At 43.7% G+C, this 144179-nt stretch overlaps 4 protein-coding genes across 5 annotated transcripts; all 4 read left to right on the forward strand.

The window, feature by feature from the left end:
- The first annotated feature begins 29074 nt into the window (after positions 1-29074).
- LOC143109991 (DEP domain-containing protein 7-like) lies at positions 29075-32225 on the forward strand. Its single transcript, XM_076272809.1, has 7 exons — positions 29075-29297; positions 29835-30033; positions 30209-30447; positions 31375-31517; positions 31657-31782; positions 31858-31933; positions 32020-32225. Exons 1-7 carry the CDS (start codon positions 29075-29077, stop codon positions 32223-32225), a joined length of 1212 nt encoding a protein of 403 aa, XP_076128924.1.
- A 441-nt stretch (positions 32226-32666) lies between these two features.
- Positions 32667-39401, forward strand: tcp11l1 (t-complex 11, testis-specific-like 1). The gene is made up of 10 exons (XM_076263747.1): positions 32667-32808; positions 34216-34403; positions 34801-34933; positions 35162-35282; positions 35496-35716; positions 36984-37120; positions 37244-37422; positions 37614-37795; positions 37922-38094; positions 38240-39401. The coding sequence occupies exons 2-10, from the start codon at positions 34247-34249 to the stop codon at positions 38461-38463; spliced, it is 1527 nt and encodes a 508-aa protein (XP_076119862.1). The 5' UTR covers positions 32667-32808; positions 34216-34246; the 3' UTR covers positions 38464-39401.
- An 817-nt stretch (positions 39402-40218) lies between these two features.
- hipk3a (homeodomain interacting protein kinase 3a) lies at positions 40219-75734 on the forward strand. 2 transcript variants are annotated; one of them, XM_076263759.1, is made up of 16 exons: positions 40219-40642; positions 42357-43611; positions 64501-64624; positions 67365-67484; positions 67601-67687; positions 67980-68164; positions 68544-68703; positions 69234-69357; positions 69660-69781; positions 69978-70096; positions 70235-70393; positions 71884-72240; positions 72433-72579; positions 72855-73120; positions 74849-74988; positions 75100-75734. In XM_076263759.1, exons 1-16 carry the CDS (start codon positions 40567-40569, stop codon positions 75607-75609), a joined length of 3951 nt encoding a protein of 1316 aa, XP_076119874.1. In that variant the 5' UTR covers positions 40219-40566; the 3' UTR covers positions 75610-75734. The 2 variants fall into 2 exon arrangements, with proteins under 2 accessions (XP_076119874.1, XP_076119884.1); XM_076263769.1 differs by having other exon boundaries at positions 69981-70096.
- Positions 75735-81661: 5927 nt separating this feature from the next.
- Positions 81662-115393, forward strand: kiaa1549la (KIAA1549-like a). The gene is made up of 23 exons (XM_076300326.1): positions 81662-81974; positions 92550-92921; positions 93457-94173; positions 94579-94694; positions 95404-95626; positions 96078-96211; positions 96436-96604; positions 99990-100049; positions 100630-100781; positions 101065-101236; positions 102091-102251; positions 102535-102570; positions 104652-104842; positions 106757-106915; positions 107835-107976; positions 108703-108932; positions 109677-109809; positions 111182-111640; positions 112026-112121; positions 112594-112744; positions 112981-113138; positions 113510-113584; positions 114075-115393. The coding sequence occupies exons 1-22, from the start codon at positions 81752-81754 to the stop codon at positions 113537-113539; spliced, it is 4284 nt and encodes a 1427-aa protein (XP_076156441.1). The 5' UTR covers positions 81662-81751; the 3' UTR covers positions 113540-113584; positions 114075-115393.
- The last annotated feature ends 28786 nt before the right edge of the window (positions 115394-144179 follow it).

Raw genomic sequence — 144179 nt, forward strand, 5'->3', positions numbered from 1 at the left:
TAACTTTTAATGTTGAAACATTTGGCCTAAAACATCTTTTACAGGACAATATAGGCTACGCCACAGAGGCCACTAAATAAAATGCAACCAGTAAATAAAATGTTTCGTGAATCCTATGAATGCTTATTTTAAGGAACCAAGAAAATCTGGAAGATTAATGTACTTTGGCTCAGTGGGAATTCTGTTTAGATAATAACGCCCGTCTCTTATCTGCTTATTAACGGAGAGGTCAGCCCGAAACTCATCCACAGGTGTTGACTTTTTGTTGAACTCTTCACAGAGGAAGGGGTGAAAACGGTTAACGGTCAAGTGATCCCAGCATGCGTTAAAACAAACCAAAGGGTAGCCCCTCACCCAGCGCACCACATGCATATATACATCCCCGTCAGGCGATCTGTGGGTCGGGCCAGGAAAGTTGTTACGTTATTTAAATTGAATAAAAAAATAGCAGATAGGCTAGTATCATGCAATATCAATCGAGTAGGTTAGAGTCCCACAATTTTTATTCCCACTATTTAAGCGAAATGAGACAGTGTCACGTTTCACTGAATTTTCAATTAACACTGAAAATCCACCATTCATTTCACTATTTCAGTGAAACATTGATATTTTATGAGCAAAATGGGCTGAGGACAGATTGCAATATATGGAAAATTATATCATCTGTATCCCGGTTTGGTGGCATAATAACAACACGCACACATGCGCATGCGCGCACACACACGGGAGATGAGAAAGGCCATTTTTTCTTAACTCTTGGCATCAACCTTGTGAGCAAACCAACTGAGTGCATTTAAGGTGTCATCACAGCATAGATGTGGCACAGAGACAACTCTCACACATTAACAGTAAAAAGTCAGAAGTCAGTCACCTATTTACACTAATGTCAATCACCACACACCTGGCATGGACAAGGTCCTGACAAAGGAGAAAATATGATGTCTCCTGTTTCATTGTGACCCATGATCATAAATCTCACTTACTATAATAGCATAACAGCAAAGGCATGTTGACAATTCATCTCATACTTTATGAAAGCATTATCCTATAACACCATTGTCAATGCCATAAGAAGGTCTGCAAGCCCTGCCAAGCGATAATTGGCATTCTATTTGCATTGCAATCAGAAACAAGCATTCACATATTCGTTTTTCCCCACAAAATGTCTTAATTCGCAATGTTTTGTTTTGTTTTGTTTGTTATTTGTACAGATGTCACATATAAACAGAAGCTGTTACAGAAGGTCACATTTTTCCATGATACTTTTTCTTTCATCCATTTCAGATAGTTGCATTTGTGTGGAGGCTAGTGTGACTGCGCCCTGTGTGTGTGTGTGTGTGTGTGTGTGTGTGTGTGTGTGTGGGTCTGTCTGTCTGTCCTTGCCCTTTCCTCTCTTGGCACCATCTAACATTTGCACACATGAGTATAAACATAGCAACTCACACACAAATACACACACACACACACAAACACAGAGATAGATAGAGAGAGAGAGAGAGAGAGAGAGAGAGAGAGAGAGAGAGAGAGAGAGAGAGAGAGATAGAGAGAGAGAGGTACACACATGCAGATGTACATCTCTGCCAGAAAAAACCTGTCACATCAGTCATGCAGTCTAAGACAATATCAGCATACTAGGCAAGGTAAAATGCTGGGTGAAATGGGTATGATTTCTTTGCAGATAGCCACTGATGGCTATCTCATTCAAACAGAATGGCACAGCACATAACAAACACCTTGGTCACAAATTTAAGTCAAAATACAGCCAATGGAGAACGCACACAACAGCAACCACAAAAGGTAATCACAGTAAAAATGAATCAAATGTGTAAGTCAGAGCATGGCTTGGGAGAGTTTGAAATACATGCAGACTCAACTTTATTTTATCATACTTCTGAGATGCACGTTGGAATATATATATGTGGCAATAAAAGAGAGATTACAGAGTGTCACAGTGATATACATTTTTATTTTTGCCAGAGATATAACTTGCATTCTCTGTCCATTAAAGGACATCCCGAGCCAAAAGACTTGTTCGTGTACAGCCCATAGTGGACACTGAAGGAAAAGCTTTATTTTTTGCCAGTGCAATTGCCAGCTTCAAACCTTGCAAGTTACATTTAATCATACGAGGTATTCGGCAGAGTCCTTGAACAGTCCCTGTGTCTTGATCTATGATAGCTTTTAAGGTTATCTTCATTGCTTCTGGTCTTGCCAACCACTCTGCGCCCATGGCAACAGTGACACAAACATCAGGGTTTGGAAGTATTAGAAAATCTGCTGCGTGTGGTCACACCATGGAGATGAGACAGTTCTTCGCACTCTGACTCCATCTCTGCAACGCTAAAACTGTCTGCAACACTCGGGTCTCTGGCCTGCATGAGTGTCCTTCTCCACCTCTGCCATTTGTTTTTCGTCTCTGAGTAGTTCGATCCCAGTGATGTGCTGGCATCGTGCCAAACAAGCCACCCCCCCCTCTTAGCAGTCTGATCAAGCTGTGAAGGGTCCTCTTAAAAACACGTCCGTTCGAACGGGTTCTTCTGCGGCCAATTGCAATCATACTATGGTCATCCTGTTACCAATTCGGCGAGATATGTCTCAATTTGTCGGCTTGTGCAGTCAGCCAACGCCGGCGGAAGCTCTGGCCTAAGCGGGGACACGGCTTTTGGAGCCCCCTCGTTAAATTGATGAGCTGAGACCTTCTCTTACTTCACCATCTGGAATTCTAGTCTGGGTTTCTGCTGAAAGCCGGTGACCCGGGATTCAACTTTTAAACTCGGGGAGAGCGAGAGCGAGAGGGGAAGAAAAAAACCTGTCATGTCGGGAGAAGTCACTGTGTCAAAGTCCTTTATCTTGCCCCTCGTGGAGGAACTCGAAATAAGTCTGGCGTGAGCGAGACTATGGCGCTCCTTGGCCGCCAGGTCAAGACTGAGGGCAGATGGACATCCAAAGTATTTCTTTTGGAGTGCCACTACTTTATTATTACAGTCACTCTGCATAACAAAGTGTGAATGACTGTGTGTATTTTCATGTCGACATTTCATCGACAGGTCAGTGGACAGAACTGGAGAACCAGATGAAGCATTTTGACCATTTTTCTGCTAACTTGAATTCAGTGACCAACTGAATCACCCTCTGCCTTGACTTCTCTGTTTATTTCCTCTGAAACAAACGCAGACTCACAAGGCTTCCTCTCTTCCTTCAGTTTTGAAAAAGGAGCATAGGTTCCTCTGTGTCCCTGAGGAACACCAAGGCATTTTGTAAACGTCCAACGCTTCGTCCTTAAAAAATAGCGTAGACAAATAATGGCTCCCAGGGAGATTCAAAGCCCTTTTTTACTCTACAAACAACAAATTATCTTAAAATAAAACCTAACTGACTTCTGCCCAAGTGCTCTCCAGTCATAGAAAAAACAAAGCAGTCCAAGTGACCCTGAAAATATTTTGTTTTCCTACACTCAGCAGTTGCATCAAAGAGAGCCGACGTCAAGGTGGAGTCTCCACCGACTTCATTTGTTCGGCAGGCTAACTCAAAGCTCCCAACAACTTTCCGCCGTTTGATGGATCTCTGTTCAAGTCCTCTGAGAGTATTTAAAGGGGATGAGGAATGGTCATCCTCATTCCATGACAGAGGCCACTGGGCTTCCAACATGCTTGTGGCAGCACACACTCCCATAGAACACTTGAAATGACAGCTTCTAGAAAACAGAGTAGATACAAATGCAATATAAAGAGGAGCCAACTATGAGGGTGTTCTTAACAAAGATTGGGAATATTGAAATGTACAGAAAGTCATACGAGTGCACAGACACAAACCCAGCCACCTACACACACACACACACACACACACACACACACACACACACACACACACACTCACGCACACATTGGATTGGAGAATCAACCTACATCCCAGTTTCATCCATCTGGTGTTACATGCTCAACTGTCTCCAACAGTTCAAAGCCTGTTCTAAAAAAAGTGCGGTTTGATAAGGTGGGCTATTGGAGCGAGAGATGAAGCCATCTTTTGTTCAGGCCTTGGGGCTCAGGCTCTGTTGCCTCCCTTCAGTGCTATCTGCTGATAGCAGAGGCCGTTCACATCACCACAGGAATGCCATGCGCCCAGATGCAAAAATGACCACAGGTGGCCGGAAAAAATACATGCTGGGGGAATTCAAAAACACGATACTGTCATCTTAGTGGCCTTGGAAATGGAAAAAAGGGATGACAGCTGTTTACACATGGGCTGCCATTCCCTATATCAGTTTTAAAATGATACAAAAATAACAAACTACACAGAATATATAGGTGCTTTTTCCCTTTCTTTGAGTGTGTCTGTTATTGGCGTGTAAATAACATTGTGCAGTTGCTGGCAGATTTTGAGGGGAATTATGGAAGATAAGGCCAAACTTTCCTGATGCATACTTCCCTGACTTGCTGAAGTATTTAGAAGGCTGGCTCTCCTTCAAAAGACTGAATGCAGAGAAATTCAGCATTCGAGCGGATATGGGATCCCATCCAACATTACCTAAACACTGAGACTCGGAAAGGTCCGCCAACTGCGCATCAAGGAGAGTGGTACCACCGGCTACCAGTCCATTAATTAGCACATCTTGGTATGCCATCAGCGAAGCAACCTTGAGTTTGAGTGAAAAAATGCCTCCTGTAGGCTTTAATTATACACCCGTCAAATCTGGTGTCACTGTGATGCACTCACTGCAAAACATCCTGGACAAAATTACTGTATGCTGTGAAAAAAAGAGCAATGTCGACTTTTAAGACAAAAAAGATAAAGTGCTATTGTCTCTGCTTTGGGTTTTTGGAGTAAGCTCTCAGTAAATGCATCATGTCGAGTTCTACTCTAGTGCTCGGTAAAACACTGAGGGGGAAAAAAAGAGACCCTTGTACCATAAAAACGGAGAGTTCTATATCCTAAGAACACGCTATCAATCTTTACAGATGAATTTTTTTTCAGACTCCACTTCAGTTTATGGGAAGGAAAAAGTTGAGCGGCTGGACTGGCTCCAAGAGCGAGTAGAAATTATGTTTGGTCGGGACATTTCTTCAAAGATAGTATCTCTGTGTTCGAATGCTGCAGCATCAGTTTAGTGGGAATCAAATAGTAGGCCTACAAATCACCACAAAGTACTTATCTTTTGCCAAATCCAGAGCGCTGAACTCTGCACCGAGCAACATGTCAGGCCGGTTTCAGCAGGCGGATCAGAATCTGGGAATAATAAATGCGGAGAACAAACTGCTTTGATAAACGTCAAATTGTTACAGTGTTTAAATTGAAAATATCGCCACCAAGGACAAGGGTTCATTGAAGTGCAAAAAGTCAGACCAGCTTGGCAAGGGAGTGCATATCAGCCTTAAAAAAGAATGACTCATTAGTCTCAAGCCTGGGCACAGACTTTCTTCAAACTTTCAAACTTCATGGTGCACATATAGGCAATCATACATTTGAGGTATAGATGCTAGGTACATTTTTTTACATAAAAAAGTCAAATTCTGGCAAACACTATGTCTACAACACCTGTCTGTAAGGCACTTTATCCTGATAATTCAGTGGTTTGCTGATAGGAGCTTGGGTCTAGCAGAGCTAACTAGGCATTCCTAGCCAGATCATTTGGCAAGAAATCTAACAAGCTTACAGTTCCATGCGGAGAGATGTCTCTGACTGTGTCTGGGTTCACTGGCTGGTCATTTTTTCCCTTTCCTAATGGGGGGGCTTTCCACTGGGGAAGCATCATTGCCTGCTATCACAAAGCTCACTAATTATCAGTGTATTTAGACATGAGGATAATAGTGGCACTTTTTGTATGACCAGAGACATCTTCTGTTTCATTTACAACAAATGTGAATGGCATGCACACTATACTGCGACTTAAACTGGACCATGTATTGGTTTAGAGACATTTCTTTGGATTGTTTAATTCACACAAATGTATATACGGTTTGAGATGCATTTTGTATGACAGATAACATATTAAAATCTATTCAAATTTAGTAATTTTAGAACCAGCCACACATATGTGCATCTCTTTTTTGCACGGTGGTAAGGCTGCTCCTGCCATCGGTGTGAATTTCTCTCCGGGACCATGATCAGTGAGTCAGAGAAGACCCACTATATAAACACTCCCTAGTGACAAGGAGGTGATCCATCATTGTGCACTGCCATTGTACTGCGTTTAAGAGTGATTAGGTCAAAGCAAGCTAAATCATCAGAATTCCTGCTGTGTCTTGGCCCTTGCTCTAGAGATTAAGATGAAAAGGCCGGTGCATTCCTCAGCTGATAATTAATGATGTAACTCACAATCACTGTGTTACTGTGAAATACAGAAAATAACATGTGACTGAAGGTGAATGCGTGTTCATAATAAAGGAACTGGGCTGGATAGGAAGTTGTCTGACAACAAGGTCTTTAGCTTAAATGGTCTCTTGACAACTCTGAGACTTACATCAATTATGTCCAAGTCCAAGGAAGTCATAAAGCATCATAATTGAAAGCCTGATGCAGACGATTACTAGAAATAAACACAACACAAATAAATCAAGCTTTCCCCCCTTATCAAGATGGCAGGACGGAACATTGTACACAGTGGCACCCACCGCTCAGATACTGAGATCATTTCAATCTGATGACCTCTGGCCTCATTTTTTCTGTAATCTGGCTGGTCAGTAGAGGTTGAGCTTTGGGTCATTCATCTGGGGCTCAGAGGAGGCCATTGTTTCCCTCCCAATATTTTTGAACTGACCCACTGCCAAATTCTTCGTCCGCATCACTCAAGAAGTTGTTAGCTAAAGCGACTTGACAAACTGCTCAAGGTTGCCACAAAAGCTCAATCAATTTCAGATGAAACGATCAAGGTCTGTTAACATCCCCTGTGTGGACAGCAGGTAGTCAGAACCTTGTCAACTCCCTCCAATTTTCCCTTTGAAAAGTAAGTTATCAAGAGTTCTTCTTGCTGAAAAGCACTGCTGTTTTGCTGAGCGATGTCTTTAGTAGGATGTAAAGCTATCTGACTGATTCAACTCATCTCCTGGTCTCCCTGGAGGGCAGGCACCCAAGCTCAGCGCTGGGAGGGATCAGAGAGGCCTTGTGAACCAAGTGAGGTGCTGTGATGGAAGGCACCTGCACTCAAATGTGGTTCCCCATCACTAAGCAGCCATCACAGACTACACTTCTACAGCTAGGCCCATCCCTTCAGATCTGGGGGTCGCAGTCTAGCATACCAAGAACTCAGTCAAACGTTACCCTCTCGGGTAAGAGGTGAATCGCCGACGGAATCGAGGGAAAGTGTCCTGCAGCACTGAAAACTGAGACGGGCCCTTGGAATTACTGGGGTTACAAATAAACCATAATGCTAAAGACATGTTAATTCAGTGGATTTGTAAACTATTTTTTTTTTACAAGGCATTATTAATACATACAAGAAAGTCAGCAACTTTGATGGCAAAAGAGTAGAGATACTATTTTCTTCTAATTTCAATGATGTGTTACTGAAGCTGTGACCTTACAAAGACTTCTTTTTTTTTTTAAAGTAATTGTGGCCAACACAAACATTTGGGTACCCTGCTGCTGCTTAGCAACAGTCATTTGGCAGATATCACAGTTTGCAAATCATTTTTGTAAAGGATGTTCTGTTCTGTTGTATAGACCAACATCTTGGGTTCAGTTTCTTGTCTGACAGCATTAAATTTGCATTCTGAATTTGCTGATACCTAAAGGAATCCATTCTCCCCTCTATTTGCATGAGGTTTCCTGTGCCACTGGCCGCTAGAAAACCCCAAAACAGATTAGATGAACAACTGTACAGGGTCCTGCTCCTTTCTCCTCCTAGAACTGTTCTCAACTGTAGCCAAATTCAATGTTAACAAATTCATCTCCTCATGCCACTTATTTCCAAAATAACCCTGGGTTATTTAAATTTGACTTAATATAAACCTCAGATATTAACATTTGTGATCAGACTGTTTGTGACCTTTCCCTCTAATGGCCCTTTTTAACACACAATGTCTGTGCAAACATCACAGTGGAATCATTCACCACCACACCAGCGTCGGATAAGCCAGAAGGTCTTTTGAGTCATAGGAGGGGTTTGGTTGGTATTTCTGCCCAGCAGATGTGCCGTTTTAGCTCACCCTGACTTCTACAATTACTATTCACAGCTATTTCTTAATAACATTTCACCCATTTGAACTGCTTTATTGTCCGTTTTAAACCATCCACTTCTTTGTGGGCTAAAACATTTGAAGAAATCTTCATTCTCAAATGTTCCTTAGCTGCAAGGTTTGTATTTATCAACAAAATAGATTGTGCTCAGTGGTGCACACAACTGTATGTAAGTAACGTTTGAAAACTTGTCATAAATCCTTTAATAGAATTTAGTCCATCATAGTGCTGGCAAAACTGGTGGTGAAATGCTTCAACAGATTTATCTAGTGATTCATAGAAGCCTATTGTGAAACACATGAAGTATTTTATCTCTGCAATATTTTAAGGGTGTGTTCCAGTTAAGTTTAAAGTAATACATTTGTCAGTGTGATGTGGTTTTACTGAAGAATTCTAGATGCCATTATTATTGCACTACCGTCTTTAATCTCTCTCTCTCTCCACTCTCTCAGCCTGCACATAGACACAGTTATTCCAGATTTTTTTTAATCTAAATGTACGATAACTTCCAGTATAATACAGCATAAGACAGATAGGATTTTTAATGCTTGTTTCTCATGTGTATTGTATTCCTTTATTATATTGTTTTGTATTCTTATAATCAATATTGTACTGTATGCTTATTTCCTTTCATAAGCAATGTTATATTCTAGCATCCTCTTTTATCATGACATGAAATCTGTCTGACAAATGAACAGCACAACTACTATTTTTTCGATCATGTACTGACGCAAAATCAACATACATCCCTACTATAGAAAACAAACCATCTTTCCAGAATGAGCAACCAAATCCATTTGTTTCCTAATGGGATCAGCAAAGCTGAAGTACAGGCCCAGACTGGGAGTTTGGGCTGGAGGTAATGGCAGTTTTACAAGATCCCCTGGAGTGAAGAAGCGTTCTCCATCATTCGGCCCGCGGAGTCCCTCTGCGGGAGACTTATGGGCTGACACCTCAATGGGGACATGGCTAATGCAAGACGGCATGCGGGTTAAGACCCGGCTCTGCTTCCTCCCTCAATCACTGCCCATAGCGCCACATCCTTTGCGGAGCTTTCGCAAAACACAACTGCGTTTTTTTGTCTGTGTCTATGTTTCGAGCCTGCAGATATATGGCATCGGTGACACACCTCTTGTCTGTGGGAGTATCATGTACCAATGCGATGGCCTCAAATTAAGAACGTCTGGGGCAGCCATGGTGGTCCACCAGGAGTATAACTCAATCTGGTGGGGCCTTCCACTGAGCACTGCCCTCACCTTCACATCTCTCACTCTGAGGATTTGCTCCAGGACGTCCTGGTAATTAAAAGATTAATAACTACGAGAAGATGAGCAACAGTGTCCCAACACAAGTGCCGGAGCTTATTTAAGGCCTTATAAATGATGTGGACGGTGAACTTTAAACCCTGCTGACCTTTGACAGTAGTGGGCAGGCAGGGATTATCTTTTCTTCTCTCTGTGAGGAGTAAGATGAGACGAGGCTGAGTGCCGGTGATTCACAGCCGTGCACAGAGAGAGGGAGAGCAGAAGGCTAGTCATTCCTCTCAAATCTCGCAAACACGGCTAAGGACAGTTATTCATCCACAGGCATGCTCAGAAACATGCAGTTTTGGGTTAAAAAAAAAAGCTGTGCTGTGGTCTGATGCTTTTACAAGCACTTTGTTTTCAACTGAAGATAGGGGCCTTTAAATACTTACAGGGATGTTTAGAAATCCTCACAAGAGATTTACGCTAAAGTAAATAATCACCCGGGGTGAAACAATACGCAATCTCCCTGTTTGATACTATTCAATACATTGTCCGTTTTATTCCATTCCGTTTTAATACTAAATGACTGTCAAGGCTACACCTTTACACTTCACAGTCCACATTAAGCATTTAAATTTTGGATGTGACCAGGGCTGTAATCAAACTTTTTATCAACCACAGTAGCTGGAACAATTTTATCAGCGACTCCATTACTAAATATATATATTTAAATCTTTAAAATATGTTAATAATGGATTCTGCACACATACTTATATACAGTATGGTGTATCAGGAAGCAAATGGAAACATAATTTACTTTTGGAAAAATAATTTACATGATCACAAGATTACATGATCAAGAAGACATATCACATACAGACAGTGCAGGGATGTGTGTCACCTTCTGTTTACTAAGAAAGTGTTTTCCAAACCTTTTGCTCTGATAATACATTATGTGGGCAGTCGTGGCCTACTGGTTAGCGCTTCGGACTTGTTACCGGAGGGTTGCGGATTCGAACCCTGACCAGTAGGCACGGCTGAAGTGCCCTTGAGCAAGGCACCTAACACCTCACTGCTCCCCGAGCGCCGCTGTTGTTGCAGGCAGCTCACTGCGCCGGGATTAGTGTGTGCTTCACCTCACTGTGTGCTGAGTGTGTATCACTAATTCAAGGATTGGGATAAATGTAGAGACCAAATTTCCCTCACAGGATCAAAAGAGTATATATACTTGTACTGTGAAAAAATCTGACGGCACACCTCTATGATATTAAACATACAAAAATCACAACATAAGTTTATTGCTATGTATTGCTTGACAAAAAAATTATATTGACGCATAATAATGGAAGGCTACTCGTTAACTCATAGCTCAAGCCTCAAGATTGATTGAAGCCTCAAGTGTATATTTAGAGTGATGTGTTGCTCATCGCTTTAATATACTTTTTTCCTGTTCAGCACAACAAAAGGGGGTAGGGTCAGGTTCAAGGTTAAGCGTACTTTTTCAGTTATTTGTCAACTTTTCCTTCCTTGGTTAAGAGCAACCAACTTTCTGCTAGACCTACTTTGGAATGCAGCTATGTTGTTCTGCCGTATTTGGGGTGATTGGCTCTCACAGTGTGTCACAGCACACATTTTGGGAAACACTGTGCAGTTTGGGAAGCACTGTGCACTTTGTCTAGCTTTATATGGTTGCCCATGCAAACTCAGAGCAGCACCAAAATGTCCTGTAGTGGCTAGAAAAAGTATTGCATCCATACCATTTGAAAACTAGACATTGTCATTCTCACTCATGTCATTCATTCAAAGAGAGCAGTGATTTCATGTCACATTTGAGTGAGAAAAAAAGAGTAAATAGAGAGTAGGTCGTCATAGTCTTGCGTTGCTTGGCAACAGGCCGAATCACAGCCATGGTGATATATCTAATACCAACGGTACTCTCACTCGTGCAATATTGCTTAAACTATTTTTAGACCCCTAATAATCACATAAATGATCTGTGTTCAATTAGAGGAATATTAATTAAAAAAGTATATTTAAGGGGACACATTCCGATTACATACCCATACAAGGAATAACATATAAGCATTTTCACATTTGAACTGTTATTGGTATTTACAAACGGAAAATGGCCCACAGAGTGAGACAAGACTTCATGACAAATCGTTTGATTTGGAACCTTTCTTGTCTATATTAAAATCAGATACAGGTGTGAGCAGTATTTCAGTTACTCTGATTCACTGGGGCGCCATGTAATTTGGGACTACTTGAAAATGATTCATTCTGCAGTGCAGTTATCCTTACCACAGCAATCACAAAAAGTTTTTTTTCACACACACTAAAAGCAAAGTGGATGGAGGATGCTGGGGAGCAAGCGGCCGCAGTGTCCGTAGTCTCCATACCACATTCGGGTCCAACTGCCCACGGGGACCCAGATTTGAAACCGACCCGCGGTCATTTCCCAATCCCAACCCATCTCTATCTCCCACTCACTTCCTGTCATTCTTCACAGTCCTATCTAAATAAAAGGCAAAATGGCCATGAAAAATTCAAAGTGGATAATTACTTTCAACCTATTTTGTCAACTCTAATGTCAACAACTATAATTGAGTCAGAAGAACGAAAGTGTTTGTTCTCTTAATTTTGCAAGTACACCCTGCCAGACCTGTCTCCAATAACAAAACAACTGCACCAAAGCAATTCCTTCCAGTGAGGCGCCAAGTTAAAACCGCAGGAGCAGCCAGGTTGGGTTCGGAGACAGGGGACCAAGTTCCCATTCCCTCCCCCGTGCGCTCTCCTCTTGTTTGCTGCTGAGTGTTATTCTAGTGTTAAATGAATGCACAGGACCCAGTGGAGCACACAAGGGCCCAGCTAATTTGCTTTGGCACTCAGGACGCAGTGATGGAATGCGAGTGTCAGCGGGCTCTTTATTTACGCACTATATAAAACCCAGTGGTAATTAACACCAGGTACCCTCCCACGCTCAAGTGTAATTGACTGTTTCAAAGGACCGTCACTTCATAATCCTTTGTGTGTATTAAAATTACACCCTCCATATTGCCCACTCCCTTTAAGGATAAGGGTCAACTCTGCTGGCAAAGGCTTGCACGCACATAAGATTTCTTTATGACGACATTAACATTTTGACATCTTCGTAATGAGTAAGTGTATTAAGATAGACCTTGGAGAGACCTTGTGCCACCATCAAAGAGAGAAAAAAAGAATAATTATTGCTCCATCATTTTTTGCTGTGTGCTTTTTAATTTCGTTCCAGGGAACATTTCCTTGTCCAATTTCTTGGTTTGTGTAAGAGTGAATAAAAATTAACTGGGCAAAATGCGAATAGTAATGGCCTAATTTCTTTGAAGGAAAACAATCACAATAGTTAGCAGTCATGTTCTAGTCTTTGTCAAGAATCTAATGTTCAGTGGCCCTTTGTTAAAGTTAAGTTTGTGTAGTGCTGTAGCAGTACTTGTGCCATCTGAGGTGAATATTTAACTTGAACCGTGACAAGAGCCATCTAATTTCCTCGGGGCTACCAGATGTTTGTGCCACATAAACTAGCTACTTGTTAATTTCGACCACAAGCCATCACATGCAGCCCAAGTTGTCAAGTGTATCGCCCTAACATGTGTCCATATGGTATACATAGCCTCCTCACTCAGGACATAAACTTAATGAGAGCTTCATTTGCATTTGTTAATTTAGGCTAATGTGTGCTAATTGATTCTTGTTACTTGGGTATTCTAATTAAGCCAAGTTAGCTCTGGTACGAGTGCTACACATGCAAATGAATGTTGTGGCCATTAAATGTTCTGAGTGGCCCTGGCACTGTCCTGATTGTAATTAGTGTTAATTACATCACTGAGGACTACCCACAGCTGAGAGAACAGAGCAGCAACAGGATACAAATCCACTAACTTCAAAGAAGTAGCTCATCCAGATGCAATGTTATGGACTACAACTTATTAATATTATCAGAAATTATTTATTCAGAAAACATTTTGAGCATTTCTTAATATTATCAGAAATTATTTAATCAGAAGAATTTTTGAGCATTAAGCATTAAGGTCAATTAGTTTAAAGCGGTGCCAATACAGGAAATACAGAAATGTTTTTTCTTGCAGCTTCTTTCTTGGTAGATTAGACAGCATTAGCCTGAAGCCTAGCCATTTTAACACAGAACTAGTATCATCTGAATACATGTTGTGGTATAAATTGCATCATAAATAAATAACATTATACATTACTCAGGAAATATTTTTGGCTCTGTTTTCTGAAAGTTATTGGCATTCCAATAGGTCAGGTCATAAGACGTTACACAGGGCGTAGACATCCAAATATACCTATTCATATACAAAGGAAAACAAAACTAGCCATATTCATATCTTTGAGCCCCAGAGCTGCTCTCTTTCTCATAACTCAACATCATCTTTTTCCTCCATTTTGGACTTTTTGGGAAGGCTTACCCCCTCTGAGCTCAAAAACTGCTCAATCTTTGCTATCTGGGCTCGGATGTCGTCACTCGGCCACTCTTGTTTGGCCTGCGAGCTCTGCGTCGTTGTGAGGCTCTGATGGCGTGGGTGGATGAGGGATCTGGAGGGAGGACAATCCTGTCGCAAACGATTACCCCCGGGGAGAGGTGCTGCCGCTGGTGTGCCACTCGCTGGGGCGCTGAAGGCGATGGACACTCTGCTCTCCTAGCGAGAAATCAGGCCCGTCATGACATGTAATGGCTCCTTTCAGATTCAATAGAGGCCGACATGATTTACAGCTGATGGAAATAACACTCCCTGCTCAAGTTACTTCTCCTTCGCCTCAATCTCTGGGTCATATTTGGCTCATGAGAGAAGCAAACAGAAGACAATCTGCCATCATCGCTTACCCACCCCCACTCGGTTAATGAGACATGGCAGAGATTGTACTTTTCCCCACTTTATTGTGTTAGCCTGTATGTAGTAACTCACAAGCATACCATGCCTCTATCTATTCTTCCATGTCTGTGCACTACTTTCAGATGCCTCGCCCGCCCCCATCCCCCCCGCACCCCACCCCCCCCGTGCTCCAAAAAGTGCATTCTCTGCCATTCCTTTGCAAACAGCTGCATCTGGTTGTAATAAGCAGAAGAGTGACATTGCCTGATGGCTATGGAAATCGAATGACGGAGTGTGTGAGTGAACGTTGGTAGCAGAACATTATTAGGAAGTGCCTTCCCACAGGCAATAAATTCTACATGTACGCAGGCTCTGCAGGGACCGCCCAGGCCCGCAGTAACTGTTACTGCGGCTCAGCGCTATGCTCTTACCGACGCCAGAAATGTGGAATTCAAATGGATGCAAATTCAGTGGGAAAAAAAAAGAAAAGATGGCGGTTGGCAGGAGACTGCATGGCTTTCTTCTAACTCAAAGCATTACTACTTTATATGCTTGCATGCTTTGTGTGCCATATTTGTTGCATTATTATACATATGAAGAAAAAAGGGGAAGGATACACTTTAAAACGTGCTCTGATTGTCTGCAAACGGATGAAGAGGGAATCTCTTGTCAGGCTTGACCGCTACCATGATTCCACCACCACGATCCCTATGGAGCTGAGCCACTTCTCCGTGATGGATACAAGGGGCCACGGCTTCCTGCTGCTTTCCGTCAGAAATTATACCAGAGCGCCCTGACATCTCCAGGAAATTGAAAGTCAAACTGATATGCATGTGCGAGTGCTGTGCGTCTGCGCTGCTGACTGCTTGATTCTTGTCGGAGAGAGAGCGTGGTGGACTTACCATCCCCACGGCCATCTCACTGAGGCTCTGTCTGATGACATTCCAGGTCTCCTGCTGGTCTCGTTTGTGGCCTGGGTGGATGCCACAGCCATCTGACCCTCCTGCACTTCTTGCATTAGCTGCTGAATCTTAACAACAAAAAGATATAGAGGATGATTTCAAATTACACCAGCAGATCCTGAGCATTTCCTGCCAACAGAAACATCCATCTTGGCAACTATGTTTTTAAAAAGGTTTAACATTAGAAAAAGGTTATATTTGGTAGAAGCAAATCATTCCTTCATGTAGTCATTGAAATGAACACCATGTATTAGCATTATGCTGTTTGGAAGCTTACATTACTTCCTACTTTAGGACTTAAAACAGAGAGGACCTGTATGTTATGAATGACTATATTCAAATCTGAAGTAAAAGACATATTTGTACAAATATGTCTTTTCTTCAACTATTAATGATAAAGTAATGTAAAACACACACACACACACACACACACACACACACACACACACAAGATAACACAATGACGACTGCCCCTCAGACACTCACCTCTTTTGTTAAGTCTGTCTTGCTGAAAGATAGGGGCTGAGAGGGTGGAGGGAACTTCCAGGAATCTCCAGTGTGGTGTTGTGGATCTGTGCTCTGACACGGCAGGCCCCGGAGCTGCCGTGGACACGGTGCAGACAGCACTGCCCTGGGTGTCACCGGGAGAGCCCTCCGCGCCGTGTGAACCCATCAGCAGCGGCGGGCTTTTAGGCAGCGCACCCCCCCACACAAAGGAGGACCTGTGCGGCTTTGTCCCCGGGGCTCCTCGATGGTCCGCCGCTCGAGAAGGTGACCTCTCGTCGCCCTCCGCTTCAGCGTTTGACGTCTGAGGTGTGACTTGAGCGTCTGCAGGAATGCTGCCCTGGTGCTCTTGGCCGTCACTGGAACGCGTTTCTTCAGAGGGCCTGGCTACTTGTGGTGGGTCTGCTTCCACGGCAGAGGATGTTGGAGGGAATAATTCAGGGGAGCCCATGTTAGCGGAGACATAGCTGCATTTAGCGTCTGCGGTTACAGCTGGAACGTGCTTTTCAGGGTTTACCCCTTGGACTGCTTCCACTTTCTCTCTAGTCACAGGTAAGCATTCTTCAGTCTGGATATGGAGATGTTTTGCCTCTGGGACACAGCTGCTCAGGTCATCTCTAGACTGCAGAGCAAGATGGGAGAGGTCATTCTGTGGTTGGTCCAGACATTGTGAGGAGCTTGGCTCAGCTGGCTGCTGTGATTGTGAGATGGGTGTGTGTAGACCTTGGGGAATATCAGCGCTGTTGTTGTCCAGCTGTGCGGGAGCGGCAACCTTGATAGGCCCATCACCGGTAAACTGACGTGCCTGATTTGTTTCAGGGGCTGAGGCAACGGTTTCACACTCACCTGCTGTTTGGGAGGTGGAAGCATTGTGTGGCGCGGCTTCTGCCGCTGGTGTCTGGGGCTGGGTCTCTGTGCAGACCGGGCCCTGTGCTGGAGCGACTGCCTGACTGTCTGAGCCCTTATCTGGTGACTGGGGATGTCTTGCCTCAGGGGTACACAGAGTCTGCTGCACTCCCACCTCCCCCTTCCCTCCAGCCACAGGGTCATTCTCAGCACCATAAACAGAGCTGGTCTCAGCTACAGATAGCTCTCCACTCCAGTGGACCATACCTCTACTGCTGTTTTTGTCTGCCACAGGCAGCTCATCAACATTCAGTGAGACGCTGGACTGATTGTGCTCACAGAGGCCAGGGGCTTGGTTAACGTTGGGATTTGTTGGCTCGCTTACCACTGGATCATCCGATCCATCTTTGGCAACAGATTTGGGCAGAACTGGGGCAACGGGACTTCCTGTCTGTCCGAGTCCCGAATGGTCAAGGGGGCAACTCTGTCTGTTTTCTTCCGCATCCAGGTGGTGAGGTGGTGGTGTATCAGCTTGGGCAGGCTGCGTCTCGACATGAAAGTCCGAGTGTGGCCTGGAAGGAAAGCTGTCTGCTGCCATATCCTGAGCCTCAGCGGCTTCAATGATTTTATCTGTCGGCAAAATCTTAGACTTAGATTTCAGTGATCAAGGATGCAGGAGTTAGCTAAACAAACAAACAAACAAGCAAACATTTTGAAAGACACACTAAATGCATTCCAAATGTATTTCTGCATAAAAAGTGCACTTTCATTATGACTTCATACTGCTTACGAAGTGAGCATTCATGTGTGATACTGAGAAATGAAGCGAACATTCCGAAGGCCAGAGAGAACAATGTAAACATTAAGCTTTCAGAGGTTACTCTGACCTGGCTCAGCTTCAGAATTTGTAGTGTCATTCCCTTGTGTACAGTTTTGTTCTGCCCTGACAGGATCAATCTGCTCGTCAGAGGATACACGTTTACTGTGTGCATCTGTTGGCTGCTGGCCATCAGCAACCTCACTGTCTCCATCTGTGCTGTACATCGGTCCATACTGTTAAACAAAACAGTCAAATATCTGGTATTTAGTGGACACCATGTATGACCAGAAACATGACTCAACCATTATTTTAATTTCAAATATGAATGTATAGTAACCACTGTGTGCGACCACGCTGTGTGGGATCTTTATACGCTTTATATGTTTATGCAAAGCCTCTTCCGGCCTGCACGGACTTATCTAAATAATCATCTAATTATCCAAGTATGAACCAATCAGGCGGATCATTTCCATAGTTGCTCTACTGTACCTCCAGGCTGTGTCTGTGGTCAGCCTGTAGCCTGGCGGCGGAGAGCTGCTTGTGCTTGTGGTGGAGATGCTCATAGGCCTCCTTCACTGAGCGCAGCTCCTCCTCCTGGCTCTGGATCTGCTGCTGCAGCGCCTGTTTCTGGTTCATCACAATCCAGGAGGAATTCACTCAGGTTTGGCAAATAGAGGCCGCGCAAACAACATTACATGTGTATGCATTCACTACCAGCCTTTCAAATACACCACTGTATGCTCAAATACATCTGTTTAAGTTACTTCAGACATATTGGGAACATCGTATCTGATACATAAATATATTGTCAGACTTGTAATTCAGTGCCTCTCCGGGCATGTACCTCTATTTCCCACAGGATGTTGTCATTCTTGCACTCCTCCTTCAGACGACCAAATCCTTCCTCCTTCCCCTTGGCTTCTTCCAGAACCAGCTCGTGCTGTCTTTTAAGGGCCTGGCCGTAAAATTAATCACCCGGGAAATTTTAATGCAATGATAAATTTTTATGTGTTTATTTAAACCAGACTGAGGGCCCTAAACAGGCCGGGACACCAATACAAATCAGCTGCCTGGTGTCATGTTAATAATGGTTTTAATAAATGAATGAATATGCGAATTTGACTGCGGTGAGAGAGAGAGGGAGAGAGAGAGAGGCAGTAAAGACAGAAGGCTGTAAATGGAAAATAAACACACTTACTATTATTCAGTTGCACTTCATGCTTCCTAAATGTGCACAGTGTGATATACAACATCCTCAATCATCTTTATTGGCTGTGTGGGGCCTCCATCATTTATTTGGGCTCTTGTATAAATTAAGATCATTACCATTTCCAAACTGGGTAGAGAGGGGCTTTGATCAAAGACTCGTGGGGACTTTTCAGTGCTGTGGTACTGAATTGGGTTGGTTTGAGATGGTTTTAGTCAAAAAACCTCCCAGTGATTTGTATTTTCAAATACTGAAACATACCATTTTCACTATGTGTCATACACTAGCTTGCATAAACAAATACAGGCTTCAAATGAAATTTATGAATTTAAGAAAATCTTTATGACATTATCCAGATTATTATTTTTTTATACATATACACACACACACACTGTCCTCTTAAATTTTTTTTGGGACCTACAGATCTGCAAGATTGTGTGTCATTTTCCTAAAGCATCCATATGGTATAAAATGTAATTTGGCTGCTGAGTAAATAAAATACTCTGTTTGTAAGGGCCTTCATTTGATTCCAGTGAGTGTGTATATTGTGAGTGTGTGTGTGAGTGGGGGGGGGGTGGGGGGGTGGGGGTGCGTATGACATGGACATATGAGGGCTGGAAGGCACTGACCTGATACTCCTCTCTCTGAGTCAGGAGCTCCGCCTCAGATCGACTGAGAGCCAGGGTCTGTGTGTGCACCAACTGCTGGGCCTGCTGCAGGGAGTTCATCACTCCCTACACACACACACACACACACACACACACACACACACACACACACACTCAAATACATTGGCATGCTTGCTCAAAACTTAGAAACACACACAGGTCATTCTGAACCACACACATTAAGTTAAGTGAGTCATTTGCATTGATACTTCCCTTGTAACCTAGATGTTTGATAAAACATAAGTTACTGTTCATGGCAAATTAAGCTGAAATACCAAACAAAAGTAGAAAAAAATCTCACCTGTTTTTCCAAGTGAGCAGCATCATTCTCATACTGAAGTTTGCTGTTCAGCTCCATTTCCTATAAACCCAGTCACAAAATGCACTTTTAGCAAATAAAGCAACCGTGATGTGCCACTAAACAGCTCCCAGTAGCCGAGTGTGAAATCTCAAGTACCATCTGCAGCCGCTGCTGAAGCTGCTGGATCTGCCGCTCGCGCTCTCGGAGGCTGGAGCTCTCCTCTCCCGACTGGTACGCAGACGACACCCTCGCCTTGATCAGCTCACCCTGCAGCCTCTCCACATCCTGCGGCAGGCAAAAGCTAACTACGGGTACCTCTCAAGCTATCACAGCCACACCATGAGCAAGGCACAGATGGAGTCCATAAATACAGGTGGCACAGGTGTTCGAGGAAAAGTATTTATGGGGTTATTTGTTAGCATTTCCATATTTTATTGACTAAAGATTTGGCTGGTAGAGGGGACTGTTTGATTAATTGTTGTAGGAATAATTCATGGTAGCTACGGTGAAGGGTTTCCACACACAGCAGCCAATTTAGACAGGCTTTCTCTGTTCTGCAGAGAATTCTGCAATGTACTCATTTTGCAGTAACATAAAGTATACTCCACACACACACACACACACAGATCAGCCTTCTCTGCTGGTCTGAACCCTCAACAAAATGGTACAAATCACTCACATTCAGGACCAAGTCCATATGATTGAGAATTTGAGAACTACACAATGAGTTTTATTATTATACTACATTTACAGAAGTTACTTACCTGGGTTAATGTATTTATTTTTGATTCTTGACTTTTATTCACAGTAGTAATCTTCTTGTTGATTTTGATGGCCTCTTCCACTACCAAAAAAAAAAAAAAGAATGTATAAAAACTAGTCTTGAATTTGGATGGGATACTAAAAACACTCAAACACTCACTCATACATTTATTAAAAATTGACCCCTATTGTCAGACATATTTTTTTCAGATACAGAACAAACTGCATGCGGTTACCATTTGTACATGACGGACTAATTTGCTTTGCTACCTTAACAGTAAAATGCACAAGCCCGAAATCCCTACAGTCCAGTCTGGAAAAGGTAACATCCCTTCAGGTTCTATCAACATTCTTCACAATGAATGGCCAGTATATAACACTTTCCAGACTGGCTCTCTGGGACACAGGATCTGCCCCCTATCTCCTTTAAATTATCCGCAGCTGCCAGGACCAGCACAACTGTATTGCCGCTATACATAAATAGTGATACTATAGTTTGGAAGCCGACGATAAATATGTTTACAAAGCCAGTTTCGCGTAAGCAGCACATCAGGAAAGCGAAGTTATGACTGAAAGGGCATCTGAAAGAAACAAGACTACTTATAATACACGACCTGTCACTTTTTATCAAAATTAACTCTTTCTTTGCAGAGGTCATGAGACTAATGCTCAAGGAGAGTTAATTGCCAGCTCTTTTTTGACCCATAGGCCAGACGTGTTAAGGCACTAAATAACTAAGCCCTTTCACCTACAACTGACACCAGGACAGATTTGGCTCCTCCGACAATGTAAACAATCTCTTACATATGAACAATAATCCACTTTTTCCTGCACAAACAGTTTTCTTGACAGGCCATGTTTCTTAAGCTGGTGCATGGTACCGTTCTGCTGCAGTCTGTCGTGGGCCTGCTTGAGGATGGCGCACTGGCGCGACACCGTTCCGAAGCGCTGCTCCACCTCCCCCAGCTGCTTTAGGTGGCCGTCTTTACTCTGTGTCTGCAGCTCAAGCTTCTGCTCCTGGGACACAAACATATAGTCTCTTCTTATTCTCACAGACAAGCCCGTTACTTTATTTGAATCAACCCCCCCCCCCCCCCCCCCCAGCACAGCACAACTGTAAGTACTAAGAATTCATTCAAATGTCTCCCCCTCCCCTTCCTCAGAGCACAACGGGGGCACTGTGTGGAGTGGGTGCGGTGCTGTGCTGTCCTGGAGGCTTTTGTTTAACGACTTGGCTGACTGCTCCTCCAGAACAGATAAGGAGTCCGCTCTGACGCATGCCTGAAGGCCTTTTATTATGAATTTCTGTCGTTACTGTTTGATTGTCTGTATCAAAGCGATTTTCGTCTCTCCCCCCCCCCCAGCCTCCCCTCCCCCTCATTGCCCATTGAGAGGTTAAACGGTGCGCGGCTCCGATATAAAAAATTTTAATAGTGATATTTTCTCGGCTGTGCCGACGGTTCAAGTGTCAAGCTCACTCCCCATCCGCCGCTGCTGATGAGCGCTTCCCACAGCTGAGCCTCCTCTGCAATTCCCCCAGCCGTCCATACTCCGGCCCCCCCGCGCTCCTCCAGTCTCCCTCTCCACTTTGCCGTTACTTCAGCCCAACCAGTGCTTACCAGTTCACTCAACTTCTTCTCCATACTGTACTTGCACAGCTGCAACAGAAACAAGAACAATTCAGTACAAAAAATATCACACATAATTATTTCAAAATCAATTTATTAAAATATGATATCAATTAAATGGACAAGCCAGAACTTGCAAAACGTCAAAATGAAGCAAATTAACTAAATTAATATTTCATATTTCAGTTTTGTTAACTACCATGTAAAAGTACCACAGAAAAATAGGCATGTTAAAGTACCACAGGAAAATAGGCATCCATGTGAGACTATATATTAAACATGTATCTGACATATGCCGTTGACAGATCCCATTCATCTACTTGAGTAAACCCAAATAAGCATGATGCATACATGTTTTACAGAACATGGCTTAGGAACACACAAGCTATGGTGCTATTCTCTAGTACTGTAATTACTGTCTTATGTCTTGGCTAGAGCCATATACCAGCATGTCATTTCTGATGGCCTTCGTGTGCTTTTAATGTAATAATCCAATTACTTTACCTTAAAGCAAAAAGGTAACAAGAGTCTTTTTTTTTATTGCTCTTTTAGTGTCAGAATCGCTGGAGTGTTGAAGCATGGAGCGCAGCATACATGTCCCCCTATGTCCTGTCTAACAACACCAAATAGAGCCGCAGAGGTCACTTAGAGGGTCATGCATCCCATAGTGTTTCCCATGGCTCATTCCTGCACCCACCCCTACCCCTCCACATTACTGTGGGTGTCATGTGTGTTTGTCTGTGGTATTACCTGCAATGTTTTGAGCTCCTCCTTAAGACTGATCATCTCCTTTTCTCTCAACTCGGCTGTGAGCTGGTGCCTTCCCTGTGAGTGTGTTGTAGAATTGTTATGCACAAATAATGACTTCCAGGCAATTAGAATGTGCTATAGCCTCTGATAAGAGAGACAAACATAAAACAGAAAGCAGCATACCTTATCTTCCTCCAGGCTTCCAATTTGGGCCTGAAACTAATGTATGAACAAAAAAAACATGCTTACTTCCCTATTTCTCTGGATTAGGTGTAGATTGAAGGTGAGGGGTAAGAACAAACCATTACCCTTTTCTTCACAGTATCAAGAGCCTCATTATGCTGATTGGTCACTGAGCTGATCTGGTGCTGGACAGATTCCTGTGAGAAGCAGAGCATCCTTTAATCTCATATACGGCATATGACATTTAATACCAAACACAAGATAGCTTTGAGTTTGGAGGTTCTTATAAAGTCTTTATCATTTTCATTTCTAGTTTTAATGCAGTTACCATACTCTACCTTGATCCGTATAATCATATGATCACATACCTTTTGCCACTCCAATTCTTGCTTCTCCAGGACCAGTTTATTGATCTGTTCCTCATATCGAGTTTCCGCATCCTGCAAGCAAAACTTGATTTACTAACAGCAACAGACTGCAGAAACAGAGTTAGCTGCAAGTCAGCTGCACCCCTGATAATTCAGCAGTCCTCTACAATAAATCCCTAAAATAAAAAAATAAAAATGTCCCTGCTTCAACACAGCTCAGCTGGGCTTATAAAATGATTAAAATAAACATCTGGCATATGCATGCATATATATCCACTACTTCACTGACTGAATTACAAGTGATGGTATGAATAATGATCAACCAGAACCTTAGTTGGTTCCACTGTAGTAATCTCTGTTAAAATAAATAAATAAAAAAAGGAAAAAAAAACAAAAAAACAATAACATGCTGCCTTAGATAGTCTGCATTCGTTCCATCTGTTAATGTCTTCTTTCAGTCCACCAATAAATTCACAGAATGGAAGGAGAGAGAGTGAGAGAGAGAGAGAGAGAGAGAGAGAGAGATCTGTCCAGTTAAATAGCTCACGCGGCATCTTTGGGTAAGTATCGGTACATTAGATAAGCTATATTAGTGCAAAGCCATCCTTATCCTCCTTCACCCCTGAAAGGTAGGCAAAAGTCAATTGCGTTCTATATAGTGACTTTTTATATGCATGTAGGAGTGGACTTGAGGAGTTTATTTATAAGTTCCCATTAAAGTGGGCTACCAGCATGGCAGACTCTAAAAGTGCACACTAGATAAAGCTGTTAACAGTTGGCCGAGGAACAATAAATTGACCAGGGCTTTTGCTCTGTAAAAGGACATTAAAGTTGGTAATCCAAGTAAATCACAAGAGGACAGCCATGGGTCTACTAGGCCATAAAGACAGGCTGAAATACAGGAAAAAAGAATCAGATGACAACACAACATGAGAGGACAGAGGAGTTCTGGCTGTTAACTAACAGCTGAACTTCACAGTGGCCTGCGCTCCCAGTTCTGGACACTGCAATTGCGCATACCTGTTTCAGATTGCCAGTGAATTGAAATCATTCAACATAACTGATGTGACAGACAAGATCATTTAGTTTATTTAAAGCCATACACAGTGCAATTGCACACAAATGTCTTGTAGGACATCCTCCATTGTAACCTCAAAGCGATAAACCAGGGCACTACAAAGTGTTGCTTTAATGGCATGCCTGGGGAACACAGGCACTTTAATGCTATTGTTTCTCTCCAAACATGACAATAACAATAAAAGTGGGCAGATAGCAATAGTTCAGTTTTTGTCTTAAAGACCTAACCTTTAAACATAGCCCTGTGTGAGGTTTTAAGTGTTTGCTTAAGGGATACCATTTTTTACAAGCATGCACGTGCACAACCTTGTTTTGATGTATATACAGCTGGCTTATGTCCAGATGATCAAAAAAGTATGGCTTGTACTAAACTCCCTACATTTCATCAAAGCATTACACAAGCCTACATTTTGTGCCTCTACAAATTGTACCAATCACATCAAGGCATATCATATACAATTTCTCTGTGGATCAATTAAGAAAATGTAAAATTCTTACCCTCTTAATGTGCAGCTCTTGTACCACATCCAGAAGACTTGTTTTAAATTCTAGGATTTGAACTGAAATAATGCCATCGTCTGTCTCCTGTACAGCGTTGCAAAAAAAGTAAAATAATAAGTAGACACGTCCAAATCATGCTCTGATACACATTTGTCTGGTAATGTGATTGACTGAATCTGTAAATCACCTCTGAAATGAAATCTAACATTCTATTAACATACACTTACCATGGAACCCAGGTGACTTGTGTCTGAATTCGTTTTCAGATCCATTTAGGTGTGTGTTGAGGATTTCATTCAAAACAACTCAGCTGTATTTGCCTCTATATTTTGGGAGACAAGATACTCCAATGTAAAAGACTTCAACCCTTGAAATTACTTTTGTAATCGTTGAGGTGCACCTCAGGGCAAAGTTGACACAAATTTGCCTCTGCTACAGAATTTACACCTACTGTAAAGCCCATCATGGTTGAACCATTTATGCCCATGAGAATTTAATAGAGGTCGTGCCAACAGCACTGAGTAGACAAATTACTGTCATTCTGTTTAAATTATACAGGCCCAAGTTATTTAATTTGACCTGTAGATGGTCCCCAATGTCCTTATCACAACTGATGTTTGAAGTGGGAGGTCTTCTCTCTAACTGATACTTTAATAGAATTGAGATGTTCCCCTATAATAGCAATAATTGTGACCTGTGCTGTGATCAATCGTGAGCAGGAATTAAATGACCCTGTTAGAGTTGCTAACGTTACTAGCAATTGCCCTAAGGGCCCATGTTCTTTATTGGCGTATCTACTGAGTCACCTCATAAGATATTAAACATTTTTATAAGACACGCAAAGCAAAAGCAAAATTGAAAGGACCCCATCCATGAAGGCAGACAATTGCATTTCACAATATGTCTGAATTATTTTTCATGAGTTATGAATAGCCTGTTTCTAACTGCCCAGATAATGTCAGATGATGGACAGTTCCCGCAGGAAGCCTAAATTGTAGGCTGTTTCAGGATATTTGGCTGTTTGCTAGTAATGCAGAATATACTTCCAAGTTAGACTCCTTCAGTTCTTTCGAATCTACCAGTAAGGATTAAGGGCCTGTTTACACGGATCTAGATATTTGAATAAACGCATACTTTTGTATGCGTTTGGGCCTTTCGTTTACACGTAAACAGAGATTTATCTCCCTCAAACGCATACTTTTACAAACGCACTCCAAAGTGAAGATTTCTTAAAACGATGACGCGTTCAATTGTGTCGTGGGTCAATTCGATTTCATGTGTGCAGCAAAGATTCTAGAGCGGAGCTTTTGACGTGCAGTGCAGTGCCTGCCTGAACATTTACATTTCACACAAACTGTAGCCTACACACCACACGTGATAGTCGATTATTTTTAATATTTCGCATACTATTTCGTGCTCACCTCACACAGTTTCACACAGCAACTGTCTGTTGACTTCTGAGTTAATTATAGAGTTGTTTAGTTGTTTACTTCATGTAGCTAAGTAAGTCTCGTCTTGTGACGCTAACATAGCCTAGGCTAGGCCTACTCAATGGATTATAACATGTTGGATTAAATCATCTTCATTTCCAAACCTAGAGGATGTACATGTATGTAGAAGATAAGGTAGGCTATGTTTGTTATTCTGGCCCACTGTGGCATGATTAATTGCCGTATCTGAGAAGTTATGCTATGGTGAGTTTTAAATGGGTTTGCTATTCTGGTTAGTTTTGGCATGACGTGCGAGTTTTAGCGTTATTAGCGCATTGAAACGTGTTGTGATGTTGGCTCTGCATGCTGCCAACACTGTCATTAAAACAGCCCCATTCCCCCGACCTTCTCAGTTAAAAGGCCCTATGTGTGCGTGCAGACTAGCTGGATCATTGTCCATGAACACTAGTCTGGCAACTCATGGATACTCAATATCCTACCACACTTACATCACGGCAGTGTTATTACATGTCTTTATTAAAATGCAGATATATTCTCATGAATTAGCCTAGGCCTATTATTGGATGTAATTAAGATCGCAGGATGTGTGGGCGTACTGTATACACGCACGGCATTCTAAATCGCCTGTTTACGTTGTGGATAGCTAAATAAATGTAGCCTAATGTTTAATGTTAACCAGTCATGGGTGTCTTTTGGGTGTAAAACCAATGAGAGTGGCATTCGTCATTCCAGCAAGCAGTGCAACATAACAGCTCATCAGTGTTTTCATTACTGATTTGGTGTGGCGTTGATATAAAGCAGGCGCCAACCTATTTTCATCCAAGAGCTGCTTTGACAAAATGAACATGGGCGAGAGCTAATGTTTATAGGCTATTAGTAGGCTAGCATGTAATCCGTGCCCTCTTGAACTTTCCTCACTTTATACTGTACTAAGAGAAAGTAGCCTAGTTCTACCTCGTCGGTCCACATGTAGGCTATGGGTTGCTTTATGAGTAGCTTTTTGCCATAATTTCCCTTCAGTTTAATCAGCCTAAAACGCGTAGCCTTCTGTACATTTTAAATTTACCTAAATTTATTCTCGGATCTGCAATTGAACTTTGACTGGGATAGTGCAATCTGTTGGCCTGGCGTGTTACAGACGCCGAGTTGTGTAAAGTGAACAGTGAGATGTTGGTAGGCTTTTGCACATTTTAATCGTTCCTTGCCACGATATAACATAACTGACAACTCATCTCCATCTCATATTGTGTATTGTTGGCCTATCATAGCCTACTGTGTTGTGCATGTAATTTCTGCCAAACTGATAAACTAGTACTGGTAAACCAAAGCGTCTTTCCTCTCCTGCTATTAGGCTAATTGAGGGGAGGAGGGCAACGCAGACAAGTAGATGACCTAGACGACACTTTAGGTTCTACATAAACATTCGCCTTTGGAATCATTTTGCGTTCTAGTGTGTATGGATATATTTTCTAATCGAATGTCATGTAAACGCGATTAAAAAAACAAACGCATACAAAAATATCCGGTTTTTTTAATATCTAGATACGTGTAAACAGGCCCTAAGTTACAAATAAAACAAAAACATGTTTTTATGTAACCAAAACTACAGCTAGCTAGTGTTGACCTTTCAATCTCAAGTTAAAGCACATGCTAACTATAGCTAAAGGACTTTGGTTAACATGGCTTGACAAGCAAGAGTAACTAACTAACTTGGTTTACTCACGTTATGTTATTGAAACGGTGTTTATAATATAGAGCAAATGTACGCTGATGTAGTACAGTACTAACTTCATTCCGAGTAGATCACTTCCATTAACGTTACAGTCATAAAATAATATTACATAACGAAGATAACTTGAGGTAGGGCGAAGTTGCTGAGTTAACTTACTCATTAGCATCTCTTCACAGTATTCTGTTCACGCGGGCGGGCATCTGTGGTTCACACAGAGTAGGAAAGACTGACCAAAGTGCACACCAAGCCTATTCAAATATACAATTCACTGTATATTTTACGCCTTTAGCGTTACTTTATTTATTGAGAAAATGAAGAGGGGCTTTACCTTGCTCTATTCAGCACCTGTCACAGTAGCCGCATAAAAGTAGGACTCTCAAAGACGTTAGGCATACTGTGAAATTTCTCTGAGCCTACAGCGCTGACATTTCTGTCGCACTGTCACCATCTAGCGGGGAGAGAAGTAACAACATTGGGTTTATGTTTCGATAGGCATAATGAAGGGAATGTCTTCATTTTTTGGTAACAGGCTGTCAACGCACTCCAGTTTCAGTCAGACATTCACTAAAAAATGATCGCAAAGACCGTGTTTGTTGCTAGTAACCTACAAACAAAAGTGCTTTATTTTCAATGCATGGCCAGGTGAACGAGGAAACAGCCTGATGGTTAGTTGATTGGAGTGACGTCACAAGTGAGAGGTGTTAAAAAGAGCACATTTATCAGACTTCGTCAACAAGACGTTGAGGTTAAAGAAGATAATGGCGACCATTCGGGAAAGAGCCGCTGCCTTAAATATCATGGGGAAGTTGTACAGTCCTACGCATCTTCCTCAAGGTATACTTAGCATCTCCAAAAGCCTCAGGCGTTTTAGATCCCCTAATTTTTACCAGGCCTATTATTTCCTTGTTGGCCATGGGGTTAAACATTTACATGATCACCTTCTGTTGAAGATTTTAAAGATAAGGGCAAATCTTTTTGGTCAGTCACCCTTCTCATGGTTCATACATTTTTTTCAGACTCTAAAATGGGCAACACTGTGCAACCACTCTCATGGAGCACTGTTATATCCCATCTTCAAGAGCAAGTTCAAATGGAGCGACGGTGGCGTCATCTCAGAGCCCACAAAAACTGCTTTGTAGGATCTGCTGCAGTTGATGCCATTCAGACTCATGTCCAGAACAATTATTTTGGAGGCCTAGATTTCCCTCGAGCTAAGGCCGTGCGTGTTTGCCAAGCCCTTATGGACTGTGAGGTGATTGAGGCAGTGGGGAAAAGAGTGTTTGGCAAGGAGAAAAAACATACCTTTCAAGATACCAACTGCAGCCTTTACAGATTTGTGAGCACTGAGAATGCTGTATTGGATAAGCTTGACAAGCAAGTTATTTCACCCTTCGCACAAAAGAGTTTTCATATGCCTGACACAGGGTATGTTATTTTGTTATTCTGTTTAAACATTGTCTTGAAATATGAAGTTCTCCATTTGAATACTGTACTTTTTTCCCTTTTCTTTTTAATTAACTAAAGGGAGATGAAGGTGCTTTGTCATAGCACACCTGTGAGGTCAATCACCACTCTAGGAGGCTATATGAAAAAGGACACAATGCCGCGCAGCCCTCAAGCCAGAAATAATGCTTTGTCACAATCATGTAAGTTCCATTATGTTTGTTATGCCTGCCTCCAACAAGTTGAAACATGTTTTTACTTTATAGCCACAACACCCAATGGTTTTTGTATACACAACCATACCATGTTGTCTTGGTGATGTTGCTCTCTCTTGATTGCAGTGGTCAGTGAAGTGTGGCAGGAGCAGACATTACTGCGTCTAATGCAGATTATAGACCTGCCATTCCTTGAGAACCTGTTGGAGGCCAAGGAGCGTTCCTGGCAGCAGTCCTCTAGCTTGGATGAGAATGATGATGAAGAGGCACTGCACAGGAGCAGCTTCCTTGACCGGGAGATTATGCAGGCCTTTAGGGACTCACAGTATGTTGATTTTTATTTTCAATGCACTTAAAGGTCTCATTGACTCTCATTTTCCAGGTAATATTGTTTTCTAATTGCCATCAGTCCCCTTTGTGTGTATGCACTTGAAACAGTTTTTTTTCTTTTCGTTTTAGAGACTACTTGGTGAATGACTTCTTGATGTGTTTGAATGTAGGACTGATGCATGGCTGTCAGCAGCACTAGACTGCATTGGGTTTCTGCCAGACCAGGTGGTGGTTGAGGTGAGCCGTGAACTACCCATAACCCATGATGAGTTGAACAAGAGTATCGACATGGAACAGTGCAAGCTTCTGCTTTTTGATGTTCTTGCCAAACACTACAGCCAACCTGACTACTCTCCCCTGCTTGGTGACCACATGGGAGATGTCTACGCTGTTATCACAGAACATCTTGGTGAGTTTTTGTGGTGGACTTACTATAGAAATATCCAGAGTGCTCGTCCTTATTCCAAATGATTACGATAGTTGCTGAGCAAAAACTTTCAGCCCAGGAAGTTGTTGAATCACTTGAGCTATGAAACGGACTGTTCACATTTGTGGTCACATCTGAATTAACCTATTTCATATTGAAAGCCTATTACATATTTAAATTGTTTTAAAGATGTTCCTTTTTTTCTAAAGATTACCACATCTTTTTTAAAGGATGCTTATGGGAGTTTTGCTTTAGAACAATTTTACCAGCAGGGGGTTGCTAACTGAAGTTAACTTGAATGTGCCAATGATTGCAACCTCTTGTACACTATATTGTCAAAAGTATTGGATCACCTGCCTTGACTTATGTATATGAACTTAAGTGACATCCCATTCTTAATCCATAGGGTTTAATATGACGTTGGTCCAGCCTTTGCAGCTACAGCAGCTACAACTCTTCTGAGAAGGCTTTCCACAAGGTTTAGGAGTGTTTATGGGAATTTTTGACCATTCTTCCAGAAGCGCGTTTGTGAGGTTGTACACTAATGTTGTAATGTTGTCCAAAATCTCTTAAGCATTCAGAGTTCCTTTCACTGGAACTAAGGGGCCAAGCCCAGCTCCTGAAAAACAACCCCACACCATAACCCCCCTCCACCAAACTTTACACTTGGCACAATGAAGTCAGACAAGTACGACAGAGTTTGGTGTGGATGAACTTGACTGGCCTGCAGAAAGCCTTCCCAGAAGAGTTCAAGCTGCTATAGCTGAGGGTGGACCGACGTCATATTAAACCCTATGGATTAAGAATGGGATGCCACTTAAATTCATATGCAAGTCAATCAATACGTTTGGCAATAGTGTATGTGGCACTTGTCTTTATTGCATTTTGCAATATGCTTTTGATGTATAGAAAATGGGAATCTCAAACTGGCTCTCGAGGCCATTCAACTTTGTTTGAAGCTCCTGCCTGTGGACCAGCGGGAGCAACTCCAACAATTACTTGTCTTCATGGCTTTGGCTGCTAACCCACAAGCCAAGAGGTTGCATAAGGAGGTAAGGAAGTTGACTTCACTCAGGTTTCCAGAGTCCATGAAGTGTCATTTCAATTCGATTAATCCAGATTCTGTGCCTGTAATGTTTCATTCTCTGAATGCATTTAATGATTGTAATGTACATTCTTAACAAAATTCAGTTGGAGAACCGAATGATTGTGAAAAAGACATTTTCCAAGGCAATCATTAACCACAGATGTCTGTCAAAGGACAAAGCTTATGTCTTGGTCCTCTTCATTATGGACAACCATTCTATAGTTTTCCAGGTACCTTTCTTAAATTCTGTCTGTAGTTGCGATTGATGATGATGATTATTATAATGATGAACATGAACTCTGCAGATCCCAGGATCTTTTCACAAGCTAGTTAGTGAAAAACTAGCTGATATTCAACAAGGACAGATAGACACATCTTCAGGTAATAAACTTTTTTTCTTTAGGCTATTCATTATTGCCTGTCAGTTTTTGGCTTTACCATTCTGTCTTCTTGCCTCCACCTTCAAGGTCCTACTTTCTGCCATGGTTATCCAGAATATGTTGGACAATCAACAAATGTTGAGTTACTTGGGTTACTCAGGACCATTGACGAGGACCCAAAATATACACTCAAAGATAAAAAGCGCCTGTTTGCCAAATTTTATCAAGGTCATCCAGAAATATTTGCTCAATATTTTGGGCCAAGACTGTCTAGCATAATCAGTGCCCTGTAAAGACACTGACATTGAAACAAATAAAATGTGTTTTATATATTTTTAAAATATACTTTTATGTATTTATTTTATTTCCTGGTTATTGTATAATATATTGTAATAGCTGGACAAATAACTTATGATTTGTGCTGTCATCATTCTTCCATTTTCACTATATAGGCCTATGAAGTTCACCATGTCAAGGCAACTAAGCAAATAAACAATTTAATCAAAATTATAGCCTACTTAGTTCATTTAATGTCAATACTGCGAAATATTGCAAATGCTTGAAATGTTGCAGAAATCCATCCAGCTTTTTCACGTAGGTGGGGCAAAAGTCTAGCCGGTATTTTTAGTATTTTGGGAACTGTAGTTCTTAATTCTCCCAGGTTACTAACCAATCCTTGTTCAAAAACTACAACGTCGCACTATTCAAGACTTCCGTAAATATAACAGCTAAACGCGAGGTAGTGTTCTAACAAGCTAACGTCAGCTAGCAAACCATGTACTTTGGCTGGACATATTGTCTTTAGAAACAACGTTGACGTTCCTCTCGCATACTTGCGCTGCCTCGTGGATTCCCATTACGCCTAGAATTAATCAGGTAATGTAGTTGCAATGTGTCCGTGATAACCGCATTTTCATGGAAACATCGGGTAGCCAACTCATGATGTTTGATAACGTGTAACGTTAGCGGTGTGGCATAACTAATGGAGCCATAACGTATTCCCTCTATGGCCAATATGAATTATACTGAATTATGTCAATTAATGTGGTAGGCTACGTATGCCATCGTTAGCGTTACTTGTTATAATAAACCTTCACCAAAGTGTGGCCTTAGCAAATTCATAACGCTTCTGGCAAGCGTAGCCTAACGTTACGCGATGTTGCCGTTTGCTAATATGTTAGACACTTAACGTTAAGTTGTGAATGAATATGATTGGTTTCGATGATCTCTCCACAGTGCAGGCCTGAGACATTGGCCAATTTTAAGTATTACACTTGTTTGGTTGTAGTTGTCACAGCCTTTTGCCCAGGGAATTGAGTTAGCGGTTACGCAATAACAAAGAAGATGCTAGAGCTTTACTCAGTGATGATGATCTAGTGCCTGTCTCCAGAGCCAGTCTCTTTGCAGTGCTCGCCAGTGTTTTCCTTTGTTTTGTCGGTCATGATGACATGGCATTTCTATTCAAATCCTTAACTTTTCTACAGTGTGATGGTGAATAGTAAAAAAAAAAAGTAAATAGTAGTACCCAATCGATACTGGGACGGATCTTTTCCGCATCTGCCAAACGAGCCGGCCCGAAGCCGCAAAATGCATTTGGACCAGTCCAAACGAACATCTGCCCGGTTTCAAACACATGATCTTGGATGATGTTGAGTGATGGAAACTGACCCGGGCCAAATTTGTGGACTAGTTAACAACACTGCGTGTATTTAGAATGTTAAATTATCTCTCTATCTGGTGTGGATCTGGCCCACAGTTAGAAACTGTATGTGAGCTACAGACAAATGCTTTCATCTATCATGACATATCTGGGTTAAAGTCTTTTTAATCCTTTAGATCAGGTGTGTCAGCCAGCCGCCAGCAGGTTTCATATGGCGCCCCCAGATGTTTTGGGTAGGAAGGGGAAATTAGGACATGATGTAGTTATTTTCAATGTAGTTATTATCATTAGCTCTACAAACTATCCTCAGGAATGGAGATGCTGAAAAAACTGATTTGGAAGGACCAGTATATGACAGCAATACATGATTTGTACTTGTTTGCTCATAATATGTGATTATAGTAAAGGAGTATATCATCAAACAACAATCTGTTACCCACACAGAAAAATGATAATGACCGTGACAATGACGGCCCCCACGAGGTCTCATTCCAACAAATCTGGCCCATTGCCTAATATGAGTCTGACACCCCTGCTTTAAATGGTACAAGGAACAGTATGTGACTCCTTAGGTGGGGATGGATGTTGATACAATGTTTTAATTATTTGAGTGTTATTGCCAGGTTTTAGAATCAATTCAGCGCTGAGTGCAAAATGCCAAAGGACTGCAATCAGCCCCCAAATGAAGAAGATAAGCCAACTGATTCAGGAAACTCCGGGAATGTTACAGACAAGACTGATGCTCCTGAAGAGCTTGTACAGAAACGAATGAGGAGAAACACCCCAAGTCCACACAGAATTAATCCTCAGTGTAAGTATAGTCCAGTCATTTTGTCACTTCTATAATTGGCACTACAGGAGATACATTTCTGATGTGCTTTTCATCATTCCATATTTCGATATTCCATATTTCATCATTCCATATTTAGCCTAAGTGTGCTGTGTTTGCAGTAACAACAAGAACAAAATAAGGATGGACTTATCATACTGTTATATAGCCTCATCTCAGACCAAAACTGTGAGATGCTTTCAATTATACTACTACACTACTGTAAGGATAGTAGGTTGTAGTAGTCCACTGATCAAATGTGTGTTTAACATTTTGTAGGTGTTAACTTCATCTGTCCTCTGTCATTCATTCACTATTCTGGACTTTTAACTGAATGGAAATGACATGACATGATGTCCACTGTTTTTTTTTTTTATAGCAAGCCCTCCCATGTTTGTATCTGTTGAGGAGCTCATGGAGACTGCCAAAGGAGTCACTAACATGGCACTTGCTCACGAGATCGTAGTGAATGGAACCTTCCAAGTGAAACCCCCTGAACCAGCTGAAGGAACGTGAGTGTCGTGAATAGACCAAGTTGTATGTAATTGTTTTACATATTAACCATCCCAGCTTTCCCCCCCTCTTTTTTCAGTTAAATGAGTAGGCTTTGCGACTCAAGACTGTGACTGATGAGAGAGCCAAGCAGCTTGTCATTCATTCATTCTTTTTTTTCCTTGGGGTGCAATCAAGTAAACACTCAGTGCTGTTTGTGATATGAAAACCAATTACTTTATTTCCAGCTTGGAAAAAAGAGTAAAAGACATCATGCACAAGGCATTCTGGGATTGTCTTGAAACACAGCTGAATCAAGATCCTCCAATGTATGATCATGCAATCAAGCTGGTCGGAGAGATCAAAGAGGTAGGAGTATACATGCAAAATCCTTCTGCCACTTCTGTGCTTTATAGTACTGTATATTTACTTCAGTGTTGCAACAAAAGAAGGTAGATTGTGGTTGGTTTTCCGCAAGTCTTGCACACTGTCAAAGACTCTAGACTCAACTGTAGACACACACTGAACATACCCAGTTCCGTAGAGAAGGTTAAGCTGTGTTTCTCTCTCCTTTCATACCAGACACTGCTGTCGTTCCTCGTGCCGACCCAGGGCCGTCTGCGGGGACAGATAGAGGAAGTGCTGGATCTGTCGCTCATCCAGCAGCAGGCTGAGAAGGGAGCTCTGGACATCGGCAGAGTGGCTCAGTTCATCATTGGCATGATGGGAGCCTTCTGCGCACCCATGAGAGACGAGGATGTCAAGAAACTGCATGACATCACCGATACTGTACCACTCTTGAAGTACGACAACAGCTTTTGCCTTTTCTCTTAGATTAAGGTGATGGATGGGTTAGTGCATGGCAGATTGTGGAGATTTAAGCCTAGATCTAAGTAGATTAGCCTAAAAATCTAGACGTACCCTAGCGGCAGCAAATGTAATTTGCAGCCAGGGTAGTCTACCAACTCTCCGTTGGCTTGCGAGCTGGAAAAATTAACCTTCGATCAGGCCATCACATCGTGTATAGAGTCGGTAGGCGGGCTTAACATAATATGCATAGCGACTGTTCGGCGTGAATTCCCTGTTACTTGAAAACAAAGAAGATGGATGCTGCTGCTGGCGAACAGTGCGACACGAGTTGGCAAGCTTTTTTAAGTTGGCAAAAGTTTGATCAACTAGCGAACTAGCTCTGCGGGTGGGAAAACGCATGGGACTCATGAGTTGTAGCGCTATCATATTGCGTGCAGAGGAAATTTGAAAGTCAACCGTTTATCCCACCCCTCGGACTGAGCACTGCGAATGGTGAGTCCCCAGACCCTACAACTTGATGTGGGTCTGGCTCGTCAGGCTAGCAGTAGATGCCTTCAAATTTAGAATTACATTAGAAGGGTTTTCGGAGAGCACACTCAGTGCTCCACCAAGGCCAAATGCCTATATATATACATATATAGTATAAGTATATATACTCTTTTGATCCTGTGAGGGAAATTTGGTCTCTGCATTTATCCCAATCTGTGAATTAGTAAAACACACTCAGCACACAGTGAGAGGTGAAGCACACACTAATCCCGGCGCAGTGAGCTGCCTGCAACAACAGCGGCACTCGGGGAGCAGTGAGGGGTTAGGTGCCTTGCTCAAGGGCACTTCAGCCGTGCCTACTGGCCGGGGTTCGAACCGGCAACCCTTCGGTTACAAGTCCGAAGCGCTAACCAGTAGGCCATGGCTGCCTTATATATATTAATATTTTTGAATCCGCCTTATGATTAGGATCTGCTCCAAATTATCATTATCATGCTACATCCCCCACCAAGTTTCTTTTTTGCGTAATCCTGCTGAGACAGACAGATGAGCAGGCAGTAAAACAAAAGACACAGAAAACATGACCTGGACAGATGTAATAAAGGAGGTTATGTAATTGTACACAACTTTGTCCAGGCTAAATTAATGATCTGCTAGTTAAGCTTGAAAATAAATGGAAGTCATTTTTTACATTAGTATTATTTTTCATGTGGACATGTGCCTGTATATGAGATTTCTTGGTGCTTAACAGAAGATATGTTCATATTCCAGGGCTATATTTTTAGTTCTGGACAAAATGAAGATCGACATGGCCAATTTTGCCGTCAGAAGCATCCGTCCACAGCTACTACAGCACTCCGTTGAGTATGAGAGGAAGAAATTTCAGGAGTTCCTTGAAAAACAGCCAAGTAAGCTGCATGACATTAATAGCTGGGGCATCCCCACCATATCAGGCCTAATTGACTAGAGTGGCTTGCCAACAGCACAGTAGTGAGTGGCACATTAACAGAGTGAGACTGCCTGCTTTTCAGATGCTTTGGATTTTACCAGGAAATGGCTTGAGGATTCAGCAAATGCACTGAGAAGTACAAGAGAGGAGCAAAGTGATGTGGCAGGGGCAAGACTCCCAAGCCTTCAGCCCCTATCTGTACACAACCATGCTTACTTGAGCCTGCTCAAGTGGGACCACTCTGCTTCCCCCTTCCCTGAGGTGAGTACCAGTAATACCTGCAAACATTTTAAAATGCGGTATCGAATAAAATCTGTATGGAAAAAGAAAAAAAAAAAAACTGTTATTTAAATAAGGAAACAAAAGGACTCAATGGGTCCTCTGTCTTGTCCTCATTCTCCTGACTCACTCGTGCTCTCTCATTGATCCTCATCTGTACATCGTGCATGAAGACAATGCTCATGGACCAGGCCCGATTCCAAGAGATGCAGCTGGAATTGGAGCAGATCACCACAGTGGCATCAGTGCTGTTGATCGTATACAATAGCGCTGGGGAGGCCATCTCGGGCCTGCCAGGCCTCATGGACCGTCTGAAGAATACTGTCAGAGTGCTGTTAGCTGAGAGGCATACACCGTAAGTCAGCAGCATATTCGTAAAGACATGCAGTTTGACACGGGCATCTTGCCTTGAACAGAATGGTCTTGTGGGCATCGGTGACATGCTCGTAAGTGATTTCATACTGATGTCTTTGTTTTACAGCTCATTCAATGCAGAGGAGGCCTTTGCAACCATAGGGGAACGGATGTGTGTGGAGCTGGAGGAATGCTTGTCAAAGCATGCTTTCTCTCCTTTCCCCAGCGACCGGCAAAATGCTTTGAAAGGCCAGATTGCTGCAGTCAACAGCCCTGACAACCCTATTTTGAAGCTTATAGGTGCGCATATGCTTGTGTTTATTGACTAAAAAGTATGACAGATTTTCAAAAAATATGAAAACCTAATATAATGCACACTGTATTTCCTGCTTTATTTCTTGTTTCATATGTACAGTACGTCTTTTACACCTGACTCTCTCCACAGACTCTCGCATACAGACCTACCTGCTGGCTTTTTTGGAGTCCAGTCCCCACAGGAGTCCTGTAGCCTTGCCGGGGGGGCTTGCGCCCATTAGTAAAGAGCTGGAAGATATTGTGGTCCGGCTTGGGCGTCTGGTAAACTTCAACAAGCTGGTCTACTCTCCTCACTACCAGGATCTCCTACAGGACATCTTGAAAGATAAGGAAGATGCTAAAGTTGAGACCTGAGTGTGAGCCCTTCACTTATATCTCATTAGCTTGGCTTTCCCTTAAGCTATACTGTAGGCATGCAGTCCTGCCAGTGTGACCGCAAAAATATGAAATAAAGAAACACTCCTGCATTACCTACTCCTAACATTTACTCTTGATGTATAATGCACTCGCAAACAAAATGGACGGTTGGAAATTAACCATCCTTCTTCTTGCTTTTTTTAAGTATCTTTTGAATTTTTGGGGGGATTTTCTGGCGAATAGATTTGTATTCGATAGGAAGAGGTTTAAAAGGGGAGAAGACGTATTAGGTATTGACTTTTTTGACTGGTGCCTTAGCGTGCTTTGCTGTTGCCCATCTTCTGTTTATTATTGTCTTTCTATGCCATTAGAGATAACACAATTCACTAAATGTTATCAACTTGTATGTGAAATGCACCCACAGACTCTGATGGTATTCATTATTCCAGTATTCCTGTTACTCTGTGCCCACCTCACATTGTCTTTGTAAGTGTATTTGTGGTCAGACTGTGCCGTATTATTGGGCTACTGGGAAAGACATGCATTCTGTTGCACAGCATTCGTATTTAGGATGGGAATTATTCTGTACAAGAACATGACTTAGGCCATGGGCAGATGTAATTAATCAGTCATATTATTTCGCCAATCCTGTTGTCAAACTGGAATGACTGAAATGCTTGTGTTTAGGTCAACACAAGGTCAAAATATTTTATCTTGACTTTTAAACCATATTTTATACTCCTGGAGTGTAATTCTGGAATGTGTTGTTTTGCACTTGTTATTTATAGATTAACCTTTTATTATTGAGTGAGCACTGTGTGCTACCTTTATTTGACTAGTTTCTTAATATCGCCATTCCCCAACATTTATCACTGCAATAATACAAACATGGTATTTAAACTGAACGCATCCTCCAAATAAATATGTCTGCAAAAGTTGTCTAAATTTGTCTGATATTTTGTAAATGTAGGCTACCTTTTTTAGGATTGCTGGGTCTAAATTTGCAAGATAATGTGCAGTTCATATTTTGAACACTAGATGGAAACCAAGCACACACAACAAGACATGCAGTGTGAGTCGCAATCTCTTATCATTCATCGATTTATGAATGTTTTCACTTTTCATGCTTATAATTCTGGCCCATATGCAAGTTCGTCAATAAAGAGGATCGAGTTTCGATATCAGCAATTTGTTAATGTAACAAATTCTGCTAAGCTCTAGACCTGTGTTGTGGGCCAGTAGAACAACTAACAAACAGATTAAATTAATTGTTTATGTGTATGGGGGACCATCAAGCAGTATAGGCGACTATTGATATTTAGGCTTTGTAATGTTTGTAATGCAATGTTCTCAGGCTACCAGGTACCAAATTCGGCAGATATCATATTCGCTGTTTTTAATCACACTAACTGAAATACGCGAGCAGAAATTCTGAGACTATAACTGAGCACGTCTATTTTCATACACATGCTACGTCTGTCAACATTTGTTCGCAACAGTTGGCTTTGGGACTACTCCACACACCTGTTGCCCCTTCTGTCACATCTCATTCCGAAATGGGACAACATAGTTCGAAGCGTTTGCTCAAAATACTACCTGTGTAGAATATGACGCACAACCCGCGTTATATTGCAGCCTAAAAACTTGACGTGGTATGCTGATTCTGCAGCTACGCTTCTCAGTGAAGTTGGGTGGGAACAAGATGTTATCTTGGGTGGGAGCAGCGCTAAAGTTATTGGGCGGAACGTGGCGTGCGTGCTAGTAGCTGTAGCTACCTAGTCAGTCAGCAACCAAACCAGCGACGCTGTCTGAACATTAACCAGGGAAGTGGTAGGCGACAGCGGACGGAGGATTGTGTTTGGGCTGTCAGTCTTTTCAGGGTGTAATTATGGGGCTTTTCTCCCCACCAGGACAAACTGGAAGAACATAGTTCCAAACCAGGGGTCTTTAACTACAGCATGGGCTCTGTGATTATTCTACTCAAAACTAAAGATGCGAGTTAAACGAAGTTAGAAATGTGTGGGGTTAGGATTTTGTCGACGCCGATGTCTCCGCTGTTGTCCAGGAGGACAAGATGGCAGCAAGGCAGGCGTACTGAGCATGGTGCGGGTAAAAATTAACTCTATACCATGTTCGGAGAAGACTGGAGTTCAGATCATCGTAACGGCCTGTGAAGGTACGTAGTTTATCATCAAACTCATGTAGAATAATGAATACCGTGAAAGGAGGTTATAGATTGTGGCTTAGTGCATTTTCCGTTTTCCTGGACCACAAGTTATGACTATCCAGCTAACGTTAGCTTGCTGGCTGGCCAACTGTCTGTGAAGTTGTTAAAATTGGTTATTTTACCGGAAGCAAACGTAACAAGCGAGTGGTTTATGTTGTGAACGAAGAAGTAGTTGTAAGGATTGTGTCCATATTTATTAACATATATTGGTAGCAAATGAAGGCCTGCTATCGTAACGTTAGCACTTTCAGTCGAAAACTGAGGCTACGCAGTTAAGTAGCTAGCAAGATAGGAAAGCTAAGTCAAGATGTTAACGTTACTAGGTAACCTTAGCCACTTGGATGAGTTATGTTATGACAAGAATGGTGTCAACACCTCTGTTGTTTTGGATGTCACATGTGATTCGAGATTAGGCAGTCAACAGATAACTGGTATTTGATTGATATCATATGCTGTCGATGCTTTTCATAATTCTTCATTGTAACGTTAACATGGCCAACTACATCATCCAGCGAGCTATGTGTGGTTAGCTAGCTATTCTGTCGATAATGTTAGCTAGTTAAGTTCACCAAATGCATCAGGGTAAACCACTTCAAACGTGTATTGGGCTTAGGGACATACAGTTGTTTGCCCAGTTAGATGCATGTAACTAGAGATTAGAGTCATGTACACCCAGGCAGTTGACTTGGCCTTTCTTACTGTTATTTTTGAAGGGTCGTTTTTGAAACCACCTGTTCCGTTATGCCTTTCAAAAATGATCTCGTGTGTACAGGTGACCGTGACACCAGTGGGTTTGGTTAATCTTCGCAAACTGAAGATGCAAACTGTAACGTTAAATGACTGCCTCAGCTGACTATTGCCGCACTTGCCTTTAAATGTTTAACAAACTCCTTAGGTGACATTGTTTGGCTGAGAAAAAGCTTTAGTTCTGCAAAAGCTCGATAGGTTCTGCAAACAACCCTGACAACACAATTGAATGTCCTATGTTATGCAATGCTTTAAAATGTTATCTAAGTAATTCGCATCGAAAATGACAGGATATTCCAACTCTACATATCACTGCTTGTGGTTGTGGGTTTCAACTTCTTATGATAAACTAATAGCTTTAAAATGCTATCATTACTGTGATTAAAACAGTTATCCGCAACTGAGGTGATATGCAGCGTTCTGGATTGTTTTTATTTTGTCAAGACTCTCTCACTGGTGACCTAGAATGCCAGTAATTGGAAAGGAATGACATTAGGCCTACTTGCTCTCAGTGCCTCAGCTTGTGGAATTATTTTCAATGACTCAATTCAGTTAATTTTAGTGTGATGTGCAAATCAGAAAGATTTGAATATGTAATTTGTTGACTTTTGAGTCATGACACTTTTTACATGCCTTGCACTGTGCTTTTCCCTGTTCCTCTGTCATGAGCACAGCATGTTCTACACTGAAGAACTGTTCTGTACTCACTGTACTCTGAATGAGGAATTGTCTGAAAACTGTTCCTCATGGTGGGTTGTGGAACTTTAGGCTACTATAACTGTTGATGTAATTAAGCAGATTTCTTGAGAGTGTTTTGGTGAGAAACAAAGCTGTATTGCCAGTTGCCACCTTGTTTCTGCTTTTTTGAAGTTAGATGTTAAACACAGCTTATTTGTCTTTGTTTTTTTTTTTTCAGGTATGGCCTCACAGGTTTTGGTGTACCCACCACACTTTTATCAAACCCAGACAAGTGCCTTTTGCAATGTGAAGAAACCCAGAGTTGTGCTCAGTCGCTGTGCATACCATGAAAGGATCCTACAAACATATGTGATAGGCGTTAATCTAGACATTGCAACCCCAACTAATATTGTCCCTTGTTCGGAGACTGAAGAGTCAACAACTCGTAAAACCCCAGCAGGGCAGGACTCCTTGCAGGCTGTGCCCCAGAAAGTGGTGCCGAGTGAGTACCTGTCAGCAGCCCTTGACCCCCCTGAAGAAGTTGTTCGCTCACAGGAGGTGGCCTCAGTACAGCAGGGCAGGCCCGAGGGCAGCCGCGGAGAAACTGCAACAGCAGCGGCCGGATCGGACGGAGGAGACAGTGGCCGCAGCAGTGCTGGAGGGGGAGGGCTGACTTGGCAAGGTGAGGAGGAGGACGGCAGCGAAGACTTGGACACAGTTGACAGGCCTGTGAGATGTGGGCTTAAACGTAAAGGTGGGGCTTTCGAGAACAGTACAAGCGCCATGCAGATAGTAGAGGACTGTTCCGCTCTGCCTGCCATGTTGCAAACTAATGTAGGGACCGCAGCCGGAGGGCCAGCAGCAGCAGCAGCAGCGGTGGTGCCCCTTAAAGAGTCTGGGACTGGGAGTGGGGCTGTGACTGGGACAGCAGAGGGGGACTATCAGCTGGTTCAGCATGAGGTGCTCTGCTCCATGAAGAACACCTACGAGGTGCTGGAGTTCCTGGGCCGCGGAACGTTCGGCCAGGTGGTCAAATGCTGGAAGCGCGGGACCAGCGATATTGTGGCCATCAAGATCCTCAAAAACCACCCGTCGTATGCGCGGCAGGGCCAGATCGAGGTGGGCATCCTGGCCCGTCTGAGCAGGGAGAACGCAGAGGAGCACAACCTGGTGCGAGCCTTCGAGTGCTTCCAGCACCGCAGCCACACCTGTCTGGTGTTCGAGATGCTGGAGCAGAACTTGTACGACTTCCTGAAGCAGAACAAGTTCAGCCCGTTGCCACTGAAGGTTATCCGGCCTGTGCTGCAGCAGGTGGCCACGGCGCTGAAAAAGCTCAAGAGCTTGGGCCTCATCCACGCTGACCTCAAGCCTGAGAACATCATGTTGGTGGACCCAGTGCGGCAGCCGTACAAAGTCAAAGTCATTGACTTTGGCTCAGCCAGCCATGTCTCTAAAGCTGTTTGCTCTACATACCTGCAGTCCCGATATTACAGGTAAGAATGGCAATCCTCTTTGTTCTTTACATTTCCAAAACTTTTTTTGTGCATGGTTGTGTGATAATAAGGATAGACAATCCACAGAAATGTTCTTGTAAATCTGTATCCTTGCTTAAAAATAGCCTAAAGGTTTTGAAATTAAATAATTAACTGTGGGTCTGTTAGATTTTATTATTTTTGCTAAATAATAAAATCAAAATAAACATGCTAAGACTACGTAGGCCCATGTTCTGTGTAGTCAAGGACACACTATGAAAACAGGGGGCCTTTAATCACCTTCTGATTCTGAGCAAGTGCCTTCTCACAGTCGCAGTGGTTTTAGCAAAGCGGTTACACCCAAAACTATTCTTTTACACAAACTGCCTAAGGAGCAGACATGTTTACCTGAACAGAATAGCTTTATTGGCATTCTTGTCTTGGTATGCAAAAGAAGAGTTCACAGAGCCTAGCCGCAATCTGAAGTTCATGTGGAAAGCATAATGGGGACCCTGCTCGCTATTCCAAGGCACATTGGCCCTGACATAGCCACGCTCTGCCCCCAGGGCTCTGACAACGTTTATGACCAAGTTGCCAGTGGAACTGTGTAAAAGTCATGTCTCAGCTAGTTGGCTTTCCCAGTGTGGCTGTTTGTGTGTGTTTTACATAATTGAAGAAATTGTGTTTGAGCGAAGCAATTTGCAGTTGAACCTGGTTGTGACATGATGAGAGCCAGGAAGAGTAGCACAGGGCCGACATTCTCCCCTTCCTGTTTCTACTGCTTCATCTATTCTGTAATCAGAGTTCCTTTGCAATCGAGGCTAACATTCACTATTTAAAGCAGCGTTATGAAATATTTTGTCTGAAACTAGCAAGCTTGCTAACTACAAAGCATACAAAACCATTCAGATGTCGCCAACAGTCTAGTTGGCACTTGTAAGAACTTGCCAATGTGTGAACTGGGGTCTTCTGGCATGACAACAGAACAACAGTGCATAGTCTGCAGGGGTCTTGGGAACAACTGGTATGTTTGTAACCTTCGCATGACCATGTACCATCAAAATTAATTTGAAGAGACCAAAATTGGCCTAGTTGTCTACAGAAAGTGGCTAATGTTTTGCATAGTGTTACGTTGCAAACATTGTGCTCTAGGACAAGTGTTCTTGCACCATCAAGCCTACTGAGGCACAACAAAACCCAGAAACGCCACTTCCTCCCCTCAACTCCCCATTCTCTGTTAGTCGGCATTTGGTTTGACTAAGCTTGAGAGGACATTATGTAATGCTGCAGTGAAGTGTAAGGTTAGGTGTTGCGAGTGTGCTCACTGACATGAATGTGATTGGGTAACCAGGGGGAAGCAGATAACAGGAACAGAATAAGTTGAAAGGTTGTGTAGAAATGACCGACCATTTCAGCTTCTCCTCAATAAAATATTCTTATGTTTATACAAAAGGGCTAGGTGTTCTAACAGCCTCTGTTGGTCTGTATAGGTCAGTTAGTGGCAACAAGACAAGGAAAATCATATGGCTTTAATTGACTTAGTTGTTTAAAATTAACTTTTGTTGTCATCTTCAGCCATTGCATTTAAAAACAAAAAAAGTTTTTAGAAAATAATTTTGATTTTATGCTATCATCAACATTTTGTCTCCGCATAGCTCTCGGTAATTTAAATCTTTTTGCTTGTTTTTGCCTGCCTGAAGGTCAGTGTTATGTCCTGACTGATAAAGATCAGCGGGGGTTAAGGGTTGGCATGTTCAGTAAGGCAGCCTTCTGCTTCATAGCTCCCAGACTTCTCAGTGTGAGGCTCAGAGGGCCGTAGACCAAACACGGTGTAATTCCAGCCAGACAAAGTCTGTGGCTGTTTTTTTTTTTTTCCTCCCCACATTGTCGCCTTTGCCAGCAGTCTCCAATTCCATAAGCCACAGATGGCACAGAACTTCTTTTTTGACAAATGGGCTTCTTAAGGCTTTCTTCATGAGCCTTGATTAAATATGAGCTTGTTCCACGGATAGTAGCCTATTATCTCATGTTGCTTGCACACATGTCTGTCGATACAGTAGGGGAATTTAGGGTTTTGCTGGGTTCCTTTAGCCTTGAAATCTAGACGCACCCTAGCGGCAACAAATTACATTTGCTTCCAGGGCTAGTCTAGCAACTCTCCGTTGGCTTGTGAGCTCGAAAAATTAAACTTCTATCAGGCCTATCAAATCGTGTATGGAGTCGTTAGGCGGCTTAACATAATGATTGATGGCAGAGTTGCAACGGGTTGGCTTGAATTCCCTGCTACTTGAAAACAAAGAAGATGGATGTTGCTGTTGACGAACGAGTGTGACACGAGTTAAGCTTTTTTTAAGTTGGCAAAAGTTTGACCTAGCCAACTAGCTCCGCTGGTGGGAAAACGCATGGGACTCATAGCGCTGTCCTATTGCGTGCAGAGGGAATTTGAAAGACAACTGATTATCCCGCCCCTCGGACTGAGCACTGCGAACGGTGAGTGCCCAGACCCTACATTTTAATGTGGGTCTGGCTCGTCAGGCTAGGGTTCCTCTTGAAAGACTTGCATCAAATTTGCCTGTTTGGGAAGCCTTTTCCACTTGTGTACTTTTAATGTGCCGACAGAGAAGTAGGCTACATCCTTTTCCTGACAAGTTGCCTAGCAAGACAAAATTGTGCATGGTTGTGCATTTCAAAGTGAACAGCGAAGGTGGTTTTCAGACTGATATGTCAGCCTATATCTCACTTCTCAGACCTTTCCTCACAACTTGTTTTCAAGTTACACAACTTGCATATGGGTGGTTTAACATGGCCTTTGTTGGCCGGTATCTTAATACAGGTTTCACACACTAGGCTATATGCCAGGGCATTTGAATTTATATCCACATTTTCATTTATTCACATTTTCATTATATTTATATTCATATGGGAAATTGGACCATACCTACCTAGCTGCATTTACATATAGTCTATTCACTAAGCTAATGGTCTCGAATGCTTAGCCAAACATTTTCTGGAAAAAACAATCTATCTAATCCACATAGGATTTGAATTTTGGGAATGAGCTTACAGACTCAAGTCAACTTGTGTGTAGACCAATGAAAAGGATTAACCTGGAAAAATCCAAACTCATTCACAAAGTGAATAGAGTCTGGTGACTCATGATCGGGATTCGTTTTCCAACACTTGCATTGTAGCGGGCACTAACTTTGAAATCATTAGTTCAGCCTTACCTATCACATTGAGCAGAGATTCCTAGTGTTACTTCCTGCTTCTCCTAAACTTTACAAACTGACAATAAACCGCATCAACAGTCAGGAAACTGTGGATCTATCTAGGTGGGTGGGTCCAGGCTAGAAAAGGATAGCCTACATGACACAAAGGGGAACTACATTTATGTATTTGTATAAGTTATGTTGAAGGTTTAAAGCGATGGTTCGGAGTAATTTCACCCTAGGGTTCTTTGCACTATGACCCCGAGCCAAACACCCTCCCAGAACCTGTTTTCCCTTGGTTGAACCCTGGTCGAGTAGCGCTGTCAGAAACTAATGAGTTTCTGCAGTCGTAATGGTACCAACTTTTATCTCGTAAATTACCCCACTAATAATGCCCTGAATGGTACGAAACTTCTACAGTAGTACAACTATGTTCTTTACTCATAAAACGAGGCATTGAAAAGTTTGTAAATACACCAGGAGTTTATTTAAATAACACTTGCCTGATGGATGCTACTAACTGCTACTATACCTCTGCGTCGACGTTACTTCCGTGATTTGGGAAAAGCCCGTAAAAGTCCCCACGTTCTGGGAGGGTGTTTGGCTCGGTGTCATGGTGCAAAGGACCCTAGGGTGAAATTACTCCAAACCATCGCTTTAAGGAGACACCAGGCAACGTTTTTGTGTTAATTAATCATCTTCATAAGTCGGTATATGGTTAAATGACTCATTACAGGGTGTTATGTCCCCTGCTAGGGTCAGGGAACTATAACAAAGCTAAATAAAGCAAGGGCAAAATACGGCAGACAACGGTGGATACATTTGAAAATAATCAATAATTTATTATGATTAAACTAGAACACAAATTAATGCAAAGAGCAATGTTCTAAACAAATAGCAAGTGAAGGCCAGAAGGCCAAAAACGAAGCCGCCCAATTTCCAGGCCTCTCTCCTAGACTCTCACGCTGAGAGGGACTGGAGACCTGGGGCCTGTACTACGAAGCGGGGTTACTGGCTTATCTGGGTAACTTCGAGAGTAACTTGATCACGTGTGGCGTAACTTCCCGATTAACCCGTACTGTGAAAGGTGGATAGGTTTTAACCGAGGTATGCTGCCATGGCAATTTACGCTGCATCTCAAACCTGCTCCGACCAGGTTATGTTCTTGGTTAACCCAAGGTTTCCGTTAACCACACCCTTTATAAGTACCACCCATCCACTAACAATTTCTCCCGAGACATGTCGACGTATCTGGATGATCCATACGACATTGGAGCGCAAATCGTGAGGGACTCTCTTCGCAAGGCGAGGGTTTAGAGACCGCCAGAAAATATATATAGCCTACCCGGAATATATTGTCTATGAAGATATATATTGTCAGCCGAGGGAATTCGTTATCTTTGTCAGATGATCTAGGGAGACGTCTCTAGCAATGCCCGTACGTGGACATTCATGTATTCCATCAGTGATGCAAGAATACTGTATGTCCTAAAATAAATCAGACATAGGCCTACAGTATGCTGAACATCTGAGCAAGAATAGCCTAAAATAAATCGGGCCTAATAAATAACAATTTTAACAAACTTGTTGAATTGAATGTCATATTACTGTACCCTGCACATAAAGGCTACACATTTCCACAGCACCAGAATCCGACCGAATGCCTCCCTCAACCCCCTCCATAATCGGCCTTCCATTATTATTTGCGATGGCCAACTCCTCTGCTACTGTAAAACACTCTGGTGCCTTTCCTCCTACAGTAGTGTTCGAAGACACCTGTTTCTTGTTAGCTGTAAAACAGAGGCCAAGTGAAGGCTATAAGCTAGGCCTACATGTTTTCATAATTAAGAAATATTAATGCAAGCTATAACTATATAAACCTACTATTCTGAATAATGTTTTTGTGTTTCATTTTCACCTGCTGCCATGTGCGTTTGGCAATGGTGTTGCATCTGAAATGTTCACAGGATTAGGCATACACTAAATCAGTCAATGGGGGCTACTTAAACATTCAATTATCCTTATTACTGTAATCTATATGCCCACTTCTGAATTGGGTTGCATCTGTAGGCCTTTCTATGAACTCAAATTAGGCTATTTAATTATTTCAACTCATTTCAGACATTCAGTAAGCTACTAATCCTCCGTAACACATATTTGAAGAACATGTGGGAATAAAACTTTACTTTTAGGCATTTAGGCTACCCGATCTGTAATACGTTGCCAACAGCCTTGCTTTGCTAACTGCCGACGTATTTGATTTTTGTCGTAGAGTGGGTTTTAATTCCTCATAACTTGTCATAATAATTGTGCATTCCTCATCCATAAAATAAGGTGATCGCGTCATCATTGAAAGTGGTGACTTGCGCTGCAACCCGCCCCTTTGATGTGAACGCGCACAGGTTAACCCCGGCTCAACAAATCAACTTCATAATCAGCGTCGTAGTACCGATTAACACCACTCAAGATAACCTGGGGGATATTCCATCAACCTCGCTAATGAAGGCGGTGCTTAACAGAAATAGCCTGGCTTGAACTAGCGTAGACTTTCACTTGGGGCTGAAGCCATTCCATTAACTCAAGTTAGCGGCATCTTGGCCTCGTTTATTCAAGCGAGGTTTAGTTCAGCTTCATCTCTGCTCGTGCACGAGGTAGAAAAGTAGACCAAAACAGTAGATTGACGAAAAGACGAAATATGTCGTAAAATTAAGACAATACTAGACGATTTCTGTTCAATAGGCAAGCGCCATCTACAGGATTTTCATCGAAAGTCATCAAATTTAACATCGAGAGAAAAAAATAGATTGCCTACAGAAATTGGAGAATAATGAAAGCATACATTTAAAATAACAATGCTAATGGTTTGAAATCAATTGCGAGTTTGATTGGCTTCACTCTTGAACACATAGACTATACAGTCTATGCTTGAACAAAACGAGTGAATGAATAAATAGTATAAACTCAAAAACAACTTTGGCATATATTCAAAACTATCTATAGCCTACGTTCTACGTTCACTCCAAAGTATTGTCTAGGTGTAGGTGGTCATAAAATAAATTAGTATCAACATAATAGCCTATTGTCTCCCATAAGTCCCAAAGTGTTTGAAATAAAATTATCTGAAATGCAATGGCTTTCAATTCAATTTATGCCTAGTATTTAATCTGTGTAGCACACAGTTGATTTGACATTCATGAACAATCGTCGACTCATGAAGCAGTTTTAATTATTTATTAGCTGCCTAGGCTACAGAATAATTATCGTGTGGCTTGCATCAGATAGCTTATAATATAGCCCGCAAAGCTGTCACTGAACAGCCTACCAAATGTGCATGACCCTTTATCAGCAGTAGACATCTATATCTAAAAATGCCATTATCAAGGTGATAAACAATTTAGCCTTAATACTTCGTATGGGAAGCGAACCTGCGAACACGCAAGAAAGTACTTCCTTTTCTATGCCGTCTCGCTGCACATTACACCACCACCGAACGTAAGTGACGCAGAGTAGCACGATTCCTAGAATCACACGCATGTGAAGTTAAAACATTTTTAATCGTATAATCTTCATACATTCTTTGGAGCTAGTGAATGTGTAAATCCATGCTTGGTGCACTGTCGGGAAAAAACATTTAGGCCTACTTCTATTTTTGAAGTTATAGGCTACAGGTGACGAGAGCACAGGTTGACGGAACCATCTTTTTGGACTCGTTTTCCGACTGATTGTTTTTTTTTTGCAACACAGCTTAATTTAGCTTGAAAGTTAACCTGCTACGGAGCAGGTTAGTTCTGTGGCATAAATTCCCATGGTTACCAAACTGGGATTCACGTTAACCTCATTAATGGAACGGAATTCTCACTAAATTTAGCGAGACTTATCGAAATAAGCCAGGTTTGGCCTTTAGCGAGGTTGATGGAATACCCCCCTGGTTTTGTCAACCCTGGTTTAACAAAGTAACCCTGGGTTACATCTGGGTAGGTTAAGCTCCCTTCGTAGTACAGGCCCCTGGACATAGTGTGGGCGAGAGCGGAAAGCGGAGCACAAAGCAAAGCGGAGCACAAAGCAAAGCTTAGCGTGGCAGCGGTGGCGTTCTGCGAGGAACCAAAAAACGAGCCGGCCCCCTGGAGTGACGTCAACCAACCCCTTTTATAGGGCTGGTCCAGCAATTAAGCCCCCTGCTGGAGTGTCTGAAAAATACAGAGAGACAGCAGGAACACAAACAGAAACAAACACGTTTGGTTTATCCATAGACAGTAAAAGAATGATGTTCTATGTTGTAGGCCTGCTATTTAAATTAAAGATAAGATAAAATAATTTCATTGAGCTACACTTGCCACTTACTCACACAGCCTTTCCTCGCCCCGCCCGCTCTCTCTCGTAACGAGCCCGCTGCTCCTTCTCTGCATGTGCATTTAACAAAATATTCACGATTGTTGAAGGATTGTTGTTGCCACATAGAAGCACTGCATAGAACACAGTGGGCTAAATTGCTATTAAATCCGCTTAGCATCGTGACCATGCTGCACACATTTGTTCAAAACCGTTGCATTAAAGTTAAAATAAACTCTGCTAAGGTCTAATCACAACATAGTAGCCTACATTGAGGAGACTAAACGAAGTTAAGTTTCAGTATGCAATCAAGCAGTAGCCCTATCTCAAAGCTAACGTTAGAATACTGTTTGGATGTCAAGTTTAGCATGCTTACTTGCAGCTGCTTGTATTACTCATGCAGGGCTCATTTTATTGACTGTTTGCAAAATCTCGATGGAAATGGAAAAGTGTTCCAAGACTCAAAAGTGCTTGTCTAAAGGAGTACGTACTGTTATTTGAACTAACTACGTTATGAATTGCATCCACACATCAGCAGCCTTTTAACTGTGTTAATGTTAATTGCAAGGATTCCCACACGAACGTCTTAAAATGACAGGCACTCAATTAGACATACACTAGCCTACTGAACTTTATTGAATGCTACCTCTGACTAAGAATGCATTACTTTGCACTTGTAGTTACTTGCACTTCAGTCTTTTATTTTGGAATCTTAAGAGCAATAAACATATATTGCAATGTTAAAGAATTCATGTTTTTTCATTCAGATATGTTCACATTAGTGAATTAATGGGGAGATAATCGAATCGAATCGAAATCGAATCGGACTGAAAAAATGAATCGATGCATCGAAAAAATAATCGCTAGATTAATCGTTTAAAAAATAATCGTTTATCCCAGCCCTATCGCACACGTCGACATGTACAGACCAGGGATGGAGATTAACCACCCGCCCCCCGCCAAATGCGGGTAGTTTTGTGCGCTGGCGGGTGAATTTGGTCAATTTACCAGCCACTGTGGCGGGTAGAGCTAGCATACCACAAATAGTCAGATCCGGTCTAATTTTCGTATTTATTGACGGTTAAAAATAAGAAAGTGTCTGTAGGGATCATGTAGCCTAACATTACCAGCCTATAAGGTTAAATCGCGCTGATTTGAAGATCTACAACTCGTAGTGAGCCGCCACCGCAGCATAGCCTATAGGCACTGGTGCAGCGCTTCACTTTCACTTCACTACCATTAAGAAACTGTCACTATGCTTTCATGTGCCACTGCTAGATTATTTCAGGATGACTGCATAGACATAAATCTAGTGAGATCTGTGGATCTGCGTCATATCTTCACAGGCTAATATTCTCACGTAAATAGTTCTCTTTTGAATTGGCCCGTATAGCTATTTTAATCCGGCCCGACATGCTGCTATTTAGACCTATGAGGCAGACAGACGGACATCTCCACACCCATTCGTCGTAGTAGATAGCCTATCTCACAAACTTTTGATTCAAGAAATTACAAACCGTATATCAGAATAAACAGCAGAACTTACCGAACACAAAGGTGTAAAGCATTCCCTTATACAAGTTATAGCCGTTCCAGAGTAATCCGGTTTTGAAATTGAAGCAAATGTCTACTCTACACGGTCTCAGAACGGGTAGAACGGCTTTTGTCATACATGATAAGGTCAAATACAAAATAAATGTTAACAATATTGCCTAGATAACTGTACAACCAGAGTTTTTCCAATGTAGTTTCACAAAATGGTAAGCATGCATATAAAGCTGAGATGTGCTTAAATTGTTCAGTGCATTATTTCATAACGGGCCAAATAGAAAATAAATGCTAAATGTTAAATATAGCCTTGATACCTGCAAATATTTAAATCAGATGATGTACACTATAGTTTGATCAAGTTGGAGAGTTGGATTATAGGATGCTCCAGAACTCACACAAACGGAGTCTTAAAGGAGCCACACCACTTTTATGACAAGACACTATGTAAGGGATAATGTATAGATTATAGATTATAAGCGGAATAATGTATAGAACGCCAGTCATTACTGGGAAAATAAGTCCCGACAGGGCGAACCGGACCCCGACGTGCAGCGGAGGGGTCTTGTTCCGCCCTGAAGGGACTTATTTTCACAGTAATGACCGGCGTTCTATACATTATCCCGCTTATTATACGGCTACTTGCCAAAACGAAATAATAAACTCCCCACGATATGACTTTAGCCTACATAACCTAGCCTATTTGTTACCGTTCATCGTGGCATTTGCTGAGAAACAAATAGTTCGCAACAACACACGCTGCTGAACTTGAATCAAACATTCTTTAGAACACAGCTGATCAACCGTCTGCTTTCACGTTTGAATGAAGTTCCAGTCCTTGCGTAGTGATATGAAAGACATTAATCAGAAGCACAAAACCCGTTGCCATTGACAGCGGTGATTAAATGCTTTGCCGGTGATTTATGTAGATTTAACATAGGCCCGAACGTTGGGAAGGCCCATTCATGTGAATGGAACTTTCTGCAGTGTAATAAAGCATATGAATGTGGTTCTGTTGACCTTTAGTTTTGTTACAGTGCTTGGGGGACAGCTGGTAGGTTTATGGCAAAACTCAGCACATTTTAGTCGTATTGCAATAATGCCGATTACCGTGATCATTTTGGGTAGCCTACTATAATCATGATATCACATTTTCATGCCGTTTCTCTAGTGGCTGGTAAAAAAGTTGAGTGGCTGGTAGATTTTGGAATCCACCAGCCACAATGGCAGGTAGAAAAAATATTTAATTTCCACCCCTGGTACAGACGCTAGGGGGAGCTTCGTAGAGAAAAAGCATCAGGCTTGCCTGGTGTCCCTTTTAATGTCACAATTTTGGCGGTGCCGGTGGGATTCGGAAATAGGCCCTTTGACTTGAAGCTAATTCTTTCTTTTGTAGTGTTGCTCTGCTATTGCTCAAAATCCCATTGTCGACTATATTTTGTTATTGTCTGTTATCTTATTTAGTCCTAGTTGCTTAGGCGGGGATTACATTAGCCAGCGGCAAGCGGCAGGTTTCCTATTGTTCTTTATGGTTCGGCAGCGGAACGGTGGCAACGTTGGCGTTGAACAAGCTGAGCGTTGAACTTGGTTCAACTTTCAAAGCACAATGCGAGCGTATTGAATTGTCAGTTAAGGCAAACCGTTTGTGTTACCATAGGAACGAGATAGAACTTATTATGGTCTGAGCGTTGTGTTGCGCTTGCCACTGGCCAATGTGATCCCCTCCTTAGTTGTGAGTCCTAGTCGGAGTCTTTCACTGTTTTTCTGGGCTGTGTGTCTTTTTACCGTCTTTACTAGGCATTGCTGATGATAGTGGTGCATCAGGACACACTAAAGTAGACAAAATACCTAAGAAGTCTTATGTGAAACAGGGAAGACATTTTTTTTTTTATCAGATGAACCAAAGGCCACATCACATTGTTACTTTGTTTTCTATTGTTTAATATTGTTTCACATGAAACTGCTGAGAGCTTTGGCTAGTCAGTGTCTAGGTCAAAGAGAGAGTTAAGTTTGTAACAAGTTTGACCTTTTAACCTGGTTTTTGACCTTTTCAACTGTAGCATAGAGCCACTGTAGACCTAGCAGGTTATGCCAGCAATATCAAAAGAAAATCTTTGAAAGGAATCCCCACTCCACCCTCTACCAGTCTGCTGTGTGGCTTTAGAGTTGAATTAGAGTGTTTTTTATTGCAATAATTCCAAAATAATTCTAAAATCTAAATGTGTTGTTTCTGCATTGAAGTGAACTCTGCTAAGGTCTTATCACATAGTAGGCTACATTGAAGAGACTAAACTAAGTTAAGTTATGAAATCAAGCAGTATCTCAAAGCTAACGTTAGAATACTGTTTGGATGTCGAATTTAGCATGCTTAGCCTACTTACAGCTGCTTTTCAATTTCGTTGAAGGGCTCATTTTATTGACTCTGACACTGAATGTTTGCAAAATCCCGATGTAAATGGAAAAGTGTTTTCCAAAATTCAAAAGTGCTTGTCCCAAGGAGAAGTACCAACCTTTATTTTAACTATGTAGAAAACGTTATGAATTGCATCCACACATCAGCAGCCTTTCAACTGTGTTACAATTGCAAGGGTTCCCTCAAACGTCTTAAAGTGACAAGCACTCAATTAGACCTATACACTACCAAGACGATCTTAATCCCCCCCCCCCCCCCCCCCCCCCCCCTTTGTCAAAGTCAGCTACCGCCACAAATTGAATCCATTCTGTGGGAAACACTGCACTATGATAGCCACTTAAAGGTACCCAGCCGAGACTAATGTCCCAAACTCACATTTTTGTCCACCTATTTGATGCATTGTAATTAAGATCTACATAGTTGTTTTTAAGTTGTTTGGGGACAGTTGTGCAAGCCACACTCATGTAGTGCAATATCCAACCGTCAGGCTTTGCTCCTCGCCAGTAACCATTGGTTGCTAAAGTTCCTAGTTCCTTTGACTTGTAGGTCTTGGGCATGCCAACTGACCGTCAGTGAACCTGAAACACTGGTTAGGGACCAGGATTGATGAGGTTTTCTGTGTTGGGTGTCCTTACCTTCCATTTCAATGTTGTTATAACCTTTGTGTTGTTTTTATGTCGTTATGTTGATGCAAAAAATCAGTGGTCAAAAACTTGAAACTACACAGAATCCTGGACTACATATTGTTTGATTGGTTATTGTCCTCATAAGGTAATGCTGTAAGCAAAATGTAACCTGTTTAGGGTATGTGTTTATGAGATATGGTTTTGGTTGGAGATTGGTTTGGTGGTCTTTGATTAAAGGCTTAGCCCCATATGCCCCTCCAGTGGCTAGAATGACAAGGCTGTTGGCTGAATAATTTACATGCCAGATCAGATGGATGTAGGTCAGCTGTCCTAGAACCAAAGTGGAGTAGTTAGTATTTCAGTGTATGTTAAGTTGGTGTGCCATTTCATTATATATAGAGGCCACCATGCACATTACCAGTGCGATTTTAATCTGGTGCGGACATTTTGCCTTCTGTTTTGAGGTGTGGTTGTTGATGGTGTGATTTGGCCTTGTTGTCATGTAGGTTACTGGTTAGACTGATCAGACTGCTTTCTGAGGAAGTGTGTTTTTGGAGCAGTAGATCACTGCCATGAATAAGAGATGCCCATTAGGTTAATCATGCTGCCGGGATACGCTTAGACCCATTGGCTAATCAGAAAGCATGGTAATTGCCCCTGCTGCAGGGTGTACATTAAATTATGCACCCTAGAAATGTAGAAGTTGTTTGGAACTCTGAAGACAGTATTGCTGATCAAGTTTGCATTCCACATGCTTGCTAGCCTGTATATTGTCCTCCCTAAGCCCTTGGTGGATGAACTTGGCCATAAGTAAGCCTGCCAAGTTCCTAGAGTCTCTATATTATTCCACCCCAAAGATCTGTTGCGGATATCATTTTCTAAGTCTGTTTTGGGTATCGGTGGGTGATATAATTGAGGTCTGTTTTGGTAATGGTCACACAGCAGCATTCTCCCACGGATTATTACCGCAACAGCACTGTAAAGGAACGCTATGTGTCCAGTTATGTAACATGCCACTCCCGCTTAGCCGCAGCCCGAGTGACGAGGCCCGTGCCTGGGCTGCCTGAATGGCCTCTCTTGTGTGTACACTCAGCAATGCTGCTGCCGCGCGCAGAAGCGGCCCTCTGACCACAGGCATGTTTCTGCCGATACACATGAAGGAGCACTTGACGCTGGCCGGCGCATGATTTTTCTGACCCGAGCTGCTGATCCAGACCGTCCACGGAGCAGTCAAGTGAGCCAAGTGAGCGCTGGAGCTGCTTTTGAGTTTGCTTGCACGCCATGGCCCATATAGGCTAGTTGTGCAATGCGTTTTGAAAAAGCCAGGCAGCTTACTGCTGTGACGAGTGCAAGGCAGGATCTTTCGGCGGAGCCCGGGAGAGATCACAAGCCCGCGCGTGTTGGATCAGAGACGCTTGACTGATGCTAGCTATGAGGCGCGTGGACTGCAGGCTCGCTCCGCTTTCAGATGACGTTCTGAAGTAGTGCAGTCTATCGAGATGTTTTGACTCTCAGATGAACTGCTCTGCTTTTATTGTTTTGTAAAAAACGTAGTCAGTCTGGGCTAGGACACCGTTGCAGCCGCCTCCCTGGAGATAATGGCTCCCACTGTTAAACAACAACGCTGCTTTTCTTCTGCTTCACCACAGGGCCATGTCTATGCATCAGCCTAGACATTGAGGTTTGACGCTCTGGAGTCCAAAGTCCTTACATGCCCTTGCCTAGTGCCCCTCCCTCAAGCTTGACTTGGTGTTCCCCTTTTTTATCTAATATGTCTGTTGATGTTCAGTATTTTTTTTCTCTCCTTTTTCTCTGAAAAGATAAGAACATGTTCACACCAACCTTGTGTAGGGCGAGGCTTTTAAAAGAAAGTCGGCGGTTCAGCAGCTCATCAGCTTTTTTTCTTTTTTTCTTTCTCGCTGCAAAATATCAACTTCTCACACTACCTCACTGAGTACGTAGAGGCTTAACACATTCTTAGTACAGCCTGTTTCTTTTCTGAACAGATGAGGAACTGAAGCCTTTACAAGGCTCCCCCTGACAGGGCTCCAGGGCCTCAGCTGACCTGGGACCTGTCTCCAGCCATCCAGACAGGGCAGGCCTAATTGGCCAGATTCTTGCAGTAATGAAGGGGCTGCTGGTCTGGTGTTTTGACGGCATAGCCGAGTGTGCAGACTGCTCTCTCTTTCAAGCTGCCGCCTTGCAGGCCGTCACAACATGCACTCGACTGCAGCAGACCACTGGCACCTGACTACTGTTTGTTTTGACACGGCGTCAGCTGCTTCTCTGTTGTTTTGATCTGCACACATGCACCGCTCAGTCTGCTGTGCGTGTTTCACCTGAGGTAGTTATTTTTTTTCTTTCCTTTTGTTTTCTTGTCTTTGTCTTTCTTTTTGAAAAGCGGAGAAAGAAACATGGTTGAAAGTGAGAGTTTCTGTCAGTGGAGTAGGAATGGAATGTAACAGGTAACCAGCATCAGAGGCGCTCCGTGCGATTCCTCAAGATGCTAAGATAGCTGTCTGTCTTGACATTTTCATGGGGTTGTCAACTTGGAAACTATTTTTGTGCCTGTGCACCAGTGCACCACACCTGAAAATTTGCATACGGGCAAATGTCTTAAGATTTTTTTTTTTCTTTTCTCAGTTCACTGAATCCTCTAGTGCCTTTTTGCCCCAGTCTGGTGACCTGTGTGGCCTCTGTGGTACCGGATACCCTTGTACCCTCTATTTACACAAACATATTTTTCCAGGAGCACTTGTGCGATCAGTGCCTACTTTATTTTCAGTCTGTTCTATTTTCCTACATTTTGTTAATGTAAAATAATATAATACATTGCCATATTTGCATTTAGCCTGTATATCAAGTATCCTGACAAATGTAGGCTAATTTATTTATTTGTGAATCCATCTGTAGCTAATCCAAATATGCCTGTGGTGACCTATCTGACTGCATACTGAATACTACTACTAAAACAGTCAATTTGCTCTGCCACAAAACCCAACATAGTCTAATCAAGGATATATATATTTCTTATACTTATATTTTTTATTTGAAATATCTGCATTGATGTGGGCAGTAGGCAAACGTTAGGCCTACTTTCGTTTTGCACTTCAGCTTGTTTCAGTGTAAACAAACAAGCATGCGTGGAAGCCTGGAGTTGTCAGTAGCGTTTTACCTTTGAATAAAATGGCAGTATTACAGGAGGCTACTTTTGTGCCTGTTCGCTACAGCTATATTTTGCATATTGCAGCCAATACGTCAGCTGGGCTAAAAGGCATGTTAGGTTACCTTTCCTTCTCTCACTGCATTCTCAGAATCTCATCCTGTTCCTCCTATATCCGATGAATTCGGTGGATAGAAGAACTAATTTCTTCAATCTTTGCATCTTGGCTGGCTAGTCTAACTTTCTGCTTTTTCTGCGCGCTCTTGGATTTGATAGAAGTGACTACTAGCGAGTCAACGCGAAACTGCTAACGTTGATGGGAGGTGTAGTATTTTTTATGCTGCATAACTCCATCTCGAGCATAGTGGAGTAATATGGCAACTTTAATAATTCAGCTCAAGCTCTAGTTATGAGAGGGTTAGTCTAGATGAGTTTATTTTAGATTGTGACTTTATTGTTGGCTTCATAGAGACCATTTGGCCTTAGATTAAATCCACATTGTGTGTCTGTGTGTGTCTGTGTGTGTGTGTGTCTGTGTGTGTGTGTGTGTGTTGCCTAATATTGTTGATGTTTGACCTCAACAGTCAATCAAATGATCCCCGTCCATCTGAAGCACTGTGTTGATTGGGTCACTGTGTTGATTTGGTGATTGTGTTTGTTTACCTATAGCAGATTTAGACCATGTCACTAGGAACTACAGTGCATAGTATTGGAGAGCAGGTCACAGAGGGCAACACGTTTAGTGTTATCTCCCAATAGAAGACCTAGTCCATCTGAAAAAGGCTTTGTTCACTTTGCCATTAATAGTCCAGCATGATTCTAGAAGAGCTTGGTGGATGAGACTCTTTAAAGCACCGACAGCCATGATTACATTTATATGACTTTATATGAGCCTATTTCTAAGCTTTCCACCAAAGCTATGGAAGGCTTTTATGAGCATTTTTTTTTCCATTTCTAATTTAATTGCTGACCAATTTTTATTTATTTTTTTCACTGCCATGATATTTGCCATAGTTGGATGTTTACAGTTTGGTCTATGGATTTCTATTCAGGAAATGCCTAGTCCATACAGTATGTTCTCAAATTCTGGAAATGTTTGCCTGCTGCTGATCCTGTAAAGTGCTGTGCAAGACCACCGTTGTGCAGCCCATTGTGTGGGCGGCTTCTAGAAAGCCTGTCCACACCGGTCCACACCAGCCAGGGGTCAGCTATGAGCAATATTCCCTTGTTCCCATTAGGTGCTCTGCGTCCAGGCTGAGGCAACGGACTCCGTCAGACAAAGGTCATGTTATCCTGGCATCTCAGGTTTCGCTCTAGTTTCTCTTTTGAATGAAAAAGAGAAGTGGTGCTTGCCTGCATCGTGCACTTCTGCAGAGGTCTCAAGTAGTTCCCCTCTAGTGTCAGATTACTGTACTGGCATTTGCTTTGATGTATGAACCTTACATTTAGATTATCATATTTTCAAGAGAAGGTTCAGATAGTGCAGCCTACATCACCTGGATGGTTTTCTGTCTAGTCTCTAGCACACGACAAGACATGTTGTGTATCCATCCAGGTATCAAGTGTTTTTTTTTTTTGTTACAAATGTAGCCTTGCTTGCATTAATTGGGGTTGTGTTCTGCCATAGAGCTGGTTTCGCCAGTGTAACAGACACGTCTTGGCAAGCATCGGCAGCATCACATGTACTTACAGCTAATCCATTAAACCAACACATTACTATTGAAGCAGAGCTGGTTACAAAACATGGAAATGCAGGTTCCTCCTACATGCTTTAAAGTAAACTGTCAAAAAAGCCCAAATGCAAACCATCTAGTATACCAAGCCCCAAAAAGAAGCAGCTGCAGCATATCTTTTTTTTTTTTTTTTTTTTAAGTTAACATGAAGCAGGTGGAGTTGATTAACGTTAGATAAGCTGCTGGTTGGGTGGGATGTTTTGGCTCCCGGACAGCGCCTAGTAACACAAGCCTCTTTTTTATCTCTGGAGTTCTGGAGAAGCGGCCGAGGCCGAGTGGCATTAGCTCTCCTGGCCCTTCCAAACCTGGCCGTCCCTCTGTCCAAATCTGCTGCTCTGAGTCTGGGCCAGTGCTGAGCCGGAGCCTGGTTGTGTGCCGGGGCCCTGGGTGGAGGTGTCCCCTCTGCTCATGTTTGTTTTTCAGCCCTGGGCCCTCTGCTGACCGGTCTGGGTGGGGTGGGGGTCTTATTGGAAAGGGCTTAGTGATCTAATCTCTCCTACCCCCGGCACAGATCCCTCTTGGCCAGACCCCTGTGTTTTTGTGCTAAAGGGGGAGGTGATGCTCCACTCCCTCTTGAACAGCTGCGCCCAGTGCCTCCTCCGTAAGCAAGGGGATCTCGTCGTGACCGTCCCGACTAGAGGTCAAACTCGGAGATCCCACCCCCTGCCGTTGCTAATGTCCCTCCCCAGTACCTCCGACAGCCCAGAGGAGAGCTAGTTATCCCGCCACCACCACACGCTCAGCAAGACTGGTAGGCAGGAAACCGTTGATGTGCAGGCCACAGGGGTCTGGCCCGCCCTGGAGCTACCACGCGGGGGCTCCGAGTTCTCTCTCCAGCCACATTCCACAGAGTTTGAGATTTCCTGGCAGTTTCAGTCAACATCCTAATTCCAGGTTTCCTCCATCCAAAAACAAGAAAAATAGACAAAAAAAAGAGAATGAGAATGTGAACTTGCTGAACTTGTTTCTGAAGCCACCGCGATCAGGCCGTGCTCTGGCACTGGAGGAGGATGTGGCTGGTACTTCTGCTTTGGTCAGGCCATCCTAAAAAATATTTTTGTTTGCAGTAACAGCCAAAAAAAATTAAAAATGGGTCGGTAGGTAGGTCAATATTTTTTTTTTTCAAGATTCAAAGTAAAAAAAAAAAGTACAATTTTGGTCATGGTGATTACGTAGGAATGAATTTACACAAATGTGCATATCGTGACGTAACTGATTGGGTCTTCAACCTGTGCCTTCAGGCGCACCATTGCAAACCTCATTCTGATGCAGGCTATATAGACCAGCCTTTCTCAAACTTCTTTAACCTGAGGCCCGGTCATGGCAGACTTTGGGGTCATAGGGCTCATCTACATGTACCCAGAAAGAAGGCTACAATAACTCTTGGCCACGTTATATTGAATTTTGACTATACAATACTCAATGCTATACAGTGTATTATACAGTCTCTGCTCTGTTTCTAAGGAAGTTCCAAAAAACGTCGTTCTATTAAGTTTCGTTAAATAAATAAATAAATAGCCTTCCAACAGGTTGAAGCAAAGCTTTGATACCAACGTTATCAATTAGTTTCAGTTTCTCTCGCGCAGACGCGCATTGAATGAATGCTCATACCACCACTTAATTGTAGGGCTCCATGTTTAATGACATCGATAGCAGAAACGTTTGTTTGATTTTTTCGTCGATCCGCGGTTTCTTGATCAACTGCGCAGCAAATTATCAAATGAAGCACCGGGCCAAATTTCACTCCACTACTCCGCGGAACAGCAGTCTCCATGTTGCGGACCCATATTTTGAGAAATGCTAAATAGACCACAACCAATTTCAATACTCCGACACGGTCACCGTTTGACTAGGGGGGGAGAAGGGATGAGAAAATATCTGGCCACAGTTCTTCCAGAACTTCGTGCCAAGTAAAAGCGTTATCAGTTTGTTTGAATGAAACGAAGCGTAGGCCTCTCATGCGTAAAACCAATGGTGTAGAGATGACGCCACAGAGTTTTATTTAAGTGAGCCACGTTTGCATGTAGGCAATTTATATTCACAATACTTGGGCCTACTAAAAGAAATATTATTTTATTGCATTTGTATTGGTTGTTTAGAGTAAAAAAAATCGGTCGGTATTAACGCAAGTTTACAACCGGCAAGTCGGTCGGACTAAAAGGGGAAAAAAATAAATATTTGGGTCGGTTCTAAATTGACAGGGTCGGTCGGGTTACGGCAAACGAAAGTATTTTTAAGGATGGCCTCATGGCTATTTATGTCAAGGCAGATCTGTATCCTGAGTGACTTTATCTGCTCGTTGCTGTGCTGTTCACAGCTTGTGTGGTTGCCTTTGGCTAAGCCTCGCTGTCAACAGGATACCACCTCTGATAATGCACAGGAGCCTCTTAAGAAGCTGCCTTGTCATACAGGCTCTGGCAACCGTGCTTCTGCTTGATTTCTTTTAAATGAGCTTGGAGCTTTTTGTCATTTGTCATGCAGTATGTGCTTCCTCTTAAAGGAGCTTGTCAATTTACACTTCTTCACTGTCAGTTTCGGTGTTCATTTTTCAAGAACGTTCCATGTGTGATTCTGTGTTTCCTTCCCCCTGTCTGGTGTGTCCCTTGTGCGCCCATCTTCCCTGAGAACAATTGTTAGATGAGAATGGAACGTGTCGGGCGACTGCAGCATGGGTGACCTGACCTCATGCGTCACCTTGTCATTAGCCGCCTCTCATGTCTGCGTTGTGTAGAGGTGGGTCGGTCGCGAAACAAACTAGTTCGTTCGAACGGGTCTTTAAAATGAACGTCCTGAACTGGTTCGCCTTTCCTGTTCTTGTTCGTTCTTTTGTCGCTGAATCACACTGACCAAGTGCTTCTGTGAATGCCTATGGCCCAGCTTCTTAAGGCGAGAGCCAAACCAATCTTAAACGTTTATGCTGTTGTCTGTATTGTTTCTAAAACGTTCTCATCGAATTAGCCAATGAGGGGCATGAAAGCATTGCAACCATTTCCATGAAAAAAAAACAAATGGGCTAGTGAGACTAGTGGGAGAGCATACATAACGATAATGGTTTACATTAACAATTCCATTTTGCATTTCAATATTGGCATTTACATTTAAATATCTGTCTAATGGTAAATGCATGCTGTCTTTGTATTTTATGTGTTTATGCCTTTAAACATGTTTGTCGACACAGCCTACTGGGTCTTTGTTCCTTTATGAATGAACACATTTTTAAAAAAGAAATTAGCTGATCTAGCCGTAGTCTACTCTATTTACCTTCAATATGTCAATTTAATGTCAAGGTGAATGAACACATTAGCTACTGCTGTTTTGTCCAAAAGTACACTGAGAACCTGCATTCCATGATTCACCGCTGAACTACGTTGTAGGCTACTGGAAATGCGACTGAACGAACGAACGATTCAGAACGAATCATTTTGGCGAACTGAACGGCGCGAACTGTGTCATGAGAACGAACGACAAAATCCACCTCTAGCGTTGTGTGGAGCCGTTGCTAGGCAGCTGATGAGTTGTCCTTCCTCATATTCACGTTAGATGTTGCGTTGTACCAGCTAGTCTGAGCCAGTCTGTCTGAGCCGAAGCTTACCGGAGACATGACTGAATTCCTAATAAAAGGATGCTGTCACTGATGTTTCATTGAAACAGAAACGGGTCGTAATGAAAAATGCTTTGAGATGAAAGGGAAATACCCATGTATCATCAGTGATCACAGCAGTCTTTCAGTCTATGCCACTTTGTCTTTGCATAACCCCAGTCCTATGCTTCATGTCCTTTAGAATGTGATGTGTCATACTTTGACCTGTGAACTGCCACGCTATTTATCACCCTTTCAAATGAATCATTTCTTTTGTGTGTGTCTCTCTCTTCTCTGCGTTCTGTGCAGGGCTCCAGAGATCATCCTCGGACTGCCTTTCTGCGAGGCCATCGACATGTGGTCTCTGGGCTGCGTGATGGCAGAGCTGTTCCTGGGCTGGCCGCTCTACCCCGGAGCACTGGAGTATGACCAGGTAAGAAGGCACCGGAGAAGAGGGCTGCGTAATGTCAGAGGCCACATGATTAGCCGGTGGTTTGGCATCATACCCATTATAGCTGTAGTGTGTCCAGTGTCTTCAGTGCATATTAAACATACTCACAGGCTCCTTTTGTCACTCGGATTGTTTCAGGTGTATTTAGAAAAGATCTCTTGCACCTGTGCTGAATTAACAGTATTTTAGCGGTCAGCTTTATCAATAAATTAATGGCAGAAGCTTGCCATGGCAGCACTTTTTCAGAGCTGCCATAGAACTCCGATACATAGAACACAACACACTAGCTTGGCAGTTCTAGGACTAGTTGGCTGTCAAATCGCCAAATACTAGGAGCCCACACACACGCGCACACACACACCTCTATCAACTCAGTGTGCACCATCAGCAGGTTCTTATCTCAGTGCTCTCGCTGTGTTTGTACAGCGTTGTGGCAACTAGGAGTTTTGTCTACTACTAAAATCACTAGCCGGTACTGTAGGCAGCGATCAACTAGTCATAACGAGAATGGCTAAAGTCTAAACGGGCTTATCATCCAACGTATGGAAGTACTTCACTGAAAATGAGACCGGTTTCACACTGACTTTACACTTGCATACAGCTTTACACAACTTACTTAAGAACATGGATATGGGAAACGCCTACTGTCAACAGGGGGTGGGGGGGTAACAAAGTGGTAGAGTAGTAAAGCGTACATGTACTATAATACAGAACTTTGTTTCAATTACAATCTCGTTCTTAAGTTACACAAACAGTCTACATTCTGTTGCCTAAACTGACTGTTGATGAGCTTTGGAAGTTTAATGCTCAAGAGCCAAGTTCAACGCTGCCACTCCAACTGTTCCGCTGCCGAACTATAGCAAAATCTGCCGCTTGCCGTTGGTCAATGTGATCCCCGCCTAACCAGTAATGTTAGCACCAGCTCCGGAACATAACGACTAGTTGACAACTATTATGAAAAATGAGTCAACTAGTAAAACTCAAAACCCGGACTGGCAACTTTGTAATATCACTGTAACACCCCGTCTGGCCTAAACACAGTTTATCTAACCCCCAACTGAGAGTGTGTGATTGTGTGTGTGTGTGGGTGGAAGGCTACGGGATGAAAGCGAAGTGAGGTGTGGTAAGCTAAAGGGAATGAAAGGCCAGTCATTGCTGGGCCACCCTGTCTCTGCCTGTCTGTACTGTGATCGTGGCTGCTGTCACGTACGGCTACGAGCTTTATGAAAAGTCATGGTCTGTTTAAAGCAAATGCTAGCAGCCTGAACAAGAACTCCAGACTGACTGCATTGCTGTTATCAGTTGTCATGATAATTAGGCAATGCACAGTTTGACCTAGCAGGGGGATCCTGTCAGCTGCCAGAAAGTCAACTGGCTGAGCACTGAATGTGTGTGTGTCATCTGTACCAGGCATGTGACGGGTGCTGAGCATCTTGGCTTGGCATCCACACAAAACCTCAAGTGCTGCTAACACACAGCTGTGTTTGCCCAGTCAGCAAACGGCTACCGTCTACCATGTCTCACTACTACACTCTACCACAAAACCCTGGCCTTTTTAAAGGGAGGGAACGCACCTGGTAGCACCTGTTGTTCTGCTGTTGTTTATTTTCTGTTCATTTTATGTTCATTTTATTTATACTGTCAGTGTCGGTGAAAGGTTGTTAGCCTGCTCATTTAAGAGGCTCTTCATCCTGTGCTGTACAGCTCCAGATGACCGACAGTCTGGGAATCAGCGCATCAGTCAGGGTCCCTACACAGTTACTGTAATGCAAAATCTCTCTCTCTCTCTGTCTGTCTCTCTGTCTCTCTCTCTCTCTCTCTCTCTCTCTCTTTCTGTCTCTCTCTCTCTTACACAAACACACACACTCACTCCAAGTAGCAGAGACAGCGGATGGTCAGTGGTGATAGTTTTGTGTATGCATCGTGTATAAATAGCCTAGTGAATTCCTTTGGCTTACTTATTGTCAACTCTTTAAACTCTGGACTATAAAGGGAATAATGGGTCACCATCTCCGGCAGCTGGGGTTTGTCAGGCTATATTTGAAATGTTCTCAGGTTATAAATGGAAATGGCTAAAGCTTGAAATGAAAGGTTTTTGATTTATAAATAATGGGCTGCGGAAATCTCTAGTCTATGACTACAAAAGAGCTGTTTTCACCCTCATCTTGACGGCTGAAAAAGTGGCCTGACTTGGCAGTAATGCTGGTCATCTGGAGAAACCCACAGATAGTATCAGTTGTTAGCTAAGATGGGTGCTGGTGAGGGTACAGAGTGTCCAGAGTAGTCATAATGTTTCCTTCATATGGAAAATCACGGTCATGTACTAGTTAGTGCAGATAGAACAAGAGCAGAACTCTTTTCCATAGATAGTTACAGAGAGACGAGAAGTAGAAGTATTGCTTGTTCCACAACTAAATCTGGCAATTAATACACTACCGTATTTTCCCAACTATTAGCCCCGGTTTATACATTGTTTTTGCAAGAATTTCCTCAGCTATGAGGTAAATACATGGGGGCAGTTAATATGGTATTAAGATGTGTTTTTTTTTTTTTTTTTTTACTTGCATAAAACACTGTCTTGCAGTTTACACAATGCGGCTAATACAAAGGAAATTACTGTATAAGTGTTACAAAGCTGCACATGGAACTTCACAGGGATATTCTGTGAAATTCTCAAAAATGTCTGCAAAGCTCACCTGCGATCTCTCTGTGCCCTCTGCAGATTCGCTACATTTCCCAAACACAAGGTGTGCCAGGGGAGCACCTACTGAATTCAGGGACCAAAACCCCTCGCTTCTTCTCTAGAGAGTCCGACTCGCCCTACGCTGCATGGAGGCTGAAGGTATGGACTCGTCTCGGCCTCACTCTCCTTTGTGTTGCTGTATTGCATTTCATCATTATTGACCGTCTTGTATACCTCTCTAATGGGTCTCTATGTGGGTTTTCCCTGTTCTGCAGACGACAGAGGAACACGAGGCAGAGACAGGCTTGAAATCGAAGGAGGCCAGGAAGTACATCTTTAGCTGTCTGGATGATATTGGACACGTAAGCGCCCAAACAACCCTCTTTACCTCTCCATCTCTCCATCCACCCATGCTGTTCATACAGAGCTACAGAGCTTTAAGCTCTCCATGTATCAGGTTATGCTGCATAGCTCTCTCTCTCTCTCTGTCTGTCTGTCTGTCTGTCTGTCTGTCTGTCTGTCTCTCTCTCTTTCTGTCTCTGTCTGTCTTTCTCTCTCTCTCTTTCTCTCTCTCTCTGTCTGTCTGTCTCTCTCTCTCTCTCTCTCTCAACCCTTGGCCAAATGTGAGTGTTTCTCTTCAAACGCCCCTTGCAGGTGAACCTGGTTCTGAGCATCGAGGGGGCCGACCAGCTGGCTGAGAAGGCGGACCGTAGAGAGTTTGTGGATCTCCTGAAGGCCATGCTACTGATCGACGCTGACCAGAGGCTGACCCCTGGAGACGCTCTCACCCACCCCTTCCTCACTATGCAGCACCTCTTCGACTTCCCCCACAGTAACCAGTGCGTCATTCATTTGAGTCATGTGTACTCAGTTACTCAAAGGACTAATTTGCAAATAAAATTCAGCTGCCCTTTACTTGCACGAATGTGATATTGCACAAGATGTACTGCAAATTTTGTTGTGGCAAATGACAAACAGTTTAAGGGTAAGCCTAGGAACTGTCTTAAAACAATAGCAACAAAAATAAGCATGAACAACCATTTGTCTTAGAGTGCATGCCACACTGTCTCAGGCTGTTCAGATTACTAAACTTAAAAACCGATGAGACTTTATGGAACTTCATGCAAGTAGAATTCAAATAATCTGATTTACACCAGGCAGACCCTCGTCTACTGTATTCTCTGGCCCTGTCTCTAACGCACCTTTTTTCCCTTTTAGTGTGCAATCGTGTTTACACATCATGGATATGTGTCAGACGAAGTCTAACTCGTACGATACTCTCAGTCGCAACAAGGCACCATCAATGAGACCAGTCGCTTTGCCCAATACACCCAATATGAGTGTGGCTTACAACAAGATGGCCTGCGTTCACTCACAGGTAAGCTACTGCCTCCTCAGAGTCATGGGATTTTGTATCCTACACCTAATAGCAGCTGAAAACAGGTTTAGGCTTTTTTCTGTGGTGTAATGTTGCCATCAAGTGGCTGATCCTTGTATTGCATCCAATGATTTCAGCATCCCTTTTCAAATCACAAATAGAGGAGTCTTTTCAAAGTGTTTGTTTGGCTTGTAGGTTAAGCTCAGTAATAAAGTACAATAATGCAGCCATGTGCACTGAGGTTTTCTGAACTAAAGTTTTGATAAGAGGCTCTCACCTCAGGTGTCTTGACACTCAACACCCACTCTTTAGGCAGTGAGTCTCACTGTGGAAGTTCCCAGTCTGTAAATGTCAGTAAAGGCCATGTGAAAATCTCGCTAGAATCAAAAATCATACAGTGTTGTAATATCTCTCTTCCTCTCTCTCTCTCTCTCTCTCTCTCTCTCTCTCTCTCTCTCTCTCTCTCTCTCTCTCTGTGTGTAACGTCTCTCTTCCCTTTTCCCCTTCTCTGCCTCCCTCTCTCCTCTCAGTCTTTAGCTCCATCTGCTCCATCTGTGCTTCATCCTGGGATCCCCATCCAGGCAGGAAATGCTCAGTTTGGCTGCAACGACTCCTTCCAGCAAGCCCTCATCCTCTGCCCTCCAGCCCTACAAGGTTCACTGCTCCACTGACTTATGCCAGATCAAATCCATCTCCCTTTATATCCTCATGCATCAGTGTGTTACAGAATCAAGTGCTATGTGACCATTGCTTTAGTGTGACGTAGTCATAGTGTTGCACCCAATTGGCCTATACATCTTTTTGTGTCCTTAATTCCTCCGTAGTATCTTTTAACATGGACCAATTAAAAAAAAAGGCTTAAGTCGTTGCTGGTTCCTGGGGAAACATTTCCCTCTTTTGCATTCACTTGGTTTCAAAAGTGCTTCTTTGAGACTTCGTTTGGTTCTCTTGTAAAGGAATCCCCTCGAACCCGAGCCAGCCGACAGCCTACCCTGTTAGAATGGAGAGCGCCATTCCCCTGGTCACACAAGCTCCAGCCATTCAGCCCATCACCATGAGGCCAGGAGTCATTGCCCAGGTGAGACCACACAGTTTCTCTCAGAGCAACCTGGTATAGGCAGAGCAACATAAATAAGATGTGCAGGTTCTGATCGATGTGTTCAGCATTCATTGACCTGTAAACGATGCCTCGGTCATCAGCCTCAGGCACAAACAGACCCCTTTTCACGTTGTTGTTTTCCCTCCCTCCTCACCGTCCTGTGTGATCTGTGCAGCAGCCGTGGTCAAACCGGACCCCTCAGATCCTGGTGCCAACCTGGCAGCAGGTGCCCCCTCCTGCCACCACTCTGGCATCTGACAGCATGGCAGGTCCACAACGGCTTGGAGAGTGGGGGTGAGTATATCCCACCTTCCCAAAGACTGGACGCTCCACGTGACCGCTGCTGAAATTAAGATGGCCCACACAAGATATGTGTTGCTTTGACAGTTTAATTAGTTCTGTAACCTGGTTCTCCTTGTGGCTGTTTCCTAGGAAAGTACAGCCGCACAGCAGCCATTACGGCTCTGTGATGCAGCAACCTCTCTTACCAAACCAAATGGCAGTCTCTGCTCACCAACCAATAAACATTGGCATCGCACATGTGGTGTGGCCCCAGCCAGCCAACAAGAGGGGTAACCCCAGCCTGAACAGGTGAGAACTGGTTATGTTCTTTAATCTAATGATACTTAAATAATATTGTTTGTCATTCATGGTGCAGTCCTTTACTGTATATGATCTATATACTTTTGTTATTGAATGTCTTCTCATAGTCCTCTAGCTATCTATTCAGTGTGTGTAGTGTATTTGTGTTTGATGTTTGTATGTAGTCTAGAGGTTAAATTAGTCGGCTGATTTAAATTGCCAGCAGACTTAGCCAGTTGTTCCTAAGAGAAAACTGGGAAAAGCTTAAACTGCAGGGTTCCCACTAGAGGTGTCACGTTTCTCCAAATCCTCGATTCGATTGAATTTTAGATTCTAAAGTCACGATTCAATTCGATTTGATTTTCAATCTTTTTTTAATATTACTATTAATGCATTCTTTATGTTGTTTGCTTTTTTCCCTTTCCCTACTCTGTTTCGGGGCGGGGGGGGGGGGAGGATTTTTAAGTTAGAGTGTTGACGCCACACTTGGTGAATGTGTGTGTGTTTTTGCATCTTGCTGGATGTGACATTAGTTCCCACGGGTCATAGAATTTCTGGAATATCATGGAATTTTATTGTAGAAGTTTAAAATGTACTTGCCAAAACACATTAATACAAATATTTCCATGCAGAATTGGTGTATTGAATTTAATATTGCCAGTATCCTCTGGCAAGCGCTACCGGAGCATTACCACCCACACCATAGACAGAGATTCATAGACAGAGTTTTTTTCCACAAGCTGTCAGAATCCTAAATGTACATGTTCCATGCCTATGAGGCTGAGGTTTTATTTATGCCTTGCATGCAAGTATTGTCTGTGTGTCTGTGTGTCTCTGTGTGTGTGTGTCTGTGTGTGTCTGTGTGTGTCTGTGTGTGTGTGTGTGTGTGTGTGTGTGTGTGTGTGTGTGTGTGTGTGTGTGGCTGTGGCTGTGGCTGTATAATGTTTGCATGTATGGATAGTTTGGCTATGTGTGGTACTGTACAGTCTCTCCTACAACTCCCTTTATTTATGGCCCCCCCTGCTGCCCCCCTGTGTTTATTTAGCCCTTTTATCCTTGCACTGCACTACTGCAACTGTGCTATAAGAATGTAGCTGTATTGCAAAGTATATGCGACAATAAAACATGACACTTGAACTTGAAACTTGTATATATGGTTATTAGCTTTACTGCTTTCTTGAGTAGCCCAACCTTGTTTATTTAATGCCCATTTATTCATCTTCCAGTCTAAAAAAGGTAAAAGATTCTTGAATGTTACGTGGCTGCGCTGATATCATTGGTCGGCGGTATATTATCAATCATTATATAGTAAATAATGGAAATTCAGTTTTTTGTCAGGGAAAAGGCATGGAATTTTACATTTGACTTAGAGCAGGAACCCTGAAACTGACACCAGTTAGTGTTTGTTTCACCTCCATAGTGGTGTCTCTTCCTGGTTTTATCTCAAGGATAAACTTAGGTTTCATTTGTAACACTTGATGTCTCACTTGGTCATTCAGGAGTATCAACGTCTCCCATAGTGCGGACCCCCTGGCCACCACGTATCGCCCCTCTCCAAAGATGATGGACAGGCCTCGGAGTGTGGGGGTCGAGGATGTCCTGCAGCTGCCTGCCAGCTCGTTGGCCGCGGGGGTGGGCTCCGAGACTGAGGACAGCTGCCGTGTAGAACGGGAGTCTGACGATGGTCGGCGCAGGAATCATCACCACCGTCGCCGTCAGCATCATCAACGGTGGCAGCGGGGGAGAGAACGACGGCCTCAGCAGCAGACGATAGTCATCGGCGACTCGCCCAGTCCCACGAGCAGCGTGATCAGCATCAGCAGTGACCCCTACGATGGGGTGGACAGCCCTCGAAGGTGCGCTCACTGCAAATACACACCACTGTGTGTTGATACAATTCGGTTTTCCATCCCCTGAATGGTCCCCATGGACCTCCTCACCACCCTTGAAGAATGCATGAAACAACATTGTAAAGAATCAATCTAGAGCATTTTTGATACAGTCGAGTTAACTCCGTGTGTGTGTGTGTGTGTGTGTGTGTGGTGCAGGTGTGTGGGCAGTGCGGAGTGCGAGGCGTGTGAGAGCACTCTGAACATGCAGCGCGTGTGCTCCCTCAGCAGCCCCGACAGCAGCCTCAGCACCAGCTCCTCGGCCTCGGACCAGTCCAGCCCCGAGCCCTGCAAGAGAGCCAACAGGTAGGACGGTGGTGAAGCACAGGAGTGTGGAATGAACCACACACACACACACACACACACACACACACACACCATAGAGCTCCTGTAGGCTCCTTCTGTTCTGATACTTTTAGTTAGTAGTGAACGCCATCTCAAATGTCCACAGCCCCAGAGTGGTATTATTCAAAGCATTTAGTTTTGCCTAGAATGCTGCTCACCACATTTGCAGTGTTGCTTTAAATGTTTGGACTTTTAAAGAGGCAGATGGTAACTTGTGCGCCCTGCGTCCCCTGCAGCATGTCCGAGGACGACGGCAACGAGAGCGGCCGTGAGACGGTGGACGGCTCGCCAGCCTCCGACTCCTCGCCGGGCCCCGGCGGCAGCCCCTACTCCCAGACGCCCTACCTGGCCAATCAGAACAGCGAGAGCCGGCCTGCGCCGCTGGCCTCTACCTCGGAGCGCGGCGGCAACAACAAGCCCCCTGTCAGGACCGTGGCGGTGCCGCCCATGCGGGTCCACAACAACAACAACTCCATTCCAGACGAGCGGCTGGCCAGCACAGGTGAGCCCATCTCATGGCGGACTGCTGAAAGCCCTCTAGTGTCCGTAGCCTGTAGATCAACAGAAGTAATATAGCACCTGAGACAATGGTTCTTCACTGTTAAGTCGTAATCTTTGATGATGTTGAAAGAAAAAACAATGTCAGTGTCTTGTAATTTAGTGGTACTTTTGGCCTCTGTAATCGCAACAACTTCTTATGTTAAGATACGTATATTTAAATTCTTGTCTATGGTGGCTTGAAGTGTGCACCTGACTGAACATATCCCTTTGGACGTGATTATATGGCAGTGAAATTAATCATTAAAATGGCAGGTCATGGGGTCGTGTAGTCAGATATTAGGGATTTCCCAGAGTACGCATGCGATTAATTTCTCTTGTTTGGTTTCTAAAGTATGAAGTGTAGTGGGTTGTGCTTGTTTGGTCGAGGGTGCGACCCAGCATCATCTTGCCCCCGCCCGTCTCTGCTCCCACAGGTCATAGAGGCGAGCCACGGGCTTACCACACATTAGTTGGTCCTCGGGGCCACCACAGGTGATTATGGGTAACATGTGTCGGATGGCTCACGCCACCACACGGTGCCCAGCAGTCTTTGAGTGGACGCTGTTTTTTTTTGTTGTTTTGTTTTGTTTCGTTTTGTTTGAATTTCTCTCCACTGTTGCGTTTTCTGGTCTTCTCTGTGATATCTCTTGATATCTCTCAGCAGCCGCCCCTCTTGTTCACTCTTGTGTGCGTGTGCCTGTTTTGTCCTTTATTTGCAGACCAAGTCACCAAGTGCATTCCTCTCCCCCCTGTGGCATTCTCAGTATATTCCTCTCCTCTCTTCAGGGCATGCTATAAAGTTAATATTGCAGTCTCACGCAGCCCTCATGATTCACTCCTGCAGCCTGGTGTCAGCTGCCCCCCGGCCCTTGTTAGAACGAGGCCGGCTCAATCAGGAAATACTGCACATGCGGAGAGGGTCTGTGGCAATATAATATCTTTATAGACACTGCGAACAGGACCCTTGTTCACCCGAGTCCGTTTTCATGCCGTGCAACAGTGGCATGAAGAACACGCTCTTAAGGCCATCTTCAAGCATCTGTTAGCTATTTGTCTTAGTCATTTTCTTTTTGTGTCTCCTCAGAAAGCACAAGTTGTTGTTCTGCTGGACACAACATGGTCTTTCAATCTCCTCGTAGCCAACCTTAGCAGTTGATGTCCAAGATTAGCACTTGTGTTTGCCAACCTATTATTTCCAGTCGCAGCCCTTTTTCTGCCTCTCTGTTTTTCCACCGAGAGCTGTGTGTTGTTTTCCATTTGACCTTATTTGTTGTTTGTCTGCATCTGTCCTCTCTTTCTCCCTCTCCTTCTTTCACTGTCTACTCGCTGGTCTGTCTTTCTCTCTGTGTTTGTCCATCTCTTTTCTCTCTCTCTCTTTCTGTCTCTGCCTCTGTCACTCTTTCTGTATGTCTATTTTTTTTCTCTCTCCTTCCCTCCTTTTCTCTCTCCCTCCTTCCTTTTCTCTCTCTCTTCTTCCTTTTCTTTCTCTCTCTCTCTCTCTCTCTCTCTCTCTCTCTCTCTCTCTCTCTCTCTCTCTCTCTCTCTCTCTCTCTCCTTCCTTCCTTCCTTCTCTCTCTCTCTCTCTCTCTCTCTCTCTCTCTCTCTCCTTCCTTCTCTCTCTCTCTCTCTCTCTCTCTCTCTCTCTCTCTCTCTCTCTCTCTCTCTCCTTCCTTTTCTCGTTCTCTCTCAGTCTTAGAGTCCTTATGCCAGTCCAGAGGGCGATGCGTCCCCGCACGGCTGAGCCACTTCTCCACCCCCATTCTGCCCCACCAGCACAAGATGAATTCGGCCTTTCAGCAGCAGCAGCAGCAGCCGCTGGGCTTCGGCCAGGTGAGACACAGACACAGACACAGACACAGACACAGACACAGACACAGACACAGACACAGACACTCCAAAGTGATGAACAGGTGTTGAGCGAATTCTTATCTGCTCCTCCAGGTCCAGCACTACGGCTCCTGCCACAAGGAGTGGAATGGCAACTACGTGTCCCATCGGTCGCAGGCATACATCCCGCCCACCGTACACGTTCACGCCTTCCCCTTGGCAGCCCATGGCAGCCCCACCCACAGCGCGGTTCCGCCCCAGCCGCCCCCCCACTCCGCTCCGGTGCCAGCTCCAGCCCCTCCTCCGCCGCCGGTGCAGGCGCCCACGCTGCTCTCCTACCCGCATCCCCCACCGCCCACCTCCGTGGCCACCGTGGCCCACCTGCTGGCTTCACCCTGCCCCTCCCGGCCCGCCGTCCTGCAGCCCGCCTACGGACTTCTGCAGCATCCTCACCCGTCGCTCGCGGTGGGACTCAGCCCCCACCACCACCACCACCACCACCACCACCACCCGGCGCAGGGCCAGTTCAAGCCGCTCTTCCCCCCGCACTCCTTCATGGCCTCGCCCGTCTACGCCGGCTTCCCCCTCAGCCCCACCAAGCTCAGCCAGTACCCCTACATCTGAGCCTGAGCGCCCGGCCTCGCCTGGTGCGCTCCACCACCTCCATCCCCAGCACCACCTCCACCAACAACAACAACCACCACACGGCCACCACCGGCACCGCGGCCAGCCCACTCACCAGTTTTCGATTCTGAAGGAAGGGGGACTACTACGACAAACCCAAAAGAACCTTTTCGTATTTTTTTTAAAAAACCATGTAGTTTGATGATGATAATGATGATGCAAATGGATTTGAGCTTTACAGTTAATTATGGAAGCAAGTGAATGAATGAATGAATGAATTGAAATGTGAGATTGAAGCAAAGTGGATGTGTGTGGGTGCTTGCGTGTTTGTGTGCGTGTATGACTGAGCGAATGCATTAGATAACTCGCGTACAGTGTGTTTCTTTTTGCACATTTGATAAAAATCCCAGTATAGTCAGATCTCCTTTTTAACAGGGATGAGAGGAATAACAAAATCCTCCTACTCCTACACACACACACACACACACACACACACACACACACACACACACACACACACACACACACACACCACCCATCCCCACTTCTACCCTTTACTCTGACAATTTTTCTATGTTGCCTTGGAAACTTGTGTGCTAGACACATCTTCTCTTGTGAAGCCATCCCAGTCTCCCGTGTTTGGGTCACATATATGCGTGTATCAGCCTCACAGTGTACTGGTGGGACCGATCCTTTAGTCTTTGTAGCATCTTTGCTGTGTTTTCAGTGTTAAGTGACCCAACCGAAGGCGCACTCCCTCGAAAACGTCTGCATGTTCTGTGCATGGACACAAGAAAGTGACTGGATCTTGTGCTTGTTTGTGTTTTGCTTTCTGAAGGGAAGCAAATAGAAGGACCGTTGTCTGAATGTCATGCTCCGTCACTGTCTTGTGTCTGATGAAACTCACTGCATTGTAACCTGGTTCCCCATAAAAAAAAGTGCCTTACCAGTTTTGCGTTGGACGTGGCAAGACATTGCAACCCTGGCGTTTCCAGAAAGGCCCCAGACTGCAGCACTTGCAGATCAGATGAAGTGGTTACTCTTTAGAGTTGTAGTTAATTCATATTATGAATATGGCTATTTTTCTTCATCTGGTTCAATCAGTGGTACAGCAGAAGAGTTCACATGCCAGAAATATTCAGTATTTCAATGAATTCCATTTCGAGGGGTCTCATCTTCACCTTCACTCCTGTGACAAAAACAAGATTCTGCAAGCTCGCGTCTATGGAAACCATGTCTTGCACATCCTTGCACGTTCTTGCACACACAATAACTCAGAACCATTTTGATAATGTGGCTCTTAATATTATAGCAACTTGGGACCAAAACAGTCTTCAAGTCCCATCTTCAGTTTTGTTCCCATCTGTGATTTGCGTTTCTATAATTTCTTCACGTTCAGGTTTAAGCTCGTCTTTATCGAAGAGGATTGCGAAAATCAGATGCTTCCAGTGTAGATTGCCTTTATACAGTTTAGCGCTCTGTGTTGACTGCTAGTTAATGGAACGTTTGAAACCCCAAGCCTTTGTCCCCTTTTCACTGATATATACTGTATTGCGTGTAATTGGGTTGTTTATGCTTTGGTTATATAGCAGAGCAAAATGATACTTTTCGTAAACAGTAGGCCGTTGTATGTGTGTGATGGCATGTATTCACGTGATTTCAAGCTTAGGACGGTTGTGGTGGTGTTCACTTGGGTTAGGAACGTTTTAGGAGGCAGCATGCTGGGCAGAGGGTTCCTTCAGTGACTAGAGTAAAGAACGTTGGGAACGTTGGGAAGCCGTGTGCTTTGACTGTTTTACATTGTTATTATCGTTAACAGTATTGACACTGTTTTAACAAACGTATAGTACAATCCTGTAGTCTTGCGTTCTTTTTTTTAGTGTTCAGGATGGGTGTATGATTTATTTTTTCTTTAGTTGTAAGAGTTTGCTATAGCTTTGACATGCGATTAATGTTAACCTTCAATTTCATTTGGTTTGGTTTTCCATTTAAGCCTGTTAATACTTTTCAGTATTTGATCTCCATCTGTCAATCATTGCTGGAGTACATATTTAGTGCTTTACCGAGATGTGTGGTTGTGTGCAATTTATTCCTCATTTTTGATCGTGTTAAACATTGTGCTCTTAATCGTTCCATTCGATTATAGACTTCTTTTTGTAATACATTCCGTCAGGGAGTTGTTGTGTCTCATTTTGATTTTATTCTTGTCATTTGGCAGTAGTTGCATTGTCATTGCTATCAAATGCTTTGCAAGACCAAAGACCATAACTTGTTTCTCAAGCAAAGTAGCTACTGTTCTTGCATATACCACAAGTATACCGTAGGTGGGACTTTTTAGGCAAAGCGTCTCTCTGTGTGGGTAATGGAAAAAAAAGGTTGAGGTTGACATTTTAGCTTTTTGGGCAAGTAGTATCATTTATCTTGAATGTATCATAGATAAGCTGCTATATACTGATTGCCACTTCCTAATAGCTGTGAAAGTAGGTGATTTTTAACGTAGATCCTACTTAGCATTCTTATTTTTGTGTAAGTCTAATTACAATAGAAGTGTGGTTTTGATATCACCTAATGATAGAAGTGTGTGTTCTTTTGTTATGACTTAGGACAGGCACCAAAACCCTTTTTTTTTAAATGCTTCTGTATATTTTGGCTTTTATGTTTGGAGTGTTGTTGTGACTACTGTATTGCAAGGTGTTTGGGTTTGTTTTGAGTGTATTTTTCCCCCCTCACGTTTGTTTCTTGTTTGTGTTTAAAGTGTAGTTCTCGTTGGGCTCATTGGTGTGTACACATCTTTGTCTTGATGTACAATAATTTAACTCTATTTTAATGTCTACCTTCTGTTGACACGATTAGCTCTATCCTGTAGGCTTCACTCGATGGCTCCACTGTTATGTATTCCTGACTCTCAGATATGGTATACTTTTAGTGCTGTTCTTCCTGTCTATGCTGTGGGATTGAGAGTTACCTAGTTATCTGATGTTCCTTTAACATGCTATTAAGCACTTGTTAACCTGTCAATAAGCTAACCTGGTGTGGGTATATATTCATTAATGCTTTAGTGTTTTCCGTTTCTGAAGTTGCAGTGTTCAAAGAAACTATAAGCCTCAAAATTATCCTTTTATTTTTCTTTTTTCTTTCTCACAAATCCACGATGAATTAAGATTTTGTGCAGGTCATTGTATCGTAACAAAGCCTTTGTGGTGTAGTTGCTGAGCACCTGTTGACGTGTTTGGTGATTCTCCAGTGTCACTCGTCGGTGTGTTGCTTGTGAAAACCCCTGAGCTTCTCTCCTGGTTTACTGGGTGTAAAGCACAGAGTCTGTGCCTTTTTTCTAAAGCAGCGGGGAGGAGGGGTAAACAAGCCTTTGGAACCAATGGGCACCCAGTGCCCAATTTCCGCCCAATCCCATCGCTTTGTCACTTAGTGGAGAGCACTATGTGCTGCCCAGTCAGATCTTTTGGACCGGCTGTCTCCTACCCTAATCACGTCAGCACAGTCAGACCTCAGTAAATGAGAAGAGATTTTCCTCTTTGAAACAGCATAGGGTTTCCCACCAAGTAAGATCTTTTTGTTCTGAATGGGAGTCTTGATCTGCGTAGTAGCTCCCCCTCTCACCCTACTCAAACACAGAGATGCACATACTCACTCTAAGTTGTTTGACTGTCTGTGTGTGAACATGCTGAGAACCATTTTAATGAACGGACAATAGAGCAGACAATAATATATTAATCAGGGAATATTAGTATGCTGATTAAATCACCCAAGACATGATTATCTTGGATTTGGGAGGATTTACACATATACACTGTGAATGTAAACATGAAAGTAAAAACTTAACAATAATTTGGGTAAAAGGAGAAAAAATCCCTCACTTCATGGAATTAGAATAATGTCTAGCCTGTTTTACTTAACCTGTAACAGGTCTAGTTGATACTCTTTAAATTGCAGACCTTTTATTTTGTGTCCATTTGTCCCCAACAGCCTGACACAGTTTTGATCTTCGGTGCGTCTATTTCTCCAGCTCCTTAGTTTTAAGAAACTCATCTGGTGGACATTGGGCTGAGTGTAAGCATGTAGCTCTGAAGGAACATGTACAGTACAGATACTACTGCTCGTGCACATACAGTCATGTTTACTAGTATGCATGTCAAATTGAAGTTAGTTGTGTCTCTGAAATGTCATTTGTTAGAAGAAGGCAGAACAATACCCAGAGGACATGCCTTCGCACAAGCTCTACCAAAACCGCATGTATTTTGTTCCGATAGGAAGATATCAGTGATGAAATACAGTCAAGCACTCGAGGACAGGACAAAAGAAAATATACTTTATTTGGTGTTTGCTCAATAATATGCACACAATGGACTGAATAGCATTTGTGCTTTATTTGACTTTTTACCATTATTATTCAAAGTACCAAACATTTTAGCTTAGCCCCTTCCCCCCCTCCTCCCCCCTTCAGTTTAGAGATTATTGTACATCAAATTCAGGGTCTTTTATATTTGTCTCATGTGCTACTGTATTATACCTAAATCCTTAATGCTTGGGTTTGATTGCTTTAGATATATTTTTACATGGATTCCTTTTTATTTCAGGCAGGTTAAAAAAAGTTGAATCATACTGCTTGTTAATAGATAATATATTTAGATTTACAAAGCAAATAGTCTTTATTTACTAGATATGAGCGGTTACTGTTTTCATATTTTGTGGCTCTCTTAATTCATTTTGCTCTTGATTTTATCCCTGCTACATTAGTTTGCCATGTAGCCATGCACTGTGCAATATTTACAATATGAGGACTGGGGAATATATATTTTTCCTTGATGTAATGTCTCTTACAGTTTGCAGTCGTTTTTTTTCTCTCTAGTTCTCAGTGATTTTATTTTTCTCAATGTGATCAAGCCTTATGTACTTGTCACAGAAAGCGGGTTTTTCCTGGTGACTATTGGTGAGTGTCAAAATTAAGAATTTATGGTGTATTGTCAAAAATCACTTTGAATAAAAATATCTGACTATTGCAGCAAAATTATTTCAAGTGACTTCCTCCTTCTGAGTGCAACATTTCCCTTGGTTGTTTTGTGTAACATGATAATTATTCGCTTAGGACAATGGCGTCTGCCAAATACCATAACCATAAAACAGCGCCATCCTGTGGCTTAATAAGTACAAGAGCATATATCCATTTGATGCTCATTTCCGGTTGTTATGTAACAGCAGAGTGTGAATTATATTTACATGTTAACACTGCAGTGCAATGCCAGATCCAGATCCTTACATTTCCTAGGTCCAAATGAGAAGTTGTAGATTTGATCATAGAATGCTTACCTATCAGAACAGTAGCCTAGGTCTACGATATTCAAAGCTAATTATTGTAGGAGACAGTCATTTATAATCTATAAAAAGACCAATGTTTCCCTGAAATAGGACAAGGTATTGATTTGTCGCATAGGGGAACTCGTAGGATGGCCTAGGCTACTCTAAGCAACAATGCAAAGGTCAGCCCACCGTGTCCATTTTGCCTTTTTGATGTTGTCAATAAAATAATATCCAGTTGTATCTTAAGTAATAGGCCTACACAACCTGTCCTTGACTTAACCGGGTAGAACATGGCAAAAGCTCACATAAAACGTGAAGAAAATTAGGCTCTTTGAAAGTCGTTTTTTCCTTCATCTTTCATTCGTTCATTCTGGTCTCTGCTCGACCCAGCAGAGGTCGTCAGAACCTCTATTAGCTGCTTGTCATTGTGCCTCATCACTTGTTCGCCTTCAGTCGCAACCGTTCTGGTAACAGGCGTGATCTCTTTCCGAAGGGACACATCTCCATCCCCCGCCTGCGTTTATTTCTGTCGCAAGGATGACCATCAGAGAGCGGAACATTACAGCTTCGACACCGAACTAAATGGACTCTAAAATGAACAGCTTGTGAACACGGGCGCATCATCTGCCCGCACGGCGCATTCATTTCCCAGTGTGTGCGTTTCGACGGGCATCTTCGCTGAAGACGCATCGCCTTTAAAGTTTCAATGCTGCTGTTCAGGCCATCAAAGCGACACATAGGAGAAGACCACACTTTGGGAACTGGAAAGGACTGGTGATCAAATGTCTTTTGAGGGTCCAGTACTGTTGAACATATACAGGATAGACAGATGGCCTCAAGAATTACGTGTAACCATTCCTACATCTTGGTTACCGGTGGGGATGACAAGCCACGGGCTCTGGGTTGGTCGGAATGTATAGATGCTGGGATTGGCTTCACCTTGTCTGTACAGATGAACGGCAAGATATTTGGCCAGGAAGGAGTGATGACCAAGAGTCTCTTGGCGTTTGGGATGATGTTACTGCTTGTGCAGTCGGTTTTTGCCATTGATGGTAAGATGGATATTTTAATATTTCGGTTGACAACCTGTTTGAGTTAATATCACAGAATGATTAATCCGCAGAGATGATTGGTTTGCAAGGTAAATACACACAAAGCAGTTAGCCTATGTGTGGCTTTGGTTTGTTACATGTAGGCTATAATAATGAATCCATATGTTTTGCCTAGAATATATTACCTCACGATTGGATGACCTAACGCTCGTTGCCATATTTGTTATACGAAAAACACCAGCCTCATTTGATGTGGGCAATTGAGCCTAAACAATGGCCATAACTCCACGCTTGCCTATGTCAACAAACACCTCTCCATCCCAGGTTGCAGCATATGCGTGCCAATGAAACAACTGAATGTACATCACCCCCTGTTTTGGGTGATGAACAAGCGAGTGACTAGCTCTTTTGTATTTAATAAAGCCAGCACTAATATTTAGAAATGCTGACATCTATTGTTATTCCAGGGCTAAACCAGTGATGTAAAATTAGTAATTTATTCTCCCACACGCTCATGCACTCCACTAAGTGATGCATTTGGCCCCTAGCATCTGCCAATTTGCGCAGTCACAAATATGATCTTGTTACTGGGGACAGAAGGGCTTAGTCATAACAATAGATCAACAAATCAACTGACGCCAATGACTGGAAATCACAAAACACACCACAGTGAGTTAAAGCTCAGATAACAAAAGGACAGGCCAGACCAGCTGCACACATTACATAGGCCGTTCACTTTTAAACTAGCGTTTTATTCTAAAGTAGCAGTCTGTCTTCCACTGAAGAGATAATTTCAATTCATTAGTAACAGTTAATTTAATTGAGCCCTATTCATGTAGAATTAAAGGCCTGTTCAGCTATGTCAGTTGTAATCATAAATTGTTGGTAGGCCTATAGCCTACATAAATACTTGGAATATGGAATACACTCCATCATCATAAACTTGTTATGGCTGATAACACATTTCATTTTTCTGACATTGAATGTTATGATTCTATCTTCCATACAAGGTATTCTAACCATAATATTTGTTATGACAGCTACAGAATTTTAGATACCATATGCCATTGATGCCACATAATAGTAAAATGGAAGCTGGAAAAGGGAGATATTTCATAGCAGTACTACCACAGTTAACACCAGTATACACTTTACTGAACATTATTTGATGCCAGCTGATATGAAATGTATTGAAAATATGGCATCTGCTATGACAGGTTTGGATTATGTTTATTCTTGGAATATATTCTGCTTTTCAACTGTTTAATGGACATAAATATGTAGGCTAAATGTCCATAATTGATTTCTATGTTTTCCCCGCAAGGAAAGTAATAACTTAAGAACTCATCTCTTCATTCCATCAGCTCTCAATTGTGGTTTAGACCGCTCAAATTGATATACTTATGTTTTCCTGACCATTTTAGTTCCTTTTTTTTCATTTGCACAACCTTGTGGTCAGAAACACTTGTGGCTCTTTGACTACTGCAGTTAGTTCAATGCCCCCACAGTGATGCTCTCCGAGTCAACAGGAACCTACTGTGCAGTGTTGCCATGGGAACAGATCTGCCCTGCACTTTTTTTTTTCTTTTGAAGCCAAAAGAGTGAGTGTATTATCTGAATGACAATGATGAACTGCATCATCTGTCTGCTCGGTAGGTTCATGGCAAGTGTTGGTGACAGTGACGGGTCAGGTTTGTTGATTTGGTTGAGGAGAACAGGCTCAAACCAACAAACAGTTAAGATGTAGACAATGCTTCTGATTACATGACAAGAGAAAAAAAAATGAAAAATCATGCCTTGATTAAGGGTTATTTGAATCAGGTTTGGGGGTACCAGTCGGAGATGGTTGATTTGGTGTGGTGTGTCCCTTATTTTTAAAAATCAGAGAGAGAATTTTCTACCCACCCGTTTCAACTAATAATCATGATCTGAAGCAAAAAAGCCGTCCGAATATGACGTAGGGCATGTTGCTCTGAGGAGCCATAAAATCAGGCTGGTTGATGATGGATCTCTTCACAGAAGATTGGTCCTGAGTCATACAGTGCCAATGGCCTCAAGAATTATAGACGCTTGGTGGGTGGGTGAATGGTGGGTCGGAGTTTCTATTTTTGATCAAACATGGACTGGCTAAAATCTACATTTTCTTAATCAGGCATATTCATGTACTTTCATATTACTTTCATATGCCCCCAGGTGTGCATGCTTTTTCAGGTAAGATTATGTCAACTGGCATACACCTCTCTCATGTAATGATAGTGCCATGTAAGTTAACATGTATAAAGAGCCAGTTAAAGCAGATAGCTACTCCTCACTCTATTACCTGCTGCGAGGGTTATTACATGTTTTGGTGGTTTTTGCTTCTTTGGAGGTCCTAGACTCTGCTTCTGGTTTGGCTGTGCTCTGGCCCAGTTAGGTGATTTCTCCTGTATGACATGTTTCTTCTACCCCTGGCTGTGGCTCATTAGGGAGATGGCAAGTGTGAAAGTTGATTATGCAGCGCCTGAGCTTGTCTCTATCTGATGCTAGATATTTCTGTTTCCTGTTTAATGTGTTATGCATGACAAATCATAACGCTGATGTGTGTGTGTGTGTGTGTGTATGGAGGAAGAAGAGGAGGAGGAGGGGGGAGTGCGTTGTTGATGCTGAGCATGTTTGGATGTTCAATTTGTGATCTCAATTTGTTGCAGTTATGTGCATTCTGATATTGGAGCTCTTGAGGTAATTACATGGCCATTATGGGGGCTCGTTCCGTACATTTTCCCTTTCTTTGTAACTATTTCTGTATTCTCACTGGACGTGCACGTGTGTGTGTGTGTGTGTGTGTGTGTGTGTGTGTGTGTGTGTGTGTGTGTGTGTGTGTGTGTGTGTGTGTGTGTGTGTGTGTGTGTGTGTGTGAGTGTGTGTTCTTGTCTCATGTGTGTGAGTGGGTCTTCTGTGTGTGCATGTGTGTGAGTTCTCTGTGGGTGCCTTCCTGATTTAATGACTGAGGTTATTTAAAGTCAGGGGTTGAGGCTTCAGGAGAAACAGCACTGCAACAGTGCGGTAAATCAAAGTCCTGAGCAGTCGATGTACGTTGAGAAGGAAATCTGGGTCACACCCATAACACAGCTCTAAGACAACACATAGATCACCCCGGCTATGACACCAGTAGCCCTATGCCAGAACCAAATGAATTCTGATATAAAGAAATATTTTCCGTATTCCCATGTACTTGGTGAAACCCAGCTGTGAATGTTTGTTTAGTGTCTGGAGTTGGGTGTAACCTATGAATACCGTCTATGAATACCAATTCATTGTGTGTTTTCAACAGCCCGGATTTTTCTTCACTGGAGTGTGCTTCAGATTGAATTGTTTCATAAGCAGGCTTTGAATTTTTTTACATGCTTTGGTGCAAAAAAGAATTAATGAAATATTGTTTATTCAGTGCCAATAACCCAATGAGGCAACTTGAAAATTCCATTATCATTACACATTCTTATCTAACTCAGTCGATTGCTACAATTAAATCACACAGCACTATCACATTATCCATTCTTCTACTTGTGATAACAAGATACCATGCAGGGAAAAAAAACAAATAAATAAGTCCGCCCGCTTAGCAGAATTCTATTTCCATGTGCTGCCAATATCCGCATGTGTGTCTGTTTACAGCTTAGATTCTCCATGTAAACCAATAACAGCAAACCTCTTGAAATTTGCGCTGTACGGTAGTTGTTTGGGTTAGCTCATTTTGGAAATTAATTTTGGGAGAGTGGAGTCAGACAGATTCCATTTGCTCCCTGTACACCACAGTAGAGTCAGTGACAGACTAAAGAGGACATTTAACAAATGTGTTTTGGTGCTTTCTTTCCACAAGGGGCCGCAGGATTAGACCTGACCTTTGGCGGCTTAATGCGGCCCGCTTGCCGAGCGACAGTAATGAAATGGCCTTTGAGCCCCTGGCGTCACACCTGAAAAGCCCCTACTCCTCGGGGTTAGGTAATACATCGTTTCCACGACACACACACACACACACACACACACACAGCGGCAGGCTGCGGTGCGGCAGGCTGCGGTGTAGAGGGCAGAGCAGGGTCATCGGCGCTCCAACACTCACGGGATGATGACACACACAGGGTTATTCTTCAATCTGTCATTTAGAATATTAAAGCTGAGATGGATGTTCATCATTAGAGTGCTTGTGCTCGCCTGGCAGAGTCGTTTACTACAGGTATTCATCACTCGCGTAGTTTGGCAACACGGGCTGCATTAGAATTCATAATCCAGAGACTTGGAAGACTCTTGAGCTGTGTGGGTATGTTTGCGTGTGTGTGTGTGTGTGAGGGAGAGAAAAAAGATCAAGTGACAGTGTCCTTATTTTACTCCAGTCACAACACCAGTTTTGATATTTCATCTAAACGAATAAATGCCTCTTCATGTGGATTCAGCAGGATTTTTAATTCATTTCAAAATATGCCTTTGTACCCTGAAGTCATGAAAGCATTTGAATATACATTAAACACTTTGTCTGCAAAAAAGTGTTGACATATTTTTTAACAGATTGTTATCATTAAAAGACGCCCACCCCATTGGACTGTTAGACTCCCGGTCCATATAATAAATATGTACTTCTCATATTTTTCATCACTTTAAACATTGACTCATATGATTTCCCTTTGTATATCTGAGTCAGTATAAACATTTTGCTGGGTGTAAAAGGGGGGCCATTTACTAAAGAGAGGTCTGAGCTCCTTGTTCTCTGACAGTTGGTCGAGGAACACTGGCCTTGTCGGACCCTTGGTTGTTGCCAGCAGCTATGAGCTTTTTTCCCTCAAGGGGCCGGTGATGTAACTGGGAAACAAATGAGATGGACACTTTTTTCCCCTTCTGTCATTCCAAAACACAAAGCTCACGTCATAGGGCTGAGCGATTCTGAGCATTGTTACCAGGCAGCTTGGCGAGAAATAATTAAATAAATAAATAAGGCAAAATTATAGTGATCGCAGCGGAAGCCATGTTTTTTGAAGTCCCCTCTGTGCTCTCGCTGGGGACAGTCGCCGGCCAAGAGATGAGACGCAGAGGCTCGAAAAGTGGGCAGTGTGGGAGATGGATAGAATGGAGTGAGAGAAAGAACGAGAAAAGAAGAAAGAGTGTGTCTGAGATGAGAGGGGTAGGAGAGAGAGAGAGAGTGCATGTATTGCTGGAGAGATAGAGAGAGTCATCCAGTTTTAATGGGGTTGTGATCGCCCACCATGCCCCTGAGAGCCAGAGTCAAATGCATCAAAGGTGTTCCTCTGGTGCAGCCCACCACCACACTCCCAGCTCCTCAAAGCTCGCGCAGGCAAATCTCAGACGGGCATTTGTGTAGGAGCTTAGAAAGCATGGCCTAAAAAAAAGAACAAAAAGACAGAAGAACAGAAAAAAATACTCCATGCCTCAGTCGGCGCCCATACAAATGATAGTAACACAATGAGACTTGATGGAAGTACAGTATAATGTGTGTGTGTTTGTGTGTGTGTGTGTGTGTGTGTGTACAGCAACACAACAAACATGTCCTCCCCTCAGCATTCAGGGTCTGTACGATTGCAGGTTTCTGCAGGACCGATTGCGCTCCGTTTGTGCTCCTCGCACGTAACGGCCAGAAGCTGATGTAACAGCTTGCTGTTTTTGGCTCTGCCTCTGGCCCCTGTGCTCGCTCGTGCTGGGCAACCTGCATGTGACAGGCAACCCTACTACCAACATCACCATCACCAGCACCACTTTACCCCCCACCACCCCACCCCGTCAAATAAATAAATAAAGCTCAATCATGAAATAAATAATGCCACAGACAGACTAGCACCCTTAACTAGAATAGATGTGGTGCGAGCTGCACTCCTCTAATTCCTCCATGCTGTTCCCTGCTCTGTGGCCATATGGCACGGACATTAGCTACATCACCCTGCATCTATTAGCATGTCCTTCGTTCCTTGACTGCTCTCACCCATAGCTGCTGTGTGATACATCACACACTGTCATATTCTGAGTTAGTGTTTTCCTGTGTTAGTGCCCCCCCACCCCTTCCTCTGTTTCCCAGACGTGACTGGGGCTGGATGACCTACCCCGAGCCTGGAAGGAGGTCACATGATGGCTCTATCCAATCAGAGAGGGCTCAGCCGTTGCTTACACAGATGTGCTGTGTGGTGTTTCTGCCTCAGTGACAGTAACCGCGAGTTGATTCAGGCTGTTTTCCCCGTCCACACTCACCTCCTTTTGCAGTGCTTACACACACACACACACACACACACACACACACACACAAATATGCATGCACGCAAACTGACACAAACACATTCACACACACACACACACACACACACACACACACACACACACACACACACACACACACACACACACACACACACACACACACACACACACATACTGTACACACACACAAAACATCCTCAGACTAATCTCTCTCTCTCCCTCTCTTTCTGTGTGTGTTCAACACCATGTTCTCTGTGCGAACGCGTACCTGTTCTGGGGAAACAAAGCATGCTTTTTCCAGGTTATTTCTCTTGTGGAAGTGTGCGTGCCAGCATGTCCCCCAACCGAGAGAACGAGCAGGGAATGCAGATTTTAATGTTGCAGCATAGCGCTCCTGCTGCTCCTCTCTACACCCCCCCCTCCACCCTCCCTTCTCAAATCCCCCGCCCCCTGTGTCTGGCTCCCCTGAGGGTGGCATTGGCGGCGTGTTTTCTGCAGGCACGTGCCGCCACTCTGTCCAGCAGCTCAGCAGGTTCAGCTAAGTTCCACATTCCCACAGTTATGGAGGCAGGCAGGGAGGGTTGGGGGGGGGGGATTGAAATAGGAGGGGAAAGGGGGGGGTGTGGAGGCTGGGGGCAGATAGACATCAACAAGCAGGATAAAGTTTAATACAGCTCAAAGCTCAAATCTGCCAGGATTGCTGCCATCGTAACTTGTGCCATCTATCTGTCTCTCTCGACCGTTCGCTCACTCTGGTTCATTCTCATTTTCAACGGTCAACAGAGGACGAGTGTGTATGTGCCAGTGGAGAGAGACAGAAAGAGAGGCAATGTTCTCTTGGCATACGAAAGTGTGATAATGGTCAGAGATGAAGTTGTTTTTTAATTATTATTTTTAACAGATTTTTACCCTAATTAGGAGTAGGTGTAGACTTAATTCAGCTTTTCATCTGTTGTTTACAGTTTGCAGCAGAAATTGTGCAGACTCTTTTTCACACACACACACACACACACACACACACACACACACACACACACACACACACAAACACACACACACACACACACACTCATTCAGTTTAGTTTGTCTCACTGTTCAGCTTTCTCCTTACAATCCTCAAGCAGTGTGTGTTTGGGATGTAGGGTATATTGGGCTGCCAAGCTAATCTTGTTACACAGTTGTGCCAATTTCTGTACTCGTTGCAGATGAATATGAAATGGCTGAGCTGGTGGGTTGCATCTTCAAGCAGCGCTCCAACATGGCCTGGGGTTGGAGAGGCTTCTTCTTCCTCTTCCTCCCACAGTTGGCCTAGTGAGAATGCTAGGTCAGGTTAAGCAGGCCCTCATTATGCAATTTTGTGGTGTCAGTTTCTCATCCCTAGTTTATCAACTGTGGTCAATTGACTGTTCTATCAATGCAGAGTATGTTTGGCCATCTAAAATTTTTTATTTGCTGTTTGCACCTAGCCTGGCCTCTGCCTGCCTACGTACTTCCGCTCGATTTCTTTTCCCTACAGTATTCCGTCTGGAATAGCTCTCGTTCACTTCGTTTACTTTGGCAAGTTGTGTCCGAACCAACCAGTGAATAGACGGCGTTCCTGAGAGCAATTACGTTTAAGTTGCAATAAGTTGCAAGCCTATCGTTATAGTTGTGTCCCCCGTGGGTAACATACGTCATTACCAAATGTTAGTGATTGAACTCCAATGATTTCAAACATCCACCAACCAGGAAATAAACGTTTGCCAATGGATCTAGGCGAAGTCAGAGAGTCTGGTATCCAGGCTAGTTTGCACCCTTGGCAGTCCATTGGTTAAAGGAGAAATCCAGAGATTTTTCATATAGATCTCTGTTTCTCAAAGTCACCGAGTACTGTCGGTACGAAAGAAAATGAAAACGATCTATGAGATCTATGTGAAAAATCGCCAGAATTGTCCTTTAATGCGTTGTATGTTGATTCTGCTTTCACAAATGATGCCATTTGGACATAGTAGCAAGTTTGTCATGTGGTTTACAGGGTGGCTGAGGTGATGGCTAGCTTAGCTTTCAGGCCGGGAGAGTGCCATGGCTCTTTTTGCTTGGGCCACGTGGACATTTGACCATCTGGATGTTAATGGTTGAACAATCAGGCTCTGAGCTACTGAAGCGTAGAAGAGGACAAACATCCGATTAATCCAGTCAATGTGCTTTTTTCTCCAGCTATCTGTGTCAGACATTGTTAACATAGATTTAGCACACTCATCTTGTTAGAATAATTGCTTTTGTTTCGCATTTGCCTGAAGATGTGGCATTATGATTGAGAAAGTCAGAGTTGAATATCACATCAAAGACATTTCTATACACGCAAGTCACCGTGAAGCAGTGCACAGTATATACAGGTCCTTGTGTTATTTCAGAGAAGTAATTAAGTATAAAACATATTATATTTCTTCCAGGTCTGGAATGCCGAGGGCTCCTGGACCCTGTCCTGCCTTGTGTCACCATGTTTAAGCTTCTTGAAGTTGTTGTTTGTTATGATGTTTGAAATCCTTGACACTCTACACTGCTCTTCCAAAAAAATGGAGGGAGGTGTATGAATGTAAAAATATGTTGCTGTCCAAATGCTCAAACAGTGTTGTCGCCAGATGTCAGTACGAGAGAAAGAAAATGATGGGCTGTGGCCTTTTGGCGAAAAGCTTAAGTAATGCAGAGCCTGTGTGTTTTGTTTTCAACAGATGTAATTGTGAGGTACTCCGAGATGCATCTAGACAGATGGGACCTAGAAATAGACTCAGGAAACAGGACCATCCTGTTGGGATGGTGTAATGCCGTGCAAAGCCCCCCATAGACCCTCGCGGATTCCATTTCAATTGGCCTGTTCCCCGACTGTCCCCCTCACCACCTGTCTTCAAGATGGAGGAGCTCCATGCTTTTGCATCAGCGGCTCACTCTGACAGATTGCCGCAACGCTGAAAGACATGCGGGGCACTTATGAGACAAGTGATGGATCGGGCTTACCATGTGCTTTTTGCTGTTGCCTGGTTGTTCACTCATAACACTTCTCAGATGAGGACTAGTGCTGACCCCATCGTGGGGGTTTCGAGAGCTTTCCTCTGTGTTCCCCCACATAGTGAACATACCAGGCGCACCAAGGATGGCTGTGCTTATTGCCACCCTGCACAGAAGCAACATGTGACCGGCGTCTCATCCTCCCTCACAGTAATTAAGAGAATATGTACGATCTCCATATTACTACCAGGTTGCCTCAACACCCCCATAGATGCTCCTTTCCCACCCCCAACTCCCACCACCCCACCCCCTTCTCTTTTCCCTGTCAGCTTCCAAAGTGTGGCCCATATGCTCGAGCCATCAGAGCAGGTGGCTATCTGCTGGAGCATAGGCTTTCAGGAGGGCCTGTTGTCAGGAGCTCGAGTTGGCTTCACCATCACTGTCACACGCCCGCACAGCAGAGCAGATTCTGCCCTGCTAAGCACCACATTCACTTGCTTTAAAAAAATGGATCCCTGCAAGCTTATTATTGTTACGCGCACACACACACACACACACACAAACACAGAGAGAGAGAGAGAGAGAGGGAAGGCTTTGAATAATTTAATCTGCTTAACTTCTATTTTTGAAGGGGTTGGCGAGGGAGCGGTGACTGCAGGTAGTCTCAACTTTCGATGACAAAGTAAATGATGATTAATCGGTTGCACTGAACCTGTCTTATGCAACTGGTGGTGAGGGAGACAGTTTTCTCTGATGAGGTCACTGGTTGGACTTGGAATGGCAGAACTGCCACCCACACTAATGTCTGCATTTGAAATCTGTGTTAGAAGGACAGTACAAATTGTCTTTGGAGGCTTGCCAACGCATGGTCAACATAAAAGACATCAGCCATATCTGCCCCCTCAGTGTCTGACTCACAATTGCACTGGAGAAGAGAAGAGATCTACCGTGCGATTGCGCTGTCGATTGTTATCTCAGTGAAGTAGCGTATATATTTTCAGGGTATTTCAGTTGGGGATAAGAGCTACTTCAAGAGCATTAACGTGGTGCTTAACAGAAATAATTTGGTGCGCTTGACCTAAATATGAAATTATCTACTTATGAATATTTCCCCTATCTGTGTATTCTTCCCTTTAGATGATGACTCAGGAGCTTTGTGTGGATTTTAATGGTCATATTTAAAGCAGCCCAAGCCAGCCCTGATAGGGAAGATGGTCTCTAGTGATTCATGCTAGTAGCTCCATGAAGGACACTGGGAGCTTCAAATCTGAAATGAATTTTTAATAAGTCCCTGGTGGTTTGACCTCCTTGATGATTATGTGCTAAATGCTAATGCTCGGCTCTTTTGTCGTTTGTCAGACACGGGACGCTACGAGTCCTTGGGCCAGTCGGCTCTGCAGCGAGAACCGTCCGGTGCCTCCCACGTGTCGGCCACCTTGGCTTCGGTGGATGTGTCTTCAGCGACGGCGGAGGTGTCTCCATCAGTGGCAGGTGAGGATGACGTGGCCAGGTCTGTCGGGAGCGTCCGACAGGAGGCCGTCTACTTATCGCCCGTGCTCACTCTGGCGGCCGTGACTGACACAGAGCCTCGAGCATTAGTGCAGTCGCTCCCCACCTCGCTCGGCAACAGTGGCCAACCGACCAATCAGAAACCCGCAGAAGAGCCCGCCAAAAACACAGACCCTCCGTCCATGGCCCCCAAGGGAAATAACATTGCTGTCACCAGTTCAGGTAAAGCAGGAACTTAGGACTTTGAACACTTCACTTTCACTTTGCGTTCAACACTTCACCACACTTCCCTACTGGTGCTGTCATGAAAATGGTATCGATCATTCCATTCATTAGTAAATAAGGATGAGTAATGAGTAGGCCTAGGCTATATTAATGAGTGATGGCTATTGAGTAGGCTAAACGATGGCAAGGACAGCTAAGTCTTCAATGTACAAATGTATGTCAATAGACTAAATAGTGCTTTAAATAGGGATCAGTTATCATGTGGAATATGTAAACTCATGATTATAGTGGCTGTGAGGATTCTAAGTAGGCTACTGATACTACATCTAATGCCAGACTATATCAAATAGTCCCATTCTTTTAATATGATGTGTTGGCATCTGTTACTGATGATTGTACAGATTGTGCAGACCAACCTTTCTCTTATATCTGATACAATTGTCTAGCACCTGTGGATTACTTTTTTGGATGTGCGTCCCACCCTCTTTGTAATATTTCATATTTCTGTCATCATTTCGGTCATCATTTGCAGAGGAGGTACTTGATTACCCACGAAATCCTGACCTGCCTACCTCCTCACTGGCCTCCCTCCTGGACCTGGAGGAGACGGACACGTCCCCGCTGGTCAGCGCGGTGAGTTCCCTCTCCCCGGGCCTGTGGAATAGCACCTCTCCTGCTGCAGGGGCGAACACAACCTCGCCCACGACCGCGTCTCCAAGCGGCCCGGACACTGTGACCACTGATAGTCTCCAGCTCACGACCGTCACCACAACGACCGTGACACCCCTGACTGTCGCCACAACGACTGTGACGCCCTCAAGCGATGCCACGCCATTGAAAGAAGTTGAGAAGGCAACGGAGGACGCCATGACAAGGACGATGACGGTCCTGCCTTCCACGACCACAGAGCAGGTGTCTACCTCTGCTAAAACCACCGCCGTGGCAACTGATCCCATCACGACCAAGCCACCAACGACACTACCACCAACAACAACAACAACCACGACCACAACAACAACAACAACAACAACAGCACCACCACCACCACCAACAACAACAACAACAACAACAGCTCCACCTCCGACCACCCTGTTGACGACAACAACTACGACCACTACCAGTGCTCCAACCACAACAACGAGCGGGACTGTGAAAAACATCCCAGGACCTACCTCTGATGGCACCACCTTCACCTCTGACAATGCACCTCTACCTTGCAACATCACTGAACGGATGTTAGTTAAAACAGGTAGAAAAAGCAAGCCTTTCCTCCACTCTTATCAACATCTAGTAGCAATGGTATTTTTCCACAGTTGCCTCAATGGGTTTGTATACCTGTGGTCATGATGGAGCAGTGTAGCATGTCTCCTTCCTTTGATAAATGTAACATGTAGATACATTGAGGTACAGAAGGTATTTAAGGATGTCATCTTGGGCTTTTGGAGACACTTATCAACATTTTTTTCACCATTAGCTAACATTTGTCGACCAAACAGCTAATCCAGTACTCCAGAAAAAATACTGTTAGATTAATCAATTATGAAAATGAGTTAGTTAGTTGCAGCATTAATTGTATACATAATTTAGCACTCTGTACCTAGATCTTAATAGACTCTGATGTAATTGACTGCCTTCTCTTTCTCCACCCCTTCAGTTTTGTCCATTCAGATGACGCGGAACAGGCTGGAGCACCCCATGAAACTGAACCTGCTGAAAGGCCTCTCCCAGGCACTACAGAAGGCCCTCAATGACAGCAACATACGAGTGCAGGTTGGCATGCCTTATACCAGATTGCGTGTGTTGAGGTGTGTTGGTGGGAGGAATACATTTTTAAACTGGGTTGTCTGTGGAACAATAAAAATAATAATAGCATGGGATTCGCAGTCTGTGAGGTCGAAGTCCACTATGACTCCTTCATTTTGACCATGTGTCATTTTTAAGATGAGTCTGTGTGTTTTAAGGGGCTGGTCTAACAGCAACCCACCACTCAAGTGACTCAGTGCCACAGTTGTACCAGTCTGTTGGTTTTTTTCTCTCTTTCTCTCTCTGTTTCTGTCTCTCTCTCTCTCTCTCTCCGTCTATCTGTCAGTGTTTAGCTCCGTGTCTTGCTTTCTCTTCTCCATCTCCCCCATCGCTGTCCATCTCAGCATGAGCACATATATTATTACAGAGCCCGTGGTGGCCAGCGGGGGTCTGTGTAAACAACTAGCTGCATAGTTAGAGGGACCGGAGCAAATAAACCTTTTTTGTTTGTTCTTTGAGTGGTCAAGGGGGTAAAATTATTTTTTGCTCAGCGTTCACTGGTTCAGTAGATATGTCAGATCTGCATATTTGCCAGGTGAAATCATAAAAAGCAACTTTTACTTTTATTTATTTATTTTTATTTTGCAGACAGTTCTCTTTCCAAACCTAACACCTGTTCTCCATCTACCAGCTGTGTGTTTATTTTTTAATTATTCATTTTTCTGTCTCTATGCAGATTGAGAAGGAGGTGTGCAACCCTTCCAACGTGACTCTGGGCTACTATGTGGCGAGTGACAAGACTGTGTACATAGCATCAGTGGTGGTGGATGCCCTGAACGCATATGGCTTCGACAAGCTGCTCACGGACATACGGCAGCATGTCCCTGTGGTGGAGGCCATGCTCCTTCCTGTCGACCCCTGGCTCGACAGCCCAGGAGTACACCTGCAGCTGAGAACCGGTGAGCCGTGCATCATGGGAATTTTGACTTTGCCTTATGCTTACTCATGTAGGATATGTGCAGTATAAGTACAACAACAACAGGGCAGCCGTGGCCTACTGGTTAGCGATTTGGACTTGTAGCCGGAGGGTTGCCAGTTCGAACCCCAACCAGTAGGCACGGCTGAAGTGCCCTTGAGCAAGGCACCTAACCCCTCACTGCTCCCTGAGCGCCGCTGTTGTAGCAGGCAGCTCACTGGGATTAGTGTGTGCTTCACCTCACTGTGTGTTCACTGTGTGCTGAGTTTGTTTCACTAATTCACGGATTGGGATAAATACAGAGACCAAATTTCCCTCACGGGATCAAAAGAGTATACTGTATATATATATACTTATACAAGCTGTTTTACCTCAGAAGAGTATACTTATGCTTATACTTACAAATGTAAACAAATGACTCTTTCCCTGTTCAGTCCTGAGGTTTGTCAGCCCGACAGACAAAATTAGGTCCTGCAGCTTCACGCAAATGATGGAGCAACGTTTGGAGAACGCTCTCGCCGAGGCGCAGGACAAAGGAGAGAACACCTATGGCTCCCTCACGGTGGAGGTATGAAATGCCGCCACGGTTATCGTGGATCAGAGATAGACTCGCTATCTAAATACAGAGGTCCAGCCATAACATCACGATTAATAATGCAAAGTTGAAAAGGCCTAGAATGATTTAATAAGTAATAGCTAATTAGTAATTAATCTCTCCATTAGTAATGCATAGTAATGCATGATATCTCCATATTTCATATCTTCAGAGTGTCTTCTCCTCTGCTCTTCTAGATCCAGGGGGCGTACCAGGCAGAGGGGTCACCCTCGGTGTACCTCATCTATGTCGTCCGGAATGGGAGCTCCATCCTCAACGGCACCGTCTCCAGTGGTCTCCTCAACCAGCTGACCGCAGAGGTGGTGGGCTACTTCCTGTTGTATCCACCACTTATCATCGCTGAACGTGAGTATCACACATCTCTAGGAGGAAGTGATGTCTGTTTTCAGCATAGGAATGTGTAATCAGTGTGTTTAACTTCTTAACTATCAAAAAGAATTTCAAATTTTTGCCTGAAATTGCACTGTGCCTATTTACAAGGGCATTGTTCCCACCTCTTCTGGGGCCTACCATCAAATGTTGGACCTCTATAGAAAGCTGAGAATGAAATGCTGAAATAAATGTGTGATGTATCACAAAGAGTTACAGAGGCTAGAATATAGTTTTTTCTTTCTGACGGATTACAAGCATCTCTGAACTGACCACATTTCAGCCCTCTAGGTCTCTTGATATCCCTTAGAAACACAACTGAGCCCTAGCACCAGGGGGATATTCCATCAACCTCGCTAATGAAGGCGGCGCTTAACAGAAATAGCCTGGCTGGAACTAGCGTAGACTTTCACTTGGGGCTAAAGCCGTTCCATTAACTCAAGTTAGCGGCATCTTGGTCTCATTTATTCAAGCGAGGTTAAAGTCAGCTTCATCTCTGCTCGTGCACGAGGTAGAACAGTACACCAAAACAGTAGATTGACGAAAAGAGGATATCTGTCGTAAAATTAAGACAATACTAGACGATTTCTGTTCGATCTGGCAAGCGCCATCTACAGGATTTTCATCGAAAGTCATCAAATTTAACATCGAGAGAAAAAAATAGATTGCCTACAGAAATGGGAGAATAATGAAAGCATACATTTAAAACAACAATCTTAGTGGTTTTGAAATCAATTGCAAGTTTGATTGGCTTCACTCTTCAACACATAGGTCTACAGTCTATGCTTGAACAAAACGAGTGCATGAATAAATAGTATAAACTCAAAAACAACTTATGATATGCATATAGATATTCAAAACTATCTATAGCCTAGCTTACGTTCTTAGATTAAAAGAGTTCATTCACTCCAAATTATTGTCTAGGTGTAGGTGGTCATAAAATAAATTAGTATCAACATAATAGGCTATTGTCTCCCATAAGTCCCAAAGTGTTTTGAAATAAAATTATCTGAAATGCAATGGCTTTCAATTAAATTTATGCCTAATATTTAATCTGTGTAGCACACAGTTGATTTGACATTCATGAACAATCGTCGACACATGAAGCAGTTTTAATTATTAGCTGCCTAGGCTACAGAATAATTATCCTTTGGCTTGCATCAGATATAATAGGCTATAGCCCGCTGGCAAAGCTGTCACTGAACAGCCTACCAAATATGCATGACCCTTTATCAGCAGTAGACATATGTCTTTCATCAAAGATTATAACTAAAAATGCCATTATCAAGGTGATAAACAATGTAGCCTTAATACTTCGTATGGGAAGCGAACCTGCGAACACGCAAGAATGTAAATCCTATCCTATGCCGTCTCGCTGCACATTGCACCACCACCGAACGTAAATGACGCAGAGTAGAACGATTCCTAGAACCACACGCATGTGAAGTTAAAACATTTTTAATCGTATAATCTTCATACATTCTTTGGAGCTAGTAAATGTGTAAATCCATGCTTGGTGCACTGTCGGAAAAAAACATTTAAATATAGGCCTACTTCTATTTTTGAAGTAGTATGCTACAGGTGACGAGAGCACAGGTTGACGGAACCATCTTTTTGGACTCGTTTTCCGACTGATTGTTTTTTTTTTGCAACACAGCTTAATTTAGCTTGAAAGTTAACCTGCTACGGAGCAGGTTAGTTCTGTGGCATAAATTCCCATGGTTACCAAGCTGGGATTCACGTTAACCTCATTAATGGAACGGAATTCTCACTAAAATTAGCGAGACTTATCGAAATAAGCCAGGTTTGGCCTTTAGCGAGGTTGATGGAATACCCCCCAGGTTAGTTCTGTGGCATAAATCCCCATGGTTACCAAGCTGGGATTCACGTTAACCTCATTAATGGAACGGAATTCTCACTAAAATTAGCGAGACTTATCGAAATAAGCCAGGTTTGGCCTTTAGCGAGGTTGATGGAATACCCCCCAGGTCTTGTGAAGTTGTGTGCAAAAGTAGATCAATATAGAATGAAAATATGAGTGCTTTAGACTATTATTTGCCAAGGTATGCCCATGCGTTTTGTAAAATGCCTATGGATACTCCCCATTGGACTTTTTGTTATCCAAAATGCATACTGACAATCAAATGCTTAGGCTACTGCACATGAACCCCTTTGTGTAGAAGCATAATCCTGGTCTCAAATGAAAGGTAACACTTTGAGGTTTCATGCTTGATTATACTTCAGGGGTTCTGATATGGAATGACTACACTAAATATGGAATGATTACAAAAATGTCTCTATTTTTGCATTTACTTTGTTGGTTCAATGAGTGTGTATAAGATAGACTATACATCTGTACAACTAATATTGGATAACACAACATGAAGATTCAATTTCTATGGATTCTTGTGAATATTTCAGTACCCAATATGTTGCATCTACTTATTGTGCTGCAGCCACACTGCAGCCAGAAGTCAGGGTAGCCCCAAAAGCGGAAGGGGGGGAGGGGGGCATTTTGGATCAAATTTAATTGAGACATAATAAGATTAATCTGAGAATGTAAAGCACTATACAGATTGTACATGAAAAAAGTTGTCATTTTTGGATTCCCAAGAGTCAAAGCTTTGAAATGGTGTATAACAATACTATGCTACATAGCAATATGGTGCATACAATTGATTTAGAATGTTGGGGGGATGTGGGGGAGCGGGGTAACCGTCCCGCCGGCGGGACACTGAAAGTTATGTGGTTTTAATTACTTTTACATTTAAAAATGACTAAATTAAAGAGCAATTATGCCACGCATATTCATCTACCACATATGGTGTGTATCCTGCTGTTTTACTCCCTATTGTGCTATTCCATTGCAAAATGTATTTAAGATAGCTTTTTGTGCTATAATTCTACAACAATTAAATGAGGCGATGCTTGCATTGCAAAACAAAGGTGTTCCACTCTTTAAAACTTGTATTGCGCCGTGTGGCTTGCATGATGGTTTTATTGCGCCTTTAATGGCCTTGCAGACTGCTCTCTAGACGTATAGTTGAGCACATGGATTGTTTACAGTCCCAAGTGGCCGTCCCATATCTGCACCAGTGAGCAGAAGCACTTAACGCCTGCTCCCTCAGTGACAAACTCAGCTGTCACAACTGAATCACGAGTCACTTCCATCGCACTTTATACACGCACATTTGAGTCTATTGCCTCGTTTGGTCTGTTTTGGGCATTTATCTTATTCAAATGGCAGCCTTGCAATTTTGTGAGTGGTGTAAAAACCATTTGAGTTAGCGGTGATGGAAGACCTGTGAGGGGAAAATCCAGCATGTTCATCCTTTTTCTCTGTATTTGTCTTTGTCTGCAGCCCTGGAATACCACAACCTCAACACCTCCGTGGCCACGAGAGAATACTGGGTAATCACAGGTAAAACAGCAAGCTACTGCGATGCTTTGTTAGAACAGCTTATAGCCAGCTTCAGCGATTCGGTAATGGGTTATGTAATGAATGGGCCCCTCGGCCGTTCCAGTATATTTTTGAAAGCTGTAAACTCTTTGAGAGCTTCTCTTCTTCCTCCCCTTCCTCAAGTATTGATACATTATTCAGTGCAGCCTGACATCTGCTTCTGAGAGATCACATCAGATCAGAGTGCGGGTGCGAGAGAGTGTGGTCTCTCTCTCTCCCTCTCTTTGGAGCCTGCTGCAAGGCTCCTCGCTTCGCCCCTCTATATCACTGTCAGGGGAAGAGACGGAGGAACAAGCTGCTGCCAAGGTCATCGCCGCCCGTAATGGCTGCTTCTGGGGGCTTGGAAATCACAGACAGATAATCAGAGTTTGGTTTCGACTTTTTCCATTTACTCTCCCTCTGTATTTTTTTTTTCTCTCCTTGTTTTTCTGGCAACTCTCTCCCTCCCTCCCTCTCTTTTTTTTCTCTCTCTCTCTTTCTCTCTCTCTCTCTCTGTCTCTCTCTTTCCTCCCTCCCCGGCCCCCCGGCCCTGCCTCTGCAGTAATTCAGGACGTGGACAGCTCCACTCTGGAGGCGAGCTATCAGAGCTTTGCCAGTTTAATGGAGCAGCGCCTGGCCGAGCTCTTCCTGGTGGCCAGCCGTCACGGCCTGCGCTTCAGGAGAGCAGCCACCGTCGAAGGGTACACTGTCCAGGTACTGTGAGGTTACAAGCCCTTCCATATATCACACGTTGAAAAGAGACGGACTCTCCATTTTATGAAAGGAAAATCGTAATATACTATAGCCTACAGCAAATGCCTGAGGATTAGTCTGTCAGCCTACTCTGTATTTAGTTTTTGTAAGCAGGGTAAATGTGCTGAAAAAACGGATGAGTTAAATTAGTTCAAATTAAAAATAGCTAAACAATTTGTTACAGATGTCCTGCATTTTTTGACAACAGTTTAAAGGACAATTTTAATTAAATTCCTTTTTGTAGATGGTTAACATACGGCGGCTCCCTGGCCCAAAGAATCCCGCCGAGATGACCTACTACGTCCAGCTGGATGGTGTGCCAATCACTGGCACCTCTACAGCCAAGACCTTGAACACGGTGGACTCACAGACCATGGCGCTCACCCTGGGCTACTTCGTCCAGCTGCAGGCAGACCGTACGCACCCCCCCGCCCATCAGACGCACACACACACACACACATGCACATGCACATACACACACACACACACACACACACACACACACACACACACACACACACACACACACACACACACACACTCACACAAATCACCCTTTTATTGCTTTAGCCTGATTTGTCAGCCTGGCTCACGCTGTCGTCAACGGCCTCTGTGCAAGAGGAGCTCAGCCATTCCCTCCCTCCCTTCTTCTCCTCCCTCCCTCGCTCCCTCACTCCCTCACTCACAAACAGCTGTAGGGAGTGTGGACTCTCCGTGCCTCATCCCCAGAATGTAGAGCAAACAGCGCCCAGGTTTACACACAGCCTCAGTGGGGGGCTTCTACGGCGGTTGGACCAACATGGAGAGAAAGCTCAGGCCTTGTCGACTTAACCATAGGCAGCAAGGCCCTAATCCCTCAGATAAAGTGAACACAAATGCTGGACTTCTGGCCCATAATGAGCTATCCAAAGTGAAGGAGTGAGACAGTGAGGCAGAGGAGGAGAGAGAGTGAGGAGAGAGAGAGATGGAGAGAGAGAGAAAGAAAGTTAGATAGACAGAGAGAGAGAGAGAAAGAGATGGAGAGAGAAACAGAGAGAGAGAATGAAGGAAAGATGCATATGAAAAGAGAGCAAAAGAGTCAGACAGATCAAGATGGCTTGTGACCATGAACCTGAATTACAGCTCTCAGAGCCCTAAAAGCTTTGCCGCTTTAGTATTATGGGGCTGGCGGAGATCTCCAATAATCCACTAAATGAGTGTCTGTTTGATGTGGCTCCATGTGGCGTGTGTGTGGGCTGTAATGTTCGCTCGTGTCGTCTGCCTCCGACAGCCGTGGTGAAAAGCCTGCCGAGCAACCTGTGGATCATGGCGGTGTTGACGCCCGTCTCCCTGGTGATGGTCCTTATCGTCATGGCGGTGGCCCTCGTGTGCCGCAGGAACCGGTCCGTCTTCAAGACCAGCGCCTTCCGGGGCTTCCACCCACGTACCAAGGTGTGCATCTTCATTTGTTGTGGCATCTCTTCTCCTGAACATCCATGCATGATCATTTTTAACAAAGTTATGTGAGATTGGTGCCCTTTAATTGGAAGCCACAGCATAACATTCAAGCCATCCAGTCTCCTGTGTGTGTGTGTGTGTGTGTGTGTGTGTGTGTGTGTGTGTGTGTGTGTGTGTGTGTGTGTGTGTGTGTGTGTGTGTGTGTGTGTGTGTGTGTGTGTGTGTGTGTGGGTGTGTGTGTGAACTAAAAATGGCTCTTTACCTATTTCTCGTTCAGACATCATATCGGAGGGAGGGCAGTTATCACCACCAGGTATTGATCTCTGTGTCTCTGACTCAGTGCATGTGTCTGCAGTGCATGGAGCTACTGTAAAGTTTAGACATCAGTCGTCTGTTCACTGTGCCTGGGGGAAATCAGCCAGTTGGGGGGAAGGATGAAGAGGGGGAGGAGGAGGAGGAGAACGCGCACGCGCGGGGAGGGGGGGGGGCAGCTCGATCAATAGGGTGCTAGATACACCGTGCTCTTAATTCACAACCCAGAGCCATGAGCTCTACTCATTGTGCTTTTGGACCTATCTGTGTCAGTGTATCAGGGATACATTAGGATTGTTTTAGATGATTCGGTCTTTCAATAGCTGCAGAGCTGACGCATGTTCTCAGAAATGACTGTGAAAGACCAGTCAAGGGCAGATATTCTTGTAAAGTCAGCAAGACATTGTGGTTCAGATTTATGGTTGCTCTTGTCGTCGAAGTGCTCTTTTAGGTATGCAAAGTTCTCGGCATGAATATTCATTCGTGAATATTCATGAACAAGTATGTGAGCATACGTTGTGGGATTGTGTTAATTTGATATGAAATGTGAACTCTGTTGTTATTATAATAATTTTGATCCCCTTTGATCTCCGTCCCAGTCATCCCTTCAAGGGCCTTCTTTTACTTCTTTAACATAATGGATCAACCACACTTATCACCGTATTTTAGCCCACCATTTTATCTTGAATAGCTTTCAACTAAGCAGCTATATTTCAGGCAAAGCAGAATTGTAGAATACAGCACATGTCCTAAAGTAAGGTAAATATTAGTGGTTGGATTATGTATTTGCAGAGTATCAGCTTGTTGTTACACATCTGCATCGTTAGTATTGGTATATGTAAAATATAATGTTAATATAAAAATGTTATGTAAAAAGGTTATACAACAGACTAACCTGCATTGAGGGTGGATCTAATGAACTCCATATACCTACTAAACCTCATTCACATTAAGACCACAAAAGCTTCAAATCAATGTGTCCCGTCAGGTCAGCTGTGTTTGTGTGTGCTTTATTGATTGCTTTGTCAATTGGTTTGCTTGTCAGGTACCTCCTTTTGTTCTATTTGTGCTGTGATGAAATACACATTTATATTCCTCAAATCCTGTAGTGCTTCGGGGAGATACAGTCAGGGCCACTTCATTTGCCCTTCTCCCAGCAGACTCTGCTCAACCATCCTCCAATTACTCAAGTCAGATTCTGGTAATAATTGGGACCTAATATGGACCTTCCTGGAGCTCAAATTAACTGCCCACAATGACCTCACAGCTCCAGGTACAGCTTGTGATAGCCTACATTTTTAAATGGTGTTACGTAACCGAGTGTCTCCTCTGAGTTCTGACTTGGGTGGAGCACTGAACCTAGCACGGCTCTCTTTCTCTCGGTGAAGTCAAGGTCAGGCGATGGCAAGGCCACGCCCGGCTCTGCCGGCCAGAGCCGCTAATGGAGCACAATGGAGCGGGCCGTCGCGTCCCTGGCCTGGCCGTTACTCCATTCGGGCTAAATATAGGAGAACATTACTCTCACCGAGGTGAAGGAGTGGTGACCGTGTATTGATTCCTGCAGCCGATTGTGTCGTTTTGTTGTTTTTTTTTTTTTTACGCAGCACACAGCTAGGCTTCGCTTGAGTGGGCTTGACTGTTCGAGCACTCCAGCATGCAATGTGCATCTCCTCCCCTATTTACTTGTTGTTCAGTATAATCTATCATGCATTCACTAAATAGAATGAGAAAAAGAAGAGCAACAATGATCAAGATGCATGCTGTGTACACACAGCAGGAAATAAACTGCCCTGATCCATTATTTAACACTTTTGGTGCTAAATGTGAATGTGTGCCTCATATACGTTTCAGTGTGGAGTGTAACTATACTCTATATAGCGTGTGAAATGTGGAGTGCTTGAACAGACCAGAGGGGCATGAATAAGTCAGTGTAGAGACCCTTGACTGGCTGCTGCTGATGGATATGAAATGCACCCCCCCCACACACACACACACACACACTCCCCCACCCGCCACGCCATCATCAAGTTGCTCTCACTCCCTGTGTCCTGGGCTGACTCTTCCTCCGCCTGTGTATCGCAGCCAGTGCAGGGCTTCGATTACGCCAAGAAGCACATGGGCCGACCGGGCGAGGAGGCTCTGTCCGTCACCAAGGAGACGCTGGTGCTGTCCCTGCCCGTGCGGGACGCGCCCTTGGCTGCGCAGGACAGGGCGGGGCACCCGGACGCCGGCACGGCCTCCAAGAGACCGCAGTCCACTGAGATGCAGAGGAGGTGAGCAGCACAAACACACGCAGAATACCAAAGCAGCAGCAGTTGCTATCCGCCGGAGAAGCTTGCACTGTTCTTCGAATTAAAATAAGAAAAAAAAAAGCAGCACATTTGCCCACCTACACAGATCGCTCTCATATCTAGAGATAAACCATTCAAAAGCTTAGTACATTCAGCACCCGAAGCATTATTTATATATTTCTTTTCTCCAAAGTGTGTATCCGCACACACATGCTCATTAACAATAACTCAGATGCACACACACACACACACAGATTTGAAGGCTTCCTCATTGCCATGTAACTAAATTATTTCCTTCACGCTCTGCAGCATAAATAAAACCTCCCAAGGTCTTTTTTTCTTCTAGTTCTTCCTCCTCTTTCTCTTTGAATTCGAAATGCGTTAAAATGCAAATCACGCTCGGAGGGAAATTTTTCAAGCAATAAACTGCGCCCGGCTCTCTCTCAGTGGTCCCTGGCATCAGGGAAGGAGAGTCAGAGACAGAAACAACCCAAAACGGAAGAGAGAGAGAAAGAGAGAGAGAGAGAGAGAGAGAAGTGCCGGTAGCGCCCAGCAGCTCAAGGTCAATCAAAGCTCCGCTGCGACACATCCTCGGCCCGTCCTCATGTCATATTGATATCGCCGGGGCACGTTGCTGGCCCGATGACAGTCTGCCGCGGTGATCAGTGATCCCTGAAGTTATTGCAGCAGCCACTGCTGGAGTCGGAGCGTGTCTCGCTCACAGTCACTCGCGCTGCTCACTCGGGGAGCGCTGCTGTGATCACCAGGAATACAAATGCAGGCACCGCGGCTGATACTGCCACCACTGCTGCTACTGCCACTGCCTGCCAATGCCAGCGCTCGTCTTTGCTGCCGTGTCATGCTCAGGAGCAGAACTATTAAACCAAAGGAGTGTAATTGTTTCAGAAGATCAACAGTGGTAAATGGCTTTGAGAGCAGCCAGTGAAAAATGAGCAACGAAAGGAACACAAATATGCGCATGCAGACAGTCACTAATGCATATGTGCATGCACATACACATTCATAAACGCAAGCACAGACATGCAAACATAAACACTACCACACAAACACATGTGCCCACACACACACTCACACACACACAAACAAACACACGCGCACACAAAGAGGGAAAAACAAAGCAAGCGGCTTGGCGTGGCGAGAGTATCTGAGGTTGCCAGCAGCGTCCAAGTCATGTATGATTCAGGGCGCCCGCGGGCCTCACAGAGGATGTGGAGCTGTGCCCTCCTGTCTGCCCGGGTTAGGCTTTAAGATACAGCCCAGGGGCTCCACAGTCATGCCAATGCCTCAGATAGGAGAGCCAAAGCTGGAGTAGGAGCTAAAGAGGAGGAGGAGGGGGGGGGGGGTTGCAGGGGTTCATGTGTGCCCACCACCACCAATACTGGCAATTAACAAATGGTAATCTCTGATGTGGGGTGGAGGGTGGTCTCAAAGCGTAGGAGTATTTCTGCATTTGAAATCAGGCTGTTGTTTAAAACAGTAGCCTAGTTTTTTTTAGCATGCTGTGGTGGTAGGCAGACTATCTTCTGGTCTTATTTAAGGGGAGCAGAGGGCTGAAACCTGGGAGGTGTTTTGCATTGGCACTGCCACTTTGTCCCTGGGACAGTGCCAGTGGTGCCACTTTAGCATCTGCTCTCCTTGCTTGGGGCTACCTTGTTAGGTGTGTGTGTGAGAGGGGGGGGGGGGTGGCAGCTGCACCTGTGGAGGTGTTAGTGTCACGCGCCGTGCCATGCCGCTAGCCAGTTGGGGGGGGGGTGCATTTCTGCAGGCGTCTATTAACCCCAACAATCTGCATGATAACCAAAAGCAAGGGGAAAAAATGAACGAAGAGACAAGCTTTTTCACCACTGTATCTGTTGCCATGGTTACCCACTGCAGGTTGCCAAGCGAGGACGGCTCTGTCTCCAGCAACGAGTCGGGGAAGCTGAACACAGGCAGGAGCTCGTCGGCAAGGAGAGCTGCAGCATCAAAGGGCAGCAAGGTGGACGCGCACACAAGGACCGGTGAGGAAAGGCTGACCAAACTTTCCCGGTGGCAGTGCACACTAGCCATCACTCTTTCAAACTCAGCCCAGCCATTAATGAATAAACATGCTCTCAATGTATATGCACTGAGTTCTCTTTCATAACACAAGTGCACTGACTCAGGCGAAAACACCCATCTCCTATTCTCACACTATATCTCACACACCTCAGCTCAGGTGAGACAGGTTTCATGAAGAATACACCTGCCTGTCTGCTCTCTCAGGTGATGTAAGAGCAGGAGAAGGGTCTCTTGTTTCTTGTTGATGCAGGTTGCCAGGTGTGAAGCGAGAGACGTTTGTTCTCACCTGCAGCCCTGAAGCAACACTTGGCCTGCCCTGGCTGTGAGCTTTGGTAAAAATAGGAAACGAAAATTCTCAGCAAGCAACGCAGTCCATCAGCGTGTGTGTATGTGCGTTTATCATACAGTACACACAAATAAACACACATACACACATGCACACACACTACCACACAAACACACACTCATAGACACACACACACACACACACACACAGACAGAGGAAGCTGCAAAGCTACATTTATCATTTAAGGCCTATCTGAGAGTTCTATTCACCTGAAGGGATTACTGTAATTAAATATTGATTTGACAGTACAGTGTGAGAGTCTTTAAGGGAGTAAAGTTTGCCTGGTACTCTTTGGGCCCTCTGAGCTGTAATGCGGGTCTTCACACTGAGGACTCACCCCCCCCCCTCTCTCTCTCTCTCAACCTCTCCCCCCCCCTCTCTCCCTCTCTCTCTTTCTTTGAGGATACAGATACACTCTTTCCCTCTCTCTCCCCCTCTCTATCTTTCTCTGGCTCCCTCTATCTCTCTCTCCCTTTCTTTCTCTGCATCTCTCCCTCTCCTCTCTCTCTCTCTGTCTCTCTTTCTTTCTCTCTTTGACTGAGAATATTCTCTCTCTCTGACGGACAGTGCTCTCTCGTCCACAGAGCACTACGACTCCCTGACCGGCTCACTCCGACTCATCTCCATCAAACCCATGGCCGCCCCGCCCACCTACTCCTATCCGGTCTCATCCAATCACAGCCAAGACTCAGTCGTGCTCAACGGCGAGGTGAGTCTAAAGTGCTCCTCTATCACCATGGAGACTAAGATGGCCTCATCGAAAAGTGCATTCAAAAAAGGAAGTAGCTGAGAAGAAAAAAAAAGTTGGTTTATTTATACCTGACCAGAAAGCCAAAACAGTAGCAGCAGTAGCAAGCAGTATCAACTCTGCCTGTCTCAGATGCCTCAGAGATACAAACTCTGCAAGAAAGGAAAGAAAACCTCACTGTTACAGACAGATAAAAACAGCCTCTGCAACATAGTTTTCCTGTATGGTGACTGTATTTGTGCGTGCAGAGATTTTTTGGAGAAGAAAGCAATGGAGGCAGGATCACTGGTGGATAGAAAAGCCAGGGGAAAGGGATTAGGAAACATCTATTTTACATTTCCTTTTTCCTTTTTTGTGCGCAGCACTTTGATGTGTGCTGTTGTCATCAAAGCTCCCTCTCTGATAGTCAAGCGCCAGCTGCTTCTGTCTGTAGCCCAGTATCCCCAGGTCCTAGGCACAAGATGCACTCACACACACACACACATATATGCACACACACACAGACTGACACAAACACACACACACACACACACACACACACACACGTACACACACACACACACACACACACACGTACACACACAAACAGGCACTACCATCACACTCTCCCACCCACACACAAAAAGATGTTGTTGTACTTCAGCCCAGTCTGACACCTAATTGCCTCCTTCTGCTCCGGTTCGTCAGGCGAATATGGGCCTGAAGCAGAAGTCGGACATCGAGCACTACCGCAACAAGCTGCGGCTCAAAGCCAAGCGGAAAGGCTACAGCGAGGCCGGCGTCAGCACCAGCAGCAGCAGCGGGGGCAGTGGCCACGCCTACAACCACCGCGACAGAGACCGGGACCGGCTGAGACGAGACAACGGGCCCCTGGACCTGGAGGACGCGCTGGGCCCCGCTGCAGACGAACGGAACCCGTCCACCTACATGAAATACCGCCGGAGGTGCGTGCCAAGGGGGAAGGACGGGCGGCCAAAGCACTGTCAGATTCCCTTCTTTGGAGGGAGGAAGATTGGCTGCTGTGCTTTATCTGTCAAGGCCTGAAACTGATTCAAGAAATAATAGTCCCCAGTGGTGTTTCGTGTCAGAGTCTACAACTGAAAAGCTAGAAAGGCAGAGCCCTTAAGTCTAGACAGTGTGTGTGTGTTTGTGTAGGTGTTTGTGTGTGTGTGTGTGTGTGTGTGTGTGTGTGTGTGTGTGTGTGTGTGTGTGTGTGTGTGTGTGCGAAACAAAAACATTGGAGGATCTTCCAATCCTCAGTGAGCTATAAATGGTGCTTCTGACAAGGTGATGAAGGCCAATTTTGTGTTCATTTGAAAATAGCTCTGCTGAATGTGGGCCATTCTCTCCAGCCCACTCCAGCTCTATTTATTCTATACAAAAGATGTGTCCGTGGTGCTATATTTACTCTCCTAAGAAATGTTCAATGTAATGTGCAGTAGCAGCTGTTGATAGATAGATAGATAGATAGATAGATAGATAGATAGATAGATAGATAGATAGATACTTTATTGATCCCCCAAGGGAAAATTCAAGTTGTGAGGTGAAAGCTGGGGTGACATAAAATGACAAGAATGATGGTTTTGAAAGTGTCAATAACACATGATGTTTGCGTGAACATATGTCGCTCATAATATTACTGCATGCGGATATCTCTCCAGTGACTCCCACACCAGGGATCCGTCCTACTGGAGCAGGCAGTCTCTGAACAGCGTAAGTCCAGTGGAGACGGAGATGGACCTGCTGGTGATGAGAGAGAGGTCCAGGAGGGGCATCCGCAACAGTGGCTATGACGTGAGTGCCTCTTTTCTCTCCCAGATGACAGATTTACTGCTCTCTCCCTGCTGGACATAGTACTGCAGTTATGCAGTTAGACAGACAGATAACAGGAGAAAATGTTCTCAGACTCAAATTCTTCTTCACTGATTCTTCAATTCACAGTAGAACAGAAGTTTCCTGTGAGTTTGCTTTACACAACTCTTTCTTGTCATATTCTATGCTTGCAGTGTAGATTATGGTGAGAGAGATAATGTAATATAATGCAACATATAGTGCAACATACAGTATGTCAATGAAAGTATATATTTATGGAAGACATTGTCAATGCTGTTGCCTTGAGATAGCGAAACCCACATGTAGACATTGTAGCAAAACACAACGGTACTACAGATATGGACATATCCATGACCAATGTAGTTGTCAGTGCCAGTTAACACATTAGCAATAGGACTCTGTTGCGTTATTGTCAGTATATTTCTCCTGTTCACACAAAAGCCATCTCTTAAAACCATTTTGTGCCAGTGGTAACCATAGCAGCAATAGTGATTGTCATGTTGTTTAGACTCTTGTGACCCACAGTTGTAACAAATAGCACCGACTCGTTCTGCATTACGGAGAAATCAGAACGGTGGTGTTGTGGCCCTGTCCCTGTGACGGTGGCCTCGTTACCCTGCGGCGCTGCAGGGCGCTGTGATCAGAGTGCCCGAGCTGGTAGCCAGAGATAGGGCTCACTAAAGCTCTCGCTCTAATCGCCCGGCGAGCTTCGGCAAGCTCTGTGGCTGAAATGAAGCAGATTACCTACAGCCCCCTACTTTGAAATCCTCGCTCAGAACAGAGTGGCGCGGCCTCACTCAAAGTACTCGTCTCCTCTCCCCCCTCTCTCTCTCTCTCCACTCTCGCTCCGATCTCACTCCCCTCTTCCCTCTCTTCTCTCCCCTCTCTCGCTCCCTCTCCCCTCTAAGCTCACTGCAGCACCTCGCTGCATCACAATGAATAGGAATGTAATTACGACCTTTTCAGACATTTAGATTGGAAACTCGATACAGTTTAGCAGTCCCAAATGTGCTGAGCTTTTAGACGGCAAACTGGCTACACGTGAGGTGTGTGTATATGTTTGTGTGTGCGTGTGGGTTTCCACCCCTGCCGGGTGTGTGTGCGTGTATGTGTGTATGTGCGTGAGTGTGTGTGTGTACTTGAATGTATAATTAAATATATACATATAATTGATGTGACATATAAATAAATAAGTATGCTCATGCATGCATGCGTGTTAGCGTCTGAGAGTCCTTGTGCTGCGGCTGCTGTCTGCATTTAGCCATGTTGGGCCTCAAGAGGTGGATGCACGCACTGGTGTGTATGACTGTGTGTGCTGATATGTGTGTGTCAGGGTGAGCCCGAGCCCTTCGAGGAGACCGATGTGGACCGGCTGATGAGCTCGCTGGGCTTTGGCGGCGGAGTGGTCGGAGGCGTTGGGGCTGTGAGCGTGGGCGTGGGTGGGAAGGGCCACTCGGATTCCTCCACGCTGAGCTCGCAGCCCTCCATCGACGAGGTGCGGCAGCAGATGCACCTGCTCCTGGACAGCGCCTTCGGCCTGGCGCCCGCCGAACCCTCGGCCGTGGTGGCCTCCTCCTCCGCTGCCGCCGTCGGCGTGACCGCCAACGGGCACCCCCATCACCACCACCACCACCACCACCACGGCCAGCACAGCTCCTACGCCGCCCACCACACCAGCCCTTACGCGGATGGAGTGACCAGCGCCCCGGGGACCATGAACCACCCGGCTGCCGTCCTGCAGAGAGGCTCATCCTTTGAACCGGACATGCACCAATGTAGCCTGCCCAAACCAGTGAGAATCTTTACTGTGACGTTTTATCCATTTTACTATAGGGGTTCAGTGTGCAGAAATGATGTGATGCCAGATTTAGCAGTGAGCTAATTCACAGCTACGGTCACTGTCTTGTCACCACCCTCTGGGAATGGATGAACTCCGTCTGACCTGTCATTGGTGTTATTTGTACTATGTGCATGGGATTCATTTGAAATCATTCTATTGTAAACGTATACTGTATATGAACCAGTATTGCCTTCCAACTGTCTAAAGCAGTGTGGAGTACACATATAGCCTCTGGGGAGTTTTGGAGCTGCGCTTTCCATCTCTCTGGCGGTCAGACTGAGCACCATGTTGTTTGTGTTTTTCTGTATGGTCTGTTTGTCGGGAATCGGCGGAGCAGGGCTTCAGGTTCACCCAGCTTCCTGACATGGGTTTGGGCTCGCCACCCCCTCTAATCCCCGCCAGGCCTGGGCCCCCTCCTGGAACCTCCCTGAGGCGGTATGGCTCTCTTTCTCCTTCTCCCTCTCTCTCTGTCTCTCTCTCTCTCTCTCTCTCTCTCTCTCTCTCTCTCTCTCTCTCTGTCTCTGTCTCCCTCTCTTGCACACTCCATTGGAAAAACCACACACTAAATTCCCACTCTCTTATGTCCTCCCACATTAGAGATATGCATGTCTGCATTATATATTAATTGCCTCCATGCTATTCTTAAAGCTGCAAAGCTGGGGTGATGTTTTTTAACCCAGCCATGGTGCAACACAACAGTGTCGATAATGCTGGCAGCGTCTAGGTGTTATTCTCCCGCTGCAGCTCTGCAGTCAGGACCCAGCTGGGTAGCAGTGTGTGTGTGTGTGTGTGTGCGTGTGTTTGTGTGCGTGTGTGCGTGTGCGCACATGTGTGTACCATGTCTGCCATCTAGTGGTGGCAGTGGTGACTGACGTCTCTGCCTCCTGTGGTCTGTCTCTCCTCCCTGCTGCAGCTCCACTCCCGACGTCAGCCTGAAGCCCAGAGTGTCTGAGGCGTCGGACCTGCCGAGTCAGCACAACGGAGCCCCCTACCTGCCACTGAACAGAGCACCCTTCCCTGCTGTCACTGTGGACCAGTCCTTGACAAGCTACTCAGGTCACACCAATAGTATGAGTGCCTTTCATTGTGTATATGATGATAATAAAATAATAATGTTAATAACATAATAATAATAATTAGAATTATTATAATTCAAATGAAGCTGACATACCCTAGCTGAAATATTGAAGTTACACACTGATGGCAACCCGTAATGCTAAATAAAAATGTATGTATGATATCTTGTGTTTAGACACTAAAATAACGCCCTGTGTGTTTTAAAAACTGAGCAGGAAACCCAATGACAGCAGTCTACGCCATATCTGCCAACCGGCCCGGATACTCTGACTACTTTGTTGTCCCTCCGTCGTCCTCTTACCGAAGCCCCTCCTGGATGTCCTACCCCCCAGAGCCCGAGGATCTCCCTCACCAGTGGAACGACACCGTAAAGGTGCGTCTCCCTCGCTCCCTCTCTCCCTTGGTCACTGTCTGTCGCTGTCCATTTTCATCACTCCATCTCTTTTCTTCTTTTCTTTCATGTGAGGAGAGCACATATTTTCCCTCTAGCCTCCCTTATTTAGTATGCCTACTCCCTTTATGACCTTTCAGAGATGCTTCTCCCCCATCATGTTCAATCTGTTCAGCCACCGTGCACTCCTTTGCTTTCCCTAAACATGAGATGATGCAGACTGGATCTCTCTGCAGTAGGTCCATTCCAGCGTTAGGCTTCTTTCTTCACTCGCCTTGAAGCACCTTCAAAGCCTATGTCTGTTTACGTCTGCTGATCTGAGACAGTCTCTAAATCCTCTCTTCTATTCTCAGAACCAGTGTCACTTGGAGACCATCTGCTGAAGCGTGCCGGTCGCTAGCACAGAGAGGATATAACAAGACACCTGGGTGGGTGATAACCTTACTTTAATGAGTGTATTAGCATAGCCTTCCTCTCCAGCGTGTCATGTGTTTGAGGTTTGTTTATTAGCTGCTCTAAGATAGCACTCTGCATCCGTCTGCTAAACTTAAAGTCCTTTGAGGAGAGAGGTTGTGAAATGTAGTCTGTCTAATTTGATCTCAAGAGTAAGATAATGTTATGCTGTCTGCTGTCTCATTGCACCTATCGAAAGTTTCAGTAAATATGCTTTAACAAAGTCTTATAACTAATTAGTTTCTGCTGTCTCATTTCATCTGTGTTCGTCTGTGTATTTCCTGTAAGCTGGGCTTGCTACCAAAAAGCGATAAAGTTTAATTCAGGAGTAAAGTAGTTGAACTTTCTTTCAATCAGAACAAATAAAAAGCCACCAGAACTTCAGTTTCTTTCTGTGGACCAGCTCAACTGTCAATCATTCATTGCAATATATTGGTAACTGTGATATTCTGTTTCCTTTTACAGTACACTACAAGGCCTCACTCCATCTGCGGAGCCCCAGAACAGTTTTACTGCTCTCTCTCGTTCTCTCTCTCTCTCAATCTCTCTCTCCCTCTGTCTCTCTCTTTCCCTCTCTCTCTGGCCTGGTTTGGTCCGCTCCCCTGTGGGGCCCTAGCGCTCCTCTCTGCCCTCGGCGCCTCACCTGCCCTGCCCAGCAGAGCCTTGTAGAACACACAGACGAAGCCATGTCCCAGCCTCTGCCTGGGCAACCCGTTGCGGCTGCTCACGCAGGCCAAACTGTGTTTTCTTTTATTCTTTATTTGCTTTTTCTCCCTTTTTTAATTTTCTGCTTTCTTGATTATTTGAATCTTTGAATAATTGATAAAAAACAAGTGTATTTTTTCCAGTGATTTATTTTTTACTTTTGTCCTTTAACCTTCTTAGTTTCTAAGTGTTGGGTATCAGTGTACTTTATTGTGTTATTTGCTCTCATGCATTGCAATTTCTTCATGCAAAGGTAAATATTACAGGCTTACTGCAGGTGATACTTTTGTGCACTGAATTTGGAACAAGAAAAAGAAACTGAGTGTCTGAGTAATAAGGTTCCTTGATCTGAAGAGAATGTTGCTAACATGCTAATAACATCCTCATAAACTCTCTCAGCCGCTTGTGATGTTAACGTCTCCATTTTGTCTTCTGCTGAAGAAACATGCTATTGTCTCGTTTTGTTTCATAAACTGCGCCAGTGGGATTGTGCCCTGCACCATTGTGATTTGGCTGTCTTTCAGACCTCTGTTCATGTTTAACAAGAATTGGGGGTAGGGGTGTGTGTATGGAGTGTTGAGGTGTTTTCTTTTCAGACGAGGGCTGATATTAACTAATGTGCTTTTCTGTACTCCTGCTCATTCGCCACAGGCGGGTGAAGCTTTTGTTTTCAACGTTCTGCCTTATATCTCAAAGGTACCAAAATGTAGATTACTAATTTCAGAGCCTATGGGATAGTGTTTTAGAAAAACAACCCTCTGAGACTGAACTTAAATCTTACCGTATACCAGCAATATAAGATATCACGTTTCAAAGTCGTAATGATTAAAACTTGAATTTATTGCATAGCTTTTACGACGACCCATGCAAATGTTAAATAGATAATTTGTGTTAAGAATAAATGGGAAATTTAATGCCAACCAGAGGGCCTAATAAGTCAGTATACAGACCAGTTCCAGTGTTATGTGCAATGAGGAAAGTGCTTTCCATAAAGGTGAATACTGTGTTACAAAGTCTGCTTTTTTGGGCATGTGTTCTTTCAAGAACGAATGGTTTTTTGGATGCATGCTCTCTGAGAATGTTTCATGCCATGGCTCTGTATGCAAGATAGCTTTGGATGTGGAATCCACATTCCCATCTTTCTAGAGAGAAATGGAGATCCAGAGCTAGTGTTGTTAGTGTTACTACTCTCCCATGGGAGGTTGACTTCTCGTTTCGAAATGCCAGTATTCAAGATGAGAGCGTTTCCCCTCCACATAGGTGTTTTTTTGTTTGTTTATAAAGGGAATCATTGCCAGAAGCATTCTGCTCAGTGTCTTGGAATCTATTCCTGTGATCATCAATCTGTGATAGATTGAGTCTAAACTGGAAATTCTTCTTCATCTTATATGTTGTACTGTACTGTATATGGGATGTTTAGAAAAACAAATCTAGGTTATCTCTTTTGTAACTGGGTAGAGATGAGGCGGTGGTGCTTCGATGGTCACTATTGCTACTCAGTTTTATACTGTAAAATACTTTTCCTTTTTCCTTTCTGGGATATTTTTGTATTAATTAATTGGATAATTCGCTGACCCCCTTTCTTTGGAACAGGTAGCATTTCAACAGCGTTTGTTGCCTATTTGCAGTACAGTCATCTTACAAGAGTATTATTTCAAAGTGTAAAAAACGGAAGTAGACCTTAGTGTGAACTTATGTGGGGAAAAAGAAATATGCTATGTATGTATTTCCACGACTCGTATATACTAAGATGTCAACCTTGATTTCCACACATTCATCTTTTAACAATCCCTTTTGCCAGATGTATATTTTCACCTAACAAATCTTGTTAAATTAACAGATGTGAAAACGTTGCTATTTACAAATCAACACAGATTTCTGTGTTGTCTCTATGTTTCAATATCATCTGTGATGCTATTATCTCTCTCTCTCTCTCTCTCTCTCTCTCCCTCTCTCCCCTCTCTACTGTATCTATCTTTCACTTGTTCATTTTAACATGTAAATTAAAAAAAAATACAATAATTTTACAAACAGTTACAGTCAGTTCCATTTGTGTTTTGAGACTCATTTTGTTTGGTTGAGTTACACATCAATGGAAATAAAACAAATATTACAGAAAGTATAATAAATTTGATCATTTAAAAATAATAATAAAAATGCTGAAAACATTTTTTCATGTGATGTGTTTCTTTATCAGATGACATAGGCAAGATTGCATGTCTCCAGTGTGCTATTTCCCTCAGATAGTGTCCACTGAGAAACAACTGCCCTCCAGCATCTACAAATGAACAATTACTAAAAAACTTTTAGGCGTGGTAGATTCGGAAGTCTCAGGGGTATGAGCTAATTATTTGTTTAGAGGAGAGAAATATTGCTTATTTCTGCCTGAGGGAAAATTTATTTTAAACCAATAATTCAGCATTGCACTACACTATCAAAGTGATAGGCAAATGGATTTTACTCTGTGATCCACAGTTAACTCTGTTAGAATATAGCTAATGAAAACATTTTGTAAGAGATTTTGTCTCTGATACCTGACAATGAGAAGGATTTCATCCATGGCCATTGGCCAAGTGAAAGCTTTATTACCTGCTCCCAATGAGCGTGTGCTTTACATGTAAGTTACTATACAGTAGCCACATGATGATGGCCTGACTTAAATCTCTATTTAAATGTGGAAACACTTTGCAGTCCCAATAGTCCATTGTAACACACGGAGATCTCTGACGAACACTGATTTTTTGCTGTTCCATTTTTGACAACAGCACACGGCCAGATGAGGTCAGTTAAATGGTGCACGCAAAATGAGTCCCTCAGCACCTTTTCCGGGCTGCCTGACTCCGTGCAAACCGTGAGCAGCTTCCATCTGTGTCTGTTTGACTTTCTGCCTGAAATCCTTTGCGAGCCACTCAACAACCATTTAACCCAGCCGTTAAATGGTTGAGTACAAATTTCAGTTGTAGTTGCCGATATGGCCCACTAGAGAGCAGCCTCTCATTAAGATGGTTCAGTCGTCTTCTGGGAGAGTGTGAGGTAATGATCGTTGATGGAACACTTTTACATGGTGCTCTGTATTTAAAGAGCATCTATTAATTCCATTCCCGCTGAACATAATCTATTTCTAAACTCCTTTTTTGTCTCCCAGCTGTTTTTTCTGTCATTCATTTCCCCCTCCACGTCTCCAAATCCTCTTCCCTCGACTCCATCTTCACTCCTCCTCAGAAACCCATCTCCTCCTTGGCTTTCTCTCCCGTCCCGAGGTGACCCGGGCCGGCCTTATCTGTCTCAGTGTCAGCCTGCGTTGGAGTGATGGAGTGACATGGCCGCAGGCTCTGTCACAGTGGCCCAAACAGGCCCAGCGTCAACCACACAGAGAGTGAGAAAAGCCTGTCACCATCCCCTCCCCCCTCTCTGGACGCAGCCCTGCTCCTCAGGAGGCCGTCAGCACAAGTGGCTGTGCCACCGCCTGCCATAACCACTCTGCTCTGGACTTCCTGTGGTGAGGGTTCAGGTGATGCTTTAAAGAGCATTATTTGGCCCCAGCTGTGGCGTAACTGGCTGGGGCACCTGCACCGTACGCCGGCGACCCGGGTTTGATTCCCGCCCCGTGGTCCTTTCCGGATCCCACCCCTGCTCTCTCTCCCTTTCGCTTCCTGTCACTCTCCACTGTCCTATCATAAGGCATAAATCCCAAAAATATATACTTTTAAAGAGCAATATTTATGAGAGAGCCTGGATTTGTACTCCCTGCTCCTCTGCAGTGTGTCTTGGGGATATGCCCACAGATTGATGGAAATTTGGTCTGTCTGTCAAGAAAGACTGTTCAGTCTATTTCTGTGAACGCGCCATCCAGAAATACCAGCAAATCTCTGAGAACCTTTGTTGTTCATAAAACAGAAATATGTAATGGGAAAAATGTATGTTTTGGTCAAACATTATTGATTTATAGACTCAAAACTAGAGTCCAGGTACAACTAAAGTTACTGTATATATAAGTGAATAACATGCTCACAGATCAATCAAAAAGACATCTCTGGAACAAAATCACCACATACCCCCACCTAACTTTTCGGCTGAGTCTGACCTCCATTGGCACATTGTGGTTGCTAATCTCCCGGCTTAGGCGCTGTTGTTGAGAGCTCCTGTCTGGCCATCAGACATATTGGCTTGGGCTAGAGAAGCATCCTCTCGGTGTGTAAATAAGGCCCTGGAGGGCCCTGAGACAGTGCTGGCTCAGCTCTCCAACCCCACTGGCTGCCTGGGAGGCCCGGAGTAATACACAGTGTTTAATCGTTTCCTACCGTAATTAATGAGCAATCACTGAGCGGGCAAACAAATGGGATTTACAAGATTGCAGCACTCAGCGAAAGATCAGGGTAACGCCCCAAAATGGTTTTCAGGATTTATGCCTCGAAACAGGTGGTGGAAGTAGCAGAATGAAAAAAGCTGCTTTACTTCAAGAAGTATGAGTCTAGTGCCACCATGATGTAATGTAGTGCTATTTGTGGCAAAGAGAGAGAGAGAGAGTTTGTAGGAGAGGGATATTGTTGGGCAAAACTCATAATCTAAGCAGGGAGACTTAACTAAAAATACAAAGTTTAGAAGGCATGTGTGAGTGTGTTTATGAAATAGGCAAGTGAAACATTTCCATGACCTTGGAATAATTGCTCATATGATGGTTGAAATACAAGATAAGAATAGAAACGTATTTATCAGCAACTTGTTCATTCTGTTAAATATTGAATTATATCTCAGCCCTCTGGGGATCCAGTGTTTGGATTTGTTTAAAAATGTGTGTTTCTTTTTCTGTTTTTGCTTTCCAAAGATATGGGTGGGCGGTTGTGAGGACAAGCAAGCATTATATCGAAAAAAGGTCAGAATGGCGCCTGTCTTGGTCTTATATGACTAACGCTATTCCCCAAAACAGAAAAGAAAAAAGGATTCCCAGTAATAAACGCTGGGCTAGACCAAAAAACATTTGTGTCTCAGTCACTGTCCATCTAAGGCCTTACATGTACACTGTTTTGGTTTATATTGGTGCAACACTATTTAAGTAACATCCTCCTAGTGCGTTTTTCTTTTTCCACCTACCCACTTGATCTCTTTTTGGATCTTTTTCTATACCTTGCGTAAACAAACCTTAAAATGAGGTGCAGGAGCCAACCTGAAACTACCGGTAACTACTATTAATAATATAAAGCATTAAATGGACTTTGAATTATTTTATAATGCACTAAAAAGTCATAATAACAGAACACCACAAAGTGCATCATTCCAAACCTAAGCTTGACAGGTTGCGTAAAGTACTTGGAGCAAAGTTTGTGTATGCTACTTCCCACTAATATTCTTGGATGCTATGAAGCAGCAAATTGTGTTTCCTTTTGTGAAACAGCCTTCATTACTGGACATGTTGTAGCTTCAGCTAACATGGCAGCACTCTAATGCCTCTTTACAATTTCCCCACTTCCTGCTGCGGTCGAGGTAAAGACTGTTTCCTGGTCTCATTCATCTGTGCAACCTTGGGCAGGTGTCAAGAAGTACCAAAGTGCATGGTGTGCTATAAAGTGGCAACATTTCTTATGGATCTTCTTTTTTCTGCTTCGTTTGCCTCGCCACCTGAAATCTCCCAGCTCAGTGAGTAATAGGTGCAGTGGGTGTTTCATCAAGTCTCTTTCCTGGTGGCTTTCTTACAGTGGGCCCTTTGGTCCTTCTCTACAGCTCCAACCTCCCAGCAAATAGGTGCAAGGCACCACGCACCAGCCTCAGAACCTGAAACTGAAATCATGTTCAAGGTCTGAGAATAGAGCAGGCTTGGCATCCAACAATTAAAAAAAGAACCATTAAAGATGCCACAAATGGTGCCACAAGCAGGACTGTCATTTAGGTGAAAAGAGGTATCAAAATGTGAGACTACTGTAAATGGGTGGCTGTGGAGAGTATAGGCCTGGACATGCATCTTAAACATTCTTTTTAAGTATAAAGGAGGAGCATGTTACTTTGACTGACATTAAGTCATAAACTATATGACACCGTCTCTGTACTGGATGCAATAACTATCCAAGGTGCGGGAAGGTGGGTGTTGAGGGCGCTGCAGCACCCCATGCTTTTTATCAATATAGGCCTACAAATTCGCAGTTTGTCATTATATTTGTTGTACAACTGTATATCAAATAGGCAAATAGCGAAAAAGGTTATGGATAGCTATACATAGACTAAACGTTATAGTCTAGCTATTGAAGTGAAAGTGACGTGACTCGCTGAGGAGAGACGTTGCAAGCAGGCTAGTTGACTTTGAGAAAAGAATATTAGGCTACAGAAAAGAATACAGAATTTTTTTTCTTTCCCGGCAGTAAAGACAGTAGATTCAGTGTTTAAAATGTAAAAGCAAACTAGAAAATGTAATGGCAGAGGAATTACAGTAGTGGATGGAAAGCTGCTGGCTTAAAGGCACACTATGCAGGTTTTTTAGCTTAATATGCAATTTTTTTAGCTTAATTTACCTTCATTTAACAGCTTCAGAGTCATTGGAATGGTTATATTACTTTTTTCGGGTTGAATGGTGGCCATCTCGCTTCCCCCTAGCGCCTGTGAGCGGAAAAGCCACCCTTGCAACTGTGAGCCGGCGGGCCGACGTCCTCAGTGTCAGGAAGTATAACGAGTGTAACGAATTGCTTTACTGCATTCAAATACACATACACGCCAGGCACCAGCTAGAAAAAGGTAACGATGGAGTTTCTCAGACATTCGTCATGAAAGAGCCAGCAAAAAAGAAGCAAAAACCGAGAAAACAGTAAGGAAATTGCCAATACTGCATAGTTACCTTTAATGTTGGTGGGAGATTCCTGAAAAAAAAAAACATTGAATCACTTAATCTTTGGGTTCATACAAACCCTCGTACCAAAAAACCTTGTGTGTCAAGGCGTTCTTGAGATATAAAACTCAAAGTGTTTTTGAACTTGACATTTGACCTTTGACCTCCAACATCAATTCACTTCATCTTTGAGTCCATACAAACACTCATACCAAATTTCAGGCATGTATGTCAAGGCATTCTTGAGATATCGCGCTCAGAGTATTCATGGACTTGACCTTTGACCTTTGGCCTCCAACATCAACTCACTTCATCTTTGAGTCCATACAAACACTTGTACCAAATTTGAAGCATATGCGTCAAGCCGTTCTGGAGATATAATGCGCAAAGCATGAGATTATTTTGACACACGGGAAACACTTAACCCTTAGAACCCTAAGCTGTTTTTAGGGCATTTTCACTACCTTTATTCATAAGGATTTATTCTGGTCATTGTAAGTGCCACACACATATTATATATTGTTTTTTTCAGGAGAGTCTAGGCTATTCAGATCATTTCATGTATTAATACTAGCATTGATTTTATTTTGATTTTTAAAAAATTTAAATATAAAAAGTGTATTATAAAAATTCTTATATTTCGACATGTATCTCACCACAGCAAGCTCACAGCTCTACATGCATTTCATGTGTGTGTAGGGCAGACTGTCCTGAATCGGGCAATATAATTGCCATGTTGGAGGGATACTCTGGGGCTGAGCAATTTACAGAAATACATACACTCAATGTCTCTACGCTCCTCGCCGTATACCAAGCGGAACTGCTGGAGGAACTGGGGTCGCGGCTCATGAAGGGTGATGCTACGCCTGAGCTCTTCGAGGAGATTGTGGTGGTCAACGACCTCATCTCTGCTTGCCGCGCAAGTTTGTACCGCAGCCTCGTCAGGTGAATCGCGTCCCAGCGGCTCAGACTAATAGGCCGGCCGCTCTGGGCTTCAGCGGGCCGAAACCTCAGCCTAGGCAGCAGGAGGCACCGCGCCCTGGCCCCAGTCATGCAGGAGCGAAGCCTTGGGGCAAGCAATCCTTTGCAGCAGCGGCGGCTGCTACAGCGAAGAAACCCCAGCCCCCGGCGGGAAACACAAACGACAGCCCTGACGTTTCTTTGGCTTTGGAGGAGGAGGAGGGTTGTTTACCTCTTCCCCTCAAACGAGGGAGGGAAGACCACTCAACAATGTTTGTAAATGTTTGTTTACATGCTTGTGTAACAAAGGCACATGTTCAGGTGCCTCGCACATTGTACTCTCCCCAGCTCAAGTTCAGTCTGGTAGAGGGAAAAGAATTGTTGATGTTGAGTGGCAAAAGCACTGTACTCCCCACGTACACCCTCCCTGTTCACAAAATAAAAATAAAGCATCCCACACACAAGTTTCAAAACGAAACTTAGTCGGGAATAGCTCTCGGCTCAGAGAGTCAAGCCCGAGGCTCGCCACAGGGTGGCGCGTGTTCCCCACACGCGAGCTCCCTAGCGGGAAAGGTAGCTCCGTCAGCGGAGTCCTGGCGCACATGCGAGGGGATACAGACTCCAGTTTGCTCAGAAACCACCTCCCTTCAACGACATTCGCCAATGAGTGGCGAGAGTGGGTACGGAACACGTTTTAGAGCAAGAAATTGCGTCGCTGTTACGCAAAGGAGTGGTCAGAGTCGTTCCACCCGACCAAAGCACTCAGGGGTTTTTCTCCCGATACTTTCTGATTCCCAAAAAAGACGGCCGGCTACGGCCTATTTTGGATTTAAGGGGCTTGAACAGTTATCTCAGAAAATACAAATTCAAAATGTTAACACACAACGTTCTGTCACGTTCAATACGGAAGAACGATTGGTTCACGTCAATCGACTTGACCGAGGCCTACTGGCATCTGAGTATTTATCCACCACACAGGAAATTTCTCAGATTTGCTTTTCAGAACGTGTGTTACGAGTATCAGGTTCTACCATTTGGGTTAGCCCTCAGTCCGAGAACATTCTGCCTTTGCGTGGAAGCAGCATTAGCTCCACTCAGATTAAAGGGGATAAGAATTTTGACTTATATAGACGACTGGCTGATACTAAGGGGCTGTCAGTGTATAGAACAAATCAACACCTGGATGTCTCAAAATTTTCTTCAGCTGAACAAAGAAAAAACTGAAGTAATTATATTTGGTAAAAATGAGGAAAGACTTAGGGTTGCCACTCTCCTTGACACAAAAGGGTTGAAGGCAAAGGATACTGTTAAAAATCTTGGTGTATTAATTGACAGTGATCTAAATTTCAACAGCCACATGAAAGCGATAACTAAATCAGCTTTTTACCACCTCAAAAATATTGCCAAACTCAGAGGGCTGATGTCAAAACATCACTTAGAAAAACTCATTCATGCATTTATCTCCAGCAGGGTTGATTACTGCAATGGACTGTTCACGGGCCTTCCTAAAAAGACTATTAAACAGCTTCAGGTGATACAAAATGCAGCAGCTAGGACTCTAACAAAAACTAAAAGAACTGACCACATTACTCCAATTCTTAAGTCCTTGCACTGGCTTCCAGTAAGTCACAAAATTGACTTTAAAGCACTATTGCTTGTTTATAAATCAGTAAATGGAGCAGGACCTAAATACTTGTCAGACATGCTTCAGCAGTACACACCTTCTCGTCCTCTCAGGTCCCAGGTGAAAAACCTGCTAGTAAAACCTACAGTTAGAACTAAACATGGTGAAGCAGCTTTTAGCTGCTATGCGGCTTAGCTGTGGAACCAACTTTCGGATGACATTAAAAAGGCCCCAACTGTAGCCAGTTTTAAATCTAGACTTAAGACCAAACTGTTCTCAGATGCTTTCTGCTAACTGTGCCGAGTTACAAATTCTGAATCTGCCTTGATAATTATTCTACTTTGTCTTTTATTACTTTTTTTTACTGCTTTTGCCTTTGTTTTTGCTTACTAATTATTCTTTATTTTTAAATGATTTTACCTTGTGTTTTATGTATTCTTTTTATTATAATCTTTACCTTTTAACTATTCTTTGACTATATTGCCCTTCTATGGTTTTATTTGTTATTATTGTTTGGTTTTGTTTATGTAAAGCACATTGAATGACCTCTGTGTATGAAATGTGCTATATAAATAAACTTGACTTGACTTGACTTGACTTGACTAAGTCACTCTCACTCAAAAGCCGTGCGAGATACGGCGACGGTAGTACAGCACATAACCACGTTGGGTTTCACCATAAACCAAGCGAAAAGTAACCTGATCCCTTCACGTCAAACAACCTTTCTGGGCCTCAGGCTGAATTCGGTGGCAATGACGGCAATGCTGTCAACAGACCGGATTGCCTCCTTCCAGCAATGTCTAACACATTTCACGTTGGGGGCACGGGTGTCGTTCAGACAGTGTTTACGCCTTCAAGGTCTGATGGCATCGGCGATACACGTATTGCCACTGGGGCTACTCAGAATGAGAGTGTTTCAGCGCCGGATGGGCGCTTTGCAATTGAACCCAAAACGTGATTTGCACAGATGCGTAGTGATCACACAGGAATGTGTGGAGACATTGGGCTCTATCGTGCACACCAGCGCAATTGACTTTGTATACTTGCGCATTTGGAAACATGTTACAATAAAGACGCTAACATCACACTTAAAACTAAGGAGAAATACAGACATAAACCCCAATTGTTCGCTCCCGCATCCCAGCATGCCCTGCGTGGGAGAACGCTAACAATGTCTTGTGCGCCGACATTACATAGCTCCCCCAACAAGCCATTGCCGTCCTCGGCAATGACCACGAGGTAGCCACATGCTAACGTCGGCGCGCGTCGCCCGCCACTCAGTCCAGTGCGCCATACTGCCAACTCACGTGGGGTGCACGCCGCAGGAGCTCACTCAACGGGGAGCCACACTGCTAGCAATCCAGTATGGGCGTGCTAGCAGCCACGTGGCCGTCCCCGCTCGTCACCAGCTCCCTCTCAGCAGCCGCCCTCAGGCTGCACTTTCCACGGCGTGTCACCGCGGCACTCCTCTCCTGGCGGGGCCCTAGGTGGCCTTTTCAACCGTCGACACTGTACCAAGCACCGGGGTTCGAGGGGGGTCAGATGAAGCTGCACCAACGGCACTCCGCTCTGTCAATTCACCGACCAGGACAGACAGACACCGACTCCACAGCAACCGGACCATGCTGAGCTCTCCCGCTGCAGCTACCGTCTTCGGCGTCCCTCCTCGTGTTGCCTCCTCGCAGAGCCGTCCTGCTCTGCTCCCGGCCCGTTCCACTCCCAAGCGGCCTCAGCGAAGGCACGACCCCCGAGATGGCCATGCTATCGAACTCCACACAACAAACCCTCTTTTTTTTTTTTTAAGGCGCCGGCCAACAAGCCAACTAGAACTGGCGCCCACACAGCACGGTGCCTCTCACACAAAGCAAACACTCTAGAGGGCCCCCACCCTCTTTCCCACCCAAAAGTCTGCACACTGCTCCCGGTTCCAGTATGGCGCGAACCAGGCGCGGCCGCCCAGGCTCCCGCTTCGCCGCCTCCAATTCTCCGGCGACGAAAGGGCCACGTCTCGGGCAGATCAATAGCCGGGCCGTCGAGGAGGGCCGGAGGTGAGCCGCCAACTCACGCACGTGCTCCCCCGGCAGGGGAAGCCGATCCAGGCCTTCCCCGACTGGCGTAGTTGGTCGCACGGCTCCTGCACTTCTGCCGCCTTCGCTGCCGCTGAGTTCCCTCTCGAACTCCATTGCAAGGCCCGACTCGAAGTCGTCCTCCTCCAGCAGCTCTGGCGGTGCTCAAACAGCCCCCCCCCCAGGAAATAGGTCGCCTGCTCTCAGAATATATAGTAGAGCGGCTACAAGGCCAATTTGGCAAGAATCGTGCAAATTATGATACAAGCATGAAACTTGGTAGGTATGTGCTTATGACCAATACAATCAAATCTACCTGATTGGCCACTTGAAATAGTGGCCATTTTCCAAGATGGCCGCCAAAAAAGACTCCAGAAATTGATTTATTGCATAGAATTGACCTAGCAAATTATGATACAAGCATGAAATTCGACATGTATGTGCTTAAGACCAATGCAATCAAATCTACCTGACTGGCCACTTGAAATGGTGGCCATTTTCCAAGATGGCCGCCAAAACAGACCCCAGAAATTGATTTATTGCATAGAATTGACCTAGCAAATTATGATACAAGCACGAAACTCAACATGTATGTGCTCAAGAGCAATACAATGAAATCTACCTGATTGGCCACTTGAAATGGTGGCCATTTTCCAAGATGGCTGCCAAAAAAGACCCTAGAAATTGATTTATTGCACAGAATTGTCAAAGCAAATTATGATGGATGCATGAAATTTGGCATGGATGTGATCAAGACCAATACAATCAAATCCACTTGATTTGCTACTTGAAATGCTGGCCATTTTCCAAGATGGCGTCCAAAAAGACCCGAGAAATTTGCTAAGTTCAAATGTGCAAATTGCAAATGTGGTGTAAATAATTGTTCACTCTCCTTAAATATGTTTCCATAGATGATGAAGTGATACAGATATTAAAAATGTTCCACAATGACAAATAAGCCACTTATGACACACAAATAGCATGGTGATAACATGCTAATAATGCCAGTTCTTAATGTCAATGGAGGGTGTTGCGTGATGCCACCCCCCCAAACAAATAAAATGGTTATGACATGCTAATAATATAATGACACTAATATGCTAATAACAGCAATTCATGGTTTTCTCGATGTTGCTGTTAAACAAAAGATGCGTGTACACCAGAAACAACCTCAGCTACAAAGTAGCCAAGGTCGTTGAAGAACCTTTGTCATGAATTCGATTTTTTCGCTCTGGATGTTTGATTTAGCTAATCACATAACGGCTCTGGCTTGTCAGCCTGGGACATTCGAAGATAAGAGCATTCCAATTGTTTTTTGCCGAACCGCTCATTACCATCATATTAGCTGACTTTTAATTGCTAAATCGCTTAATCGCTCTGGTCGTCCAGATTGGTTCGCTCCAGGCGAATTCACTTTGGTCGCTTTATTCGCCGACCCTCCATAGACAAATAATGACTTCCGTCTTTCCGGTCGCATAGGTCGCTTTTGGTTTTACATGCAAATAACAGCGGTAACAGTTATTAACGACAAATAAGCCCCTTATAACACACTGATAACATGGTGATAACATGCTAATAATGACAATTCTTGATGTCAATGGAGGGTGGTGCGTGATGCGATACCATTGTGGTAATAATATGCTAATAATGGTAATTTATGATTTTCTCGATATGGGCGTTTAAAAACACTAATAACGTGCTAATGGTACTAACGGTAATAATATGGTAATAATGTGCCGCTCACTATAATTTGTGCTCTCTGCGACTGTCCCCACAATTACCCCAGAGTTAGAGAACAAGGCGACCAGAGTGAATCAATCAGCAGTGGTCCAATGTCGCTGTAAGTGACTAAAATTAATTCCGAATAACCTCAGTGGCTGGTTTAATTCAGATAGTTTTGGTCTAAATATTGTAAGGATATGGATAGTGATACAGTGCATATACTCAAATGTAAAACGGCATATACAGTGTAATTTGTGGTAGGAGAGTAGGCTACAAAGTAGGGCAGTAAGAACAGACAGGAATATTATATATGAGGCATACTAGCATATAAGTGTTCTGTGTAACCACTCTGAAGGCCTGACTGACCGCAACGTAAAAAAAAAAAAAGTTTGGTTTGACTAACTGTAGCAACATTGCCCTTTTCCATCCTCAAGGTGAGGGTGGGTAAAGAAATATAACATCTTACTTGTGACATGGTCAGAATAATCAGCTATTGATATTGATATACTGCCACACCATTCATCAAAGGCATTTTCTTCTTCTCCACCTGCTGTATGTGTTTGCACAGCTTTGTTAAAACAGGCTTACATTGTTGAAAAACAAATAGCATTTTTATACACGTGCGTCTTTCTGTTAAAATACCTACACTAAATTCTGAATCACATTTTGCCAATCAGCCCAAAACGAATTGAAATTTAAATAACTGTTCCATGCATGGATTCAAAAGGTGATCAAAAGATCATACCTCAATCTGATTTTTTAGATTAACAATGGACAACGACTGACTGGTCAAAGTGCTGTCTGTGTCAGCAGGACACAAAAGAACAAGTCTCCTGATACGAATCCTGCAAAGACAGATAAAGATGGCTATACATTATTAGCAAAAAATATCCCACTCCCACTCTCTTAATGCATTGCCTATCAAACTTGATTGTGCAAGACTTGACACAGGAATGAATTGAATTTCCAATGACTTCATCATAGAAGGAAACAGAAATGTAGTGAATGTTAACATTGATTTGGGCCACATCTTCTAAATTAATTGCAATTAATGAAAGTTCTAGTGTCTTATTTGGTGGCCATCTTTAAAAATGGCTGCCATATTACATTTTCAAGTTGCAAATGAGGTGGATTTCATTATATTGCTCTTTAGCACAAACACACAAAATTACATACTTGTATCATCATTTTCTTGCTCACTTCTGGGCTAAATTCAGTCTTTTGGCGGCCATATTGTAAAATGGCTTCCATTTCAAGTGGCGAGTCAGGTAGATTTGATTGTATTGTTTTTTTAGCACATTCATGCCAAAATTCATGCTTGTATAATAACTTGCTTGATCAATTCTGTGCAACAAATCCATTTCTATGGTATTTTTTGGCGGCCATCTTGGAAAATGGCCGTCATTTAAACTGGAAAATCAGTTAGAATGTATTGTGTTGGTCTTAAGCACATACCTGCCAAATTTCATGGCTGTATCATAATTTCCTTTGTCAATTCTGTACAACAAACCAATTTTTAGAGTTTTTCATGGGGGCCATTTTGGAAAATGGCCGCCATTAAAAATGGCAAATCAGGCAGATTTTATTGTATTGGTCTTGAGCACATACATGCCTAATTTCATGCTTGTATCATAATATCTTTGGTGAATTCTGAGCAATAAATCAATTTCTAGGGTCTTTTTTGGCGGCCATCTTGGAAAATGGCCGCCATTTCAAGTGGCCAATCAGGTAGATTTGATTATATTGGTCTTGAGCATATACCTGCCGAATTTCACGCTTGTATCATAATTTGCACGATTTTTCCTGTAGCCGCTCTACTAACAGCTCCCAGGACAGTTCTGCTGTACGCTCCCACATCAGAAGCCTCAATTGTTTTCACTTCTGGCTCCACTGAAACGTTAGTAAGTTTTAAAGCAAGCTTTATTGAGAAACGAGAACAGACACAGATCACAAGACACACGGGGCAAGTCAAGTACACACACACGCTACACATATAGGGGAGGACGCAGCCCCCCACACAAAAATGATCACACACGAGGGAGAACCAAAAGGGAAACATGTTACAATAAAGACGCTAACATTACACTCAAAACTAAGGAGAAATACAGACATAAACCCCAATTGTTCGCTCCCGCATCCCAGCATGCCCTGCGTGGGAGAACGCTAACAATGTCTTGTGCGCCGACGTTACAAGCCTATAAGCATTATTCCAGCTGCGCTAAGGTTTTCACAAGCACCACAATTTTGCCTACCTTGTTGTAGCCCATCTGAAATAACTCCAAACTTTGCTTTGTTCCCTCCATCCTTTCGTTTCCTTACGTTTTATATCCATGATGGCCTTAAAGTCTTGAGTTTGTGAATTCGCTTAAATAAGCTTATTATGTGCTGTTAACCAGCAACCATAGACAGTAAAAGAAAGCAGCAAGCCTTGGCTACAATTTCTGTAGTTGCTGCGTCCATTCATTGTTATTCTCTCTCCTGCTCAAACAAAAGTTGTGCGTGCATTAAGTTGATGATAACGTGTTTACAAACTCTACTTTACATAAAATATTGTAAATAGCCTATTGTCATGCAGTTAATGGGATACTGTGCAGAGTTGGAAAGGTCAACTTAGAAACTGTTTCTGTTGCTTGATGGTAAGGTACAGCCGTAGCTTACACCTGCAGAAGGATGCTTGGGCGCCTGTGTTGCGCAATGCACTTTGCTCCTCTCATCTATACGACGCAGTTCCCATTTCTCCAAACCATACATAATTACAAGGACAAATATTGCTACACGAGGGAAATCAGTGTGGTGTCCGATGTGAAAAAATAAGTATAAATCTAGCGTACACATTTCCACGAATCACGGTCGTGTTAATGACATAAATTAGGAAATATTAGAGGACTTAATGAGACGTGATGTTGAACTGCATGCCAATGCCATTTAACCCAAATGCCCCAGCAGCAGCACGGGAGAGGAGAGCTTATCTGACAGATCTGCATTGTCTATAGTCTATAGTGAGGTATTGCAAAAATATAACCATGCATTCATAACCTCGTGATTCAGTGAAAGTGATCCCAAAACATCGGAAAGTGACATTTCTGTATTACATTTTGTCAAGAGGAAAAATCAATAGCAAACTGTTCCCAACTGACTATAGCGCTGTGAACCGGTGCGTCTGGCAATTCCGCCATCGTAATAGCAATCCGCTATGGAACAAGCGTGCCTGTTGTTAAAGGGTAACGGATGCCAGCTATCTTAGCTGTGCTTGTGGAACGTTGGTAAACCTCACTCCCCGACGCCTCCTACGCAAACTAAGATCACTCTATGTTACCCCCATCTCCTTCTGCTACTCTACAAAAGCATCATCAAACCCCTTCTACTCTACTGCTCCCCCTGTTTCTTCACCATACTAAATGTCACCAGCAAGAACAAACTCATTAAAATCTCACACTTAGCATCCAAGATAATATAGCTTCCCACCCCCAGCCTCACTGATGCAAATGACACAGCCACCACACGCCTTGCACGCACCATAGTAAGCAGCCCTGACCATCCCCTGAACCAGTTCTTCACCCTACTCCCATCTGGCCACAGATACAGAGCCCTGGACTGGAAAAAAGAGCACTTTAAGAAAAGTTTTATACCTTCAGCAATCACTGCACTAAACAAACTCCTGTGACAATTACCCATTCCCCCTATTCTTTTGTGTTTTATGTTGTCTGCACTGTCCACCTTTTTGCTTGTATGGTGTTGAGGAGGGAGGGAATTGGGGGGGGGGGGGTGTTATATGTTATATGTATGAGGCTGTGTACATCCTGCATGGAATGTAACAATGATATGTGTGAAAAAGAATATCCTTATAGGACAATAAAGACTCTATACTATACTTAAGAGTGCTGCTGGCATGCAAGCCAATGGCCTGGGCTATTGGCTCAATTGTTAGCGTCCTCGCCTCCTGATGGTGGAGGTGCTGCTGTTCGCGCGTTCGAGTCCGCGCGTGTGCAGGGCTGAATCACGCAGGTTCAACACAACCAAAGTCCTTTTAGGCAAGTCCCTCCACTCGGCAGCCATATACCAACTTTTATGGGCACTCATCGGGCACAGTCTTTGGGTCGAACTGCGCGTGCGCAAGGCTTCACGACACCAATCTTGCTCCAGCAGCGAGATCACAACACATGATTGGCACGATGTCTTCACAACAAACCATATGATTGGCTCAATGTATTCACATCACACCACATGATTGGCTCAATGTATTCACATGTCGACGTTTTGCCAAGGAAGGGGTGGGATATGTGTAGACAACGGCCATATTGGCGTGACAAACTAGCCCCATGCATTTCTATGGAGTGTTTTTTGAGTGCTGTGTCTCCACATTAGAAAGTCTCTGGTGTAACGGCTCCCACACACAGCTGCGTGCTTCGCGTTGCTGGAGATGCATCCCATTCACTTTACACGGGCTCACGTGATTCGTTGCCGAACTGAATTGTGGGTCCGTCGCGTCACGTTTCTCCCGCCGCTCGCGTTGAGGAGTTCAGCTGTTGCTGCACCGACAGACGGCACCGGCCAATCAAGCCAATCTACGGACGGCACCAACCAATCACATTACGGTTTTACTTCAAGTCATTTGCATAGCTACCGTCGGGAACACCCACTGGCATGCATTGACGGAACGCAGCTGTGTGTGGGAGCCGTAACGGATGCCAGCTAGCTTAGCTGTGGTTGTGGAACGTTGGTAAACCTCACTCCCCGACGCCTCAAGAGTGCTGCTAGCATGCGAGCCAGTAGCCTGGGCCTCGCTTCCCGATCCGAGGTGGTGCTATTCGCAGGTTCGAGTCCGGGCGTGTGCAGGGCTGAATCGCGCAGGTTCAACACAACGCAAGTTACACATGCATGCAGTTTTCACCGAGTGGCGTTAAGGTATTTTTGCGGCCGAACCCAGCATTTGTGCCAAAGTGTGGGGTGAATTGTGATACTTTGGAGTTAGCAGCATTAAGCTCAGCTGAGGCATCTTCGGCTGAGAATAGAAGGTTGCGAGCACTGTGTCCGGTGCGGGTACTCCGGGTATATGTGGAGAAGACTTATGAAGGTATATTGGGTGCAAAAGTGGCGAGCACATTTAACTGCAGATTTTGCATGTGCACACTAAAGTCGTAAATGTGTAACAGTAAAGTTGAAGTTGTACATATTTTTTTTATATCTTGTTAACACAAAATAGGGGCTACGGGTTCACAAATCCTTTTTACAGGTACACAAATCCTATCCTGTGAGTCACAACTTTCAAGAGTCACGCACTCGACACTTTTGCTCCAATCGTTGCAGCGCAGTTGGTGCGAAACACATTTGCACATCCGTGTTTCATAATCTGAGAACATGCACAACATTCGTGCATTTGTAAACCCAAATGTGAACTAATGCATCCGAAGTTGTGCATCTGAGAAATTATTTCTCATTAATACAATTCTACAGATCGCTTTGATTTTCTTGCACGACTACAAGTCAATTGATACAAGTGCTCGAATCTGCTTCTACGAGTGACGATACTTTTGCTCCTGGCTAGGTGATATAATAGGAGCAAAAAGATTTGTATGTGTGCACGTCGAGCGAATCGATCGAGAAAACAAGGCGGCCGGATCTGGATCGCACTCAGACTACCATTGCCTGCTCATAAGGTAAGTAACATGATAATAATATGAAGAAAGTTATCTTGTTTGTTGGTTTACATTATCATGACAGCTATGTTTAGCTTAGTTTACCTGCTTGCTAAATCCTCCAGTGCCAGATCAAGCTAGCTAAGTACAGAAATATAACACTGCCCGTCCAAAATCGTTAGGACACATTATCTGACACAATCGTTCTGCAATATTCGAACAGCTGACTTGTATCTTGCACGAAGACAGATAGTGCTAGGCAAGTTAGCAACTGTTTGCTGTGCAGCCATTATGAATAATAAGGTCGTAAAACTTAACACCGCAACAAATATTTTTTTCCTCGCTTTGTGCAAAGAAAAACTATAAATCGTGTGTCCTTCATTGATAAGGAAACATGCTGAGGTTACTTACTTTATGAGCAGGCAATGGTAGTCTGAGCGCGATCCAGGATCCAGATCCGGCCGCCTTGTTTTCTCGATCGATTGCTCGATGTGCACACATACAAATCTTTTTGCTCCTATTATATCACCTAGCTAGGAGCAAAAGTCACTCGTCACTCGTAGAAGCAGATTCGAGCACTTGTATCAATTGACTTGTAGTCGTGCAAGAAAATCAAAGCGATCTGTAGAATTTTATTAATGAGAAATTATTTCACAGATGCACAACTTCGGATGCATTAGTTCACATTTGGGTTTACAAATGCACGAATGTTGTGCATGTTCTCAGATTATGAAACACGGATGTGCAAATGTGTTTCGCACCAACTGCGCTGCAACGATTGGAGCAAAAGTGTCGAGTGCATGACTCTTGAAAGTTGTGACTCACATGATAGGATTTGTGTACCTGTAAAAAGGATTTGTGAACCCGTAGCCCCTATTTTGTGTTAACATGATATAAAAAAAATATGTACAACTTCAACTTTACTGTTACACATGTACGACTTTAGTGTGCACATGCAAAATCTGCAGAAAATGTGCTCGCCACTTTTGCACCCAATATACCTTCATAAAGACTAGGCCGTGGCGTAAGGCGGACCAGCTCTTTGTGTCATGGGCATCATCACATAGAGGGTTATATATCTACTCAGCGCCTCTCACATTTGTGGACGCTATAGGATTCGCTTATGTAAGGAGTGGCTTGCAGTCTCCGGTGGCGGTTCGTGCACACTCTACCAGGGGCATGGCTACATCTTGGGCTTTATTCAAGGGTGTATCATTGCAGGAGATTATGGCAGCTGCCTCTTGGGCTTCGCCAGACACTTTTGTGAGATTTTACAGACTTGATGTGACTAGGCCTTCCCTGTCTGTTTTAACAGTGAATCCGGTTCTAGGATCTAACTAGCCGGGAAAAGAAAAAGAAAAAAAAAAGGGATAGGACGCACACTCTAGGAGTGGTGGACCTAGGTGACCTTGTGATCTGTCTGTGGCAGAGCTGCTTCGGTGAGCGTATCTGCAAGGCGGGAGTTGTCTATATCTCCCATATGTGAGATACCGAGTGAATATTTGAAAAAGAACTTAAGGTTACTTTCGTAACCCCGGTTCTTTGAGAATATGAGTGAGGTATCTCACCAGACAGCCCGCCTTGCTGCGCACGAGAAGAGATATGTTCACAGAATGAGGTGAGATGGACGTGCGCGTGTAGATCTATATCGGGGGCGTGGCCCCAGCACGGCGCACGCCATTGGTCTGGCATAGGCAGACGTGGTGTCATTGGAGCTTCTGTGATTGGGCACGCGTGGAGCGCATTCCCATATGTGAGATACCTCACTCATATTCTCAAAGAACCGGGGTTACCAAAGTAACCTTAAGTTTTAGGGAGCACCAGATTGTAGGCATTAGAAGCTGAGACAGTTGGATTCACAGGTGACACCTGTGCCAGTGTTCTGATTAGCCCGGGAACTACTGTGGGAGCTTAACGAGCGCAGCTGGCTTTAGGCCATTATGACATCACAGCCATTCATGTCTATGGGGGGGGGGGGAATGAGCTTTTTAACATTTTTAATCCCCTAATAACTCTCTTGTCCCACTCCAGACCTTCACAACGGTTATTTCAACATGTCTGTACGTTAAGCGGTTGGAGTCGCATTCATTCTTGAAAAGGTAAAAAGAAAAGGTTATAATAAGAAGAAGAAGCCAGGAGATTTGAAGATAGTGGATTCTATCCACTATAACTAAAGGTAGGCTAACTATATGACCATCCAGAGGAGGCTGGTGATCTGTCAAAAATGATGAAGATCAAGATGGTTTTATTGTTGCTGTCATTATTACCACAAACACGAATTGACAACGAAACCATGGCGATTGTGGGTTATATCTTCCCTGCTTATAGGCCATGCACAGCCCTGTCAGAACTCCGTGTAGCATGCATACTGGACATACATATACATGACACAAACACACACACACACACACACCAGGCACTGCACTACGGGTGGGCCTGGACGGGCCTAGGCCCACCCACTTTTCAACAGGCCCACCCAAAACTTTTCTTAAAAAAATACTGGTTTCCATATACCATCACCAACTAGTTCGCACTTTGGATATATCGTTGGATTGTGAAAAGCCCAATTTCGAATACCAAACAACAACAGATGAGGTAGGATTCATCTTTTGCAATTAGTCTTTGGCAAGCCCACAACCTCACCAGACATGGGGGACTCGAGTCACATTTTTTAAGACTTGAGACTTGCTTGATCAACATGTATAAAATACTCGACTTGACTTTGACTTGCTATTCATGACTTGAGACTTGACTTAGACTTGAGACAAATGACTTGAAATGACTTGACTTTTAATTTTTTTCATAGATATTAAGGAGTTAACTTTACAATTTTAGAAAATCTGCTTAGGTGCTGTTGCATGCGTCACGCGAGCGAACTTGTCATTGTACAAAGTGACGCGACGCGACAGACCAACAGCAAGTGCCAGATCAAATGAGACAGACTGAGGTAGGCTAACTTGCAAATATGGAAGGCTCTACGTTTATACCAAAACATAATAATGTTTGGCTTCACAGATGATGTATCTGACAAGTCAAAGGAGAAATGAACAGCAGTCTGCAAGTGTGCAAAGTAGCGACATAACCACCACCACGTTGATTTTCATCCAAAGTTAGTCGTGTTAGTACGGAGCCCGGGAAGGGTCACGTTGGTAAATATTTTTAGACCACACTATTGCGTTCCCTCGCAATAGTTTTGCGTTCCCTCGCAACAACTTTTGCGTTCCCTCGCAATACCTTTTTGAGTTCCTCAGGATAATTTTTGTTCTGTTGCTTTGCAGTTTCAACTTGGGCTCAATACATTTCAGTCCCCATTCACGCAGCGCTGTCAGCACGTTAGTTCATGGTCAGTGTCATATCAGAGCGCACAGTGAGTGAGTGGGATCTAGTGGGGGGAGAGGTGGGGAGAGGGTAGGCTAACTCAATGCACACACACACACACACATACACACACACAGCAGACGGCAACATGGATTCACGAGAGAACGGGATCCGTGAGAGGAGAAATAGTTGCTGCAACTTGCACAGCTGTGAGGCTCCTTATGAACTGGCATAACTATAGCAGCCTCACACAGTAACATTAAAGTGAGGATTTTAAAGTATCGTTTGTCCAATTCGACATGGGATGTGGCACGGCTCACTGAGGAAGCAGCAGCATAGAGTTATTGTGAGGGAACACAAATTATTGCGAGGGAACTCAAAAGTTATTGCGAGGGAATGCAAAAAGTATTGCGAGGGAACGCAAAAGTATTTCATGGGAACGCAAAACTATTGCGAAGGAACGCAATAGTGCGGTCTAAAAATATTTACCAACGTGACCTAAAAATATAAGGATCACACAATGTGATCCTTCCCGGGCTCCGTATGTTAGAAACCTAACGTCAAATTTGAGGCATGTTAAGAGTTGGCTTTGAATCTATTATGCTTTTTAGTTAACGCCATATTAGGTTAAAATGTGTGAAATGGCAAAGTGAAAATTTTTCTTGTCTAAGTTTAATCTTGATAGTGAAAATGTTGCCAATGTAACCTATAGTAAGTGCCTCTCTTTCTCCCTCCCTCTTAAACACGTCCCTGTTCCATACGTTACAGCCTAGTAGTAGAGATAGATGATAGATAGATAGATAGATACTTTATTGATCCTCAAGGGGAAATTCAAGGGTCTCAGTAGCGTACAGACATAACACACAACATGCACTCACAACAGAAATGGTAAACATTAGTATAAGTATAAACATATAACTAAACTCCACTGTACAATAAAGTCAAAATAAGATAAGAATCTAACAAACTAAATACTAAATACACTATATAAGTTAAATTAAGAAAGACCAATGTGCTTGAGGGTGATGAAGCATAAGACGCTTGTAGTGACAGGGCCAGGACTGGTGGTGCTAAAGGGAGTGAGTGTCATGATGAAGGTGCAAACAGTAGTCCAACCATAGTCCTTAGTTGTGTGTGCCTGGCAAGGTGCTCAAGAGAGTGGGTGTCATGGTGAAGGTGCAAAAAGTAGTCCAACATTAGTCAACAGTGCAACAGTAGGGTCTAGAGACCAGCATAAATAATATGGTCAAATAGGAGAGTAAAGTGTAATGTAAACAAGGTAAAATAAAAACTATTTCAGTGCAAGAACGGGTTGAGGTAACAGTGTAGCAGTAAAACAGTAGTGAAAACATTAGGCTGTGTACAATAGTAAAACAGTAGTAAAACAGTAGTAAGCAGTAGTGGGCAGTCAGTACTCAAAAAACATGGACGTGGAGAGGGTGGAGAGGCAGACAGACTAAGCAGAGAAGTCTATCTCTCCTCTCCCCTTTAGTGAGGCATTGAACAGTTCAATGGCCCTAGGAACAAATTACTTCCTCAGCCTTTCAGTTGTGCATGGCAGTGAGCGAAGTCTCCAGCTGATCAAGCTCTTTTGGTTTTTGATAGTGCTGTAGAGCGGATGACATTCATTGTCCAAGATGTTGATCAGTTTGTTTAGGGTCCTTTTGTCAGCTATTGAAGTGATGCACTCCAGTTCAGCTCCCACTACAGAGCCAGCCTTCCTTACCAGCCTGTCAAGTCGCCCAGCATCCCTCTTCTTTGTGCTTCCTCCCCAGCATACCACTGCATAGAAGAGGGCGCTGGCCACAACAGACTGATAGAACATCCTGAGGAGCTTGCTGCACACATTGAAGGACCGCAGCCTCCTCAGGAAGTACAGCCTGCTCTGTCCTTTCTTGTAGAGTGCATCAGTGTTGGCTGACCAGTCCAGTTTATTGTCCAGGTGGAGACCCAGATACTTGTAGGTGCTTACCACCTCCACATTGACCCCATCAATGGAGACTGGTAGCAGAGCGGGCTTAGTAGGCTAACAACAGTAAGTAGGCCTAGCTAACTGCCAGCAATCAGCATAGAAAAGTAGCTTATTTCAGATGTAAGGCTTATGTATAATATGATATAGCACTGACGGTCCTAAACCCTCCTAAAACCCATTGCGCTGTTACGCTTGTCAAAGTTTGGCAGTGACGTCGGCGGCAGCGTTTTGATTGATTAGTTCACTTTTTCAACATTATTGGTTCCCTGGAGATGTGACAGGTCAGGACAGGTGTAACTTGAACTGTTTGAATATATTTTCATGATTTGATGTAGCTAGGCTACCTAATATTTGAGGCATATTGAAACAATAATAGGCTATTTTATAATAGGTCTACTTGAAATACATTTATTTTATTCGTATACATTTCATCTTATTCTATAAACCGTTCAGATGTAGGCTATGTGGCTTGAATGAATGCAATGTCTATTTGTTTGTTACAAATAAAACTCCAGCAGTTCATAACTAGCCTATTGTAGCTTATTTTAAAATGAAAACATGGGTAAATCATCATGTATTTCAATGATTTGGCTATGACTTGACTTGCTTGACTGTCACAAAAAATGACTTGGATTTGCTTGAGACTTGAAGGTTAAGACTTGAGACTTGCTTGTGACTTGCACATGTGTGACTTACTCCCACCTCTGGACCTCACGTACGACTCAGTTTCTGTTAGTGTCAGGCAATGTGGCTGATCTAGGCCAAATCCACGAATTTCGTGTTGGTGAGACCTGTTGCCTATCAGTAGACATGTCATCTCGAGTTCCACGACAGCTTAGCTAGTGCCACCGAAATCCTTACACTATTGGAGTCGCTCAGATAGAAGCCGCTGTAATGTGGTTAGGACACTTTTGCCATGGAGTGGAGACGCCAAGTTAGGCTACTCAGAAATTGTTTGCCATTGTAGGTCATTGCAGCCTAATTAGTAGGGCTGCACGATATTAGGAAAACATGCGATATGCGATACCATTATTGAGTACTGCGATAACGATATAATTTGCGATATTTAAATATACTGCTCAATAAAGGTTTTCCACACATATTTTGAAACCTTCCACCCTTTTCTCCATTCTCAAACTACATTCACAGAATGTCTGACAGTTCTTGCAAAATAAAACACTCGCCTCAAAAGTTTTACTTGTGCTCAGAACCAAACAGTGACAGAGTGATTCAGTGTATGATTGAAGTGTTCCCTTAATTTTTTTGAGCAGTATATTTAATGTTGTTTTTTTCATTCTGCTTGCTGCAAACATACACTGTAGGGTTGGGGGGGGGGGGGGGTAAATGTATAATTACAGAAATAAATGTATAATTTTTAAATAATATAAAATATCATGTAGCCTATATGGCCTGATGAAAGTGGACAGCTAAGAGACCTACTGACTAGGCTATCGAAGTTGTGTGGAAGATCTGCTCCTAATCCTCATAAAAGACGGGTGGACAGCCAATCTGAACACTTGTGCACCAACCAGCGGAATATTCCACATTGCCAGCCTTCGATGGGCCTAGCAAAGAAGCTAGGCCTACTTAAGCTATATCGCGGCAATCATCTCAGTCTGTAACCTCATACAGTACGCTGCGCATCCCACGTTATTAGGCTACCGGCATGCCGACTACGAGGGCAGCGGAAAGTGAAAGTAATTGGGCTGCAATCGCACAGTCCAGAAGTAGGTTAAACAACTTTTACAAATAACGAATCCTGATTACCTCTGTGCTGCTGTCTGGGGCTTTTACTAAATGCATATCATGAAATACAAGCCTTACCGACAGTGAAAGACAACTTCTGATATAACGATAACGAAAGAAATTGTTTATTTTAACACGGTGGAGAAGGACGCATTTGCGCTGTGTTTGTAACACGGCATCCTTCATAAAACCAAAATATTCCCATATAACAGACGTGCTTTTCCTTTTAGTCACTAATTCCTCTTCACCCAAGTGTAGCCTACCTCGCTCGACTCACTATTTTCAGCCATCACGACTTAGCTCCCGCTTTAACACCTAAAACACCACACACCTAAACTGGTAGGGGACGGGCTTCTTGGGCTGCATGACCGCATCAGTTTGGTAAAATATGTTGACATTCAGAATGTGAATACACCATAGACTGTATGGAATGCGCACGGCACAGAAAATGTATCGAATGTATCGAAAATTAAGTAATCTTTGCGGTATGTCCATCGCAAGTGTTGATATCGCGATAACGATAGATTTTAGATATATCGTGCAGCCCTACTAATTAGCATATATTTTCAAGCCAAACATCTCTGGTTTGGTTTTGACAATCAGAAAAACAATATACTGAAATAGTTTAATGATGTAAACATTATGATAATCCTGGAGACATCTGCCATAACATATAGCATGGGTATAATCCTGGAGACATCTGCCATAACATATGCCATGGGTATAATCCTGGAGACATCTGCCATAATGTGAGAATGGTATGAATGTGTGTTACCCTGCTAATTTTGCCAACACCTATGAATGTTTACTACTTTTTTAAAGGGAATGGTAGCTATGGATAGTGATGAGGAGAAATTAAATGAAAATGACAAAAAAAGGTAACACAAAGCTATTAATACAAGTAATAGTTTCACTTGATGCTGCTGTTGGACAGCGGTAAACACAACCTTATCAACATAAAAGTAATGAACCAAGCTCTTTTTTTCTCATACCGATATATCTTCTTGTTTTCTTGTAGGATGAGTTCATGAAGCTGTCATGGTTCTGAGTTGTGATAGGGACTGAGAGGAGGAGTGGGTGTCACTGCTTTGCTGGTATTGTGTCACTGGCCATTTGACTGCCAGGTTCTTGAATAATCTGTTTCAGACGGTAGGTTCTCTCTCTCTCTCTCTCTCTCTCTCTCTCTGTCTCTCGGTCTCACACACACACAAACACACACAGTCTTCTGTGTGTCCGTTGACATGCACACACACACACACACACACACACACACAGTCTTCTTTGTCTCTGCTGACATGTGGGCTGAATGGTGGCACACAGGGTGTTCCAGGGAAAGTGATAAGGGGCTTAAAGCTGTCAGGATTACGATTAGGGCCCAGACTAACAGGGGTGGTAAAAGGCATACGTCAGCAACAGCATATCGGAACCAACACTAGGAGACCCCCCCACAAACACACACACACACACTCATCCCCATATTTGTGCTGCTCATAACAAAGAGTATAACATTCTATCTTTCACACCATTTGGATGGCATTTTCCTGTTTGAATTAGAGCACCTTTTTCCACTTCCCTCACAACGTGAGATGAGAACTCGTTTGTGTAAAAAAACTTAAGTGTCAATGCAGGAACCCAATGTTCTTGCCAAACAGTTGTTTTGTCAGTGCTGTCCATTGTGCAGCTGAGTCATAATGTTCTGAGCGCGGCCAAATCTTTCTGGGGATGTCTGAGTCATAAACTGGAGGGTAATTATTTCGAGAAGTAATGTTCAAGGTTTTTTTTCCATTCCAACAATTAAGAAAAACGAATTAGACAAAATAGGAATGCTTGTGCACGTGAATGAGAAAGTTCAGTGAAAGTTAATTGTCATTTTATCACTGTGCATAACAGAGTGCTCAAAACAGTTCACACAGTATCGTACGCTCAGAGACCAACACATGGCATGTCATTACAATCATACTGTTCTTTTTTGTTGGGAGCACAAATTATCTGTTGGCTTAATTGTTTTAGGGACATTACCAGATTTTATTATCTTCTTTTGTTCCTCCTTTCAAGTAGTGGTATTATATCTTATTCTGGTGTGATGGGTTGAAGTCATGGCTCTACAGGTTATAAAGCATTTTTTATGAAGATCTTTCATGTTTTCTCTCAAAATTAAACTTGACAAAGTCAATCAATTTACAAGAAATCCTGGTTGTTCAAAAGAGGTGGTTCTTTCTCAAACAAAATGATTGATTTTGGCTATGCCTGTGTGAAGCCTGTCTTTATACCTTTATATGTGTTGAAGCCTGCACAATGAGGGATTTGTATTGGGCCTATTATCCATACACAATGATGTTCTTATCTTCTACCCTGTATTTTCCAGTAATTTCTTTGTCTATCCACTCGGGTAATAAGGTGGTCTTGTTAAAATGAAAGCATCCATCTCATATCAGGCTGGTAATGGTTGTGCCTGCAGACACTGTGGTTGCAGGGATAAAAGGCAACTGTTAATTACAACCCGTCCAGGATCGTTCCTGAGCTTTATTGGGTCTCAAATGGTTTTCAAGATATTCACTGATGTAAAGGACATGTCAAAAGAATCTGACAGGTTATGTGTTTGCCATATAATGTAAATGACAGATGCAGGGTGGGACACAGCCATTATTCTCAAAGTCTCTCAATGATGCCCTTCATGTTTCGTGATGAAAACAGCATGTCGCTCTGCCTCACATAACACAGGGCCTTGGGTAGCTCTGGCAAAGGAGAGATGAGAGATGAACAACTGTGTGAAGGTTCAGGGCAGCACAACAGCAATCATTACTGTCACGAAGCCACTGCTTTCAACCAAACAAAAAAGAGAAGAGCCAAACCGATGGTGCCTGTTAATCACAGTAGATGGATTCCACATTTAAGGATTCCTCTGAGACCAACTTTGAGAGAAACACATGACAGTGTTTGGCCTTTCTCCAGCAAAGGGTATAGCACACATGTCAAATCTTTCACATAACTCAATCTATCTGTGGATGGATGACTTGAACTCAACATAAACTATTTTTGAGTTTTATTTGTTTCTTTTGTGCACTACCTTCAAAAGACCCTTCCGTAATTAGAGACATCTGATCAGCTTGAGCGGGAAGCGGGTCATCTTTGTGGCCTGTGGTGACGGCCTCAATGTTATGTGCAGAGAGGGGATGGGGTGAGGGTGCAGACACTTAGTTTGTCTGGAATGGATTAGATTGAGATTCTCTCTGGAGACTCATTATCCGAGTCTCATCCATTAATAAGAAAGCAAGACTGTAATTATAGTTCAATATACCTGGTAGGACTAAAGCACTGATTAAAACGGCAATGAGAGGAGGACTTGTGAAGGAGAAAGAAAGAAAGAAAGAGAGAGAGAGAGAGAGAGAGCAGAAATTGACAGATAAATGATGAAAGTTTGCTGAACTCCAGTTAGAACAGTTTTTTCTTGTCTTTCTGCTCTGTGACTGCTGGAGCGGACAAACTCTTTCCTCTCTCTCTCTCTCTCTCTCTCTCTCTCTTTTCATGCTGATGAGTGTGATTGGCATTTAGATTGAATGGCGCTTGAGTGGCATGTTATGAGCTGTGCACTGTTTCATCTCACTTTATGCCTCAGAACGATGATATTTGCATTTCATATGGTGGCATTTCTTACCCATCAAAACATGCAGTCAGAAGTGAGCAGAATGGAGAAATGTCCCTTGTGGTAGGCTGCCCACCACTCTCCGAGGTATATCGTCCTGTCATGCGCTGTTGCTGCACTTTATATTAAATTCACAATATTCTTTCCAGACTGTAATGACAGAACTTCTGTTTGATGAGATTCCGCAATCGGGTCCGGCCGACATGAAATTCGTATTTATTTAAAGTGATTTATATGACCTTGCTGGCTTTTCCTGTCCACTTTGTTTTGAGTGACAGGCCATATTTCTTTCTCGCCTCTCTGAACACTGCACAGGCTCTCGCTATATTCCGAGTACATTTGCTTCCCGAGAGTGATGCAGGTCATC

The sequence above is a fragment of the Alosa pseudoharengus genome, unplaced genomic scaffold (assembly GCF_046254945.1).
Source record: "Alosa pseudoharengus isolate Yale_2024_CS ecotype anadromous, Long Island Sound unplaced genomic scaffold, YU_APseudo_1.1 YU_APseudo_1.1_scf_10, whole genome shotgun sequence".
Taxonomy (NCBI): Eukaryota; Metazoa; Chordata; class Actinopteri; order Clupeiformes; family Clupeidae; genus Alosa; species Alosa pseudoharengus.

What these genes read in the sequence shown, in the direction of transcription:
- tcp11l1 (XM_076263747.1), top strand. Translation starts at nt 34,247, where the DNA reads ATGCCAAAGGACTGCAATCAGCCCCCAAATGAAGAAGATAAGCCAACT. An exon ending in ACACAGAATTAATCCTCAGT is followed by an intron (nt 34,404 to 34,800) that starts GTAAGTATAGTC and finishes TTTTTTTTATAG; the next exon opens with CAAGCCCTCCCATGTTTGTA. An exon ending in CCTGAACCAGCTGAAGGAAC is followed by an intron (nt 34,934 to 35,161) that starts GTGAGTGTCGTG and finishes CTTTATTTCCAG; the next exon opens with CTTGGAAAAAAGAGTAAAAG.
- kiaa1549la (XM_076300326.1), top strand. Translation starts at nt 81,752, where the DNA reads ATGGCCTCAAGAATTACGTGTAACCATTCCTACATCTTGGTTACCGGT. An exon ending in ATGGCTCCCTCACGGTGGAG is followed by an intron (nt 96,212 to 96,435) that starts GTATGAAATGCC and finishes CTGCTCTTCTAG; the next exon opens with ATCCAGGGGGCGTACCAGGC. An exon ending in CTCCTGGAACCTCCCTGAGG is followed by an intron (nt 112,122 to 112,593) that starts CGGTATGGCTCT and finishes GTCTCTCCTCCC; the next exon opens with TGCTGCAGCTCCACTCCCGA.
- hipk3a (XM_076263759.1), top strand. Translation starts at nt 40,567, where the DNA reads ATGGTGCGGGTAAAAATTAACTCTATACCATGTTCGGAGAAGACTGGA. An exon ending in GGGGTGGACAGCCCTCGAAG is followed by an intron (nt 72,241 to 72,432) that starts GTGCGCTCACTG and finishes TGTGTGGTGCAG; the next exon opens with GTGTGTGGGCAGTGCGGAGT. An exon ending in AGCCGCTGGGCTTCGGCCAG is followed by an intron (nt 74,989 to 75,099) that starts GTGAGACACAGA and finishes CTGCTCCTCCAG; the next exon opens with GTCCAGCACTACGGCTCCTG.
- LOC143109991 (XM_076272809.1), top strand. Translation starts at nt 29,075, where the DNA reads ATGGGCAACACTGTGCAACCACTCTCATGGAGCACTGTTATATCCCAT. An exon ending in TGTTATCACAGAACATCTTG is followed by an intron (nt 30,448 to 31,374) that starts GTGAGTTTTTGT and finishes TTTGATGTATAG; the next exon opens with AAAATGGGAATCTCAAACTG. An exon ending in CCAAGAGGTTGCATAAGGAG is followed by an intron (nt 31,518 to 31,656) that starts GTAAGGAAGTTG and finishes AACAAAATTCAG; the next exon opens with TTGGAGAACCGAATGATTGT.